Consider the following 144,179-nt stretch of genomic DNA (forward strand, 5'->3'; position numbering starts at 1 on the left):
TCTATTTAGATAATGTTTTATCCCTGCTTCTAAGCGGAATGAATTAAATACATGCATTTCCTTTTGGGAAATGTAGATGTCTGATATGTTTGATATTTATGTTGGATAATACCCCAATTCAACAATTTAATTAAAACAAATTATGTTAACCACATTAACCCTGGTGTCCCTATGTTGGGCAAATACAACTTTAAATGTATCAAAAAATAAATCAATACCAATATCCCTGATACGGTAACTTATGGTCTTTATTCACAATACGTTTTTGCGCACTACCTTTAATAACCTGCTTTCCGCAATGCTTGTTTTTGTGTGCCCACTATTTCTTTTAAATCCTGCCTACTATATTTGCTCTCAAGATCGATGGTAGTTACAAGAGAAAGATGTTGATACAGTAACTAGCGATTTCACTGATCCTTTTGATAGCTAAGTCTAACTTAACTTACAGTCAGTCCTTCTATAAACTATTCAGTTGATAGTATAGTGGAAGTTTGTGTAGGAATGCAGACTCTAAAAGTTAGATTTTTCATAACTCCCATTTGAAACTGGATACAGATGTGATGTCAGGACAGACAAACTGAGCAGGTGCAAACCGTGACACTGAACAGGACACAGGATAACATATTAAAAGTTCTATTCAGGTTTTATTTGAATTGATATCTCATTATTTTATCTATCTGTATAGTGGAGTTAAGTATATGAAAACACAGTCCTGTCCTTTCCTGGTTATAGCACAAGCAGCATACACTGTATACTATTTAATGTCTGATTTCCTCACTTCATATATATATTACATGAATGGTCTGTCGATACCAGTTTCACTGTGCTGGAAGCTGAATATCAACTATGAACATAATTTAAATTACCTCTCACCACTGAAGAGGGAGCAATATGTGAAAGTTGAGGATTGTTGTAGCAATAACATGTATCCTGCTTAATATAAAAAATATTTGAGATAATATACTCTTTAATACAATATATCCATACCTGGGAAAAGAGCTTGTTTGGGTTTTTTGTTAATAGGATGTACAAATGCAATACTTTGGTATCCTGAATACAAGTAGACTTGACAGTCTAAATATATGTTTTAATTGTTTGATTTATCAAAACTTTTTCTGCTTAATAATAATACATGTGAATCTGTAATACGTGGCCCATTAAATGCAATGTTTACAATTCACAAATGTCTTGGCAAGCTAATCTAAAGCTGGCTGCCTGTTTGGGAATTATTTTGATTCTGGACTGAATTATAAGAATGAAGTCCAAAGAGTTCATTCTTGTTTCAACCAGCCAAGAAAGGAAATATATTACTATGGCAACATATTGACATGTCTACATACCGATAGACAATTTTAGATCTCCTTCATGCCATTGAGACAAAAAACGATTAACCCAGTTTGTGTAAGGCTGGATTTCGTAAGGAGGCATCGAATAACAACAATTTGTTTGGGGTCTTCTCCAGACACAGATGGTAAAGAATTGAAGGGGATCATAAGTCATAACGTGAAGAATACGGAGTGTTTGTAAATGTGGGTGCAGCGGGGAAACACATTTCTGGACTAGTCTTCAAATAGATCCCTGATATGTGTTTTCCTTCCCTGTTGAAAAACTACACCATGCGGCATTCTGGAATAAAATGAACTCCTCCTTATAATGCACAACGGTGGAGCAGGTATACTGTCTCCAGCACAATCTGAAAGATAGAATGACTGATAATAAAAACGTTATTTTTAAAGAACTCAAAACAATGTTAAAAAGTGCTTTACAGGAGAGGATCAAATCAAACTAGAAAAAGTGCTCCTCGGAGCACAGGTCTCCGCCAGGTCAGGTACGTTATTGTGGCCTCCTGGTGGCGCTATAATAGGCCAATGTGAAAAGGGTGGCATTTATTCTTAGGTCGTTCACGGCAATCGGACACTGCATTCATGATTTGAGGCATTTTGTTCCAAAAATTTGTTTTGCTAAATTAGACCTGCTGGTGGCGCTATAGCAAGCTAATGTGAAAAAGGGTGTTATTTCTTCCTTGGCCTAGTGGGAATGTGCGAAATTCCATGGAAATCGCAAGCTGCGTTCATGATTTGAGGCATTTTGTTCGAAACGGACCAATCCTGCAAATTTTGGAAGCCAACCTTAGTCAATGAGGATGGAATATGGGAAATCGGACAGATCCGTGTTGATCACATGTGTTGACGTTTGGATAAAATCTGTAGGAGTAATATAAAAAATCACACCCAGTGTGAAGTGGGCGGTGTGGTCATCATCATCACAGTGATGGAAGCTCACTTAAAAAAAAAGTTTATTTTTTAAAGTGCATAGTCCTATTTATAGGTTATTAATTTCATCGTGTGTCTCGCTGGCCAATCACAGTGCTGAATAGAGTCAGCCAATAGAGTCAGCCAATCACAGTACAGCTAGGGGTGTACTAATGTAGGGGTGTACTAATGTATGAGCCAATCACAGTACAGCGAAGGGTGTACTAATGAGGTGTCCCAACCCCACTTATAGGGGCGGCTACACCGCCCAAAATAGGTTTTGCACAAATCGGCCTCCAGGTGGCGCTATAACAGGCCCATGTGAAAAATTTGAGGCAGAGGTTCTGAATTGGCATCCAGGGAGTGTGTGTGCACAGTTTCGCAGCGACCGGGCCAACGGTGCCGGAGATTAGCTGGTAACACACGGACAGGACACACACACGGACGGACACACACGGACGGACGGACGGACGGACGGACGGACGGACGGACGGACGGACGGACGGACGGACGGTAAAACATACTCTCTCGCCATGCCTTTCGGCCTGGCGGAGACAATGACAAAGAAAGCCCCCCACATAAGCAGCAATATGAAGGTAAAAATACAACAAGAGATTAAGGACTGTATTTGGTGGAACAAGGGGGAAAACGTTTTAAGATAAAAACATAAAATAAAAAAGTTTAAATAAATAACAGATAAAATGTGGAAAGAGTAGACTAGAGCATAAAAACTTTGACCTTGCCCTTGATTATGAACCCATCTTTTGATATTTTTGACCCAAAGGTTAATCATCTATTCGGGGCAGCCTACTGATTTTCATGAAAATTCGGCAAGTTAATTTGCTAACAGACAGACCTTGAACTTGATTGGGACCTTGACCTTCAACCTTTTCGTCCCAAAAGTGAGTCATCTCCTTGCGGCAGCGTACTGAATATTTCCATCACGTTTCATGAAAATCCAACCGTCCATTTTTGAGTTATTTTGCTAACAGACAAACAAACAAACAAACAAATGGAATGGGGAAAATATAACCTCTGTACAAAGCTGTTGGCAGAGTTAACAAAAGGACAAGGAGTAATAAGAGATGGATCACAAAGGGATTTATCAAGAAAGTAAAAAGACAATACTGACTTTCATGTTGCTAGCTTGAGATGCTCATACAAGTAGTTCCACAGCTGAAGAGCCCTGACAGTAATAAGACCATACAGCCATTTTTCACATCTCATACAATACAAAAAACATGAAAGAGGGGAGTTACATTTTACATTTCACCTACTGTTAGTAGGCTTTTCATCTAGGCTTTCTGACAGTTATGCTTGTTCATCATATTCAAGAACAGCCAACTGAAACCATATTGTGAACATCTGCTATGCTTGCATGGGCTTTTGATATTATTATTTTTGAAAAGAGTATTGTATTACTTTTTGCCAATGTAATGTAGCATGAATTTTTACGGCATGGCTCCTCAAAGCCGAACCGTCTATACGGCTGGAACTAAAATGTTATACTGGGGTTTTTGTTATGTGCAAATGGAATACTTTTGTATCCTGAATACAAGTAGCCTTGACAGTCTAAATATATATTTTTTATTGTTTGATTTATCAAAAGAAATCTGCTTAATAATAATACATGTGAATCTGCTGATGTTTACAATTCACAAATGTCTTGGCAAGCTGATCTAAAGCTGGCTATCTGAAAATTTGGGAATCATTTTTATTCTGGACTGAATTATAAGAATGAAGTCCAAAGAGTTCATTCTTGTTTCAACCAGCCAAGAAATGAAATATGTTACTATGGCAACATGCTGACATGTCTACATACCGATAGACAATTTCAGATCTCCTTCATGCCATTGAGACAAAACCGATTAACCCAGTTTGTGTAGGGCTGGATTTTATAAGGAGGCATCGATTAACAACAATTTGTTTGGGGTCTTAAAGTTGGTGAAGCATTGAAGGGGACCATAACATGGAGAATACGGAGTGTTTGTAAATGAGGATGCAGTGGGGAAACTGCACCCACTGAGGTTCTGGACTAGTCTTTAAATAGAAGTCAATAGGTTGGATTGGGCTGAAGCTGCCTGAATATGTAGTGACCCCATCTTGTTTTTGGCTCTGTAGGAGGCAAGCCGTCTTCAAATGGGTCCATGAGCCTGTCTACTGTATCTGTGAGTCCAGGGCCAATCTCACAAATTGCTGGACCGATCAGAGACACATTTTAAGATTTTTCTATCACATATACGTAATATTATAATAAAATATTAATTTTTACATTGTATGATGTGTTTTAGATGGTATAGTAAAGTATTGCATTTCCGGGGTGTATGGTATGACAAATGCTTGTGACATACTGTAGTGTATGTATGTAGTAGTAGTAGTAGTATGACCTTACCTATATAGTAGTATGTTGTATTTTGGACATTATAGTACAACATTTTGGCCACATGTATTTGGCCATTTCGTAGTATGAACCTTTTGTTGAACATAATGTAGTATACTATTTCCTTACCTTTGTTGTTGAATGTCATACAAAATAGTCATATTATACTATACTATACCAAAAGCGTCATACTGTCCTATGCTTTATTTCATGTTTACATAGTGTAATGTTATCCACCCTGAGGTTGTCTGTCCAGTCTGAGATCGTCCAGTCAGCAGCTCATGGTAATGTTAACAGTTGCCCAGATATGCGGTCTTGACATTGTTATTTTGTTAACCACATTTTATCCCAGAGACTTTCCAACCTCAGGGTCCCCAACTTACAATAATTGTCTGACATTTTATTTTTTGAGATTCACCAGACTAGGCTTGTCAATATGTTTGTTGCCACTGTGTGTCCCACAAAAAGCTGTCAGAGGCTATATGCCGTAAAGCTGGTCAGGCCTTTCACTCCAAACAAAGCAGCTTGGCTCTAAGCTTTTATTTAGAGTTTAGCAAGACTGACTTACATTTCTTGCCAAGCCTTGATATTGCCAGAGTGTTACAAAGATTATCCCAAAAAGCACCATGGTTTCACAACCCTTTGTTAACAAATGGGTCATGATTTAGTTTCCGACTACGCTTCACTTTGTAGTTGTGATTCAAAAAGGATTGAAACTGTACAAGAGCTGAGCTGTCTAGTTGTTGGCAAGGTGGAACAGCAAACAATAAAAACACCTCAGTAAAACCAACCCAGCTGACAGCAGCCAAGACACCAAATCATACCGCTGTTGAATGCTAAATTGCAATGCTGGATAAGTTGACTGACCATTGGTATGTTCTTCGAAGGTATGGCTTTTTGTTGCCAGAATTGTGAGCCAGATCAAAATTATTCAGCCTGAGGGCAACCAGCTTAACCCATTCAATCCGGGGACACATCTGTGTCATTTTAGATTCCTTTGGCCTATTCAAAAATAGCATATAGCTCATAGCGCGGCGCTATGAGCTTGTAGATCTGCTATTTTTGAAAAATCATGAAAATGTGTGCAAATATTAGATTATTTTCTTTTTTAGGCGGACATTTGTAACTCAAATCTTTGCTTCTGCCGAGTGCAGTTTGTATAGCTGCTATTTTTTGAATAGCCAACGAAATCTAAAATGACAGATGTGTTCCCGGATTGCAAGGGTTAACTCCAACTCATAGACTACAAAGTGGCTCAGTCTGAAGTCAGCCACATTCACTTGGATTCACAGAATTATCCCTAACGTTGCCCAAAATGATTCTGTGGTTACCCAGCAATGTGATAGGGTTGTATCAAGTAAACCATGGGATTCACTGTGCACCATCATGCTCCCACGCTTAGGCCAACATTTTCAATTGTTCATTTAACAAACAAAGCCCCTAACCAGAGGGGACACAGCGTACTAGACTCTTTGGTATTCTTTCCATGTAACTATCAAATCCTGTCAGAGTCTGTTCATTTTGAATAGTTTTAACTATTGTGGGCATAAACAAATGCTTTATGTCATGTTTTATGTCAAATGTGATATTATTTGTAACGTTTTCTCCTAAGTCTGTGTAATGGATTGCCTATGGCAAGTAAGTGGTCATTTTTATTGAATGAAAGTTTAATCCAAGAATTTTATGTACTCTTACAGCTTACTTTTATGTACTACTATTAAAGTGAACATAAATGTATTGGGAGAAAACAAGTAAGATAAACCTACCTTTAACATGAGAAATGACAATAGAGTGAATCACTGACAGAACGAGAGGTGTGCCATGGTGGACACAGAGAGGCTGATGGAAGGATTTGTGAGCATCATGGGAATAGATCAACAGTAGAAACAGATCGCAGTGAACTCTATTTAGGCCTTGTAAACTACAGCTGTTGAAGACTATGTTTCTTTCTCTAACCATTTACACCTTAAATTATATACTTTGTTGACCGTGACGTGGTCCCCCGTGGGTCTAGACTTGTCCCCTTCCTTTTTCCCATCTACACCAAACCTCTTCTGTGAATATAGAGAATTTACGTTCACAACACATTGTGTTGTGATGTGTTGTGAGCTTGGAGATCAATTATGATGTGCCCAGAAAAGGGACACTAGGATTAATGTGGTTAAATGTTTTCCTCTGCCATTGTACAGCCTTCTACTGTCTCCCAAAGCAGAAAGAAGAACATCTGTCCCTAGCCTGTGAACTGTAAAAACAATAAAGTGGTATTCACATTCAATGTGAGTCTTAGCCACTTTTTTATGGTCAGGGGAATGATTAATGCCTTAAATCAGTTCAATTCATAGATCATGCCTGTCAGACGTTCAGGCCATTGTTGGAGATTTGAGCATTAAGCTCTGTTGACAAGGCTTCATCATCAATAGGTCTTCATATTCGTGGTTTCCCCCCAAATTACAAGGAGTTCGCCGGTCCTGCGGGGAAACCCAGGGCGCTATCCCAGAATGACTTAGGCACCGAACTGTGTTTCCACAAAAAGTTTGGCAGGTTGGAGAAGAAGAACAGAGACACTTGTAGAAATTAACTTGACACATTGATGAATGGTTTCGCTGAAAATATAACCACCAGATACATATCTAAAACCAACTTTAAGCTTTGCACTGCTAGGGAGGTCAAACATTGTATGTGGGCGCACTACAGAATGTCAAATCAAGGAATTGATGTTTGAGAGGCTACGAAGTCTGGTCAGATTTCTTTCTATTTTTGTTTTGTTTAGAAGGCGGCAGAGAGAAAAAGGGAAAGAGAGATTATTCACTCAGGGCCCAGACTTCATAGGATCCTGTTCTGGTTGATTCAGTCACTATTTCCAGTGCATAACAAAGTCTCTGGATTGCTCACAGGAGAAAGCTTTCATACACTGATACAGCAGACAGGATTTGGAAAACGGTTTTGCAAGAGGGTGCATTCTGTCCAATGGATGTATAGAAAGGATTTCTGTTCCTCTTGGAAGTCTCACCTCCGCAGCTTAGCACTCTACAACTCCCCTTCAAACTCACATGCACAAGTATGTGCTCACCTTTCATCTCTCTCCCCTCTCCTTTCACTCTCCCTGTCTTCCTCTTGCTAACCTCACAGCTGCTCATGTAACAGGTCTCATTCTCTCGCTGTGAGACAATCAACATCAGATGTGCGTATTATTTGGCTAGAGTCTCTGTGATCTGAAGGCAGGCGTGCACCTGATGAGACCATTGCGCACATAACTGGGCAATTATACACCCAACAACTCTGAAGACCTCCCCGTAAATGATTATCAAAGACGATATCCAGGTTCCTCTCATTATGGGATGACTGACTTGGGACAGGCCTAGTGTCTGTGATCTGTCGACAAGATCCACATGATGTTGGATTGGTCACAGCAGTGGTCACAGTGAGAATGAAAACGTCACTTCAGAAGTTGACAAAGAATGTTGTTGTGCAGCTTGTGGTTCTAATGGTAAAGCTAACCTAATAAATAATAATTGCGAAAGCTATGGGAAAATTCACTCCATCCAGACAAATGCGCTGTTAAGTGATTCAGAATATGTATATCTACAGTATATGTCGACATTATCCCGCACTCCACAGTGGAGGAACAGGGCCGTGCTGACAGACACTTTACCAACTGCATCTGCCAATTCACGGTTGAATGTGTCAGCACAGCTTGCAGTATGTTATTATTCATGGCATGACAGTTGACAATGGTACACCTCTTACTAGGTTCTCTATTAGCAGGGCTGTAGATGTCATACAAGACTACGTAATCCCTAGTAGCAGGTCAGCAAGATGCCATTGTTGTTAGGGAAGGCATGATGCTTAGCCAGTCTTAGTCATGAGATCAACATCATGAATCAACGCATGCCTGTACCTCAAAGGCATACTGAGACAGGGAATGAATCCCCAGAAATAAGAGAAGAGAGAAAAGTATTGTCCATGAAAGCAAAACATATACAGTACCATGCAAAATGGTTCTAAAAGCAAGATGATCATCCGGCAAAAATCTAATCTTTCCTCTGGTGTTGTGATACCCTTTTTTCTGCACCATTGTTGCCTATTGTTCATGGCTTGTTGTAAGAGCCATTGTGCACTCGGGGAGTATTCCTCTCGTCGTCTATATGTCAGGTGTCAATTACGTCATTCATAGGTTGTAAGGGTAATTATAGAAAGCCGCAAGGTTTGCAAGCACGCATTTTACACAAAGTGCTAGGCAGGAACTTGGTGACATCAGTCCACAGCAATCGTCTTTCATTTCAGAAGGTCCAAGACATTGCTGTCATCGTCATTGTGCTATTATTCTTTCCCAGTATATTCCACTGACAGCAGTCCAATCCCAATATTGATACTGGTCCAATGAAATCAGTTCTGTACAAATGCATTTCATGAGGCTCTGCAAGTGGGCCATGTGGACAGAGTAAGTTAACCCTATAAAAGTCAGAGGTTTGCAGAATGGGTGGGAAAGATTTGGATTTGTCTTTTAAAAAGGAAAACATTGGGATTTATTCTTAGGAACAGAGTTTTACTGCGGAGATATTGGAAAGGTCAATGGGCTTTCTTCCAAGCAGGCTTGCCTCAGAGATGGTTGAAACAGCTGAGGAGGTTGCAGAACAATATGACCGAGACAATATCAAACTGTCCAGGCCCGTCCAGACTGAGCTGACCGGATACACCAGGGCCTGGTCTATGCTCACAGACGCGACACCAGAGCCGCTGGATCTCCCTCCGTACTTGTAATTTGGTCCCAAAGTCCCTGTATTATGACTATAATCCAGCTATAAAGAGTTATGGTCACAGTATGAGGTCTCAGCTCACTAATGAATGAGAGAGTACTCTGTGTCTGTGTGTTGATTTAAGCCACAAAACTGGACGCTGGCCAGGCCTCATGTTTGACTCTTGCCCTCTCCTTGTCCCCTTTGACAAGCCTTGAATGCACAACATCCACATCAGGACAAAGAAGGTTAGTTAAACACACATCTTTCAACTTTCTTATTGCTGGTGTCAGTGATATCATATGATTCTTAATTTTCGTATTGTTTAATTTTTTTCATATGTCATAAGAGAATGGGGACAATGTGATTTTATCAGCCGTTATATTTTTAGCAGACTACATTTGCCAATATTAGTTAATTTACTCACGGCTGGAAGAAGGAATATGACAGTGATGGAGGTCAGGTCATTGCTACTATATACTATGAGAAAGTGTCCCAGATGTAACAATCTTCATTCCAAAAATAAACTTGTACCGTATATGTCTATGTCTAAAACCTACATAGTAAAATTGTTAGTGATAATTTAGCTCTTAGCTTGCAAAGAATTATGCAAATGGTCACAAAATCTATATCATATGCTGTCGGGCGAAAAAAAGTCCAAAACCGTTCATTTTTCATTATTATTATTTTGAAATCCAAAACATACTGTACCAACACCAATAGAAAAGCAGGCAGACCTCCCTGGAGGCTACATATATCCATGCCATTGGACTGAAAGTTTTTATTATTTTGAAATAGTGAAAATATCTAGTTCACAACGAGTCACGATGCGTTGTGAACTTGTAGATATGCTATTTCCACTCCTTTTGTTGTGTGACACTTTGTTGTACGCAAAGCAGCGGATTAATCTGTGAAAAAACATACAAGGCTCAAATATGGATATACAAGGTTTCTGCCCGACAGTGACGATATCACACTTGAGTTAAATTGACACAGGACTTTGCTGTGTAAGGGTGACGTGTGTGCTATAGAAACAGACAGACAGGGGCCAAGTACTGTAGTGACAAGGGCACTGAGTGACATTGAGACCAAGGAATGACTTGTTGGATGCAGACTATATAAATGTTACTGCTGATGGACTGAAGCTATTTTCTTCCCAGTGAACCCTATTAATTCCATCCCTGATCACGCTAAGCCGCGTTGACCTCAAAGATCACAAGATCGTCAGCGTTGGAATGGAGCACTCACACATGCCGACAATAATGACATGGCTGCCAAAAGTTTGAATACGAAGTTGCCATCATTAGCGTAGCCTCTGCCCCCGGAGTATAGAAAGAATTTAGGGCATAATCTGTAGTCACGCACCCACACACACTCCTACACATACAATGCTATAAACCAGGGGGCCAGGGCTTACGAATCGAGTGGCGCTGATTTGGCATGTGTGTATTTTGTGAGGTGCCTGTGATAGTGTACAGTGACACTGCAGTAGTGCTGAACTCCCCTAAAACTGTATACACAACTCAACAAATATGACAATGGCTTCACGCACAAGGAAATAAGGCTTTATGTGTCACAATTACTCCAAAGAGACTTGGTCGCATGCAGTATAACAATCGCATGGTACCACATCAATCACATGCATGCTATCAAGCTATTTCAATCAATGACATAATACACTCAATACCCTCATGGAGACCATTCTGTACTTTGACCAAGTATGGTTTCCGTGAGAGCACTAATGTCCCCTCTCTGATTGGCTGAAGTGTCACTCCCAGGAGGCCTGGCGTCTGTATGTGCTTGATGGCAAAGCTTTCAGACACCTGCAGGAGCTTAGCTGTGAGTGCACAGACCTGCGCAACAGACTGACGAGGAGCTTATAGGACGGAGGAAGAGGAAGCTGCTTTATGTGGAGCTGGAAATATAATAAGGGGTAGATTCGCATAGCATGTGCATTAGTGAGAACTGTAATGGTGAAAAGTTGCATCAAGTCGACTTGATTTGCCACAACAAAGATTTATGGCAGCACTTTAACTAAGCAAAACACTCACACTGAGAAAACCACAAGCTTGCTTGAACTGGGGAGGGATGTGTGTGAATGACATACATGTGGTTTGCTTGAAATGCTGTTTGTTGTTTTTGGGCTTAATGTGAACAAAGTGAGATTCTCTCAGGATACTGTAAAATATAACACAAGCATGTTTTTGATTCAGTTTACTACATGATGAAGTGAATTGGATTGGTGTTTTTGTTGCATTAGAACAGGGTTTACAGTACCTCAGGTACTGAACCCACTTTAACGCTATACGTTAACCAGAGACCCCAAGGGGTCTATACTAGGCCCCTTCTTAAAATAGCAGATCTACAAGCTCACAGTAGCCTGCAAAATGTTTCTGAAATCAAATGAGCTTAAAGATCGGCTATTTTCGTTGAACGTTCGCCCCCAGAAAAGGAACGCTAGGATTCATGTGGCTAAGGATAGCTATGAATATTTATACAGTACATTATACATGTAATAACACCAATGCTGACATTGCTCTAATTCGCCAACCAATGCAGGCCCCTTGATCCAGGAAACCGTTAGCAAAATAGGTTATTTCACAGATTACTCATCTCCAAACAGCAAGTGTTCACTCAAATTATGGGATGCATAAAATAGTGTTAGCTACAGTATGTACAGTATGTGTGCAGCAATGTTCTTATAAAAGTGATGGTCACAGAACATTTTGAAGGATAAAACTAAGAGAAGATAAATCAGTTATTTGGGTCAAAGTAAAGGTATAAATATTTATATATAAAAATATATAAACAAATATTAAAGGTAATGGAATGTGTATTCTCCAATCTTTGTACAGCATGTAAGGAATACAGAATCAATTCTTGGAGAACTGTTCCAAGGTCAACAAATATGGGCTTTAGGAGCAGAAGCCTGTGGAACATTTTGGCTGTCTGATGTTGATCTACAACGTTCAGTAATAACATAGGCTTTAAAACACAGACAAAACTGCCGTATCTCAACGTGAAGGTTATTATTCCTGTGGGGGGAAGTTTATCTTAACAAGCAATATCATAATGACAATCTCCTATTTCACACCTCCGCCAAACCAAAATGTTTTTAGATTTTACTTAAACTCATATGGTGTTGACTGCTACTGGGGCTCCACTAGGAGCCAAATCTCAGTCTCAAACAGCTTATTATAAAAAAGGTCATTATTACCTGGGAGGTTATAAACAGGAAAGAGCAGTGTTGGTCTTTGCCATCTAAAAACACCAAATACAGCAAATTAGGGGGAAAAAACTGAAGCGTTAAAGTGGGGAAATTGGAACAGACAACTCATTATGCAGTGGTAACAGGACAGCACTGAACCAATTTCTCACAAGACTTAGAATTTACGATTTGAGAAATCTAAACGACAGCAAAGAGAAATGACTCACCCTGCATGTATCAGATCTACGACCTTAACAACTTCATTTTATTTTATGTTCGTTTATCCAGGAAAGACTTACTGATGATACTATGCAGTTTTTAACTGATTCACAGTCACACCTGCCAGCAGCCCAGAAGACACACAATACTGTATTGTTGTGCACTGATTTGTCCTTCTCAAAGTCATTTGAAAAGATTTAGATAGAATATATCTAAACACAAAGTGAGTCTAATCATTCTTTAAGACAGTGTCTCTGAGAATCTGTGTTCCCCACCGGTATTGCAAGGGCTGGAATTTAGACCATTGACCATATTCACACAGCGGCCATTTTGCTCTTACAGTACGTCATACTCGGGGTGGGAAACCCCACCCTAAGTATGACGTAAGACAAAAATGGCCAACGTGTAAATATTGTCAATTCTGCCCAGACCAACCACCCACAAGTCCAACCCAAAACATACTGTACCAACACCAATAGAAAAGCAGGCAGACCTCCCTGGAGGCTACATATATCCATGCCATTGGACTGCAAGTCTTTAATAACAAAACAACCTCAATACAAAATATATGTACATGGTCACATACATACTGTACTGTAGAGCAGTTTATGGAAAGGATGTATTATGGTTCATCGTTCATCTTAAATACATTACATTTCAATGGCCACAGTGACCACAGACATAGTTCATTTGTTACGGCAGGCAATGCAAAGCAGCTGACCATGTAAGTTTCCATCCATGATGGATTTTGTGGTTCATTCATGACCGATACACAGTTCCTTATATTTTTAACATCATTGAGTGACTTCTTATTTGGGTTGAGAGAAAAAAAAAAAGAAGGAAATATAGTGAAACAATGCTTTCCTTCTAGACAAAATACACATTTATACATAAATAACGCAAGTCATTGCCAATGAACACCAGTGCAAGATAGCAAATAATTCTTCAAAACAGGGAGACATTGGGGGACAAAAGCTAAATCACAGACGAGGGAGATGGAGATTTAAAACGTGGATACGGAGCCTGAGCGAGACATTTGAACAGTATACAGACATCAGTCCAGTTTTTTGGTCTACTGAGTATGACAATTATTGGATGTTATATTGACATTGAGAATAATATTGACAGGGCACATTAGAATGGTGAAAATAAAAGAGGAGATGGGAGATAGGAAAACAATTGCATCGTGACCCTGCTGTGTGCCATATGCTCCTCCCTTCCTCCCCATTTCATCATCAGCCCCATTGAATGGGAGGGGCCTAATGTTGCAGGGCGTAACATTAAGGGAGCATCTGATTGGACTGTTGGTCGTAGCTCACCACCTCACTTTGTGATAGCAAGCTGCCATGTCTATTTGGTGACACCGATCAAAAGATCATTGGTGGGATTACTAGTGTGACTGCCATTGGTCATATGCAAAGCACATGCCCTCCAGTTCCGGTTTATGTTGAGGCAAGTTATCACTCTCTCACACACACACACACACACACACACACACACACACACACACACACACACACACACACACACACACACACACACACACACACACACACACACACACACACACACACACACACACACACACACACACACACACACACACACACACACACACACACACACACACACAATGAAGGCCTGGGAAGCAATTCAGTCACATACATTTGCTCACACTCTCAGAAGCAAGAAGCACTGTGACAGTGAACTTAAGTTGTTATCAGTTCAGTGAATGTGGTTTTAGACCAATAACAATACTTCAAACCTTTTTTCAGACTGTGTCCTTATATTTCAGTCAGACCAGTGCAAAAGCTGCAACCGTGCAGCTCACACCACCATGCATCATGTTACCAACAAGCAGGATGCTACTAGCCTAATTTCCCAAAGAACTCTAAAGAAGAGTTGCTCGGTATAATCCATTATTGTTAAAACATATATTTCTCCTTGATGCAGTACGCTACATTTCAGACAGAGAAGACGACCTTGAAAAAAGATTATGATGAGTGACATTTACTGTCTGCCTTAAGAGTAAGACTTGCTTACTGGATCAACCAGTAACGTCAACATAATAAAAACAACACATCAATAGAATGTGTTAATATTCCTCTCGTAAGAAACAAATACAAACAACTTAAGTTCACTGTCCCAATCCGATTGCTTTGAACTGTATTACATTTTAAGGATTAGTATAGAAATGTTTACAAGAAGTGCAAATTGGTCATTATTCCAGACTAGCTTCTATGTTGTTTTTGATTCTATGATTCATGGGAGAGGGAGCTATGCTTGGGGACTCCAGCGCCTCTCGTCTTGATTCATGTCCCTGACTTACGTTTGTCCAACTTCCAAATCCATCTCTCCACTCATGCCCTGTGACTCACTTGTCAGAGTTCTTGCGGGGTCGGCGAAAGCTAGACATGTTCTCATTAAGTGCATAGATGCGTCTGGAGAACTCCTCAAAGCCGGCCTCGTCTAGCTCGCCCAGCACCTGCTCGTCACACTCCACAGCTACGGCGTGTTCCACAGGGATGCAGGGGTAGTCCTCTACCAGGAGGGCCGCATCGCCCAGCCCCAGCCCCAATCCTAACCCCAGGCTCAAGCCCAGGCCTGTGGCTTCAGTACCCATAATCTCCTCTGCCTGCTCCACTGAGCAGTGAATCTCCGGGACTAGGCCGCTAGGCCCTGATAGTACCAGGGAGCCATTCATGGCTTCCGTGTGCTGGCTGGGGGGCAATGCTTCCTCACCAGTGTCCAGCCCTGGAGCAAGGGGTTCAAAGCCCACCGTGCTGGTAGGCTGCTGCAGTTGCATTTCTCCTTCTTCTTCAGCCTCTCCGTCTGCCTTCCCCGCCTCACTCTCCATTTCCGTCACCACCATCATCTCGCCCTCTTCATCCCTCTCTCCATGCTCATTGGTATTGAGAGTCTTGGCTAGGCTGAGTGATGCCATGCCAGCATCCAGAGAAGAGGACAGGTGTTTGGGAGAGGGCGAAGGAGGCGCCAGGCCAACAGGGGGCTGCTGTTCAGCTAGATCTGCATCGTAGCTGGGAGGAGGGGTGACCTTGTACTTGAGCTTATCAGCTTCTGAGCTGGCCCGTTTCCTTACGCCCCGCTCTGGGGAGCTGGTGTGGCAGGGGAAGCCCATCTCAGAGACGGCCGAGACACTGTGCTGGGTCTTGGTCGGCACTGGTATGGAGCTGGAGGTATGGTGCCGGTCGCTGTGCGGGATAAAGAGAAAAGCAATCAGAGAAGACATACAAAAATCTAATCTAAATCTAGTAAAGAGATAACAGGTTTAAATTAGGAAATCTATATATTGCATAGTGACTCTGAAATGTATGAAACGGTTGAAAATATTCATATTATGGGATATTAAAATAAAAGTACTAACATGAGACAATCAACATAAAATATCCAATGGATATTTACATAAAAAATAAATACTGGAGAATATGACAGTTCCGTTTTGGTCATGGAGACCAGATTAACCCTGCACCACAGAGCTTTTCACAGCCAGCATAAGAGAACGGGAAGAAGAGATAGAGAGGGAGGGAAGGGAGTCAGAGACCTGAGATCCAATTGGACCAGCTTCTGCCTTGATCTCATCTGCCCCCCCCTCCTCCTCCCTGGACCCCTGCCCCCCTCCCTCTTTGCTCCTGATCCAGAACGGAGACAGCTGCAGCTCTCTGCAAATCACTCCGCGTTACAACGTTCAAAAAACTTTTGAGCAGTCTGTGCGACTACATGTTCCGTCCTGCCGTCCTGCAAGTGCGCAGCGGGCGTTCAAACCGAGGTATGCAAGATGTGCCCCCCTTCCCTCCCCCCCCCCGAATAACCGATAACAGACTAGCAACGTGGGACAGCTAGCTCCACCAGTCCGGATTCAGGTCATAAATTAACTTTAAATGGGGGGGCCCCCACGGACTCTTCCTATATCCGCAACCATGTACACGTCACCAGACTACTTAGTGGTATGTTTAACCTGGCCATTCAAACCTTTGAGGAGTCAAAGCATTGGATCACCAGGGTCATGGGTCAGGTTGGGCCCCCTGCACTCTCCAGAGGTACACGTTTGACTGGTTAAAAACTAGATGGACTCTAGGGGGAGAAATCTCTGAATCAGAGGTGCAGTCACCATAGATAACCAACTATCTGTAGACTCCAGAGAGTCATGCTTGTGATAGTGGAACTGGGTGACATCCACTGAAAACAGGAATCGCTGTTTGATGGAGAATGTCAACATTTAATAGCCTATAAAGCTAGGTATGTCTGTAACTCTTCCTGGAGCCCGAAACATGGTTGTAACACAGGGTTCAGAGGCCGGACATTCTCCAGGCCATATCGTAGAAGCTAGACAAAGGCTTCAAAGTGTCTTATGATACATAGATAAATGGCATATGGGTTTAAGGTGCAGCATGTAAAAGTTAATGGCAGTAATAAGCTGTGAATGCTGCACCTAACAGCTAGCAGTGTAGATGATCACAGGAATGTAGTTGAAGATGTTGGAAAGCTAAAAAGAGTCACAAGAAAATCTGGTTAATGACCTGATATGTTGAGAGTGCTCCTCTTTAAGGGAGAATACTAGAGTCAAGACTGACTCTATTTAGCAGTGTGTGTTCATCAAAACACACCAAGTAATGAAAGTGACTTCAGCAATTGCCCCTAGTAACCACACACGCTAGCACTGACTAAACAGAAACAATAGGATCCCCCAACACTCAATTGTCTCGGGAAAAACTAATGAAATGGCTTATAAATACAGAAGAATTGAATGGTTTGCGATTAAAGACATGTATCTACCAATTTACAAACGAAATCCTTGCAGAGCATTTTTGAGCGCGATCCAAAAACTCAAGCAAAAACCTAATTCTGTAGAGGAGAATAAAGAGAGATTTCATGAGAAATCAATTATCATATAAATGACTGGAAACTGTGGTCCAGGCTCTCCGGAACGCAAGACAGGTTTGGAAACCAGAGATGATTTATATGGAGTAAAAAATAAGAGAGGAGAAAAAAACAGGTTTAAAGTTTCCATGCAAAATTTACAAAAAGCTAAAGTGTAACTAGTATGTTTTCTGCTAGACTGAATGATATCCTCATGGCTATAGTTCTGAGGCTGATTAGATAGCTCTGATTTGAATTAATATCAGCCTTCTCTTTGTTTCATCTATTTTCAGTTCCATGGCCTATACAGTTCCCGACACTCTCTCAGAACTGTTGCCGCACGTAATCTGTTTCAGCATCTATAATTGCATAATAGCTATAGCTCTGGAAAACACGCAGAAATTTCACAACATTCAATCCCACTGATAAATAAATACTGCACAGCTTTTCTGTGTCAAGAAGATGCCTTTTCCTCTGATATTTAGTTTATCCTGTTTCTCTTTATTTTTCTATGACCGCATCCTGTTTTGGAGTAGTACATTTTTTTTTTTTACTGAACCCCCCCATGTGGGGATGGGAGATATATCGAATCGATATTAAATCGAAATTGTAATATGACTCAAGATTTCATCTGGGACTGCATTATAGTAGCCTGGGATCCAGACTGCTTCACTACGTTCGGCGGATTTTGTTTCTCACTCGCTACACAGTCTGGAAAGCCTCCTATCTCCGTGCACAAACGAGTGAAAACGACTCGCGGCTTCTGATTGGTCTGTAGGGGGGGGGGGGGGGGGGGCGGGACCAGTGTTGTCCAATGTAAAACTCGAGTCACTTCCTGACTTGCCTACGTCATTAAAATACAACTCGAATGGAGGCTGGCCAGACTGATAAGCGAAGTGAGAAAAAGAAATCAGCCGAACGTAGCGAATCAGACTGGATCCCAGGCTAGCATTATAGAAAGTGATGGAATTTTCAGAACGTACAGTATCTGACTGTTCTAGCCGTTCTATTATTTGCCTTTACCGACTTAGCTATTACATACACACATTACAGAAGATTATTTATAAAAATCTCATTGTGTAAATATTTTGTAAAAGCACCAGTAGTCATCCCCACAACATTTTCACAATCGAGGTATTTGGTATAAAATATTGTGATATTTGTCCATATTGCCATTACTAGGACGGACGAAGATGGACAGGAAAGAGGGAGAGAGAGACGGGGAGAGACACGCTGCAAAGGTCGTCGGGAACGGGACTCGAACCCGCGACGCGCTAACAGAGCCTACGTGCCCGGACCGCTAGGTCACCATATTGGTGACATTGATGACGTACTATATTTTTTTAAGATCCGCTGATCCGACGACTTCCCACTAAAATCTTGAGTAGAAAATGTTTCAACTTTTGGAGAAGAGTTCCGCTCATTAACGTCTCTTTTCTGTGCAGAGGGTTGGAGCGACACAAACATTGAGCAAAGGCATCTCACTCAGTGCATGTGTAGCACTCTGGACATTATATTGAAAGTGCTCCACCGTTCAATGGATGGGAGAGTGTTTAGTTTCCAGGACAAGACCTGTTCTTACAAGCAGTGATGGTGTACAACTATAGTACCAAACCACCCCATAGGACCAAGTGTCAAAAAAGATGATATATCAACAGTCCAGAAGAGCTGCTGATATATGCCTGCTGTGAAGAGCAGCTGTTCATCCCGGAGAGAAAAAACACCAGTTATCATCAGTTGACCATATTCACACGGTGGCCGATTTGTTCTTACGTCATACTAGGGGGGTGGGATACCCCACCCCTTCAGGCTGTTTTTTATAAGTCATTACATTTTACTGGACCCTAATCCCTGGTGGTTTTCCTTGTAAATGATTTCACCACATAAATGCCAACTGCGATGTCTCTGCCTAAATCATTAGACAGAGGACTTTGACGTGCTGTGCCGTGAATGGGTTCACAGCTCTTTCTCGCTCTCATCGTCTTTTCCGCAGCCAGTATCAAACTCCGGCATACGGGCCCCCGGAATCCAGTAAGCCGAAGCTTTCCACTGTCTAATCCACCGACAGGCTTCATGATATGCCTCTGTTCATATCCAAATGCTGCTAAGATGCTGGGATTGGAGGCCAAGACAAACAATGGCAGATAAGATTTGGTCTTTTGATGTGGTAAAAAAGAATCCCTACAGAGCTGCTAAAGCAAATATTACTAATATTGTGATATGCAGTCTGCGTTTTCTTTCTGCTGAAATAGGGCAAGGTTCCCCGCCACTGCTTGGCCTTTGAAGATAGGGAGTATTCCTGTCATATCAAAACCATCACACACCAGCACAGCATGTTTAAAACATTCAACAAGCTGGAGATGCAAACACCCGCACATTGCCAATGTTTCATTGTTTGTTGTATCAGCCTGATGCCGAAGTCGTCGGAAGCGTTTTTTGTTTCTTTTCGGGCACAGATGTAATGTGAAACGGTAAAATGTGAGTGTGTAAAATGTGGTTATTTGTGCACGTTTGTACAGTGACTATCTGTAATACAAATGGAGGTGAGCAGAAAGTGATGGAACACCATGGCACTCTGTGCAGGATAGTATGATTTATTGATACGAGGAACTCCAAGTGTGTGTTGGAGCCAACACTCTCTCCCTTTAGGGAAAAGAAGAATGTATCACCACACGCACGGACAAGCTTACACACACACACACACACACACACACACACACACACACACACACACACACACACACACACACACACACACACACACACACACACACACACACACACACACACACACACACACACACACACACACACACACACACACCAGGGTATCTGCACACTTTTTAAGTACAAAGTTTATGCCTTTAAAGACCTTAAAAATAAAAAATAATACCATTACCACGGCAAAAGAACCGACAGTTAGGGCTGAAGATATGGACAAAATGCAACATCTCTCGATACGATATAATGGGTTCACATTTGTTGTTTGATCTTTTAAGTGTACCAACAGTGAAAACTAATCATCCTGCAAAAAAAACAAAACAGCATATACAGTATACAGTAAGTCAAAATCATTCCTATTTTGAACTACTATCTATGTTCACACTTGTTATTTGATATTTTAAGTGAAGCAACAGTGAAAACTAAGCATTCTTAAATAAATTGCATAGTATATCTTATTTTGAAAACAATTTGTTTTCCAAGACGAGACGAATGCTCTTATTTTGAAGGCCAACTAGACGTCAAAACATGCTTACTTTTGTTTGACTTGACAGTGCCATTTCTGCTGACTTGACTAATATGGTAGGCTATGTAAAGAAACTGCAAATCACCGATCATTCATTCATTCAATAAACTTCACTAAATTATTTATTGTTTATTATGTAAGAATACTTGATAAAAGCACATTAAATCTACTCAACTTTTCATTATAATAATTATGATGACTGTAAAAATGTACTGTATGCATAATAATCCATTCACTTAATGTTAAAGGGCAAGACCACTTTGTTAGAGGTTTGGGTTGTGTAGTTACCTTGCTATGATGTAACTCCAAAGGTGGACAAGAAATCAAAAATAATTGCTCCATTGATTAGAAATTGATAATTCAAAATGTGCTCCTCATTGACTTACATTGTACAGTGAAACAGCTCTCAAAGTCACTCTTTCAGCCCGTAAACAAACACAAACAAAGCTGATTCAGACAATATAGAACATCACCAAACCCAGTATTGTTTTGTTTTTTTTATAAAAATGTCAACTTCCTGTTGATTTTACTATTTGAAGATCCGGATCTAGATCCGCGGATCCAGTCCGGGTTTTCTTCCTAATACAAATTGTGAAATCAACAGGAACTTAACATTTTAATAAAAAAAAAACAACAGTACTGGGTTTGGTGATGTTCTATCATCTGAATATTATCTGAATCAACCTTGTTTACGTTCGTTTACGGGCTAAAAGAGTGACTTTGAGAACTGTTTAACCGTACAATATAAGTCAATGAGGAGCATATTTAGAATTATAATACATTTATAATCAATGGAGCAATTCTTTTTGATTTCTTGTCCACCTTTGGAGTTACATCATGGCAAAGGCAACTACACAACCCAAACCTCTACCAAAGTGGTCTTGCCCTTTAACAGATAAAATTCTGATAATTATTGTGTGAAAATGAATGGGAGACCAACAATGCTTAAAGCGGCACTATGTAACTTTTGTTTATGAATACAATATTTTTTTTCCCAATCTGTATGGTAGAGTATGTTAATCCTCCTATAATTTGACAAACCTCTGTAGTAGTGGTGTAGTGGTGTAGTGGTGAGGCAAAAATTGGTTCTGCCCGGTTCTCCTCAGTGGCTAGAGCAGTTGATCTGAATTTGCACACAGCCATTAGCAACTACTAATCACCAGAAGTCTTAAGTGCATTCTCTTCTAAAACAATCAACTAAGAGTACCAAGCGCTAAGGTAAAAGTGCAATATATCAGCTACCTATAATATAATCAGTACCATACTAATATTAGGGTTTGAATACTATACAGAATGTATTGCTCACAGAGAATATCAGTTTAATTATGGCTATGATTTGTTAGTTATTGTGGGCCAGCAATGTTCGGAAGCATTTTTTTGTTTCACAACAATCGGACACCGTGTTTATGATTTGAGGTTTATGATTTTGTTAAAAATGAGCCACTCCTGCAAACTTTATATGCCAATCTTGGCCAATCAGGATGGAATATGAAAAATCAGACAGATCCGTCTTGATCACATGACTATAGAGATAATGTGTACTGATTCGTGTGATGTTTGGACAAAATCTGTAAGAGTAATATCAAGAAATTAGTTTTGCCAAAATCTGCCTCCTGGTGGCGCTATAAAAAGGCTGATGTGAAAATGTGTTTTTCCTTGGGAGTGTTCTTTCGTTATTTCACGCCGATCAGGCCAATGGTGCCGGAGATTAGCTGTTCATAGACGGAAAAAAGGACACACACACACGGACAGACGGACGGAAGGATGGACAGGGGGCAAAATACTCTCGGCCAAGCCTTCGGCCTGACGGAGACAATAATAGGTGGTCAGTGGTGTCATTTTCAGAATTGCTCACTTTAACTTTCATCTAGAAGGTGCATTAACATTTCCAGTTGTCTAACATGCACATCTAAACTCAATTATGCTACTGTACTGTAGGCTATATTTAATTACAGTTGGGTGAATGCATATGGCAGGCTGCATGCCACTGCCACAGGAATTGGTTATCAAGTACCTCATCTTAAAACAAAATTCTCTATTTGCAATATTATGTCTTTTTAATGGTATTGTGTGAACAAAATTTGCACTGAAGGTCATATCAGTGAATAGATTATCCCTTTACAGAGCTTATTTTATTTCCCATTTTATTTCTGATATGCCCATACTGTATATGGGCATGTCAGACGGATCGGCTGTTCTGTACAACGGCCTATCTGACCGACTGGACACTGGACAATGCACTCCCTCGGGTCCTCAGCGATGCACACGCCGAGTTCAAAGTCAATCGGTCGGATGGTTCTCAAGATATGTGAACTACAGTTACGCACGCATGCACACACATATGCAGAGATTTTGCGCATTTATAGTAGGATAATGAAATGCCCAAAACAGGGACACTAGATTGAAAGTGGTTAATAATCCTATATTAAAATTGGCCAATGGGAGGACCGGGCAGACCACGGCCACGTCACTATGACTCAGACTCAGACATAAAACTGTCAACCAACTACTGAATATCAAATGAAAGAAAGAAGAATTTAACATTTAATCATTCTTTTCAATTCTCTTTGTTTTAGGAAATACGTTGTAGTGATTGATTGCTCAATAATGTACCTACTAGAATCAACATGCCTTGAGCATGGATAACATAAGGTACTTCAGTGCTTCCGAGTTCTTCGGTTAGTCACTGATTACACCACAGCTGTCTAAACAGCACAGGCCCTCCAGCACACAATGACAAGGAAGCTACACATGCACACGAAGACTCATGTATCTTATGTACTTTGGGAAGGAGTTTACAACCCCCAGAGGCAGTGTGATGCATCAACAACATTGCTATGTGGAATCACAGTCAGGCAAGGTGCCCTATGCTAAAATCATGCCTCTCTCTCACCCAGGTACTTCTGCTTCAATGCACCGGGACAGGGAATAGAGTCCTTTGAACCTGTGCCAGGTTCTCTGTGGATGAGGAGTCGCGAATGAGAGCATGTCGAATGCGTTTGTTTTGATCTCAGCAGTGCTCTTCCGTTTACAAAGCACAGGTTTCTGGTACTGACTCTCCAGCTCTCCCTCGGGAATAGATTAACCGTCTCTCTCTGTGCCTCGTCTCTCAGCAAGGTAGGCAAGGAAAATCCTGCCTATTTTTCAATGGTGCTGTACTGTATACGTTACGGCGAGGAGTCCGCGAGACAGGGCTGTTTGGAGAACTGCAAAGATACGATCAGGCGTCAGCCAGTAAACCATCATATGGCCCACTCTACACACACCTGTGTGTGTGTGTGTGTGTGTGTGTGTGTGTGTGTGTGTGTGTGTGTGTGTATAGTTCCTATCCACCCCCTATGTATGAAATGCCCAAGATGAACATATTGTGTTCCCACGCCTCACAGTCTTGCTTAGGGACCATAGAATGTAAAAAATACTTTCGGGACAGGCCTTCCATGCAGATTGAACGCATGCTGCATTAATTCTACATGGAGGGAGGAAGCGTTTCCAGAACATTTATGGATTCGGGTTCCCCTGGCTATAGCAACACACCATTCCTGTCTGCATCAATGGAAGGCGAAGAGAGGCGTCAAGGAGGGGAAGCGAGGAAGTGAACATCGGCCCCAACTCTCACAGTCTGCAGGTTAACTCCCTGCAGCTGCAATGCAGCATTTTTATGTATCCATATTTCATACGCTTGGCCCCCGTGCTGGAAATTGTATCTGAATTTAGGCTTTTTTCAAAGTTAGGCCAGGAGGTGGGAGGGGGCTCAGGGGTTGGGGGTGGGGGGCTAGAAGAATGAAATTTATGCGGTGAAGAAAAGGCAACAAAAAGTTGAACAAACAAAAGTGTGCATACAACATGTGTTTATTTGTCCGTTTGTGTACATTCTGAGGTCCACTGAGCCCTGCCGTCCTCTCAGGACATTGTTTTTAAGGTTAATAAAATGGAGATGGAGTATGTCAGTGTTGTGATGAATTCTCCAGGTGAATCTCGAAGTATAAATCAAGGCTTCAGGTGAAAAGTAGTAGCCTTGACTTCAAGCATACTGAAGGAGACGTGATCGTCTGTGCTCTCCGTAGGACCAATTGTAGGAATTAAAAGTGACGGGTAGTGACAAGAATACCCTGGAAATCTGGAATGGGCAAAACGACCAAATTAGGAGAAACATAAATAAAAAAGTGTTACCTCCTCGGTTGGTTCATGAGGGGAACAGGTTCTACTGTGTATGAACAGCCACTGTCAACGGCCCTGTTGAGTTGGTCTCCATTGAGTCATGCAGGCGCATTGTCAAGAGGCTGACAACAGTGATGGCAAATGCTCAACTGTACCGTAGGGGAGCAACTACGTCACCTGTCAGCCAGCCAAAACATGACCACGTGCATAGACGGACATACTACATTATGCATACTACACATGCCCGCACGCCGCACGTACTGTACAACACAGTAAAGTCTTGAGTGCTAATTTAGCCCAAGAGAGTGTAAAAATGGACCAGTAAGGGTAAGGCTTTTTACTGTAGTATGTGTGTAATTCAGTGCAGTCGGCTCGGGTGGAAGGAAGCGGGCAGTTTCACGACCCTCCACCGACGACTCTTGAGTCAACACAGAGGGCCTTTTGTTCTGGTCCCTGCGGGCTCGTTGTCCACCAGGAGCGTGGCTGCGGCAAGCAGCCGTGGAATCGTTGCACTTCCATCTCCACTTTTCAACTTTCCTGCGATTGCGTATGCACATACACACATATGAGCATAAGCCCTCAGGGTTAGTGGGCCCAATGCTTTCATCTCATCTATCTTCGGGCCTTTACACTTCCCATTGAGGGAGGGGGGGGGGGGTATGAGGGGCCGATTTGATGGCTTTTCATGGCTTCTTTCCTTTCAAAACAAAAGATTATTCAATTAACGTGTGTAATACACGTTTTCCCCTCTGCCGACCCTGGGAGAGGAGTGGAGATCAAAGACAGCTTCCCTTTTATAGGGCGGTGGAGCAGAAGTCTGGCACAGACTGACTCCCCGTTTTTTAAGGAAGGGTTAACGTTACTTACAGGCCATCAGACAGTAGAAGGCTACAGAGGTAAGATCTAAACATTCCATGCACTGTGACCCCGGTGACTGAATACCTCATTATCCGACACCATTAAGCTTAGTTCGGACCAAAGATTCACGATGAGACAAAACTGTTTTAGGCCCGATTTATACTTTGTCGTAGGACGGAGTAATGCGGCAAAAATAGCTATATCTGCTATATTCGCAGTGCGAAACTGTCATATGACGGAGCATAAATTAAGCATTAGAACATTGTGGACAAGAATAGCAGCGGTCTGAAAGATCCCGAGAACAGTGATGATGATTATGCATATGGATGCAAAGGAAAGTCAAAATTATGTACGAAGGTGTGATTATTAGACAAGTGGTGGAAGGATTTCCCTTTTAGCAAAATAGCATATGACTTCAGTGAAAGTAGTGTTGTGTCAGAGCCTTGTTCTGCAAACACTTTGATGTTGCAGACTTGGTCATATACACAGTAAAATCCTGAGAGTTCATTTATTTCTGAGCGGGTAAAAATGGATAAATGAACATTGAGGATTTTACTGCTGTATATAGTTCTGCTGCTAACAACCCCTGGAAAGAGGTGAGATTCACCTACAGTATGTCTATGAATATGACATTCTCACATGTCAGTGATTTCAGTGATTAATGGAAATTTACGGTCTAAATTGTCATCAGCTCCAAAATGAGGTTTAGCCGTTGCCCCGAACAGACTTACCAGCGAACCAGCAGGCCGTGTTCTAGGAAGTTCTTGAGGTTGGGTAATGTCTGCCGCAGGTCTGGGGTGGACAGTCCATGCTGATATCTCAACTGGAAGACAAAGAAACACAAACATTTTGTCATCAGACATTCATTCAGGGTGAAATCATTCCAGACCAGACTATTATTCACTGGGACACACAATGGGCATGTTCCGCTGACAACTGGCATGTGTGTTGATGTGTGTAAGGTGTGTGGAGAGATGTGGGTGTGTGTGACTAGACATGGGTGGCATAGTCTCGCGTGGCCAGATTATAAGCGATCGGCACCTACCAATACAACTGGTGAAATCTGAATCCAATGTATTTGTCCCAACAGCCGGGGAACGGCTGCAGACAAACCTATACCTACTGCTTTGCAAACTATCACAATGATTTTGGATTGGTTCTGCAATGCAATTCTTTAAAAAATCTCTGAATAGTTTCCACACAGTTTTAGGAACTACATTGAATTTAGATGACATGTAAATCCTGGCTACGCCACTGGGCAGAGGTCTCTGATCGTCTGGCAACGTGAGATTACAGGGGACATGATAAAGCAGCTCATTGCAAACACATCTGGAGGAAATGGGGCAAAAGAAGCGAACACTACCGGTGGTCTCTCTCTCTCTCGTCTCGATCAATCCACTTCCAAATCTGGCCTCTACAGCAATTCTCCCTCTATCATACTGGAGTGCTTTATTCCGCCATCATAGAACCAAAACCATCGGAGGAAAAACCCAACAGGGCCACCTCGAAGCTCCGGCACCAGTGCCAAAGCTATCTCTGCCTCAGTTGAGTGGTATATCATCACGCCACCTCATGTCCCACAGAGTTTATTTAACCTGATTTAACTGAACAGCAGAGGAGCATCACGCCTCACGTCCAGTGTATATCTCCCAGCCTCTTCTGTCGCACACACACACCATCTGTTTTCTTTCCCCTGGTGCACCACAGTTACCATTTCTCTTTACACATACACGTGCAGAAACCCTGCCCTCCCTTTTCAATACAGTGATGAAGTGAATGTGATTCTGATTAAGAGGAACACAGGACTCCCTGTAGAACTCCTCTCACTCAGGATAACACGCTGCTAAGTCACACTGAAGATGGAATAAATGAAAGGCAGACAAACAGAGGAATTATGGACAATTAAGTGCTTGAGCCTCAGAGGCTAAAGGTCACACTTCCTAGTTTGTGTTTACAGTTTAAGAGGAGATGAATGGTTTTTTTGGGGGGGGTAGGGGGTGTTAAGCATTTAGCATAACACATCCATCCTGGCCGTTTTCTCATGCCATGCACTGTAATATTCTGTCACGGACTGCAGCACAGTATATAGAGGTCCTTGTAAAGCTTGATTAATGGCATCAGGAGTGGCATAAGCGTTAACACAAAGGGGCCGTGCAGCCACCACCCGGAGTCCAGACAGGCCACATGTGTACATACTATGTGCATGTGTTTGTGTGTGTGTGTATACGTGACTCTTAGATCTCTCTGCTGCACGGTATATTGAACCAAAATGGATTTCATCTTCAGGCCCGCAGAACAGCTGCCAGAATAGTGTTTGTACCGTGCAAGCGTGTGACATGTACTGGAGCTGAACATGTGTGTGGATTAGAACTTTATATGTTCTGATATGTTTGTGTGAGCACTCACTCCTGGGTTCTGGCTCCAAAAGGTCCCTGCCAGTCCCCGCTAGGGAGCCAGAGCAAACGGTTACGACAGTTATCACAGTTGCGGAGCTGCTTTATCAAAAGCAGCACAGAGAGAATCGGAACGGGGTATCGCCTCACATCGCCGCTGGTGATAAAATGATCCAAACCCCTCGAACAACAACACAGGGATCCATTCATGGCCCAGAGTAAACCTCTGGGTCTGACCAAATGATGGTGTAGTGTCGTCCACAGAGCCTGCTTAACGGAATGGGGTTTTAAAGAGCGGGCCAAGATCAATAACACCCCTAGTTTAGCAACAGAAAGAATATAGCAACGATGGGCCAGGGGGCCTTGAATGTTCTGTGCACAGGCCAGGGAGAAAAAAAAGAAATCTCAAGGAAATATCAACAGGTTATGCTCTAGATATGTATCAATATGAACCAGATATAACCACAGAGCAAATATTATGTCTTCAAGCTAAAAGCCAAACTGAGCTCGCTGGATACTGTACGCTTTTTGTATGATGCTCAAAGCAAAGTTGTGAGGCTTAACAAAACACTATAAGGCTATAACCCTGTGTCTTTGTTAGCGAGTGGGGCTGAGCTCTGCAAGTGCGTGTGATGATCACATCGCTCGTGTGTAGGGGAGCCCTCTGACATGTAACATGTTACACTCAAGAATGCGTAGCACTGTTTGTGCGTGTGAAAAAGACGTGTGTGTGTAAGAGACAGACAGACAGACAGAGCAAACTGGTGCATGCCATTTGTGTGTATTATCTCTTGTTTTCCCTCGAGCTGCAGTATGTGTTGAAACTGCGCCAAGCATGCACCATATAGAAACTGGATAGGGGTGAAGACACGATCAAGTGCAGGGTGACATCACTGTGTTGCTCTGAGAACACTCCATTGTTGTAAAGCTCGTTCCACTGGGGCACACGTGTGAATTCCAAGACATGCTTGCAGGACTACGACTGGCCTAGCACGAACATCTCCAAAAAAGCAGCGCTGAAGCGAAAGAATATGGCCCTTTGTTCCTTCGCCTCTGACAAGGCCTAAAATGAAAATATATTAAGACCTTCACATCTGCCCCCTCCAGGCTTCTCCTGCTGCCAAACCTCTGCCAGTGGGCACCAACAACACTTGAGATAAGTGTCTGGCTGGCAGCAGACAACTGTCACCGGCGTGACTGGGCAATTACTAGACTGTACTGCTGCTGGTTCATGCCGTCTTTATAATGAGGTGTGTTAAACGCATCCAGACTGTTTGGGGGACTTGCAGGCTGCAGGCCCACAGCTGACCCAGCTCTTGGCCAGCCAGACTCTATCAATATTCATGGATTGGTCTGACCTCCCTGGTGGAAGAACATTAAGTTGTTCCTCAGAGCATACTGTGTGTGTGTGTGTGTGTGTGTGTGTGTGTGTGTGTGTGTGTGTGTGTGTGTGTGTGTGTGTGTGTGTGTGTGTGTGTGTGTGTGTGTGTGTGTGTGTGTGTGTGTATATGTGTGTGTGTACTGCTCATGGCGTGTGTACTGCTCATGGCCTCAGACCTGGGCAGGCTTATATCCTGGTCCTTGGTTGTTGAGTAAGCAAACCCTAAAACCCTTTCCCTCCTTCCCTGCTTGCGAGAGACAAACAGAAAACATCAATGTACTGGCTGCAGTACGACTCCACAAAAAAAACCTCTGGAAAGCTGAAGCTGTAAAGAGGATGAAATGTGTGGGACATGAAGCTGGATGTCCGTTCCAATTACAGACAACAAGGAAGCCTTGACTGCAAGAGGGAAATAAACAGCTCGCTGGGAGTCTCCAGGCTCTGGCTTTTAAACCCAATCAGTTGTTTGGGAACAGGATGGGGGAACACGCACACTGGGTTCATTTGCACACAATAGGAATAGTCCAAAAATGATAATCAGCTTATGATTTCTGAACATGTTGAATGTGAGCGGGAAAACGTATAGGATTCTTTAAAAAAAAAGCTGCCAACAACAACAACCTAGGTTTCTAGGTAAACAACCCGTGATCAAATGATACAAATTACTCTCAATCCGTTGATCAGAGACAGCATGTCATTTTATGTTTCCCCGTATCGAGTGTTCATGGCATCCTCTCGGAGCTTGCATACTCCATCTAGAGTCCTCTTTTCAGCCTGGCCACGGGGCTCTTTGTGATGGAGCTAACCAGATCGTGGTGAGAAATTCCCAGAGCCCATTGAGTGTGGCTGTAAGGCGAGAGGGCTTAGTCAGAGGAGGGGAGGGCATGCCCGCTGGCGTTCTTTCACATGATGACATGCTGAAATAGATCCAGCCAGGGCCCTTCGTCGCTCCACGCACCTTTGTGTCTAGCCACTCCCTACCCTGTTTACCTATTCGAAAAAAAGTACTCCAGCATTTTGGAGGTTTTAAGACTATTTGTGGAACAGAGTGATCTGTTTATATGGCTACAGGGCCGGGCATAAGTGTATGTTTGTGCAACAGGATGTGCGCAATCAACTCGTCATAACTGACAAGTCCAAAGAAGCATCCTCATCTATCATAAAGATAGAGCGAGAGCCAGAGGAATGCAGTGTGTACAGCCATGCCCCGCCGATCCACTGGAGGTCAGACCACATATAAACACACTACAGCTGACTTCAGCCAGTGGGAAGCAGTCAGTTTACAGTACATGCCACCCATCATTTGGCAAAACCTGTTTGTTTTTTTCCGACTTCTTTAGCACTGCTAAACAAACACAACTTGGCTTATGCCATGTATTACTGTTTCTCTGTATTTGTCACTACCAATCATCGTCATATGAGACCACAAATGTGGGCGGGCCCCTGGGTGTCTTGAGGCTGATTGGTGGTGACACGCTATAGGAGGGTGGCCCGGGAATTGAGACTCCCCTCTCCTTAGCCGTGAGACCATTGGCCAGGCCGCCTGTCAGCACCGCAGTCACAAGAGTTCTGTTGATGGAGGTTATTAGCATCGTTTGACGAAGAGGGGTTCCGCCACGCTCACCGGAGATGGTCAGCCGAGGAAATCAGGGAAGCTGGATATTTTTCATCAGGAGTGGTTACTTTACATAATGTCAAAGGGTCAAGCCTCCCCAAATCTAACTCAGTGAGTGTCCTCTATATTTCAGACCTGCATCACTGACAATTACCCAGTCATTTACAATCAGAGTGTCTTTGCCCACAAGGGAAAAAAACAAAAATTGTAAATCGCAGCGTACATAGTTCTTACCAAGTCCCTAGGGTGGGCAATCAGGGGGTTCATTAGGTCTTATTTCGGCCCGTTTCAGGAGGGGTCTATCCAGCTGTGTCTCCTTCCACTATCCGTCTGGCAGATACAGGCTCTAGAGAATCCAGCCGAGATCATGTGCACCTCTATACAGATAGCTGGAGGCCCTCTAGCTCTAGAAACAAACCTGCCACTGGCAATAATTCAAATGCTTGTCTCTTCAAAATGACATCCATTACACATGGAAGATGTAAAGTAGGTCCCTGTCAATAAAAACAATAAAAGATGAATAACCGCTATTATAAAACCTGATTTTGGTAAAACCAAACACACCATCATGTAGCAATCCATCACCCAACAAAAAAAAAGTATGCCCAGATGAAACTAGAGTGCGTAACAACAGTATATATTGTAGGTTAACACAACACAGTCTGGCGGAAGACAGCTCATCTCTTTTATCATGTCCACTGATGAAAACACTATGAAATATTAACCACTTAAACCCTATACACTTAATTGACTGGAGTCCCCCAGGCACCTAGCACCCTCCTCTTTTCCCCTCTACACCAAGCTTGCCTTGTAGATCTGCTATTTTCTCAGAATATTCACCTATTATGACATGCCCTTTTTTTAAAAAACTTTGTTTATTGGGTTTTTCACAGCAGGATTCAGCATTAAAGGCATATGATCAGATACATAAAAGCTTCCTAATGCAACCAATAAAATACAAAAGCTCAATATCTATTATGACATGACTAGAATAGGCACAATAGGTTAAAAGTTTGATACACTGAGTAAAAGCTAACAAAAAAGGGTTTATAAAGAAAAGTCATTGAGTTACTATATTTTGAAAAATCTAGCACTTTATGCCAGTAGTCCTGCAGCTCCACAGCATACAGTACGTGGGAAAAGTTTGGTTCACTTCATGCGAAAATCCCCATATCATGACAGAGAGTCTTAGATTTTCATCACATGGCACTTATCTCTTTCTGGACCGTATTTCACATTCTAGAGCTGATGTATGGGTCGCTCTTCATAGGCCGTGAGATTCTATATCAAGTGAAAAATATGCCATAAAACGCAGATTTGGCCACAGCTTCTCACCCGGTGCACACATATTACGGGCATTCATTCTCTAGTGTCCTCGGGCAGTGCTGCCTGGCTGGTGCTTGCAAAACACAAGTACCACATGAAGGTCTTAAGAACACATTCCTATAATAGTCCGCAGCACTCAACAGATAGTAACTTGATTAAGTTTGAGTAGCCAACACAGCCATAGTCAACTTTGCCTGCCTATGTGATTCTTCATGCCAGGTGGAATGATATTCAAGCTTTCCTCTTCACTGGTCCCCTGCAAAGGAAGTGGTTGCACATTGAGCCTCGCTACAGCGGTTAGAAATGTCTAATCATATGTCTAGTATATGTGTTTATGCGTGTTCTCTCACATTTCTTTACTTTCTCTATTTTTATAAAAGTCACAGTGGCATTTATTAAAGTGGCAGTGCCACAGTCCTATTTTTTTTCTTTTGTGATTTCTTTGTAAAGTTTACAGTAAGTGTTAAAATTGTGTTTTTCTGTGGCCACATCCCACAGTTCAATACACCATATTCACACGGCGGCCATATTGCCATTAAGTCAATGAAATGCCACGGCAACGGGTGACATTTTCAATGTAAAATTCCAAAATGGCCGCTGTGTGAATATGGGCTATACCAGTTTGAGACCTTAGGACCACTCACTTCATATTTTATATCTGCTGCTACTTTCAAAAGGGACTGAGGTACTATGCCTTTATTTGAATTATATTCATTTGTTTATTGAGCACACACCTTACCGTCTGTATATTTGAAATCAACAGAACATAATTTCACCCACTCTTTTACTCCTTGTAAAATAAACTTGAATGTACTGTACTTGAACTTGATGTTGGAGTTGACTTGTGGTGTCACCAAAGCATTACAGTCGCTACCTGTTTTAAACACTAAACACTCCTATTAATAAAGATGGCTCCACAACAACAATGCTGGTGTAACTAAAACATTAGCCACAACAAATACTAGAGTTTTACATGCATGGATTCCAGACTATCAAGACGTTTCTCAATCTCTTCACTATACATTTCTTGGTCGTTGAGGTGCATTCACATCGAACAAGACATGACAGGTATGTTATTTTGAGCGACATGATTCAATATTAATATAAATGTGATGGGAGGTACATCATGGTACATTTCAAATTGCCTGTTTAACAGAGAAGCTTGCAGGTTACAAAACTGAACTGAAAATACACAAAGAAGGCCCGGACGGATGGCATAGCGGTCCGGCCGCGCAGGTCCGGATTACCCATAGGCCGTTGGGGGCGAGTGCCCTGGGGCACCAGCCAATGGGGGCACCAAAAAAAACAAAAAGCGCGAGTGCACGATTGCACGAGTGCACGATTTGCCCCCCGCGTGCGAAGAGGTCGCCCTGGGGCACCACATAGTGCTAATCCGGCCCTGGGTCCGGGCATCTAGACTGCTAATGCCTGACAGCGCGACGCGGGTTCTAATCCCGATCCTGACAACCTATGCTGCGTGTCACTCCCCATCTCTCTCTCCCCATTTCCTGTCAGTCTATTGTATACTATAAAAAAAAATCCACAAGGAAGACATCCATGCGCATTTTTCAGACAGCGGGTAGTCTAGACTCTAGAGGAGTAATGGTGACTCCATAGACCCAAGTCTTTTCACTTGCAGACATATCCTACGAGAAATATAAGTCAACTGTTCAGGGAGTAAATAACTTTATCATCATTCAGTGATGGAATCAGTGCTTTAGAACTCCTATTCACATACAATACTGTACATTGTGCTTTCTTTTTCATCTACTGCTTTGATGTTTGAACTTTGAATAAATGGTTTAGCTGTTCCACAGAGACTTACTGGAGTTGTCACTTTCTGGCCAAGCTGCCAAACCCGAACGAATATTTTTTTCACGTCTAAAATGTATTATTAATTCTTACCATAAAACAAGTTTGACATTCAGAGATAAAGAAAAGTTTGAGTTGGCAATTTTGCCAGACCAAAAACCAAAAACCCAACTTAATTTAAGTTTAATTAATTGAGTTTGCTTCTAGATAGGTTGGAAGTTTTAAGTTCAATATAATAAATAACATCTGAGAGGGGCTGTATGATATGCTTGTGTCATTTCTAGTTATTCAAGTTGTGTATTGTATGGCCTTTATATTTTCCATCACCAGCTTTGTGTGGGGGAAACAATAGGTCAAAACTAACAATTTTAGGGCGCAATCAAGCCTCAGACCCTCAACAATCATGTGGTGTAGCGTGGGATAATATGAAATCCAACTTGATTAATCACTGCAGCCTTTCATGTGTCTCACTAAATATACAGAGAACAACTGAAATGCTCTTCCAGTTTGGCTAGTGTCATCTAATTTGTCCAATACAGAAATTCAGTTCGTTCAAACTTTGGGCCTTTTTGGCCTTGGATAAAATGCCACAGTCATTACCATCATGTCACAAAGCCAAACCGAGAAGCAGGACTCATAAACACCGCAAGCGTTTGTTTACCATAGAAGATATCTTTCCACATTTTTGGAGTGTTAAGAGTCCACTCTGTCTCTAACAAATAACAAATAGCTTAAATGATTATACGAGCATTGTAATTATCTTCTCCAATTTCTGTATGCATGTCTATACGTTATATAGCATGCTGCGTATAGTTTCCCCTCGTTTACAGTAGGCATAAGTTGAGTAGTAGTTCAATGCAAGTCCCATTGATTCAAATACAATTGCATATAGGAACATCAGTGACGCGAGTGTCAGTGATGCGAACGTCAATGACAAGCGTCATGTGACGCGAGTGTCAGTGATGTGAACGTCAATGACAAGCGTCATGTGAGGCCACTTGATAGTTATAGTTATAGTTATATTACAACTCCCATCGATTCACATACAATTGCATACAAGAACATAAATTAATTATCCATGTCAAGGCCCTGACAGATATAAAGCGCCAGTGATGCGAGCATCAGTGATGCGAGCGTCAATGACACGCATCATGTGAGGCCACTTGTTCACCATAATTGCACCACAATTATTAGTAATTAAACAGTACCGCACTGACCCGAATGGAACGAGGGAGTTATCGTAACACACACTCACATGCACGTGCGTACACACGCATGCACGCTCACACATGCTGGGGCTGTTAAAAACAATGGCTGCGTTTCTTGACATGAGCGTCTGACGCTTTCTATGTGTCAAGCGGTATTTTATTCTATGTCCACATTTCATTAACAAAAAACTAATTCCAGTCAACACATTGGTAGATAAGTATGAAATGTATCAGGTTTTGGACTATAGTGTGGGGTGAAAGCATTTCATTTTTCAGACTCCACCCCATCATGTTGCGCAGTGTGTAAACGCCAGTGACCCTTTCACTTCCATAAACATATCCACACCTCTAAAAGATTAGATATTAGATAATGGCAGAGCATGTTAAGGATTATGGTGTTTGACTAAAAGACGTCATTGACTTTGGTCAAGGCTTTATCCCTGTACCAAGTTTGAAAACCGAAGCAAACCTCACACTAAACTAGCCATTGACTTTGGAGGACTGTACAAACTGTACTGTATCTCTAAGCATGGCTCTGACAAAAAAAAAAAGGGAAATCTAATATTCTTTACTTCCTGTCCCTGTTGCCATGTTAAACAAGCGTATGATAAAACTGTTCTTGGTATTGCATAGTCCAAGTTCTAGCGCTCCATTTACCATCCTTGAGCTTCACTTTCTTTTCTTACTTTCTCTGTCCTGCCCCCCCCCCCCCCCCCTCCTCCCCCCACGCCCTCCTGTGATAATGTAACACAGGTGTGTTTGATTCACCAGTGTGCTTGAGCCAAATCCAAAAGCAGTCTTAATTCAAACCAGACTCTTCCTTTGCATTACTTGTTGTTACACCTTATTGAGTATCGTATGGCCGCCACATCCAGTCAACAGATTTACATAATTACGGGAAAGGCTGTGTGAGATGAATGTGAAATGTAGGTAGGGAGACCACCAGTGACAAGAGACCAATGTTATTCCCCGTTGACCCCAATCCTTGGTGGGAGGAAGGACTGATGGAGGGGAGCGCCATGCATCCCGCTTTGATGACAGCAGTTTCGTACCGAGGTTATTACGGCTGGATCAACGAGGGAGAGCAATGATGCAAGCATGCTGCAGTGACACCTATGGGAAGAGCCACCATCCTTGAGGGCTGGTCTGGCCCCCCCAGGGGCGAGCGTCCCTGGCCACAGTAACACCAGAGCCATGTTATTAAGTAATGTAACCCAAAGCCCAGACTGACCCTGTTGGTGAAGTCACAACACTGAGGTCAACTTCCTGTTAGCATTGCTGGCATGTACAGCCTTCATCAATCCGCCATGTTGAGCCACCTCCATCTCTCACAGCGACGCTGGCTCTACTTAAATGGGGCAGAATTAGGAGAATATGCTAATACTGCACTTTGTATTTTAAAATTTGAAACATATGGAGTTTGTTCTTGAGGGTAGCCGCAAACTTTCGTGGTCTGAATGGCAAATGGAACCCTGTTAGCCACGGGCACAGGATGTGTGACGGGTGACTGGAGTGAATGGCAGGGTAGCCCGAGCCCAGTTCACATGGCTGCCTCCTACTGCACTTGGAAAGATGTATTAATGGAGCAAAGTGTTCCTCAATAAACATAACAAACTTTGGCCTAGTTGTAATGTGCCTTTCAAATGACGCTGCCAAATATAACCATTAAAACATTTTAATTTTAGCCAGAGTCTGATCACAGTCATTTTATTATTTGGAATAAAAAGTAGTGCGGTATTTTACTGAGGAATCTTTTTTTTTAGCCTGTGCCGTGTTTCCACAAGGCCTCTAGGAAAACAGTGAGCCGGGCAGATGGATGAATATATGGTCTGTGGTCAGGTGCCCATCCTGGCCTCGGGCTAGCCACAATTTCTCGCTAACTCTCCTCCATTTACTCTCAATGGGCACATTGTTTTCTTTTCTACGTTTTTTCTTCTCTTTATTTTATGGATGGCTTTACGACTGAGGTTTTGTATTAGTCTTACGGAAGGGTCAGAGGTCATAGGGAAAGGCTGGTCTGGCACACCATGCACATTCCTGTACATCGCCCTGAGTAACTAAGGACTTTCAGAATTCCCTCTCTCACAGTGACGGAGATCCAGATGCCTGCTTTTATACAGCAGTCTATGACAGTGAGTGAAACTAGAAGTGATAAAGAACTGATAGGGGTACTTTTTCAAATGCATTCTAAAATCGACTTCTACAGTAGAAAGGCAATAATGCCAGAGTAATCTACAGCTGTGCCGTCACATCACAATCAGGAGAAGATTCCACTGAAGTTTACTTTGAACCTCTTTTCCCTCAAGGCTTTCTTATAAAGAAAACATGCTCATCACTTTGAAGAGATGTAATTGTTTGTTTGTTGTGTGTTTGGTTTGTTTTCTTCTGCAGTGAAGGCTTTATATTGGGGAATATTGTGTGTATACCGTTTTGTTTACGCATTTGATTGTGCTTTTGGGCGGGATACTGTGATGACAGACTGTGACTTTCTGTTTTTGTGTTCTGCATAGAGCGGGCTATTGTATAGGTGTATACTCCTATATACTCTTGTTCATTATTGATGGTGCTTTTTTTCCCCTGACCCCTAGATCCCTCTGTATAAAGTACCGAAGTCCTGACGTCACTCCCTCATTCCCTGGGACATGGAAGTATTTTCTCTGTGGAAAATAACATTGGTCATCTTAGAAAATAAACAAACAGTCCCGGCGCTATTGTCAGGGAGGTGGCTCTGTATCGTTTACGATAGTCAGTCACTCATATATGATACAGTCTGTTTCTGGCGAAAATTCTAATAATTAGGCGGCAGTAACATTAGCGTTTTCTTGCCGTCAGTTGATGCTTCTTATCCATATGAGGCAAACTGCCGGACTCATTTGTTTATTTTTGGAACACAGTTCTTATATGCCGCGATAGTAAACACGTCTATGGGAATTCAGAATGGGGGAAAAAAAGAACGTGACCCAGGTAGGATGCGTAAATTACGTCAGACTTCGGTACTCTATTGCTACCCTTGCTGTATCTTAAAGTACTTTTTCTTATTCTGTATCTTTAACTTAACTGCTGTGCTGCCTCGAGTGACTGAATTTCCCCAGTGAGATCAATGAAATGAATGGCCTACTTCGTCATACTACAGTGTCACACAAAAGTAGCAAAAATAGCCAATCTGCTATTTTTGCTACTTCTGAAAGATGTTGAAAGTAAAAGTGAAAGTGTTCGTAGAAAGTAAGTCTGTTCGTGGGTTTTATAAATATTTAACCAATGAAAAGTATTAACAAGAGCTTGTGACTAAATAATAACTACATAGAATCCATTAGAACACAGGCTCTTTTGAGCATTTTCAGAAAAATAACAGTTTTGGACTTACAAGGTTTCCTCCTACTTTTGTACAGTACTTTTACTTTTCCACACAAGTATTCTTACAGTACTACTACTTGAGTAATATTTAAGTCAATTAACTTATTTCCACCGCTGGGAAAAACTAAAACAAGAACAATCAATACATTAATAAATCAATGGATTTATTCCTCTAGACTCTAGTGATGTTACAGACACTCTGCCATAGAAAGGCTGGCGGGCAAACTACATGTCTTATCAAAACTGTTACACAGAGCCCCAGATTACAGCTCCAACTCCAATATTTCACACACTTCAAAAGGATTTCCTGCCAGATCCCGCCGCTGCTCCAATTGGGTAAAATATGCAATATTAAACTGGTCCATGGAGGAATGTGGGTTGGCGAGGATAAAAGTAATCGTTTTGGAAACAAGAGGTCTTTCACATATCCACATAGCAAAGGATTAGATATGTGTGCTATGCATTTTAAAATACACATACCCTACACTCTTCATTATGTAGGTGTAGCTACATGGCTTTTATACTGCAGTATTGCAGGAGTGGCGTGTGTGTGTGTGTGTGTGTGTGTGTGTGTGTGTGTGTGTGTGTGTGTGTGTGTGTGTGTGTGTGTGTGTGTGTGTGTGTGTGTGTGTGTGTGTGTGTGTGTGTGTCCATGACTCAGACAGAGCTATCAGTATGGGGTTATGAACATATTAAGTATTAGCAGGCATTCTAGCCATAAGCTGTCTGATAAACCAGGACTTAGCTGGTAGCACACAGCCTGGCATTGTGGTGCACTTTCTAATAGTCCCATTATGCCTCAGAAAGAACAATGCTCAACACCAAATGTGTAAAAATACGAGACGGAGACAAGGGTAACACTACGAAAGCATATTGTGACGTTTTATCTCACTTAATACTGGCAAAACATGAGTCAGCATTAACCAAATGTCTTGGTTTACGCTATATCATAAGTTATGTATATATTGTTGATCGCTTGCTTTTTTTTTGAAGACTCAGCCTCAGTAAAATAATAAATGTAGGTGTAAGAAAAGCATACTCTTTCATTCGTAGAGTCATATGAGACACACATTACGTAGTTAACAGCTCGTACAGACTTATCTTCAACGCCTACAATACTGCCTGAAAATTATATTTTGAAAAAAGGTGATGGAAAATCGAGACCAGCAGAACAGTGCAAAGTATAAAGGCGTCCCTTGGCTTTCTTTTCCATTGGCTCAAAGTATCAAATTAAAACCTGCCACAGTACGGGAAGAGTATAGGCCGTGTCCGGTTTACTTTGGAGGGCCCAGAGCATTCCCTGGTCATCTGGGTTTGTTCAACTGTGACCCTGCATAGTGTTAAGGACATTAAAACAATCTTTACACTGCCAATGGGCAGGGACGCTTGGAATCAAAGTACAGTCATAGTCCAACAATGGTTTCTTTACAATGAAATATTGATAAGACTTGAAGCTAATCTTCGCAACATCTAACCACTCACTCCTTGGTGTATGATGCAACTTACATACATTTCTCCATTTTATCATCTAGAGTACCTCAGCATTAGTTACCAAACTCCTCACTAGAATATTGTTCCTCATTCGTTATGAATCAGATCTGGAAGAATCTCATAATGCTCATAAAGCTCACAATGTCCTCAGATCAAGAGCTGTCCAGAGTTCACCCTCCTCTGAACCTAGGAACTCCACTAGCAATAACAATAACCCCACTCTCTTAATTTGTTTGCCTATCCTAAAACTATTATATTTATTGTCTCTACTTTCTCTACAGATGCTGCCAACCTCCCTTTGCAACAGCCAAAAAAGGTCCTCTAAAGTGTTTTAAACCATTCAATCCGGGAAAGCATATACTGTGTCAATTTAGATTTTTAACTATAACCATTATTTTATACTTTGGACTATTAAAAAATAGCAGATCTACAAGCTCATAGTGCGAGTGTCGCGCTACGAGCTTGTAGATCTGCCATTTTCAGAAAAATCTTGAAAATGTGCGCAAATCGTTGAATATATATGTTTTTTAAAGCATTTTTTTTAAACTCAAATATTTGTTCTGGGGATTCTACACATGTCTTCTAAATCCTAATTATTTTTATTCAGTGGTTCTCACACTTTTTTCATGTCAAGGACCACCCTAATTGACCCCCCCCCCCCCCCCCCCATCTCATTTTTTTTGTTCCAGGGACCCCCAGAAGCAAAGGTTTGAGTTAAACATTTATATAAATATTGAAAGATATGCACACATTTTCAAGATTTATTTTTAATAGCCAAAGAAATCTAAAATGACACAGGCACGTCCCCGGATTGAATGGGTTAATATGAGACATATTATACCACCCCTCCCCCTCAGGATTACACCACAAATCCAGTGTATCAAATTCCTGCAGAGGGAGATGAAAGTGACTTGTGATATTGCTTTTGCTCAAACTTGCTGCACTTTATGTGTAGACCCACTCATGAAGCACCACTTGCGGGGGCGCCAGTGGCTCTGGAGGTAGAGCGGCCGCTTGGAGACGGAACGTTACCGGTTTGATCCCTGGCTTCCCCTGTGTTAGTATCTCAGGTGTCCTTGAGTAAGATTTACCATTTTACCTGCATACTGTACATCACCCAGCCCTTTGTCAACAGCATTGTTGGGGGTAACGCCGCTAGAAATAACGCCGTTACTGTAACATAATACTTTTTGGGGTAACGGAGTAACCTAACGTGATAGTTTTGCAATTAGAGTAATCGGTTACTTAATGACCTTTTCCAAATTATTGGCGTTACTTCGTTACATTTAAGACCTATATTTGTTGCCACAAAGGAAAAGGAAAATCCATCCGACACATTGGCGCCGTTTCCTGATCAATGAACAGCTCGTCTCTGTCAAGAGAGACGTGCATGGTCAATGCAAATAGCCTTGGTGAAGCCCAGCACAGCTCCACCTCCACAACACTGGTGGTCACTCCCGGTATGCTTGCTCTTGATTTGATTTTGGTAAAAGATATACAAGTAAAATCATTCACACTATAACTTAAACCCAGGATAGGGTAAGGAAACACTTGTTTCCAATGTGGTAACGCAAAAATGATCAAGTTACTTTTCTTAGAAGGTAATCCTGTAACATAACAGAATACTTTTTAACGGCGGTAATCCTTTAACGTAACAAGTTACTTTTAAAAGTAACGTTACCCAACACTGGTCAACAGACACACATGCTTAGTGAACATTTATAATGAGTAAAATCTTTTACTCTCCATGAAAAGCAAAATAATTAATAATAATAATAATGTCCAGGTCTCTTATTTGAGCTCCATACTGGGGCTTCAAGAATGAAGCAAAGGTGGTGGGATGAACAAGAAACAAACAGCTATTGTTCAGTCCAACTCACAAAACATACCCTCACGCCGTTTTTTCCTTCCACCAAGAGATTTGCAGGCCAACCATCCAGATTGTTCCATTAATTCTCAGTGAGGGAAACGTGTTAGGTTGAATGTGCGGTTTCTAACACTCTAATGAGCTGGAACAAGGCCACTGCTGAATTGAAGCAACCTATATGGGCTCCGAATGTTCAAGCCAAAAAGTTTATTTGAGTATATCTACAGTAGTACGGGTATACGCCTGGAGATGTTTTAAGGACAATTTTGATAAATGCCTTTGTAACCACATTAACCCTGGAGTCTCTATATTGGGCTTGTCAAAGCTGGACATCTCCTAAAATGTTCAAAAGTTGTATCTATTTTTCAAACCGTTTCTAAAATAGCTACATGCTCACGCATTGTGACGTGTTGCGTTTGTCTACTTTCGAGTAGCCAAAGTATAAAATAAGTGGTTAAGTTCTATGTCCCATGAAAACTCAAGATAAGGTACTGTTGGCTCCAGTGAATACAACCATTCAATCTCAAACAATGTACAAATTTAAGATGCACTTAAAATGAAGAGCCTACAGGCTGAGCTTGGCAGGAGGAAATGAGGGGAACGCAGCCTCTCCTCGCCTGTCTACAGGAATGGAGGAGTCATGAGTGATGGCAGGGCTGCTGACAGGTGTTCATCTCCAGCTCCCCAGCTCCTACAGCCCTGGAGAGGAGCAATCCACTTCTCAGTGCAAGGAGAAGGGGGGGGGGGTTCTCCAGAACGGCTGCGCTGGTGGCTGAATAGACCGTAAAATCCGGAGCGTTAGTTTAACTCGGAGAGTGTGACCATGGACCCCTAAGGGTCAATTTTCGCACTCTCCGAGTTAACTAGCACTACAGATTTTGCGGTGTTAGGGAGCCAAACACCATAAAAGAACACGTGTGTTGACACGATATAATTACAGCATGTGCATGTGTTTATATTTGCACTTGGCCTTGGTCAGCATTGGTGGTGCTCGAGGTACATTGCGGCTTCTGTAAACAGGATCACAATTAAAAGAAAATAAATAAAAATCAAAGAACAAAACAAATGACCTGGGGATATATGTTCAAACGGCCAATTCAAAAACTAAAACAAAAAACAGGCTATTTCCACGGGAGAGGAAATGGCTTTGACCGCGACGCTTCCCATGAAGATTCAGAGACGTGACACACCTGACACTTTGGAGTTGAACACAAAGAGGTCAGATGTACAGTATGATCCTCCCCCCTTGGAAAAATGAATATATTAAATACTGAATAAAGTATATTGTACAATATTGTATAATAACTGAAAACTTACATGTATCAGGCTTCTTTTCACAAAAAACTAGACCACAATTTCCAGTGGAATACATGTTTTAACTACCTCAGTCATAGCAATAACACTGTAGCTGGCCAATAATCATATATACTGTATAGCGCGAAGGTTTATAGTTTCCTGTTAAGCCTGTTCTTGCATGATACGTTCTGTCCTGAGCCTCCAGACCCCCATTGTTTCAGGTTTGTCTGTAAGTACAAGGGAATCTAGTCATTTGTCTTATACCTTTGCCAATGAAAAGATAGTGATTCTGAGCGACGGCTTGCTCCAATTATTTTCAAAGGGACAGTGAAAAGAAAACAACCCGGCCCGGCGTTCCTTTAAACTGTAGCTGGTGTTTATCTAACAGCACGTTTCATTACCCATTTAGCTCCTCTTCCTGCAAAAACCGTGAAACCATTATGTGGGTCCAGGGACGTGAGGCCCCTGGCTCATCACAGACACTTCATTAATAAAGAGAGAACTCTGGCTCCGGATGGCAGGGATGATGACATGACAGCGAGACCGCCACCACCCTCCATATCCCCTCTGTCTCGCTCTCCGCCTGGTAGAGTAATGGAGGCTGACATCAGGGGTGGTAGAGGGACACATCGCTAATGAGGTGAGATTTTATTTGATGGAAGGCGAGTGTTGGACAGCCCGGTGTCCGGAGGAGAGATGTGTGCTGGGATGCACTTGAGAGGAATGGGAGTTATGGGAAGAAAAATCGGTTTTGTTCCTGACAATAGTGCCGCCAAGGAGCTCTGTGGCGCAGATCCACTGTTTTTTAAGTCCAATGAAGAGCTGCTGATTGGTCAGAGTCAGAGAGCCATAATGAGATCCACATGGAGGCAGAAACCTTTACTGGAGAGCCCTGACACAGAACCAGGACGTCTGACATTTTTTCAAATATCGACCAGATGGGGCCAGCATTGTTGTATTCCAAGAGCTGTTTAATTTCATTGAGGCGGAATATGACCCACGCAGATGACGGAACGCCTCTCCCCCAGAACACACGACAGCACACGGGGTTTTGATGAATTAACAAGAAAAACAAGTTTTTCTACACTTGCTGACATAAAATCTACTTGGTCTCTGCCCTCTGCCGATTCACACAACAAGCGAGAGAAACGCGAGAACGCGGTGCGGCTGACCGGGGAGAAAAAAAAGAAAAGAAAAGTCTACAAAAAGAGAGAATTCCTCTTTCTCGGCCCTGGTCCCATTTCTTTTTTTTCCTGCTCAGAGAAAAACAGAATGGAGCATGGAAACGGCAGGCATTTTAACACATTATGACACTGCTATTTTAAGATGAGGAGATACTATCCCCCCAGGCAGGAAAAAGGGAACTTAATTAACCTGCCATGGGGCTGCTTGATGGCTTTTCATCTTTCCTTTTATTTATCATGCAGTTATTTTTTCTCCATCCCTCACCAACCCCTTCCCACCCCACCCCACCAATTCCCCTTTGCCCATGTCATTCTTCAGATATTACTGTATGAGTACGGCTTTTGAAGTGGCATGGGGGGGGGGGAGAGAGGGGTTATCTGTAAGTGAGAGGGACTGTAGAGAGAGAGGCCCATGTATACCCAGACAGAGTCTGGTCCAGCATCTAGAGGGACTACAGGAGGGCAGACTCCAAACAAACAGGACCAAGCTACAAATTCCAACCAGCTGGAAACTGAAGCCACACTATTAAGTAAATGATGGAGCGCAGCAGCCAACACTTTCCGAACACCCGGAGTTATGGAGAGGGACGTCTCTGCCAGAGGACGGTTTGCCAGAAAGGCCTACTATCTGACTGGGGGGGGATTAAGAAGATATCTGATAATGATCATCTTATGACAATAAGATGACATAAGCTTTGAATTTGACACGGAAATTGCCGCTGAGGGACAAACAATATTCTTTAGAAGTCCACACACTTTTGCTTTGAAGGGCCAATCGCTTGATCCTAATAATGCAAAATAAAAAATAATAAATACAATAAAAATGCTATTTGTTCTCACTCTGCCCACTTAGAACTAAATTGTTCTCATCAATCTCCATACTGGCCAAACATTTTGGCTCGTCTCCCGTAAAGAAATAGAAAACATAACATTGGTCAATGCTCAAATAACCAATGAAAATCTGATACTTTTGCAGATATTACATTCACACACACACAGATGCACACGTACTGTACACAGACACAGGCACAAGTATAGGAAAACAGTAAGCAGGATTAGACTTTTGCTTCCACCCATATATTTAGTGGAACAAGCTCCTCCGGTACCTCTTTGCGGTGACGGTCAAACCCCGAGCTACTAACCTCAAAACGTGGAAATTCAATTAAGGCGAATTTAAGTGTTTCATAAAGTCATAGGTGGCTGTCCAGAGGAATGCCCATAAAATCCTGTAGCCGAGGCATAATCGTGGAGCGCTGACGGCCACACTACGTACACACGCCCTCACTGGAAACCACAGGACGGTGACATACACTTATAAATGCAGTCCCAGATCCTCTTATAAATCGCGGCTATTGGCCAAGGCCTAAGTAGGGGCTTCCCTTCCTCAGCTGTGTAGACAAGACAAGCCAGACAGACTGCAAAGGCCAATATGGTCACAGTAGGATTCCACAAACTATCAATTCAAGTGTTCTTTCAAGTCAAAGACGAACTCAAAGTCTCACTCTTTGCCCCTACCAGCTCTAAACTGCAGTACTACCACATATCCGTTTATGGGAACTATGGCACTATGGGTGCTTCTAATTCTGGTTGTAAAAGGGTTCCACCAACAACCTGGTTCTGTCCAATAAGTGGCATTGGATGCAAAGTGTAGCTAGCAACCAGGATTGTGTTGGAAAATGGGACCACACAATAAGCCAATGAAAACCAATGGGTAAACAGGGGTGTATGTTATACGGTGTATGGTTGAAATATAGCTGGTACAGGGAGCTCCAGGAAACCACAGGGTACCTCAACCACTGGGCGCTGCTTGTTTCCTAAGGACTATTGCTCACAGAGCAGACAGCAAAATCTGGAGTGTTCATTTAACTCTGAACGTCTAAAAATGGACCAGTAAGGGGCAATATTACAGCGCGGGAGAACAGCGCTGCTCCACAGAGGATCTCACAATAGCTACTGTATGGATTGGACACGGAATCTTGTTCTTTGCCTTGGCTGGGACATAATTTGGCAACAGGTTGTTCTGATCATGTCCCAAATGTCGTCACAGTAATTAGGCTGAGTAACAATAATCAGTCATTTCTGCTTACCATGACATTCTGAAGATACATACATACAGTACGTGTACATACAGTATACAGTATGCTCCATCTACAGTATGTACTGGATGGAGATGGCGGCGAGATGAAATAAGATATATTATCCCTTTTGATGTAATGTTGAGTGGCTTCATGGATTAAACAAACATAGCAATTATGACCATGGGCTTTCAGATTGTGTCCATTTCTTACACACAGTACACAGTAAAATACTTCATTGTGAATTTAATTCAGAGATTTTTTACTATATACAAGAGGTGAAAGGCTTGCAATGCCCCGAGTACTGTCGGTTGCAAACTAAAACCCCTGCCCCATCTACTGTAATCTCAGGTCTCCTACTATGACATACTGTAGTGATTTCCCTTTCGTCAAACACCAGATAGAGTGAGAGAGGGCAGACAGGGCAGACAGTCCTCAGGTCTCTGGTCCTGGTGGACCGTTGATCTCTCTATACAGCCCGCATCAGTCTTCATTTACTTAACCCACTTATATTCTGCCAGAAATCATTTCTCGCTTGAAATGTGACAAATAAAGTGCGCTAATGAAGTACCTTTTACTGGCAGTGGCATACAGCGATCGCGTTAAGATTGGCACCTTAATGACATTCAAATATGAACCACATTGCCAGATGCAGGGGCCGTAGCCAGCCAGTGTATTAGATGTAAGAGGGTGATTACCAAACAGTTGTTTCTGCATGTGACCATATGGGAGCTGCCGCTCAGAGCTTACAGCTCTGGGCTATTCTTCACTGGGGCTAAAACAAAAACAGACACATGTTTATGACCTGGCCTCAAAGAGAATTTCAATCCGTTCACATGGCTCCTTCCTTTTTCTTCTTCTTTTCTTTTCCCTGCATGGAGGGGAGGAAGTCAAGTGTATTACGTTGCATGATGCCTGTCCCGCCCATTATGTGTTCGACCATATCAATCCCTGGAGAAATGGAAAACGGATGTGGCCTTTATTGAAGGATGAAGAGGCTGAGTGGCAGCGGGCGACTGTGAAGCCCCCTGATCAACTCCAGGCCATGTCTGTTTTGGTGTAGAGGGTGGTGCCCCGTGCCAAAGGAGCCATGGTCCAGGGTTCACGTAATCAAACAGCGTACAGTGGGTTGCATTATTTTTTCTGGACACCGGCCGGCATGTTGGTTTAGATGAGGTTTCTGCAGAGGCAGCCGGACCAAAAAAAGGGGGCGTTGTTGTCCAAACATGACAGTGGAGACGCAATCGCCTTTTTCCATCTCCCTCTCTCTCTCTCTCTGAACCTCATTGAGGGGTGAGTCAGAGACCACATGACTCAGCCGGACAAGGAGAAAGAGACCATGAAGATTCTGGGGAAAAACCTGGAATAGTTGCTTCTAAATCTGTGCTATGTTCTATGAGCCCCACATTCCTCTTCATCCTCTCTCTCTCGTGCGCGCGTGTGTGTGTGTGTGTGTGTGTGTGTGTGTGTGTGTGTGTGTGTGTGTGTGTGTGTGTGTGTGTGTGTGTGTGTGTGTGTGTGTGTGTATATATACAAACACACACATATATCCACACACACAAACACACACACATATATCCACACACACACACACACTATACAGATCCTCATTAGCCTGGAGAGCTACCTGTCAGGTTTATGATCAATAATGGTTTATGATCAAGCATCCTAAATCAGGACCATCCAGAAGAGATCCGCGATAGGCATCGTTTGGCAGCTCGTTCAATATTGTGCTTTCCAGCAGGAACTGGAACAAAATGAAAGGGACCACACGGGAACGATCTGTAGAGCATACACTGCAACAAAGAGAACTTGAGGTCTGTGTTCTGTGCATTTATACACCAGACTGGGGAGGAATGGGAAGCATGTATTTCTGTAACCCACAGATGTCCATTACACAATCACTCGCTGTACACACCGCTATTTCTGATTCACAGGCCTGTGGACTGACGAAGGGTAAACACACAATTGTGCAGATGAATGCCAGCTCATACTGTGGAAAAACTGACTTAATGTGCAAAAAATTGCATGCCTTTTGTTCTAATATTTGGGAATTCATTGTAGTCACATTTCACATTGTAGGCCCTATGTTTCTTTTCCTATCCAATATTGTTACTAGAGAAACACACTGACAAAGGAAATAAGGTAATAGCAAAGGATAGTTTTCATATGGGTGTCTTAACCTTCTTGACAGGACTGGGTCAGACCAGCATACTTTTCGGTTTTGAGATCCACAGAGGTATCAGCAAATTTTTGCACGTCTCTGTCTGGGTCATATGGTTTCTATCAAATGAGATAATGGCCTTAGAGGGCTCTGCCAAAAATCTCACAGCTCTCATGTTTGGGTTCATCAGGAGCTTCGTCACAGAGGTGAAGAGTGGAAGGCAGAGGAGAGGGGGCTCAAACACCAAGCACAGAAGATTTACAGAGACAAAGGAGACGAGAAAGGGGGATGGTAGGAAGAAAGTATAGAAGAGGCGAGAGGCCAGAATAAAGCACTACAGACTTAGTACAGACAGACCCGTTTCTGTGCACGGGGGATTAGTAAAAGTCAACAAACATGGGATGGGAAGACGGCCTCATCCTTGCTATTACTGTCAGCATCAACATTTAGGAAAGGGATATTCTGTCAAGAACACCTCCTGCGTTTTACAATGGCTCCACCAGTAACACCTCCATCTAGCCGACTCCTGTTCTGCATGCTGCCACCTCTGCTAACCACTAAACACAGTAGGCTCCCCCATGAGTCATAGCCTTGTTTTATGGAGCCACAGTTGCCACACTTAATGACAGCGGGCACACTGACGCAGGCTCCAGACCACCAGCATGGCACTCAGCCTGGTGTGAAATGGACCAGAGATTTGGGAGGTGGGAAACTGAGAGTAAGGCCTGATTAACAATTAGTTGCACACCGGTGTTGCGCATCAAAAAGAGCAGATCTACAATCGGCTATTATCGAGGCTCGACATGATGTGTGCAATGAAATATATATCAGGCGTTAGCCTAGGTGCCGTTTTTCCTTTCCTTCTCCTGGAGGTACGAGCAAAGGTGCACCCGGGGCTGTTGACCGCCACCCCCTAACCCCCTTCACCGCCCCCCCAAGCCCCTCAGCTGCTGCAGATTTGTTGTATTTTAATTTAAAATACCCCGTTTCCTGAGCCTGGAGCCAACAAATTTGATACCCCTGGCTTTAGCGACTGAGAGCTAATTGTTTGTGTCCACCCCCTCCTCCTACAAACGTAGCGATTTCATGTAGTGTTGGTTGTCATGTAATCAGGCCCACATGTGTGTTTCACAACAGCCTAGCCTAGTGGATAACACAGGGAGTGAGTGAATAAGGCATATGGCAAGTCTCCAGATATAAGACTACTGGGTTTCCCTTACAGCCAGCCACTCTAACTTGCCTAATTTGCCGGAGTAGATGCAAAGCGATGGGCTTTAGCAATTGCGCCCCCTGTGGAGGGGAGTTCTGTCCCAGCAACACTCTCTCACCTGTATAATAGCCCAGTACATTATGGGACGGGAGTAGGCTGCTCTCATCAGCGTCTTGGGTGCTGCGACATTTGAAGAATGCACAGGAAAACGACTTTGGAGAAATCGGGTTCAAGTATAGAGGCGTTTCTAAAGTTCTCTACTGACAAAGGAATTGAAAGTGCCAAAATAGACGTCTTTTGACCACCTGGCATCCAATGAACCCCAATCGGCCCCCTCATCCCCGCCCTTGGCCTTATGACATCAGACATAAATAAAAGCAAAATTCTCTCACTACCACATCAAAGGAGTACCCTCCTGCTGTGACCCTGATCCCTCGCCAGCTTCTCTGTATCATTTTCAAACACAGCCACATGGGGCAATTTAATAAGAGATGGACGGCTAATGTCTCTTACCCAGGCTGCAGTCAGTCAGCAAATGAGACAGTGAGCCAGTCAGCAAGCAGCCAGTCGCCTAGGTCTGGTTTTCCTTCAGTAAACCAGACATTGGACTTCCTACAGTATACTATACGCACAGCAAGCCTAGTCCAACCAAAGGAGCGAATTAAATCACAAAGTTTGATAAAACCACAAACAAAATAATAACAGCCCGCCACAACTGAAACTCAGCCTGTTGGCAAATCGTATTAAAGAGAGAAAAAGCCATGCTCAATTTTCCCACATGCTGGGGTCAACAACGTAGACATTTCCGAATACAATCTTCAGTAAATTAACAAAAACCATACTATGGTCAAGAGATTGGGAGTGAAACCAAGTCTCCATGATAAAGCTTTCGGAAATGACAAGGTTAACGAAACCCAATTAGATTTTTAAAAGCAGGAGGAAATCACATGTAGCATGACAGTGTTCCATGCTTTCATGCATTTCCCAGTGTTAAAACTCCTAAAACTCGAACATGTGTGGCGCAAGATCTGAGGAACTAAGTGATCAGACACACAGGAGGGCCCAGTTTCATGCGGTGTGTGGAGATCCACCGTGTAAGGATTGGGAAGCTCTGTTTGTGGTGGATTCAATTATATCAATCGTGACATGTTTACCACTTCTACTGTTCTGAAACAATACTTTAAATATCACAATCATCTGGAATCTGGAGTTAGAACACTCATGTGGCGTTGTTTTTGAGACAACCCAGTAACGTGTCCTTAACGTTACCATATCCAGTCACACATGGAAGGAATAAGACAATGCTTTGAATAACAGTCGTGATTTCATCCTATAAGAATGCTGGGGATGTACTATTGATCTCAGTGAAAAGCACTATTTTAACACGAGATGTAAAGCAGGTGCACTTCCTCTGATTACCTTCCTGTGCTGCGGGTTCTCAGCTACAGTCAATACTTTGTAGAGAAACAACCACCAGATGAGTGGAAATAGTGGCACTCCAAAATAAAAATGGACGACTTTTAGCTAGGGTTGACATATTTTATTGGGCTACTTCAGGCTGCTTACGCATTTCGGAATAGAGCCTTCATCAGAGCACCATGAGCTAAAAGTGACCACAAAAATAAAGTCCTGCATTTCCATTCATCTGGTGGATTTTTACCACTATTTCAACAACTTTTGTGTTCCAGGTCGATGAAAATAACCCCAATATTTTTCAACACACATCTTGCCTCTTGTCCTCTAACTTTACCAAGTGAAATTACATATTCAAACATTTTACAGGAACCCTATTGCAGCACATCTAAATGAATGTCAAAGCTCGATGAAGCTACCAATGCTGGTGCCTTTATTAGCCAGATGCACAGAGGCAGAAACGGCTCGTGAGAGACAGTGTTGAGGGGACAGTAAAACTAAAATAAGTAGCAATGACAAGACTGGAGTCAAACTATCAACATTATATTAACATTATTATACAGTACATACAGTATGATGTATTGAAACTTTGACCTGGTATTGCATGTTTTTTTGTTTTTTTTTCAGTGGCAAAAAAGAAGAAAACAATTCTGCAAGCACAGAATGATAGATAAGGTTATTTGGACAATTTGAGCAAATTTTAAGAATATAGCCGTTTGTCATCATTTGTAGGCCTCTGCCATGATTAGATACAGTGCTACATAATTCATTATGATTTATTATTATTATTATTATTAAAATCTGCAATTAATGCTTGCAGCTATTATAGTAGTGGCCTTTTCTCAGTGGTAACAAATAAGGGAGACGCACACAAGTTATAGCAAAGAAGATGGCAAATTTATTACTAACCCAAGGAAGGAAATTAACAAAAGCGCTTTTGGGTGTGTCAGTCAGTGACATTAGTAGTGTAGGTGGGTGGATGGGGTAAATGTATGGTGATGTTGTAAACCAAAAGAACAAAAATGAGCACGGTCAAAGCAACAGCAAGGGTGCATAGAGGAGACAGACTCCATTGACTAGTAGTGGACAGCTTTTAAAGGCCTAGGGAGTAAGGTAACACTCGGACCGAGGTGTTCCCAGTCGAGCTGATGACCTTCCGGCTGCATCCACCAGGAACCTGCAACAGATAAGCAGAGAACAGCACAAGCCCTGGCGAATGGAGCCGGAGATTCATCACACTCCATGACCAAGACAGACATGGCTCTGTGTCAAATGGAATCTGAGCACCCAAAAAAGATTTTTTTTAAACACACTGATACGGTCTCTTTTCTAGTGTTAGAGATCAAAGTGACTCCATACTGGCCGCACCAGATGCAGCCCAATAGAAACCTTGCCTCGAAACAAGTCTGAAGATAGCATCAGCTTATTGAGTGAGACATTTAAAACATTCACCCCATACCACAGATGGAGGTAACTGCCAGTATTAATCGTTGGAGAAAGGCAGCACAGAAGCCTACATCAATTGATCACAAGCACCTGTTTCACAAAAGATTTTCAATGATATTCTTTTTATGTCAGTTCCTACAAGAGCCAGTACAAATACAGAACAAATAGGAGTCCAGATCGAGTGCTTTGAGCTTTGGTTGCATCATGCCACTAAAGGCACAGTGATTTAGCCTTTTTTTCTTTCAAAAATCGAAACCCAGAAATCGTCAATGACTGGTCTTGTGAATTTATCCAGCTGCTTCTCCAACTGAGCTTTATGACAAAAAAAACTAAACAAAACCATTGGAAGCAAGTGGTTGTGTAGTATTGACACAAGTGTGCACCAGACATAAATGAGGTGGACTGAAAAGACGCGTGTCCCCTCTATCTGCCTAATCACATCTTAACTCAACCCTAGTCTTTATGTGGCTACTAGCGATGGGTATTTATTTACACACTAGATCCCGCTGGTATGTAAAAGGCGACCAGCACACTGGCAACCTCCCTGAAACTGCAGATGTGCCCCTGAGGCAACTGCTCCAACCACACTCACCACAACACTTACAGTACCAACATGAAACCCAAAGAGGAAACGTTGCTGAACCTCGGAGGGGATATCAGAAATATAACTAGTGCACACCAGTTAGTCAATACCTACAATCCTCTGTCCTTAAAAATGGACCCAGCACAAGCCAAAACTGAGACACGCCCCAATAATGAATGACCTCAATGAGCAAATAGTGGAAATAGCAGATCTAAAAGCTCACAATGTGATGTGTTTTGAGCTTGTAGATTTTTGCAATTAATTTCTTTTTAAAATAAAATCTAAGATTTTGAACAATTCAGACGATTTGCTCAAAATAGGGACGCCAGGGTTAATGAGGTTAAACTACAGTACTGTATGTGTGGCAGCCATAATAGACAATTCCCCTCCCTAACATTGCCAGATCTGAACATACGAATTACAACCATCCTCGCAGCCCGCCAGACAATTCTCACAGGGGCCACGAAATTAACACTACTCAAATAAATTCTGGGTTAAGTTAAGACAAAACTGAAGTCCAAACACGAGCCCACAATTTGTCACGATTGGAGAACAGGAACGGATGAGCCACCGCTTTGTCATGACCCGGCACAAGAGCCACGACAAATAAGAGATGAACACGAGTTAAGAAAATGCCAAATTTATATTAATAACCACACAAGTAATGAACAGAAGTGCTCTAGGGTTTGTCAGTCCATGAAGTAGTGTAGATGGGCAGATGAGTAAAAATGTATGGTGTGGGCTAGTTGTAAGCCAAAACAACAAAAAGGAGCAAAAAGTGTTTCTCTCCATATAGGAGAGAACATGAATAGAGGTGGACAGCTTTTCATGGCGGTCCCTGTCTAGCAGTCCCTGTCTAGCTGTGCCTGCACAGCAAGCACAGCAAGTCCTGGCAAATAGCAAATATGTCCCTGGCAAACCAGAGGGTCATCACACAGTTTACTACACCTTTATTATCAGTTATCAATCTGTAAATGTATAGCTACATATGTACAGTACCAATTAAGGATTTAGGAGGATAAAAATGTGACTGATATATATACTGTATACCAATCAGTGCAAGCTAAAATGCCATTGCATGCTGAACTTCCACCATGAGCGGCCTCACACTGGAGTTTAAATGGGGATCCAAATAAATAATAATATAAATAATGGGGATCCAAATAAATGAAGAAGTGCAGAGGGGAAGACAGAAACTTTCCATGGTTCATCAAGGACGAGGTACAGGAGCACCTGCTGTGTTCTCATTCATTCGAATGGACTACCGTTTGTATGGTACAGGTCAGCTAAATTTGATTTGTATTACATTTCCAGTAGTATTTCAAGATAAGACCGCCTCACAACTGTCTAGAGATTCCCTAGTTACCCCACATGTTAAAGAATGTCATGGAAGAATGCAATTCATTTAACATCTGGGAGGGATGAAGGGAGTCTTTGAGGTTCACAGCAACAATTTTTGCCAGGTCTTAAAGGAGGTTACAAGTCACAGTGGTGCAAACACACGTCACAGTGGTGCAAACACACATACTGTATATGTATATTGTGTGTGTGTGTGTGTGTGTGTGTGTGTGTGTGTGTGTGTGTGTGTGTGTGTGTGTGTGTGTGTGTGTGTGTGTGTGTGTGTGTGTGTGTGTGTGTGTGTGTATGACAGTTACTACAGTACGGTAAAGTTAATCAAATGACACCATCCTAAGCAGTTCTTTCCAAGCTAATATTTCGCCTCTGGCTTGGCAGCACCGAGGGTTACCAGCAGTGATGGAATGACTGTCAGATTAAATTTGGGTTTGGTGTTACTCGCCACTGCATGAAAGTGCCAGGCAAAAAGTCTATGAATCCTTGGCTATATGCGATCTGAACCTCTCCTATATCATTACAATTCAAACCAACATTGGGGGGGAAATCATTTAACATTCATTACATGCAAGAAATGTTTTAATATATAAACCAGACAACCAGTATATCCAGAGATTATTCAAAACCCAGCAGGTCCCTTTGCCCGTCCCCTTTGGTTTAACCTTATTTTCTTTTGCTGTCAAAAATGTTTTCCCATCTTCCTCAGTTTCGTGTTCTTGGACTGGTGGGAAGATGGCAGATCAGGTTATTGGCTAGCAGCTTGTGGTCCAGTATTACAACTTAAACCTCCCAAAGTGCAGTTCAGCTTGAAACCATCCACCTGCTAGTGCTAATTGCCCCATCTAATTCACTAGAGAGGCCCTTCATTCCACAAACTCACTGCTGGACTAGGGAGAAAGACAGCCAATAGGATGGAAATTGTTAAGTTCAATGCTAAATGACTGCGGGGAGCATGGAGACTGACACCCAGGTCACCACATTAGGTGTGCACAGATAGGTCAAGAGTTCGACCCTCCCCCGAGGCTTGTGTTTGTGTGTGTGTGTGTGTGTGTGTGTGTGTGGGTGTGTGTGTGTGTGTGTGTGTTTTGTGTGAGGGAAAGGTGAATATCAGAGAGAGAGAGAAACCAATTTAGATCGGAAAATTTAATTTAGTGTGCAAAATGAAAAACACAACCTACACACATAATTCATTACGAGGCTATGTGCTTCTCCAAATACTGTACATGTCTCCAGAGAGGGATATACTGTAAATGATCTAAGAAAAACATCTGATCCAACATCAGTCCTATCACCATGACCATCACTTCTTATATTATACCCCAAAGTGAATCCATACATTTGTGTGCACATTCCTCTGTGTGGGTGTTTCCATTTTCAAGTTTCAGTACATAAATATTAATAACTACTACATGACCTCTGTAAAAAAAAAAAACATTTGCTGTACAGGGGTGAATTTAAAGATTTTTCTTCCAGAACTGGATGATTTTCCCATAATATTGAGATTCGTGAATTGTCAAAATAATTTCGATGCCTTTCCAAACGTCCCGAACCTCTGAAGGGAGGATGTGTGCAACAGATGTGTGTTCACACGTTACCTGGGCAATATTCTTGTTGAGCAAGTAGACCCCGTATTCAAAATGAAACCGCTCTCCTCTGGGGTACAAGGGGAATCTGTAAAAGACAAGAGAAGAGAATAAACCTGAAGTCACACACAAACAGTGGTTTACCAATGGAGTGCAAAAGACAAAATAAATAAAAACAGGCTTTATGTTTTAAACAAGTGTGGAGGTCCTATGAGGAAACATTCAAAGATCAACTAACATTTCAAAGAAATAAGAAGCATACATAACACATATTGGGCCTTTTGAAAATATCATATTGATCAACTCCTGGGAATTGAAATGTTTTGCATTCCTTGAAAATTCAACCCTCGGAGACTTAACCCAATCTATCTCTTTCTGACTCTGTAATTGGCAAGGAATTCTTCCGTTGTTGACAGTTTCCGTTTCTGTAGCCAGCAGCATTTACAGTCTGTAACACTTGCAGATGCTTGTGGAAGGCCAGTCTGGGGTCTGTGATCCCATACCACAGCCTCCACCTCCCCATTTTGGTTAATCTGCAATATCAAACGGGAGCGGAAGGAGCCGAAAAGCCCTGTCCACCCGCTTCACGCTAAGGAACAAAGAGAACGTTTCTCCCTCTGAGTGGTGGGAAAGTCCCATTGGAACTGGTCTGATGTCTTAGTTAGGGACTGATGATTTTTGAAAAAAACACTGCCATGGAAGTGCTTATGGGTGATGGGAATGATAGCCCCGGGTATCAGCAGAATGCTGACACTCCGGGTGGGAAAGTTCTCATCGCTGCCAGGATTTAAAGGCTGGACTTGTCCCTTCTTGTCATTATGTGCATAATGTCTGCTCGTCCCCTACTGATGAGGATGTGCTGGGGACCAGCTCCATGCCCTGCGCTTGGCTTCAGTCTGACAGCACACTCAAACTCATGCACAGACACAAAAAGGCCCAAACCAGGCATAAGTTCACTAGTGCACACATACAACACCTGAGCAGAAATGTATGTAATAATTAAAAATGTAATTTATATGGTGATTATATCATTGAGGTAAGTTCCCACCGAAAGATAAAATATTTGTTCCGAGTGGCACGACTCCATACAAAGTCAATGCAAAGACACGACTCGAGCGGAGCGAACGAGGCGACGCCATACGAACTGTTCCATCGCCTCTGTATCTTCGCTCCGGCTGGAAAATACCAACTGAGGCGACGTTCGCTTCCCCTTAAACAATACTGACCAGCGCAACCAAAGTGAAGTGATTCATGCGAACAGAAATATATTTTATCTTTTGGTAGGAACACATACCTTTAACAGAATACGCTGGAATAATAATAAACTGACATGAAAATATAGAAAACATAGGCCCTATTTTTCTCTTCAATAGAAACCGAATTCAATATCAATCGTTAGAATACAGCAATCCTTTTTTCACCTCATACTCTTAAAAGATGTGTTTCTCTTTAAAATATATGAATAAAGTGAACTAATGACTGAACATGGCAGTTTCCAAATCTTACATTTCTCCTGTTTTCATACTGAGTTTCATCTTTTCTGATCCAAAGGCATTTCTCCTTGCACTTGTTTGACACAAACTCTGGCAATCCTTTGAAGATCAAGCCTGTCTGTTCTTTCCTGGTGTACTGTATGTGAAGGACAATATAATAGAGTACCACAATGTGGTAATAATCTCCCCATAAAAAAATAACTAGATCTGTCCCTCCAAGATTACTGTTTGTTAGCTCAGGACAATGAGATGGGCAGTCACATTGTCAACAGCTATAGCATCTGCACATAGAAATATGATGGATAGAAAAGACCATTCATTGAATGCCAATGCCCGTTGGGAACGCTTGGTGGATATGAACGACTGCCGATCCGACCGACTTCACACCGTCAGTCTCCCTCCCTGAAGTCGATCATTCGGTCGGTTCACGAGATACACGAAGGACACAGAGAGATTTATTGAAGGGTTTTAACTTGCAGTATATTCAGTGCTACTGTATGTTCCGTGATTAGCGAAAGTCAAACACTGATTTGCTAGTTGAGAGACTAAACTAATAACATTGTGGGATACATTAAAAATGTCTTATTTTCTCTCAATTACAAATCCCAAAAAAGGAGATGTTTTTGTTGCATTCCTAAGCCAATAATTTGATGACTGGCGGACTCAAAGAGTCTCCTACTGAGTCTCTTATTGTACACACACACACACACACACACACACACACACACACACACACACACACAGAGTGTGGTAGTAATCTCCTTGTACAGTCACTTGCTCCATGGACATCGATACTTAAGTGTGGCAGCGAGGGAAAGAAGCCATTAATAGCTGGTGTTAATGCTGCTCGTGGAATGAATTGTAATACCATGAGGTAACCGCTGCTGGCAGGAGGACAGGAAGACACCGTAGGTTTAAAAGGCCACACAGCCAGACACTTGTTTGGCTCTCTTGCAGCATATCCCGCCATGTCAAGCCCCATGGATAACGCTGCAACATGCCAGAGGTCATATCTCAGCACCAGGAAATAACTAACAGGGAGGGGGAAGAACAACACGACAGGCGTTCCCGCTGGCATTCCCGTCCGATATCTCCTCCAACGAGAGCAGATAGGAGGTTGTTTGCTGATGAACACGCATAGAAAAAAGGAAAACAGAACCACTTCCAACACACACACACAGATACATGCACATGCACACGCACACACATGCACATTACAGCACTAGGCACAAGCAGGCAGGCAGTTGGTCCGTCACGGCGGGGTGATTAATGACCGCTGTCCAGTGTGTCTGAAATCACACTGGTGAGACTCCGGTTCACCAAACACGAGGAATTCCACCCGGGGACGTCCAGTAAAGTCAAATATATTATTACACACCAGCAGGGAAGAGAGAGAGAAGAGGGGGTCGAGGGGGGCAAAGAAGAAGAAGGGGGTATTGAGAGGAAGGGGAAGAAAGAGCGCGAGGGAGTGAACTAATAAACAGGAGGAACGACACCGCACACAAGAATGCAAACGTTTTTGTACTGTACAGTGTGTGTGTGTGAAGGGAGAGAGAGAGGCGGAGAGAGAGACAGAGAGAAGAGAAAAGAGAATGGGAGAGGAAAAGAACAGAGTTGGAGCGGAAGGCAGCCTCTCTTTTATCACTTGGCTGGTGCCGGCAGCTTGAGCGTGAGCTGAAGCGCTCCGTTACACAAAGCAGGATCAAATGGATTACAGCCAGCACTGGAGCGCAAATCACTACCATGTCTGTCCACAGACAGAACGGGACCGTGGAGGGCCTAGTGTACACACACACACACAGACAGACACAAACAAATGCCTCAGAAGCACCACTCATGGTACTGATGCTGCTCTTCTGTTTTTTTATTTTTCCATTCTTCTTTGTTTTTGTTCTTTTTGTCCGCTATTTTGTGTTTGACTCTTGCTGCTGTTTTGCATTAAAATGATAATTCATCATGTTTTTGTTTTGTTTTTGTGTAACTGCAAGAGGTCACGCTTCTCGCCTCTCCTACAGAATGGTGTTACTTTTGCTCTAGCCTTGCGCAGCCAGACGATCAGAGATCTCCGCCTGCTAATATGTCTGGGGAAATCTGAATTCAGTACAGGGGCTAGAACAGCGGCGAAAATGTCCACTGGTTTGAAAACAAATAACATTGTTATCCTAATATGAAGGATCTCCCTTTGCATCAGTTCTGCAATGCAGTCATTTTTTTTAAATCTCCAAATTGTTTCCACCCAGTTTTAGTCTCTAAATTGAATTCAGATGTCACCAGGTGTATTGTTATCTCTGACCTCTGATTGTCTGGTTACACGTGACTATTTTTATTTTCATTTTATTTTAATGCAAGAAAAGAAAAAAAAAACTCCCACACAGGTTCACCAGACATGCTTTCTACACTCTCCCCCCAAACGGACCTTCCTTTTCCTTCAACACATTCTCTCCTGCTCCCCCTCAGCGGCCGCTCTGTTGAAGGGCTATGTCCATGAGACCAACGCAGCTGACGGGACATGACGAGCACCGTGATCAACACTGCCATCCAATGGAGCATCCATCTAAAAGACGGATCATTCAAAGATGAAATCCACTTTCATCAAACTAATCTTTCAATCCCCCCATGCAATTTGTGCCGGACAAAGCGATACAAAAAAAATAACAGCGACTGTATAGCAGGAGTAAAACCATCTCTCTCTTTTTCTTTTTTAAATAAAAATTCCCCCACTCATTTCTCTTCCTGTCTATCCTTTGCAGCAATCACCCCATGGGACAGTTAAACGTGTGAGAGCTGGCTGTGCATGTAGACATAACTTCATAATTAATAAGTGGGAGGCAATGGGAGGGAACTTGCTGTGTGTTGTTAAAAAACGAAAATGCAGCATCACGCCGAAAAGCCCCGAATGTTTAGAACATGGCCCTGGGGCTCCTATGTGCATCTCTCTGTACTGTCTAACCAGCCCTGCTACTCACAAACACCTATGGAATATGAAGAGATATCTCACTAAAAGGAAGAGGTCATTAATCAAGGGACATTGGTGCATGCATCCCTGTTTCATCCATCTTCCATTCCTAATTAACTTCTTCCCCTCCTGTTAATGATGTTTTCTTTTTTGTTTCGTTTAGATCCAAAAGCAACAGCTCTTTTAGCACAGGGTAAACTTCCACCAGTTTCTACGGAAATCTGGTGGGTTTCACTGCAGGGGCGTCCTGGCAGGTGACAACAACGCATGACGTGTTTTATGAGAGGCAACATTCTGTACTGTGGGCCGGCTATTTGTGAGAAAGAGTGGGGGGTACTGTGGTCCAAAGACCACAGTCCAAAAAATCTAGAGACGGCTTGTTGTGCTGTATGTGTTTGGATTCGTAAACGCCCGCCGCCCGAGGTATTGGTGAAAACATACAATGTGGTTGCTGGTGTCGGGAAACGATGACAGTGTCAAAATGGAGGGCAGCGAGGCCAGCCGAGTCTTGCTTTTAGACTTAAAATGGCTGTCCTCTCCAAAAAGGTATTAAAGCTATTAAAGAAACCAGGACTGCAAGAAGTCCCAGGGTACTCCTTGTGCAGACTATACAGCGTATGTACTGTATGTTTAGTGTATTTTATAGTAAAACACCTCTCTCTCCCCCTAGGGTGATTGTACTAAGTGCTGGGAGTGTAAAGGAGGACATGACTGTGCAGGTGGGTGGTCGAGTACAGCCTTAATCTACAGTACTGTATGTCCTTGAAAATATGCTGGAAATATTCCCATTGACTGGCTGACCTGCTGCAATGTATACAAAGTCCCAGGATCTGCACATGTGCCGGCGTGCCTGTTTAGACATCTTAATTAATACTCCAAAAGAAAAAAAGAAACAGATCTGGTTCACATGCAGGAAAGGAAGCTTTGGCCAGCACTTCACGTCCCTGGTTGAAGGTAAAGGTACAAGGGTTGGTGGTGGGGGTTGACCAGGAGTTTCACAATGTCTTTAATGTGCGATTTCAAACAGCATGGGACCATAAATCATCTGGGTCTGCTTTTAAAAAACACCTGCATTGCAACTGTCTGGGCACTAATGGCAGCAGTTACTATATAAATCACGGCGAGCTGTAATTTCCAATATCTGAGAAATGATTACACTGAGCATCTGTCAGTGAATGCTATTTTAATGACCGCTGCTGCACTTACGGCCCCCGGACAAAACTGTAACGCAGTCTCGGTGTGTGCCGTTAAAAGTGTCTCCTGAGTGATGTGGCGGTTGCTCACACTGTCGTCTTGGGTTTTCATCAGTGCTCTTAAGAATATCCAGTGGTCCTGGTTTTTCTCCTCATCTCGTCTTCTCTCCCTCACTGTTTTTCCTGTGTATTTTTGTATTTTCTATTGTTTTTATTTTTTTCATTTTCCACTATTGTTTTAATGTTAAGCAGAACAGAGAACAATCTGGGCTTGGTTTGACCATCACACTCCATAGTTTTCCCAGGCAGGCTTATATTTATCAAAGACTACGACTTCGTCCCAGATGCATCCTTTTATAAAGCTGCCGCTAACCCTGCTCTCGAATTGGACTGATCAAAACAACCATTTTGACTGTTTCAACCTCATGGCAATCTTGCGTTATTAAACATCTTACTTTTCCATGAGTCTATCAACACTAGAGACAAAGCACTAGTACTGGCAACAACGTGTTGCCCCGTACAACCATTTTTAACTCATCTGTGTGCAAGTATAAAATGCAATTTGATGTTCCGCGCTAGCGGAGCCATTCCATTCAATCTACAGCATCCTTTTGAAAGCCATTCAAGGCAGATGCTTCTTGTTATCCCTTTTAACAAAGGATGGACAAAGACCGGTCAAAAGCGTTGTGCAACGGCACGATTCCAAGATGAAGGAGCGCTTATGAAACCAACCTGCCCACCCAAAAATGAAGCCTTCACTCTCTCAGCTATCAAAAATGGTTCACTCTTGCCATTCTTCTCCTGGAATGATAGTATATAAAACATAGAAAGAAGACAAACTCTAACTCTTCATCAAATGTCCACTACAATGAACAATGTGGGGACGACATCAAATGTCCACCACAATGAACAATGTGGGGAGGACTTCCAAACTGGCCCAAAACAATGAAAAATGCAGCAAACAATTTATTAATACTCTTCGGCAGTGCTTTAAAAGCAAAGGAACACTAAAATGGCTAGTCGAAAAACACGCAAAACACGCAATACAATGCGTTTCGGACTATTAGAGGCCAGTAAGGTCAAAACTAAGAAAAAAATTACACAAACGGAAAAGACGAGAAGAGTCTCAATAAATAGCACCAAAAGGTACAGAGAGCAACACAGATTTATTTACAGCTATTTATCGAGACTTTTTTTTTTACCTTTAATTGTTTTGTATAAAGAGTGTTTACATACTGTTGCCATTGTGTTGCATTGTTTTAATTATTATTATACATCCACTTGTGGATTATTTTGTATTTGATTTTGTTATATTACTGGATTGACAATTATGTATATTTATTATACTTTTGTCCTCTTCTCAGGCATTAATGCATTTAATCAAATGGTCAGCTGGTGTATAGGCAACAGAAGTGAAATAGAACGCAACTCTGCTACATACGTGTGTATGTGAGCCTGCATTCTGAGCCTGCATTCTGTGTCATGTCACTGAGCAGTTCATGCAACCTGCCCAGGCCTACAGTACTCTCCTCATGGCTGCAGTGACCCTATAAGAGGGGGCCCCTCTTGTCCTGCCCACATGGTCCATGTTAAGAAACGTGAAATGGCTGAAGCTCCGGAACAATAACCTCCTTCCTTTGAGAGTGCAGGTTCCTCTCCTCTCAACCTGGCCTCCCTCCTTGCCTTGGCAAACACGTGGATTTACCTCCACCAACAGTGCCTTTGTACTTGATCCACACAGTGATGTGTAAATCCCCACAAATGCCCATTTTTTCCTTCAGCCCGTGATAAATAAAAATGAGGAGGAAAAAAACAGATTGGCTTTAATACCTCCGTAAAAAAAAATGAAAAAAAGAAACCTGTATGAGGCGGCGCTTGCTTTTTTAATGGCCGCGCTCTGGTCTCAATCATACAGTGGACATCTGGATCGCATCTCCCCTGTTCTCCCCCATGCAATCAGACACAGTGGAACTGCGCTCTCCGCAGGACAAAATGTGGGCGCAACATGTCGTCAGAGACCATTGCGTTCAGAGAATGTCTTTGACAGGGAGGGGGACGCTCTTCTGAGGGGGCGATTTATACTCAGTTGTGCGCCGGTGTTGCGCACCAAATATTGTCGATCTACAAGCTCACAACAGGTTGCACTGCGACGCGTTCTAAGCTTGTAGATCTGCATTTTTTTTGTGCGTGACACAGACACGGCACGCGACCAAGTAAAAATCAGGCATAAAAATATACTGTAGCTGCGCTGAAGTTAGGCCAAATGCCAAAAAAAAGAGCAGTTTTCTCCGCCTTGCTCTCAAAAATTCTTACTAGGCCCTGCTCCAAACGCTGGCAGTTACCCAAGTGATATACGAAGCGATAACATTCGGACCAACGTGCACGTTGATTAGTTTTGCAGTGGCAAAATTGCCTCCTACATATACGAGCGTGAGGCAAGCATTATCGTAAGCCACAGGTCCACCACGACTGAGAGCAATACAGAAGTATTAACCTCACTCAAAAAGGTCAGACTCATTCATACGTCTCACACTGCACTAAAGGCCAAAACGCTAGTTAGAATCCCATTAACAAGGTCTTAAAAAAACAAATCTTCACAGTGGGAATAGGAAATCCGTATTCTTGCTCAACTACAGTATTCGTAATTATTGTTGGCTCTTAAGAGTATATAGGATTTACAGGGCAGTGATTGAACTACCATATATGGTTGAGGCACAAACTGTAAAGTGTTACAACCACTGAATGGAGATCCTGGGCTTTATCAAGCGTTGATGCATCTGGAGTTAGCCATGCAAGTACACCGATAAAATGTCCACCACACCACGTCCCAAAAACCAAATGAGCTTCCTGACGTCTATTACAGTTCTGCAGGCACGGAGGCAAAAACAGAGGAAGAAATCAAAACCCCAAACTGTTCCTATGCTCATGCTATCATGGATGATGGATTGACTGCCTGCTAATACTGCCACACTTTGAGGTACCGATCCCCAGCCACCCCACTTATCACCATTGGCTGCCTCTTTCCGACGCTTTAATCCGCCCTTTTGTACACTTTTTGAACAGTGACTAGTTGCTTCACATCTTGCCACACATCATTGTGCTGCGGGTCTGCTGCCCGCCAGGGCCTAGGGAGTCATAAACATGGGGGCGAGGAGGGGTGAGAGGTCATTGGCATCTTTGGTCCTGCTCAGGGACACCTAAAAGAACTGGACTGCATAACCCCTCCCCATCCGCATCCCATCCTGGCCCAGCACCCACACATCCTGCTGGTTTATTTTCTCTAACCAACCTGGTGTAAATATCCTGCATCAAGCCACAGGGGAACGGGGGGAATAAGGGGAGAGCCCCACGGTGAACCCCTCCAGCTGCTGTCATGACATCACTTGTCTTGGATGGGATGGGATTAGAGATGGCCATTCAACCACAGATTTGCAACATACACATCAACGCTGGCATCCATATTTTTGGATACATCTTTGGATACATTGGATTCATACAAGAATATATATCAAACCCTGCGTAATGTGCGCATATGTACAATACTGTACATACTCAAGCGTGCACTCAACATGTTACCCAACAATCCAGCTCTTCATCAACTAAAGCATGACACGTGCAGATGTGGACATGCAAGTGCTTATTTGCATGTCTTCCCCAGTGCCTAAACAACTCAGGAAGAACAGCATGCATGTTCGTGAGAATGTATGGGAGACGGCGATAAAAACAGACAAGTCGTTCAACCTTGTAGAGTTAAAACTCAGGTTCAGCAAATTTGTGTCAAACTAGTCCAAGTTTACAGGTCGGCTTGGAAAGCAAAAGGGTTATATGTGAGCCGCAGGCCTGGCGAGGCTTACTGGTCTGGTACATGGCCATGTGGCCTGGATCTCTTCTTGTCCCATTTCAATAATTTACTATAATGAGAGCGGAGCACTCCAGTTTACTATCAGCAGGCAGCTCCTTTGTAGCCACCTGAATAACACAGCAGACTTCACAATATCCAAAGACCTATAAAAGCTTTTATTTATCCAGTGTTTGTTCAGCCTCAAGGCAAGCAATAAACACAATAAAAGTAAACCTCTAGGGATGTGCTGTGTGTGATCTGCAATAAATGATGTAGCAACTAGACCCCCAACCGATGCCGATACCTGATTTTGCAGATTGCTGGACCACCGATTACCGATGTTTTGGACAATATTTTGTAAAAAATAATAAAATACAGTATATATATTTTTTATAAATACAATTATTTATGCAGTCCAAGGAAGTGCACGCACATCTACAAATAATTTAATCAGGTGCTGGAATGACTAGTGAAAGAAAGGCAATGCACACACCGTTTTGAATGCTCCCCCAAATTCATATTGTTTAACCACTTCAGCCCTTTTCACCTAGAATGACATGCCCAAAAATAGGGAAATTAGGTTGTAAGTGGTTAAAAGTCAGGAAACATCAGCTGCATAATTAACGAGTAAAATAATGGCAGATACTGTATATCGGCCAAACCGAAATACTGGTCGGGCTCTAGTCGCAACGTTTGCTGTCTATTCACTTCAACACTTGATGACAAGAAACAGTGGTGTGAGACACGGAGAGAGGAATGTTTTGCTAATATCAACAGGTGAAGGCCAACGCATGGTAAAATGGTAATTTACTGCACGAAGGCAACTGTGCAGACATTAAGATCACACGCACAACTGTTAATGTGTAGCGTGGCAAGATGTAATCCAGACAGAGATGATTCTTTCATCTTTTCACTTTCCTCCTCTTCCAGGGGCCCTTTCTAATTCAGCCCAATGCCAGCGGGGCAATCACACTTTCCCCATATCCATAGCCACAAGTAGCTTTATACTGATTATACCAATTTCCCCTTCCGTAGCTCTTGTTTAAGGGTGGTATGCCATGTATGGAATGTCAGAATGCAAGGTCGATGCATTGCATAACTGAGAGTGCGTGTGTCCTGAACATGCAATTATCAAAAAGGAGTTTTGACTCAGGCATGATACCTGGTTACAAGAACATAACAGACACAAATAATAATTTCATTATGGTATCCCATGCTGTAATTGTGGTGCCTACACCGATCACGACTCAAACGAGCCCTCCCGATAAAGCCCCAGGTCAGGCTCCAACTTCTTAGTTTACCGTTTGCATGTCTCCATGGCAACAATGTCATCCCCTCTTGTCATAAAAATAAATTTGCCCCATTCAGCAAAAATCTTCCTAAATGCTGTTAAGGCAAGAAATCAGTGGCTACAGCCCAAGGGCATGCTACAGACTGACACGTGCTGGGCACTGAGATTTACACCTGTCTCCAACAACGTGTTTCACTATGAATGGGCCATGTCTGAACATTTGGATACATTAGCAAAATGGGAACATTTAACCCATTGAGACCGGGAACGCATGTGTGTCATTTTAGATTTATTTGGCTATTCAAAAATAGCAGATATACAAGCTCATAGCGCGGCACCGAGTGCCGCGCTACGAGCTTGTAGATCTGCTATTTTCTTTTAAACGTGAACATTTGTGACTCAAATCTTTGCTTTGATCTGGGGTACCCTGGAACAAAATGTCCTGAGATGGGGGTCCGCGGCCTCAGGTCTAACTGGGTTAAGTGTTACCATGGACACAAAACAACTTAATAGTATCAAACAGGATCCAATTGTGTGCAAAACAAGTGGCTTCTCATGTCAAATGCTGTCTGTCTTGGCAGTGGAGGCGGGAGAAGGGATGCAAAAGGTCACATGGAGCACTCTCTTGACGCCTTCTCTATTGGAACCCGTCTCACACAGGGATCCTGGGGGTTTGCTTAACGTTTTTCCAGCCTATTAAACCTATAAAAAACACTTTCATACCATTCAAAAAAAGTTCTCTTTCATGTCTGGGAGATATTCATTATCAGGGTAGAGTAAAATAACAAGAAATAACAAGATCCATAGTTATCTTTGTTCACTCCAAATGAAATGTAGAATGCCTCTACTTCTAGACAGCCTTGGATGAAGACATTTTACAGGGAATATAAGATATCTAAGGACATCCCTTCTTTTTGTAGGATTTTTGGTGCGCTGCTTAAATTTGACAACCAAAGCCTGGACCGCTGGCATTTTCTGTCAGCCTACTGTCCTGTCAAATAAAGGCCATAAAAGCCCCAAAATAAATCTTAAAAAAATAAAGTGACAACCAAATGAACCCTTGCATCCCTATTCTGGGGCGAACATTCAGCGAAAACAGCAAAGAGATTGGTGTAGAGGGAAAAAGGAGCCGACCAAGTATAGAGCCCTGGGGGACCCTGGTCAACTAAGTATAGGGTTTAAGTGGTTAACTACAGCTAAAGATACGGTCTTTGGTCTATCAACTTACACAGCATAATACACAGAGTTATAGGCACTGAGTGAACACTTTATCAGACTGTCGTGGGACTCAATTCAACAGATGGGAAACTCTATATGAAAGATTTGAGCACATTAAGTTTCAAAAACGTATACGTCGGACCATAAGAGCCTAAATCTATAACATCCCCAAAGCTGTCTCTCAAAAACCACAATCTACCAAGTCTGCGGAATCTGTTTCAAGTTATTCAATGTGTTTTTTATTATTTAAATGTTAATAATGTATGTGTTAAATTTGTTAAAAAAAGAAATTTGGGGAGGGGTGTCTCTAAAATGTGATAATAACATAGAATAAGCCACTAGCATGTATTCCCAAATTCACTATATTTAACAATTGTACAGATTGTTAAATCTTTTCTATGTAAAGCTTGGGGGTTGAGGTTGGAAACGAAAAGCAGCTGAAATGCTTATAGAAAAGGATAAATACATCTTTGTGGTTTGCCTTCTCCAATAACTGCAAAAATCTGTTCCAAGACTTTACAGTCAGCAGCAGGCTAACCTGTCCACTGTTAACTCACGAGTGTGCTCCGTGTACAGCAGCTTCTGCCAAATGCATTCCTCACAACTATGTTCAAATCTACCAAAGTTTTTAAAACTACCAGACACTTGGCCCATGGGAAACCACTTGGCCTGTGTCAGCCTGCTGCACGAGAGAAACATTTCCATTCACACAGACTCACATACATTTCAAGTGAGCCAACAAGAAGATACGGCTACAGAACATGATGCATTTGCTATGAGACTGTCAAGGTTATAACTGGTTTACGGGCCAAGACAGCAAATGTATAGTATTTGATTACACTTAATTACACTTATCACCATGAACCCTAGCGTCCCTATTCTGGGAATGTCAAAATAGACGATCATTCCGTGTAAACAGTCATACATTCACCGAAAATATTAGATCGACAGGCTTAGGCATGCTAACGCATCATGATACATGGCTTTAGGACAAACATAATACGTGTTATTTATTTCAGTTCATTACTCATAGACAATAAAGATGATTGCTACTTGCTCTTCCTTTGTGCAGACTTACTCTCTCTCTTTCTCTGTGAGCCGGTCAGTGATGGTGTCCTTGATGGAGGAGCGTGAACCCTTATGGATCACTGGATATCTAAGAGGCACCTGCAGGAAGTACGAGATCATCAGGACCAGGTGTGCTGTGTAACCCAGGGCAACTGCCACACTCCCATCATCCTTTGCTGCAGGACCAAAGTAAACAGATGTCAAAATTATAAGTGTAAAAATAAAGAGGCTGTCTTTTCTTGAACAGATCATGCTTGTAAAGTTATTCAAGGATATTTTCAGTGAGCTGTATCAACACACAAATCCTCAAAGACATTGCTGTGTCATGTTTGATTTGTTAAGGATGTTCTTTTATTGGATGAAAAAATAAACAGTCTGAACCTAATTCATCTTCACAGCTCGAGAATACAAACAGAAATATCAAGACATCAAATAGAAGACACTTTGGTTAACAAACCATTAACGAGATTAAAAGCATGCACATTTATGTGGGATTGTGTTTTCAAAATGATACAAAAAAAGGGCTTTTGGTGGCACGGTTTGTTCAAGGCTGAGAAATGCTGGCTGCTGCACGATGCCTAATTTACTTCAGAAATGTGCCCGAGAAGCAAAAAATCACGTACAATCCCTCTGAGCCCAACTACATTTTAGAGGATAATTAGATGCTTTTGTGAACATTTTGACAGGGTTACAAACTGAGTAAACCATCCAAGTAAGAGAAATGGTTTCAAGACAGCACACTAAGTGGTTTAAAGTTCTCAAACAGCAGCAGTGTGTACCGCTTGGGGCAAAGCCTTAAAAAAAAATCATGGTGGTTTTTATCTTAACTCATTCAGTGCCACTGGACGTCTAAGACGTCCGTTGTATCATAAGCCCTGTGCCACTGGACGTCTAAAGGCCTTTGCAGACAGGGTGCGATTAGTCAATCAGTTTTTACCGCATGCGAAAAGACGCACAAATCGAACTGGGTTCGATTGGGGAAAAAACGCATCGCCGCACCGCATCGCCGCACGGTAAATTCGGAGCCGGTGTGCATGAGGTCATTGAGAACCATGTGTTCATTTAAAAAATGATAGTCAGTTTTTTCCGTGCGAAAAATCGCACCCTGTCTGCAAAGGCCTTTAGACGTCCCAAAGAAAAAAAAAATATATATATATTTATTTATTTTTTGGGGGAAAAAAATTCAGAACCCAAGATATGATGATTTGAAAATGTTCTGCTCCATTCACTTCTTGTTTAACTTCTTACTGAATAAGGCTGTATCTCGGCTCCTAAGCACTTTTTTTTTACAATGAATTTTGGCTCTGGCACTCAGAGCCAAACTGCCAGAAATAAGTCAGGCACTGAATGAGTTAATGCTTTGAAATAATAGACCAGGGCCATGGCGAGTGGTGGACTGCCTGGCTCATACTGTGTGTCTTCCCTCCAAAACAGAAAAAAACCCTGCATTGTATCATTCTTCCGTTCTTGGATTTTTTGACACCCATGAAGTACTAAGTACAGCTTTCCAGCTAAATCCGGTGGGGTTTCTCAGATGCTGCTTCTAACCGGACAGAAGGTCAAGTCAACTGATGACATGATCGTGCAAGTGACACCTCAGGGTGCAATAGGAGATTATTTTTTACCAATACCTACTTAGGGTTAGGTTGCGCTGACAGAGAAAGCCGAGTTGAGGGCAAAACGCTTAGGGAATTCCCTACGCTGTGACCCCCCTTTCCACTTTGTCCCCCTGGAAGGATTAGGACCTCCGTTGACCCTACTCCCTAATGTGGAACTCCACCCCCCCCTCTGGGCCTTATTATCCGCTCTTTGACACTCAACCAGACATTTCTGGACTTGATAGAGCATTTTCTTTTCCTGCAGCAGACCCCACACATATCAGAGCACAGAGGTCAGAGGGTCGAGGTGAAGTGCAGGGTATTACAACTCATCCTTTCTCCACTCATACCAGGGATTCTCAATGTTTTTCATTTTAAGGATCCCCAGTTTGCTATGCTATGCATGCCACGTACCCCCATTTGAAATGTTTTGTTTGTTGTGGGGTTTTTTTTGTATTTTTTTCTGTGACCCCAATCTACACTGTAAAATTTGGAGCGCCTTTTTAACTCTGAGAGTGTACAAATGTCTTGAGAGTACATTTTCTTTTTTTGGGCGGTGAAACCGCCCCTATAAGTGAGGTTTGGATATTTGTACAACAAATCCTGCGCTGTGATTGGCCAAAAATGTACCCCGCCTAACCCTGCACCGTGATTGGCCAATCACAGTCTATTCAGGACTGTGATTGGCCAGTGTCACATGACACATGTGCATAGCCCTATATAAGAAACCATAACTTAAAAAAAGCAATACATTTGTTTTTTTTAAGTTATGGTTTCTTCCATCATAAAGAGTGTTTCAATAAATGTATTTATTTTTTGTACATGATTGGTTGACTCCATTCAGTATTGTGATTAGCTAGCAAGACACCGCCCACTTCACACAGGGTGTGATTTTTGTACAATTTCTGAGTTACAGACCCAAACATTTAGCCGGGGACCCCCTGGAACACGCTCAAGGATGCCTGGGGCTCCCCAGATCCCACGTTGAGAGCCAGTGCCTTGTGCTATCAGTCATCTAGAGGCATGTGTGTCTAGTGACTAGTCTAGCCCATCACATGTGCTCCGGACAGCACTGCTAGGAATGAAGATAAGCTGGCTCTTACATTACATGCCAACACTCCAGACTCCAAATCGACTGCTCACAGGACAGTCTGATTATAGGAAGTGTTTTATCTGCTGCCACACACCACATGTTGGTGGTTTATCCACTCACCGGTAGGTGTCCACCTACACTGGGCTGGAAGCGCAGTGGTGAAGAGACAGGGCGGGGGGAGGAGGCGAAGGGCAAACACACTGTACTTCTATAGCCTGGTCTAAAGGATGTTAGCAGGTGGCCTGAAGCTGCAGGGAGTGATTGAACACAGGAGTAGTATCCTGAATTATGGACGGGGGGGGTTGGGCGGGCTTCCTCATCCGACCAGCTGTGAGGAAGGGGAGCTCGAAGAATGCAGGGTATAGATGACAAGTGGGGGAGCGTTAAGGAGTCTTAGGGATGTCATGGTGTCATGAGTGCAAAATCATATTTATCAGAACTTGTGCGACTGTGGTATGCGGTAAAAAATAAATAACAACGGCATCCTAAATGCAACATCCCGCAATCCTCCTTGAAAACATGATGGCGATGACATTCAGGCAATCATAGCCAGATAAACCAATTATTTTCTTAATGCAGTATTTCGCTGACGCCTTGCACCAACTGTTTTTTTGCTGAAGAGGCAGTGGTGGCTTCATGGCTAGAAAAGCTTCAAGTGCCACCTTGGCAGCTGCTATAAAAGTGCCCTTGAGCAAGGCACTTGATCCTCCAGTAACAACAAAGCTACTGTTGCCAAGGGTCCAAGACTGGTTTTGTACCGTGCACCTGTTCTGAGATATTTTCAGTGGTAAATATTGCAAGAGTTTACGTTTCAACCTCAGAGCCCCCACTCCTTATACTACTGTTTGCCTCTTGTTTGTATACTATTGGACTTATTTATTATTTCTATGATAATTTGCTCTACTTTATTTAGATGTTTTTGATGTACTTCATATGAAGCACATCCACCACCAGGTGCACCCCCCTTCCCTTCCTCCTTTATTTCCATTATTAAAATAAAATTTAAAACCACGATCATGTTTTTTTGGTCTTCGGTGTTTAAATGCATAGGAAGTCATTTCTGCATTCTTGGCAGAATTTTAAGGGGCTCAATGGAGGTTGGGGAAGGACTGTGTTCAAGCCTTCTCCAGTGTGTTGCCTTTAACTCTATCAGGGTACTTAATCTGGCATATACACACACACACACGCACAGCTATCTCATCCTCTCTGGCTCCCCTCATTACAAGGATGCATGTGTCAAACAGCGTCTTCGTCATGGAACCGTATTTAGATTGGAGCTCAGCAGTGGTTGACTCACCCTAGATATCCTAGACAAGAGGACCCAACAGCGTTTATTGTGGGCAGATCGTTTCTACAGCAGGGCTGGCCTGGAGGACAGTGGGTGGGTGGTCAACCCATTCCTGACAGCAAGGCTACTTCAAACCGACACCAAAATGTTAGTTTTGAGTTCTCGGGGTGTCCGGGTATCCGGGCAAGGGTAACGTTACTGATACCACTGTGGCGACAGGGGCTTGATTCCCCCCACTGTGTCTTGCCAGGGCACTTCAACAAACACAATTAGCTGTGTTCGCAGTGGAAAGCCAGCAGGAGAGGGCGATCTCTATCGCTTACACCAGGGGTAGTCATTAGTGTAAGCCTTGCGCTAATGACTAAGGCTGTTTAGCAAAGAGTGGAAGTGGGAGAGATTGCGTTTTGTATGTGTTATGCCTTCGCCTCACTGTCAGAAACACTTGATCAAAAATATAATTTTTATCTTCTTCTTTTTTTGTTCCCTGCACCAGGTTTTCACCCCTGTCCATCCGTGTGTGTGTGTGTGTGTGTGTGTGTGTGTGTGTGTGTGTATCTGTGTGTCCATCTGTGAACAGCTAATCTCCAGCATCGCATGCACACTCGCATGCACAAGAACCTATACCCCAAAATGTGCAAATCGGCCTTGTGGTGGCGCTATAATAGCCGATTCATAGGTTGTACAGTAAAAAAGAAATCCCCCTGGCCATTCCCCGGCCATTTGTGCCAGACCAAAAATCTTCTTCAAAACAAAGTTTTTGCTAATACTCCTACAGAGTTGATCCAAAACTAACACAAATCAGCACACATTATCCCTGGAGTCATGTGATGTATCAGTCAGATTTTCCATATTGCATTCAGATGGGTTATAATTTACTTCCAAATGAGTAGGCCTGGGTAGCAAACCCGGACTGGGGAAGATCTGCACTCCGAGGAGTGCACTTTTCTAGTTTTTAAGTTGCTCAACAAAAAGAGTGTTGAGCAGACTTCTTTTCAGTTGGAAATATGTCATTCTTTTTGACGGACATGTGTTGTGCAACAAAGTAAATTTGCCTTATGTTTTCCTATAACCCTGAGTCACTCTCACACACACACAACTTACCTTGGAAGTCCTCTGAATTAGGCAGCTTGACTCCACAGATGACATAATCAGACTGATTAACCTGGAGAGTTGAGTAAAAGGTTTTATATCAAAAACAAGGCCCAGACATTAAAGAGGCAGACAAGTGAGACTAACTCCCCATGGCAAAACCCTGGCCTCAGTGCTGATACATATGTAGCTACTGTACTCACTGTAGACCACTGGGTCTCATTTAAGTAACTGCATTCACTTGATCTCACATTATCGGCAACAAAGTAATGAAAATAGTTTTTAAAGCTGGAAGCTAATATCAAGCATCAAAGTAGAACATGAAGGCATAATATTAAATCCAAAAAGGATATGCACCTCGCTTTGGGCAATTTATAAAATGTGACATCTGCCAAACATCAACTTGTACAGTACAGTAAGTCTTTACAAGGCAAATCGGGTGAGCACGCTTGGGTGGCGCAGGGGGGCAGAGTCTAGGGGTTCGAATATACCGTGGTGCATTCAACATGCTGGGCATCTATACAAACAATTGGCTGTGTTCGTGGGAGGGAGCCGGGAGTGGAGGGTGATCTTTGTCAGTGCACATAGTTCTACGGGCTGGGGTGGTGCCCGTCAGCGGGAAATATTGAACTGGAGGAGTAGAACGGAGGCACTACATCCTCCCGGTTGGAGCTCCTCACTGTCAGGTGAGCCAGTAGGGTACAACAGGAGTGGCAAGCAGTGGGAGGAATGAATTGCCATAACGTTTTATGAGCAAATGGGGTGAATTCTACCCTGCATACAGTTAGTGTGGTGTGTGTGGGTGCGCTCCAACTTACAACTTCAATGGGGTAGATGTACGAGAGCTCCGACAGGAGCTGGCGACAGCGGAAGGTGAGCTGAGCGTTGGACTTGAGGAACTGCTCTCTGGAGAGACAAAGACAGACACACAGACGACATGGTTGCAGTGACTTTACCAACGGTGACTGAGAGAAAAGCTATAGACAAGAGGTGGAGAAGAGTATGCAGGGAGGCAAGGTTAGAGAGGCTTATCAAAGGAGGAGACCACACATGTACTGTATGGGAATGGGAAGGAGAACTTAGTCTGGGGCAGTAGGGCAGAGCGAGGAAATCAGTGGTGGAGGTGACTCCAGAGTTAACGCTAGAGAAGGGCTTAAGTAGGCTTAAGTATACAGTAGGTATAAGTACTGTAAATGAGAGAAGGGGCTGAAAGTTGGAGCTGGAATCCATAGAGAGAAAGAGAGAGAGCAAGAGAGAGCGAGAGAGCGAGAGAGAGAGAATGTGTGCAGTGTAATGAGGGGTGACATCACAGTGATGAGGAGTAGGCTAGCCAGCTTGTTTACCTAGGCCTTGCTTGAATGAGAGAGTTAATCATCCCAGGCGCTGAGTCATCACTACTCTAATTGTAACACCAACTCAATTATCATGACTCCCAAATTACCAACCACTACACATCCCAGTGGGACACTTCCAAATCACTGGGTCAGGTTGCCTTAACCCTGCTAGTTGGCTGGCTGACATCCTGTGACCTGACAAGGTGAGAAGTGGAGACGGCTGGAATAATGTCTGCTTTAAATGCTTCTTAATGTCCAATGCTACTGTGGTAAAATGTCAGAATGAACAAACTTTGTATGTACACAGGGGTAAAACAGGGGTCTGTGCTGGCACCTGTGCTCTTTTAACCTTAACTTAATCTACCACCTACCATCTTGCAGAGAACTTCAGACTGGATGGAAATCACTTAAACATCAGGAGGCTCGAGGCAATTACCAAACTGTCTACAGAGTGGTTGCCTGAGCTGCAGTATGCAGATGACTATGCTCTTATTGCACATTCCCCATAGGACCCCCAATCCATCCATGTAGTGGTTGTCAGAGCCTACAGCACGATGGGACTGTCTGTCAACACCACCAACGGCGTTCCAGAACCCCACCCACCCTGCATGTCCTCACCATAGACCACAGACAAGTCGCAATTGTTCCATCACTCAAATATCTGGCCAGCATTCTCTCAAGAGGACTGCAGCATTGACCATGAAATCCAAAACTGGATCAAGCAAGCATCTGCTGCCTTTTGGGAGACTTGGTCTTTCAGAACAAGAAACTACTTCTGCAGGCCCAGATTGCCGTCAATCAATCCGTCTGCATGACCAGCTGTGAAGCCTGGGTCACCTCCAGCCAACAAATCCAATCACTACAATGCTTCCGTAAAGGATGCTGCAGGGCATCCTGGGATTCACCTGGTATGATCATGTGCTTCATACTGAAAAACCTGCTAAGAACCAAATGCAGATGTTTCAAAGCCATGATCCCACAGACACCCGTTATGCTGGCTTGCGCATGTCATCTAACCTCACTCCGTCAAATGGAAGAAGCTTGCGACACACATTTTGTTTCACAGCGTACTTGCATCTGAGACTCCGGGCGCATAATCGATGACAGACGGAGTTTCATTTTTTCAAACTACTAGGCAGGTGATTGGATGATCCCGCCCCTAGCAGCCGCTGATTGGTTCGTATGCGCAGCGGTTCGGGCAGCTTTACTCTGTGAGCAATCCCAGACCCTCCTTCCTGAAACCAAATGCAAATGAGATTTCCGGAGGGAGGGGGTGTTTACCAGGCTACATGTCATCAGGATGCCCGAAAATCAACTGCCCATATAGTGTTATATGGCCAGCTACAGACACTCTTGATGAAGGTCCAGTGGGACCGAAACGTCTATCAATTTGAATAAAAGAGGCTGCTGAGCAAGAGCAGTGTGCAGGACTTTTTGTTCATTAGAATATTTTTTCATGTTTGCTTCAGTTTTCACTGTCCAACGCACCTGCATCCAAAAGAAGTGGATGTGCGAATACTTCCTTTACATATATGGCCAGCTACACCATGGCCAACACGCACCAGGAGGGCAGAACAGACACAAAGACCAGTCCTCCTGAAGTCCTTGGAGGATGCTGTTGCAGACAGAGACATCTGGCAGCTGTGCTGCATAGATGGGACTCACAGGCTGGAGGAGCAGACGAAAGAGAGGAGAGAGAAAAACATCTCTGGATGCCACCACTACCACATGCCACACCTGCAATAGAACTTGTGCTTCCAGGATTGGATTATTGTTGTTCAATGGACAACGATAAGCAAGTAAGTCCGGTTTAGGGATCACATAGTGACAGGAGACTCTTGCCGGTCATCAAATTATTGGCTTAGGAATACGACAAAAACTAAAAAATATCCGTGAATTTTGGTGGTGAACTATCCCATCAAGTAAAAAAAAAAATAATAATAAAAAGATTACATCAATATTATATTTTGCTGAATCAATTGTGACTTTGGGTTAGTAGACATCATATTGTACCAAGCCTCATGCACATGGGGGATCACTTTTAGAAGTCTGTTGTCTGGTTCAATAGCATCAAATGGAGGATAATCTGTCTAATCTGTCTAGTGTCTAATGTCTGCACAACATTAAACAGATACAGTACATTCAGTAAAGAAATCTGTCCCCAATGTTTTCCTTCACATTGAGGAACAGTACAAATGTCATGTGAAATTCATGTCAATGATTTGGTAGGTTGCAGCTGTACAGTATACAGGAATAAAGCAATGAACTTCATGACTCCTTTTCTTTCTCATTTCAATCTTAATCTTGGTTCTCCAATTCCAGCCATATTACGCATCAGGCCAAGGTGCTGTAAGAGCTTACACAATCAAAACTGATGCAAAATATCTCTAACAAAAAGACTGATATATTCAGTCATATAAATAAAACAGACACAGCTGGCCAGTGTGAAAACTGTTGCTATTCAAATGCCAACATAAAGCATGGGGTTCCTTGCCTCTCAAAATAATACAGGACTGCTGTTGCTGAAATACAGAAAAAACTGTCTTGCTTGCCAAACACTATTGATTTGTGTTTAAAACACTAGTATGGATCGTTAGTTTTTTCTCTGCTCTTAAGTACAGGCAATGTACTTTGCATAATCCAGTGGTCCAACAAGTCATATACTTTGTTCAACTCTTATGCCTGATTTATAATTGGTTTCGTGTGCTGATTTATACTTTATGGACACTGATCTTCAAGCTCACAACGCGTTGCTATGCATGTTGAGCTTGTAAATCACTATTTTCAGTGCAAGGCACCCGCGTGCAACAAAGTATATCTCAGGGCAGGCTTTAGTGTGTGTGTTCCCCACAAGAGAGTGCCCTCGTTCTCGTACTTAAACAAACCACTGCTTGGGGAGCGGTGTGGGTAATAACCGATAATTTCACACACATGAAAAGGCTTTTGGTGGAGAGAATCCTTATTGAACGTGATGCGTTCTTCCCTCCCAGCTCCTCGCCTTTCACTTGGATTTCCTATCTGGCTTTGCTTGTGGTCGGTAGGGCGCTCATTATTACCATTCCCCAGACTGCGGCTGCTTTGTACAAGTTAAAAGAAAAGACAAAGATTAGTGCATGTTGACGGTTTGATCTGACCCTTTCTAGAAAGTGCCCTTCTCTCTTTGGAAGGGTTTACCTTATCTGGCTGGTTAAGCTAAGACGCAAAGCCCTTCGCAAGTGCTTGCCTAAACTAAAATACCCAAAGTTTTGTTTGCCACTGCCATTCTTCTTACGTTTGTTCTGAGAATCTATCTCACAAGCATGTTTTCCTTCATTCATCCCCTTTATTGCCCCTTCAGGGCGGCAACAGCTTAAAGGTCCAGGTTTGTGTCAAAAAGGCTGGCAGTTTGAATCCCCAGAATGGCTATGGGAATCTGGACAGAGAAACTGGATGAGTAATGCTCACCCCTCCCTCAACATCTAAACCTTTCAGGAAGGCACTTAACCCCCCTATGGCTCCAGAGGAGTGGCTCAGTGTCCACCCTACTGGTCAAACTGGGCAGCTCCCAGATGTGAATTTACACACGTAAATCTTGTGTGGATGTGGAACAGATCTGTGATGAAATGAGCGTGCATTCTCTGTAAAACCCTTCCCTGTTTAAATAAACTAAGCAAAGCTATAAAAATAAATACAAAATAAATACACCTTTCTAAAGAAATCAAAACTAAATAGACATTGCCACAGAATGGACTTGTCACAGAATGGACATTCGACAGCCTCGTGAGCGTCAGTGTTAATTTCCTGTTACTGGCCTGTTCTTTGGCTCCTTGCTGTTCTTCCGAAGCTTAGCATCTGTGGCTGCCAGGTACACCTCAGACAAACAAATGCCGTATCTGCGGGGTCAACGCCCACCTCGTGCTTCTACCACCAGGCCAAGGCAAACACAATCAGACATGGGCCTTTAACACAATGTGCATACAAACAGGCAGCGCCAGCCTCAACAACATCCCCCTTTGTGGGGGTGAGGGGGCAGCAATCTTCTCAGTGTTCGGAACAACTGACCAGCACATTGGCGCACATCTTTGTATGGATAATTTCAAGCAGATGGGGAGGGGAGTGTAACAGAAAAGGATGTGCATACGTGTGTGTGTGTGTGTGTGTGTGTGTGTGGAGATAAAGACATACTTAATTGTAGGTTCACACATACCTCTTGGCAGTACATTCTTTCTGAAGCTTGGTTAAGGACTCCTTCTCCTCCTTCAGATTTTGGTGCTGAGTGGAGAACGCTTCCTCTGAGGGAGACAGACAGAGAGAGAGAGAGAGAGAGCAAATTACCAGGTGTGTTCTGTTCTGGTAAATTTGCACAGGTGGGTGGGCCTGTTGTTGGTCCACTGCCAGCCGCTATTAAACTTCAGCAACATCAAATAGTTCTTTTGATCAGGCCAAAGCCATTTCCTCTTGACACCACATAAAACCACACAACATGTGTATGATGATTACAGGATTTGTCAGACTATGTAAATACAGAGTAAGGAAAATAAATAGAATCAGCTAGATAAGGATCAAGAGATGACACAGCTTGTGCATGTTAAGTAACCACAACACGGACTCGAGATAATATCCAGATAAACCCTGCCATAAACACTGAACAAGGACAGCTTATAATAGCAACAGAATATTTCTTCTGGGGTACTCACTAGAAGTTCACTGACTATTGAAACAAGGTGCAACATCTTAGGAAGAGCTTACGTTTTGAGATCATCTACAACTGAACTTGATGCAGATAGTGTAGTCACACCAGCTATGTGCCAGAGCTCTCTAGATCGCTAAAGGGCTCGCTGTACTTTGTTCAGCAGGGTTTCGCACACCGAACACAGCAGATCTACAAGCTCACAATGTGAGCCTGTAGATCTTCTATTTTCGCTGTGCAACACAGGCGCACAATGAAATATAAATCCGGCTTAACCCTAACCTTGCACCACGTGCTTCCTCTCTGCTCAGACGGGTGTCCTACTGTAGAATGCGGGTGTACGGGAAACAGATGGAGGAGAAAGTAGCGAAGCTCACAGTAGGGGTATTTCCATCAGATTAGCCAGGGAGACTGATAGTGTCAAGAAGCGATAAGGGAGACCATCACAGGGTTTTAAGTGCTGACTTGAAAACGCAGTTCGATACCACCTGCGTGGAACCGGGCTATACACTCGCTTTCATGTAATGCCCAGCTCTGCTCAATCCATCTATCTTTTTATCCTTTCATCCTCCTACCTGTAACTCATTCCAGTGTGTATGAAGGCATGGGCCAGCAGGCTAACATACCGCAGCAGTGTAAAAACAGCATGTGTGTGTGTGTGTGTGCGTGCGTGCGTGTGTGCGCGAGTATATGTATGTGTGTGTGAACGAGCAAGAGAGCATGTGGACAAATGTGTGTGTATATCATACTTTAAATGTGTTATTACTGTGCTGCTCCCCAGAGTTGTTGTGTGTCATGCTCAGGGAGAGACCCACACCGACACAGATCAGTCACCTACATGATACTACACATGGCAAAAGATCAGGGTGGTTGTACATTTTATGAAGACCAGGCAAATACTGGACGTGAGTGCAATCTAGAAGTGGAACATGAGAGTCAATGGAAAGGTTAACCGACTGCAAAGAACGAGATTGTTACAAATGCTTTACTAATACACCGTAATGCTGTTGTAAAAATGTCATATTTGCTCACTTCTACTTTAGTACCAGTCCAATATAACGGAAACATTTTGCACAGAATCACCCCTAGAACTACGGAAACATTTTGCACAGAATCACCCCTAGAACTACCGAATATTGTTGAAGGGGATTTTGTTTTTCACAAAAACCCATTCACCACAAAAAACCCTACATACTGTATACGAACTTCAAAGCTGCTTTTCACTGTCAAACGAGCCAATTTATTTATGTATTGTTATTTATTTGTCTCACACGTTCTAACCCAAAAATGTAAACAGTCTTTTTTTCTTTTCTTTGAATGAGTGATCGTCAGTAAATGAGTTTAAATTTGCCACATCCATCACACATTTCAACTTAAACACAGCTTTGTGAAATTATCAATAACAAAGCCTGTAACGTTTAGAAGAGGGATATTTCTATTTCTACCATATAACTTTAAAATGAGTACATTCAAGTCAAAACAAAGTATAACAGTATAATCAAACGCAATCGAACAAAAGACTGTGTGAAAATGTTTAGCTCATCGACTTACGACTCACTGTATAGTTGACCTTACTGCCGAACATTTTCCAAAGCATACCGTAGTTTGATTTTCAAGGATACCATTGGATTCCATTCATTTCAGTACATGTATTGAGAGTGTAATGGCCCTTTAATTACACAATTATTTACACAAAATGCCAGGGGGAAAATTGAGCTCATATGTGTTATGGGGCATTAATATTCTTTTTAGTGGCCATGTGAAGTTCTCTCCAACCTGTTCTGTTTTTGTGTAGTCTAAGCCTGAAGTAAACCATTCTTAACACTGTGTGGGAGAAGAAAGGATGGAATGTTAGTTCTATCCAGCTAAAACGACCCAATAGAATAGACTTGTCTTTATCAAATCTGCTCAAGCCCAGATATGTGGGTGGCTTGGCAGACACAGAGTCAGTGGGGAAGCTAGCACTAAAAGCTGACGGACAGTTCAAGGAAGAGAAAGATGCAGCAAGGCAGGCAGTAAAATAAAATTTGAGAAGCTGTGGCATTTCTCCGGTGACTCCTTCATGCTCCCCCAAACTTTTTTCCGGCACCCCAGTCCCAGTAACCCAGTCCTCATTAGCAAGAGTAGATCCCAGTCACCCTTCAGCCTCATTCCCTTTTGCCCTCACTAAACATGGCTACCAGCTGAAGCATATACTGTAGCAGTGTCAAAGCTGAGGGACAGGCAAGTAAGCCTCTAATGATGATAGCTTCAGTATGAGACCTTTCCTCTGAGGTGACAGATACCTCCACTCTCTTAAAGAAAAAACTGTCTGTTCTTTACATTAGTAAACCCTACCACTGACATTTACTGGCCAGGAACCCTGACGGTGTTGCAGAGGGTGAGTATAACTACCGTTATTAACCATGATAAAAGGGGTGCTTGCAGAGCTGATTTATGCCGTCTGCCCAAGGTGGAAGGGGAAATTAGACGTGAGGAAATTGTGAAAAGACTGCGACCCTGACCAAAAACCAAACCCATTAATTGTGATGGGAGGAAAGTGAAAATTTGGCGGTTTTTTTTGAGCGAAAAGAGCAAAGACGGTGTTGTCATGCTCGTCTGTCTTGGATTCTGTGTGTATGTGCGTGTTTACTCAATTAATGAAAAACTACAGCTCTCTCTCCTCTCATGCAAAAGCACACTCCCACCAAGTGTTCACTACTATTACTGTAAATCAGCTGCCATGAGCAGCTAGTTGTTAACCTGTCATCAGAATGATACTGAGCGTTTTTCTTCTGTGGTCTTGATGTTCACGCTATCTGGGGTGGTCAAGTGGGGAACACACACACACACACACACACACACACACACACACACACACACACACACACACACACACACACACACACACACACACACACACACACACACACACACACACACACACACACACACACACACACACACACACACACACACACACACACACAAAAATTGTAATGTTTCCTTAAAAAAACAAACCTTCGTCTCATCTTTACCCCCCAGCACAACACACATGCAGACACACATACACACACCTGCAGAAAGTCTACTGTATGTTTGGGTTTTCTGGCTCATTTGTTTTCAGAGAGGTGGGTTTCCTGAGAATAACACGTTTTCTATGGGTGATAAGAGACCGATCACTTAATGGGCACCATGGCTGTATGAGAGACAGGAACACCCTGTCAGATACACACAAGATCCTAAACACTGTGACAAGGAATGAAGATTACACTGTCAATCCTGAGTGTTAATTCAACTCAAGAGTGTAAAAATGGACCCTTATGGGTCCCGTCAGATTTAAATGAACATTCAGGGTTTTACAGCATAGCAGTCAACACAGGATGCCTTCTAGGAACATCAGCAGAGGAATGAACCTCTACTGTACATAGTTCACTTCAGAGTCTCAATGCTGGTCTTTAATGAGCAGGAGAAGAATGTTGTCATATTTCAGCAAATAAACCCTGACGGTCTCCAACTGACACCAGGTCAAAAATGGTTTATCTGCTTGTCAAGAGACGGAACCGCATGCGTGCTCATTCATAAATGATAACTCCGCGTAATAGAAACTGGATCGCAAAAAATCAACGGATATATAAACAAGCTATTCCTAGCGGGCAGTCTGTCTGATGAGCAACCTAAATGATTGATAGCAAAACCTCCCTGCTGCATCCAGCTGGCACATATTTGATAGACAAGCCAACAACATGACACCAGGAGACCATTTAGGGTATTGTACAAGTGATAAAACGTGCAGAGCACCATTTTAGAAGAGGGACCACGTGGAGGTATCCTGGCACAGATCCAAATTATAATCAACCAAAGAATCAGGTGCTTTCTGAAATATTGTAAACACCTGTCAGCAATAATAACCTCTCATTAATAAAAGACGAGTGCTTTTTGTTGAATAGTCAAGCTATTAATAGTTTTACAGTGAGAAAGAAATACCGCATGGTGTACGGTATGGTTTCTGGGTTTTCAACGTGTGGATTATGAGCCTGGGGGGAATAACAATGTACTAAAAGTTCAATTAGAGAAAGACATTTTAATTCATCTAAAAACTCATTTTCCTTCAAAAGTGTATTCCCTAATAAGCACCTGTGCTTTGTGGATAAATGCCATGAATATGGGGAGGGCATCCAGTTCTTCTGGCTGTAGGCTCAGTGCTGACAGGCAAAGAGGCAGAGGATTAAGACCCATTTGTCAGGATACACACACAAAGAAAGCCTCTCCCAAAACCCCTATAGCACTGTGTGTGTGTGTGTGTGTGTGTGTGTGTGTGTGTGTGTGTGTGTGTGTGTGTGTGTGTGTGTGTGTGTGTGTGTGTGTGTGTGTGTGTGTGTGTGTGTGTGTGTGTGTGTGTGTGTGCGCACACACACACACTTGAACGCACTAACAAAACACATGCCAATCATTAACAGCTCCCCATCACAGACCTTGGTGGCCCAGTGCAGCGTGGTGCCACTGCCCTTTGGCCAAACAGCTCGCCCTGTCCCAACAGATATCAGGCCCTTATGGAACTGCCTGGCCTGGCTTTAGACAAACACTGACACTGGTGCCAGGCCACTGAGACAGATCACTTTGCTTTGAAAAGACTCTTAGGAATAGGAACTAGGTCAGTCTCCTAGGTTAGGCTGAATATAACAGTGTGGAGATCTTGGTCAAAATGACTCCGGATAGCGATTGTTGGGAGGGAAAATTTGGAGCTGGCAGCCGGTTTGCTCTGCTATGAAGGCATTGTGAGACAATGCAACTACAGTTTAATCATATAATTGTAACCGAGCTTGACCTTTCCTTATTGTTAAACTTTTGACTTATGTGCAATTGTATAAGCACCCTAGGAAGCACATGTTGTACTGAGAATAATTCTAGGAGCCATCTGGACAGTCACCAGAATGTGCTACAGCTTGATGGATGTTACAGTTAGGTTCAAGGCAGGTCTTCACTGTTGTGTGTGCATATGGTAAGCACTGAATTTATGTGAGACTGTCATTTGTGAGTGTGTGTGAGTATGTATGTTCACCTGCATGCTGGACAATGGACATTAGGTGTGCAGGGTTGCAGTCAAATACCCCCCCGAGTCTCAAGTGGGGTTATTGACTCCATAGCATTACCTGTGCGACTCCATTGCACAAACACAGTTGCTTTAGTGGCCTGGTAAGGAGCTCTAAACAGGTTAATCCCTATATACATCGTTTTAATTCTAGTTTTTTTTCTCCACATTAAATTATTTTAAATTAATATTTTTTTGCACATTAATAATGTAGCAGTATCATATTTAGTTTGTGGAACGTGCCATAGAGGGAAAAGGGAAAACATACATGCCTTCACATTGAAGGAACAATACCTATATACTTTGTTATACTGTATGCCAAATAGCACAATGATAGCCTATTTTAAGGAATGTTCTTCTATTTTCACAAAAATGTCTTGTATTTTTGTAAAATGTTCACCTATTATGACATGCCCAGAATAGAGGCGCTAGGGCTCATGTGGTTGAACCACAGGAATGGCTCAAAGTGTGAAGTGTGTGTGTGTGTGTGTGTGTGTGTGTGTGGGGGGGGGGGGCTGGTTGAATCCCAGGTTCAGACGAGAGGAGTGACATAAGTTTTCTGTTTGTGGTGGCACGGCACTGTATTGTACTGTACGCTTAAAGCGGACTAAGACTAGAGCATACTAATATGAGACATTGCTCACAACTTGTATAGTAAATTATATGCAATTCTGTTCATGCTTTTATAATATTGGGGCATTACAGGGGAAAGAATACCTATACAAAACATTTGCTCAAAAACAAGGGGATACAAATTGTGCACACATAAAATGATCATTTTAGATTGTCATTTTAGAAGAAAAAATAACTGTCAAGTCGGAACAGAAATTGTGAGACTGTCTACTGCCTCTGAATGGAAGTGTCTTCTGCCAACTCAAGTTTAGTTGTAAAAACAAGAACAACCAGGTGCTCACAGGAGATATAAAAAGGTAACTATAGTAAAAAGTGTCAATGGTGCTCACAGATCAAACGGGGTTCAAAACATGTGAAAAAACAACAGACGATCCGGGCTCTCAGGTGTAAAAAAAAGAGGCCTTCATCAGGGCGAAAAGTCAAGTTTAGTTGTACTGTAGGCCATGAAGTGAGTCACATCCTTTCAAAGATGTGTCATTACAACAAGAAGTATAAAATGATAGATACTACTTGACTAAGACTTTATTCACTTCCCAGAGGAAAAAGGTAGGGAACATGCTTTTTAGATTCCAGGCAGCTCTCTTTGATAGTTAAGTCCCATTTTATACTTTGTTGTCCGACGGGCTCGCGCAAAAATAGCCGACGTAAAAGCTCACAATACAGCACATACTGTAGCAACTCGTTGCGAGCTTGTAAATTGGCTATTTTCAGGGGGGTGGGAGTTTTTAATGTTTGACAATACTGGCATGCCCAAAATAGGGAAAGTGGTTAAAGGCTTGCCTTCCACCCACTTTAACCTCCATTAATTTCTACTGTAGTTTTCTACATGTATTGTACAGCGAGTGGCAACTTACTGTCCAATCAGAAGACTCGTTTGGAGATGAGTATGTTTGGCTTGTATCAGAGAAAACAAGTCTGCTGGAAAATGTAATGTTAGCCTATGTACATGCATGTACAGTATGACACTTGGGTGTCAAGCTAAATTATACAGTAGAAAATCTTATTTTCATTATTTGATGTTGGCAGCTATTGAATTAGTGTAATTGAGCTATCAAACTGTACTATTATCTATGACACATTGCACATTACAAGGTTGTCCACCGGATGGTGTTGAAAACACCACTCAACTATGCACACCTCTAATTGCCTTGATGTTCATTGAACTCATGCTTAGGTATTGCCACACTTATACTATGAGGATTTGACTCCTGTATGATATATTGTGCTGTATTATGTGATATACATGATATCACAAATCAAATTACAAATGATTTCAGTAACAACGTTATTAGGCATATCACCATAGGCACAGACATAATTGTGACATCATGTGTTTGAATCAACCCACCTCTTGTTTGTCCTTCTGCCCTTTCTTTTCTCTCTCTGACCACAGTAATGTCTAATAAACCAGAAATACCTTAAGTATATATGCTTAGAAATTCCAGTATGATTTATTTGGCCGAAGAATGCACACATATTTTCTAGGCAGTGTGTTTTGACTGTTATGCCAGCTTGCCTGGCAGGTCTTGTACCAAGCAGCGCTACGACTGGCAACACCATGAATTGGAGCAAGGTTTAGTAGGTAGGCACTCCCATCTCCAACTAAAATAAGCTCCTTTCGGCACCTGCTCTCCAATATACCACATGCACTTGATTTAGCCCTGTTAAGCAATAATTTGGCAGAAAAACCTCCAAAGTTGTGGTAATATATTGTACTGTATGTATGTATTAGCCAATGAACACAATTATGTGAGGACAAAGCTACAAGTAAAATGTAGTCAACTGCTTGTGTCTGAATCAATTATCGCTCAAGTAGGGTTAATGATGTTAATTATCTTGCTTAGAAAGAGGCTGTTTATTTCCTCCACAGGCTAATGTAGAAAAACACTGTTGTTTGTATTGCAGACATGTGATATCATCAATCAATGTCCTCCCACCGGCAGAACAATTCACAACGAAAGGTGACTGTATAAAATGTGCTTCGGCTTTAAAAACAGACATTTGGCAGACAAAGTGGAAGACCAGCTGCCTGGTGCTCAGCCGTTTTTACCTTTCTTCTGAAGCTGAGCTCTCTCCTTCTGCCGCTGCTCTATCTCTCTGCCCAGCGCCTTCCTCTGTCGCTCCAGCTCACTGCGCAGCACGCCAATGCGAAGTTGCATGCACTCTCTCTCCTTTTTCTGCTCAGAGAGTAAAGTGACAGAGACAGAGAGAAATTAAAAGAGAAAAGGAAACAAGAAGCATTTACTATTTTGTCATGGCGACTTAACCCATTAAGACCGTGAACGCATCCGTATCATTTTCTAGATTTCTTTGGGCTATTCAAAAATAGCAGATATACAAGCTCATAGCACGGCTATGAGCTTGTAGATCTGCAATTTAGATTTGCAAAAATCTTCACGATTTTTCAATAATAGTAGATTTACAAGCTCATAGCGCGGCACTTGGTGCCGCGCTATGAGCTTGTAGATCAGCTATTTTTGAATAGCCAAAGTATAAAATAATGTGGTTACACAGATGTGTTCCCGGTTTAAATGGGTTAAGCATTTTGTTACCAAGCCCACATATTCCCCATTAGCTTCCTCAAAACAAGCATTGGAAATACGGGCCAATCCGATGTCAATGCTCCTCTACCAAGCCAAAACCTCAATGTCAAAACTCCAAGGCACACTGTCCAATATGTGACAGTGAGAGAGGGAGAGGGAGAAGGACAATTAAAAGCTCTCAGATCAGCATTGATGGAGAAAATGGGCTGGAGTGAGCTTCATTTATGGAAATGCATGGCCTCCAGCACACTGCTGTATGATATGAAGCTGTGAGGATGTTGTGTGTGCTGAAAGCTGGGCGTCAACCTGCTGGGACTGATATTCGGGGGTAAGCTCAGAGGAGGCGAGAGGTGTTGGACGAAGGTTGGCGTCTCCGTGGACAGGAGAAGAAGATGAGAAGAGAGAGCACTTTGGGCTATGTCGGTAAGTGTCAATATAGTTTGTTTTATAGAGTAAGACTTCTAAGACAACTCCACTTTATAGACTGTGGCTCACTGATTCACTGCAATGCCAAATGTGGTATAAAAAGCCAAGTTTTTATTCACTTACAGTACAACCCTAAACTTAAAAAATAGCATATCCATAGTCTCTGAACGAGTCACGCTGCGACATGAGCTTGTAGATTAGCTATGTTTCATTATACGGATTGTCAATTCAACATGACACCCTGCCAAAACCACTCTCGCATCTCATTTTACGTACCTTATGTGCATATGGCCAGTAAATATCACCCTCCCACCCCACTGGCATTTTCAAAAAACATCCTGATCCAAAACAGACAAGGACAGACTTCAGACGGTGACACATAAGTTGTAAGATAGGCACGTGAAGTCTTAAGTGCTGTGGTGATTTAGCAACATGCCATCATCACCATATGAGTGGACGGACAAGCCTGGCAGACAGCAACAGGACTCAGACTAAAACACAGGGCTCTGATATTTACAAAATATCAGAGCCGCACCCCCCCCCAATAGTGGAGTCAGACGAAGATGAATCAATGTCAGACACCCACCAACCGCTAAAACACACACACACACACACACACAGACACTCGTAACCACATAATCCTTCTAAAACACACCCAGGTGAGAGCCCAAAGAACAGTCCATGAACACCACATGAGTCTCGGTCTGCCTGTGTGTCGCTGTTGGCTGGCGTCTCTCTCTCACCACACGCTCCCCGGCCAGCGGGGGCTCGGGATAGAAACGTCAGGGTGCAGGTCATTAGTCAACGTCTTAGCTCTCCCTCTCTTTTTCTCTCTACGCAGGCATCTCTTCATCCAGCCCTTCACGTGTCTATCTGGGAGCGGAGGCAGAGGGAGTGCAGAGCGGGCCAACGAAGGTAATGAGTAACAGCACAGGGAAGATGTGTGGGCTTCGATGAGGGGAGGGAGATATGAGCGCCGCGGAAACATACAGCGAGGAGAGACCAGATGGAGGATGGACACACAGGACATCAAACACACGCTAGGAGAAAATTTAAGAGCGGGGGGGTGAAAGGAGCGATGCACAGATGACAACAGAGTGAGAGAGGAAAGAGAGATAGAGGGATAGCAGGAGGAAAGAGAGATGTAGGGATAGCAGAAGGAAAAAGAGAGGGACAGCATTGGGAAAGAGAGAGAGGAATACTAAAAGAGTACTGGAAGAGGGACAGGGTTCGATGTGATAACAGAGTTTTAACCTCGTTACCGAGAGCCTTCATTTTTTTTCCATGAGGGGGGAGGCCTGTGGTGTGCGGCGTCACGTGTGCACACGCACATTCATGCACATGCCCAGATAAGGATCATTGCCTGGAACAGGAGTGGGAATAGAGATAGGGTTCTTCTTCTTGAAGTCTTCTGAGGGTTTTATGTGTGGGGGGGGGGGGGGTGGACAGACTGATAGAGCCTCCATCCCTCAGAGTGTCGCACCCTGATGCTCGCATGTCAAACCACCGCTGGCTCTGGCACGAACTGCCAAGCCTCCTACACTTTCACCAAGGGCGAGAGTTGACACGTAGGTCACGGCCTGTCTGTCTGTGTCTGTCAGTGTCTGTCTGTCTGTCTGTGTGTGTGTATGATAGCCATTGGTGAACATCAAACAGCCGTTGGGTCAGCTGAGTAAACAAGTAGCAGGCAACGGAGGGGGTGAGGGGTCTGCAGCGTAACCCACCAGATTAATGGCAATGGTGTGTGGGTGAGAGAGGGTGAAAGGGCCATGCCGCTGGACTGGGTGGGCGCCGCCCGGTCACCCCCTTTGATCCACGCTCACTGTAGAGCATGCATACACACAGATAGGCAGGCCGAGCACAGAGCTCTCCTACGCACGCGAGCAAAGGGAAAGACCCCTGAAGAACCGCACAATGATCCCCTCTCTCCCTTCCCTCTCTTAATGTGTCTTAAAGTCGCCAGGCTGGTATGAGGATATGCATTACATGATTTATTAACTGAGGTGAACTCCGAAAAAAGAAAAGGCTCTGAGGAATGCTTCACTCACTGTGGGGGAAACATCAGCCAAGGGTTCTTTTATTTTTATTTTTTCTATTTGTTTGAATGGGACTCTTTGTGGCCAGTGTGTGGAGGTTGGGGTTTGTGTGTGATGTACAGAAAGAAGTCTTTCGGTGCAGCGTCTTTGATAGGCCCTACCTATCGCCCGGCGGAGACGAACAAAGAAGTCAACTATCAGAAGCTGCTGGAGAGTAACAGCTGTGGCTGAGAAGGAGCGATGGGGTACAACATCAGAACAAGGAGAAGAGCAACGATGAGCTCTTAACACCATCAAGACAGTGACATTTGGTGTCTCTGCAGAAAATGCACGCTAAAGAATGCAGGACTACACTTGGACCTGAACTGCCAGTGCAATTAATACATGTACTGTACGTACAAAAACACCCTCTAAATGGCGTAACGCACACAGAAAAACACCCTCTTAATGGCGTAACGCACACAGAAAAACAACAGTTAGGCCTTTATGTGCCCTTGAGCTAAAAAGCATGTAATCCTTGGCCCAGCACAGAAAAATGCTTTTATCAAATGTGAGTCTACCTGGAGGACGAAAATATGGCGGTGTCACTGCCTCAGGGCTTTTATAACACAGAGGATGTCGACGTGTTTGAAGTGAACGTTTACAAAACACAACGTCAAACCTGGGATTAGTGCTTCGTTTTCACAGCTGTCCGGCTGCCAATTCCAAAAATGTTAAATATGCCTTCTTGCTTCTTTTTTTTTTTGGAGTTGGCTGTTTGTCAAAGGATACGACAGGAGGTGGAAACATAAATACTGGCTTTTGGTCAAGGCATTATTATTCAGAGGCTTGTGGTGGTGGTGGTAGTGGTAGTGGGGCACAGGGGCTCTCCCCATTTCTTCTCTGATAAGCGGCCAAAACAGAAAGCTATGACAACAGCCTGACGGGTCTAATTACATCTTTCCGGGGATCTGTGCGATACAGGCTATACAATCCTAGAAGTATTTAGTACAATACCACCTACAGTAGGTTGTTATTACAGGATAACCTAAACGGCCTGTTATGGCTGACTGCAGCAGTTACTATTCCTATGGTGATAGTAAAATAACGTTGAAGACATGACATGTGAACGCGCTTTTTTGGTTTATCAAGGAATCTGATGGAATAGCGATTGATTAGTCTGTGAGATCAGAATATTAGTTGCCCTAAACATTCAATTCTGTACGGCTGTTACTCTAAGTAGCTGATCATTATCTCCCCCCAGGAGATCATGCGTGTGTGTGTGATTGTGTGTGCGTCTGTCCACAGCTAATCTCGCTACTACAAGGCTTATCACCATCACATTTCTTGTGTATGCTGACAGTAAGCCAAGCCAAGGACCTCAATCCTCAAATATTTTTCAATTTGGTCAATGACAACAATTTATTTTTTTCAGAGCAATTGTCCCTCCAGGGATATAACTCACTTCCTGTTTAAGATTTTTTTGGGCACCCCTTCTAGGATGTTTTAGGATGACCCAAGGGACATCTGTATCAAATTTCATGCTTTTATCCGCGCGTAACAATTTTTCACTTAGTGCCCCCTACTATGCCAGGCTATGTGCTAGAACTAGCCAATCGCAAACATGCAAGTTCGCTGGTGCCATCAATTGGATTAAGACCAAAATATAATTTAGAAATATGACAACGTACCCCATGTCCGTGTACACATTTCAAGCGGTATTACAATAAGTCAGACTTTAGCCCTTTTTACAGAGTTTAGAGTGCTGGTGATCAGCAAAGCAAGCACCAAAATAAATGATAGCCAAATACAGCGCCATGTAGACATGACAGACATGTAGACTTGTAGAGTTACAAAATGTCACAAGGACAAAGTTTGGGTGATTTGATCGGGACAGTCCCTACTTAATTTAATGTTACATTATGTTGTGTGTGTTTATGTGTTGAGAGACCTCTCTCTCTCCATCTCATCGTGTCTCTTCCCTAAGACTATGCTGGCATCATGGTCTGCCACCTTTTATATATAGCTGTAACATCTCATCCTACATGCCATTGCTTTTCAGTTTTGTGTAGAGAGAAAGATGGAGGTAGCCTGACACTCAGCCTGAATTTTAATTTAGTTTCACTCCATTAATCAGTCTGAAAGCCCCCTCATTGCAGCCGATTTCTGAGATGGGGGCGTGGCCAAAGTGGGACTCTTTGGCAATTGGTTCATACTGGATTATCCCGATCCCGATTCGTCCTACAGATTTTCAACCGAGAAACACCCGCCTTCGACAGCGTCACCAGACCCTGAATGCGAGGCAAACGATTCAGGGGGAGCCAGGCTGTATGTATGTATGTATGTATGTATGTATGTATGTATGTATGTATGTATGTATGTATGTATGTATGTATGTATGTATGTATGTATGTATGCATGCATGCATGCATGTATGTATGTATGCATGCATGCATGCATGTATGCATGTATGCATGTATGTATGTATGTATGCATGCATGCATGCATGCATGCATGCATGCATGCATGCATGCATGTATGTATGTATGCATGTAATGTATGTATGTATGCATGCATGCATGCATGCATGCATGTATGCATGTATGTATGTGCATGTGTGTGTATGTGTGTGTGCTTGTTTATGTGCGTGTGTTTGTTTATGTGCGTGCGTTTGTTTATGTGCGTGCGTGCGTGCGTGCGAGATGTACAACGTGATGCCACACTACTATTTCATGGCTGTAGGTAGACAATTAGAGGAGATATGCACTCTACGGAGCTGAAGAATGTAATTTAAGGATCTCTGAGCTAAATGGATTTCTTCAAGTGAGTGCCTCACCCGTTCTGTGCAAGTCGCTGTGGTCCTCAGTTTCTCTTCAATCTCCTTCCCGATCTTCTGCACGGTCACCTGGGTCTGCTTGATGGCTCTCTGGGCTGTGTGGAGCCTACAGGAGGGAAAGAAGGCACAGTAACCATCCAGAACCGCAAGAAAGATTCCTGATGTTCAAACTGGGTTCCTAAGTGTGTGGTAGATTGATTGCTAGATAAAAAGGAGCATCAATGTTTATGACTGCACCAGTCATTCATTTAATTCAGATTGCGTGTTTACAGTAAATGTTTGTAGGCAGATGGTCAGGCTCGTGTGAGTTACGATGTTCCCCATGTGTAGGCCCTTTGTTGAGCCCGTTTGCTTCCCCTTTGCCGTTTTTCTGATTTACTGGGGTTAATCTGCATTGTTCGGCTTCGTCACCAAAATGCTAACCATTAATACCAAACAAAGGACAAAGTGCATTTTGTAAACATCCAGAGTGGAAAAAAGCCTTGGGTTCATTACAACTAATGTAAGCTATACTCCTAAAAACCCATGAGACAGATCAAATTCTCAAATACCACAGACCACAAATAGCCTAACAGAATTTTAATCACTATTTTTCTCTAATAAACCTGGCCACAATATGAGATCAGATGTTACCCTATGGACCTGAACCTATCAATCCCAGAAAAGCGGTAAGAAACATCAAAGGCCAACTAATAAAATCTGACCACAACTACAGAGAACCATTTCTAAACTGTCGGGTTGCCCTACTCCTGTCATTGTCCCCCTCCTTTGGAAAAGTGGAATCGTAACGACGGTACAGAAATGACAAGCCAGAGCATTATTGCAGTCATCAATCACTGGGCTGATTAACTTCCAAATATATTTTGTGCAGTTCCAGAGCTCATGCAAAGAAAGAAGAAACTGCCCACAACACAACCTCAGGGATTCAGTCAAACTATCGACAAACTGTCCCACATGGTGGGCTTGGGCCACAGTAAAAAAGGCGCAAAGGGGAAACCAGCAATTAGCAATCACATTGTCAGAGCAGATTAAGATCACCCCATATCTAGCCCAACTCTAGGTTTCATGACGTTCAGTTTTACCACACATTAAAAGTCTTTGTCATGGTCCTTCAAACGTGTATAGAAAGTTTTAACAAAAAATTCCACTCCATTGATCCATGGCAGGTGTTTTTCTCTCACATTTCTAAAGCCTTTTCAACTGCAATGAAAAAAGAAATCTTTGCCTGCGGGTGTCGCTGGTGAGGGATTTTGCCTGTCAATCATCGCCTCTGCTCCGCCCCCCCCAAAGGAAAGGATAGGGGAGGGGAGGGGCGAGGAGGAGAGTGGGCGGGATTAATCGACTGTGACCTCACTGCCGAAGGGCCAAGCTCAGATTACTTTTCAGCCTAATTATTCAGAAAACCCCAGACCACAGAAAATCCACTGAATGTTCAAAGTTCCGATTTTTGGGGTGTAATTGAGGTCATAAAACCCCCCAAAAAACATAAAAAATAAAAAAAGTGAAAATGAATGTCATAGAACCTTTAAATTATGCCTTGAGGATTCTACTTAAAGTCCCCAGATGGCATAGTGCCAGTCACTTATTTGTGACTAGTGGTATACACACCTTTGAGGCTCTCTTAAGGCACTCTATGTATGGGTTCATGTCTCGCCTGGATGAGTCCAGGAATAGTATAATTGAGGATATAGTCAATCCTGGGAAAAGTTGTCTCCGGTACTCATCCAGACTACGGAGTCACTGGAGAAATAGTCTTTATGTGTGATTTGTATGTAATAGTATGTCCCTGTCTATTTGATGTGTTTTTATCTATTTTTATTTTTTTACTTTCTTAATTTGTTTGTTTTTATCTGTATGTAATATGGACCCCCTGTGTGTCTGGAATAAAGTTTGAATTGAATTGAATTAAAGTGTGCCACAGGTCTGTTACCTCACTAATACAGATCATTGGGTATTACTTTTATTCAAAAGAATTCTTCCAAAAATTGTACATTAAGTGTTACAAAGCTGTGGACACTTCCAACATCACATTAAAATACTAGATTTGAGTTCTTCACCACCAACTTGTAGTCTCACCAAAGCACTTCTCTAGAGTGTAGAGGGACATGGGTTGATATTAATGGTCTTATTAATGTTCTTAACTCAAAATGTATACATCACACAGCTTAGATCTTTGGATTAAATCAGAGAGTAGACCCGTGCCAACTTGGTGATGTAAAATAAATATCTGTAGTGTAAAAAAATGTGGCCACCGTGACTTTACGAAAACACAGGGCATTTCTCCTGTGTCATTCTCTCTCCCCACTAGCAAACATTGGAAATGCATTGGGTGCTTAAAGTTAAATATAAAATAAATAAATAAAAATAAATACAAGCATAGTAAGCTGGATTTTTTTACAGTTTGAATGGAGTTTGTAGTGAAAGTATGTAGGAGTAGTTAGGTGCCAAACTTTGGGGGAGAATAAAGAAATAGTGAGAACAATAGTGTGCTCGCTGCTGCTGCAGCGAGCCCACAATAAGCTGCAAAAAAAAAAATCCTTGTCGTTGAGATTTATTTTTTGGAGCTACTTTATCAAATATAAAGTCATTGTCATGGGAGGTACATGGTTCTGATAGGTCAGGATTCCAGTCTGTTCATATTCACGTGTTTGGCAGAGAAGCTTGCAGCTTAAAATAGAAAGCAAAAATACACAGGCAAGACAACCCGACACATTTTAACCACATTGGGTGGTCTGAGTAATGTTGAGTCCTTAGACAAATGAAAAACAGAAAAAGTGACTTTAATTTATAGATGTAGTGCAGTGGTTAGCCTTGTATTCCCTGGCTCAAGTGGTAAAGAATGGCTCTCTACTAATTGAGCTCCCAATGGAGGTAATGAGGCTACTTCTCCTTAGAAGATACCCAGTCATTAAAATCCCACTTTGGCTGCAGGACTGCAGCAGTGCTTCAAATCCTAACCCACAAAGTAAATGACGGATTACACAGTGAACTGATAGAACCTTGTCTTTTTACTATTTACTAATCTATCACCAAATAAAAACTGTCATGGCAAGGTGATGTAACCTAAAGCAAAGTGCATTTGTCTCCATGCAGTGCTAGTAAAAAAAGAAAACCAGTACATTTCTCCCATACTGTATGTCTGTCAGCTTTTGGCCGGTGCTTTTATTTATGAACCCTTATACACAAAGCTATGTTTTCCCCAGTGTACTCTGATGATTTCTAGACCAATCTAGAGATTAACATGACGGTGTGATGACAGACTGTGCTCAGTTTGACTGAAAATGCCCGAGTTGACAAGCTGCAGTACACAGACAGTTCACTTTGAGTCGGCTGATAAGTCGTACATCCTTGAGTGAACTCTTCTGCTCTTTTACCGTCTTTGATTCTCTTCAACAGAGGTAATTAGTGATATGTGAATGGATTACTGGTGTATACTGAACAAAGCCATAAATCGTCCGTCTATGCCTGTAAGCAATATAGGTTTACAAATGTCTCTAATGGGGGACGTTCTCTGGCGTAAAAAGCACCAGTGGGAGAGTTCTAACCGATTCTGAACGCAAATAGTATACAAAACCTCTCTAGCTTGTGATGCAACAACTTAAACCAAGGAGGTTGACTTCATAATGCAAACAAAAGAGCCCGGGAAGAGCAGGGAATTTCAGTGTGGTTCATAAATGGTAGGAGTAGGTGTTATACTCCTCCGAGTCCGCTCTGATGAGAAAATGGCTTTTGCTTAGCTACGCACTTGCTTTGAGCATTCCAAATATTGCCTCCTGAGTGGTTTTAGTTTGTGAGGCTCAGTTAGAATAGACTTCCAGCTCAGTGGGGGTCATAATTTAGCAAATCCTGGGAGATTCTTCTGGGATTTGGAGTTATGAAGCTTCCATGGCCGCTATAGCACATTACTACATAATGGCCTTCCGATAAACTATTTGGCAAATCATTCCAGTTTTGATGTAAAAAGCATTTTGTGGAGGAGCTGATCCAACAGGATCACCATTTCTCTTCCTTCCTTTTTTTTATTTTTTATGTGACAGCGATAGCCGTCGGTGATAGTCCTCCTCTGGAACGTTGGGGCGAAGCTGTTTTGACAGCTTCATCTGTTTAGGTGATTGCGATGCTGGAATCTGATACTGCCTCTTCCCCTAGGTGAGAGCAGTTATCTTCTCAACCCCCTTTTCACGCATGTCTGCCCCCCTTATCGTTCCCTGTGTCTGGGCCCAGGGCCTGCCCATCAAGCCCTACCACAACCTATGGATCCAGAGAAGAGAAAGTACCTACTACCTGCCTTGCTGGGTAGCCATCCAGAGAACACATTCTAACTAGTCATGAAGACTCGCCAAAATAGCTGATCTGCAAGCTCTCTAGCTTGAAGATCGCTGGGTTATTTTTGACATGCATGATGAAGTATAAATCAGGCTTTAAGGTGTGAAGAGTAACTAACAGCTAGGCTGCAGGGGCTTTACAGGAAGTTATGACTGAGGGTTGCCTGGGCTTCACAAGCAGTCAGCCCTTGATGTTAAGATTGATAAGCATCAGAAAAACAATAACATTTGCTCATTTGACCCCGGCACAAGGGTGCGCAGGGGTGTTAGGGGAAAACAAAAGTCCTCCTGAAACTTTCAAAACAGAACTTTTGCTAAAACAAGACTTGTAGAAACGTTTCTAAATGGGAGAGTTGTTGGTGTAATGCATTGCAGACGGTGGAGATTTTGAAAGATTTGTGAGAATATGAGATATGAGAAATTGACTCTCAGGAAAATACAAATGGCCTTGACTTTTCTGACCTCAAAATCCCTCCCAGCCTTTTAAAAACTCCTTCCAGCCAAGCCGGAGGTCAACAGCCTGGCAACCTCCCTCACGCCCACCCTCTGTTTTCTATTCACTTTACTTCGCTGATGACCTTAAAATAAATATTTACTATGGTTTATGCGCCGTGCTGCGGTCCAGAATTCATAATCTTGCAATCAGTGCAGAGCAGCATCAGCAAAGACAGATGTGTCATCTGGCTTACAGAGATAAGTGAGAGGACGGCCTGGTGTCTGAAGAAGAGACCAGAGTCGGTGTCCGTTGTCCCTGAAGAGTTGGGCACATCAAATCAACTACAGTGTATTTCAGTGGTGTAAAGTAACTAAGTACATTAAGTACTGTACCTTAAGTACAGTTGAGGTATTTTTCTTTACTGGAGTATTTACAATTGTAGCACTTTTACTTCTACTCCACTACATCTCAGAGCCAAATATTGTACTTTTACTCCACTACAATTATTTGAAAACTTTAGTTACTAGTTACTTTGTAGATTTTGATTATTATTATTATTATATAACATACAGTAACCACTTCAGCCCTATATACATTTCAGCCATTTCAAAATAGCCGATCTGCAAGCTCACAATGCATCACAACGCATTTTGAGCTTGTAGATCTGCTATTTTCAAAAGATTTTTATATATTTTAGACATTTGAAAACTTGTGAAACAGGACATTCAGCAAAATGAGTACTTTCTACGTATGGTACTTTAAGTATATTTTGATGCCAATACTTTTGTACTTTTACTAAAGTACATTTTGGGCTAAAGAACGGGTTCTAATTCACATCATGATGTTCCACAGAGGCATGAATCAGGATTTAGTTCTTCTTTGTTTTCTTTTTTGTGTTAGTTTGCAAACATTCTTCTATTTTCCCCATATCATTCTTTTTTTATTTTGAGAGAGCGCTTTGACACAAAACTTTGTGGAAAACTTTTTGTGGATCTTTTGTGCAGCCAAGAGAGACGAGAGGAAACAAGGTACCGTCTATCCTGGTAGGATCTCAAGGAAACAGGAAAACGGTCTTCTTTCGGCCATGTCATATCATGGTTTTCACTCTGTGAGATGCTGTTTTATCGTGGAACAAGAGATTGCGGCATTTGTTAAGGTTTATTGAGCCCCTTCCAAGTTCCACTCACTCTGTCTACAGATATAGGTCAGTTCAAAAGGTAATGTTATGCACATCCATATATAATGTTGCTGCTGCAGGACAAAGTATTGTAAGTAAATGTATCAAAAGAGAGAAAACATATGCACAACAGCTTAATGCTCAGAAAAAAATATTTGTACTGTTCAAAATAATCAAACATTTTGACGAAGTTTGGTCTTCCTCAGTGTTCCTCACCTGAGTTTGGCTAAATTTGGTCGAAATGATGTTGCACTTATTTTTTTTAGCAGTGCCGACTTTTTCTTTTGATGCAGATATAGGTCAGACGTGGCAGGCACAAACCCTTCATTGCAGGGTGATGATACACGGTAAAATCCTCAGTGTTAATGGAGTTCAATTAACACTGAGGATTTTACTGAACGGGCTAAACAGGAAGCTTTATTCTGCATAGCTTGTCTGTGGGGAAATGAGAACAAATCAAGTCAATGCATGCAATATAAGCATCAGCAGCTTGTCATGAAATCTGTAGACAGATCTTTTTAAAATGTCCAGTTTGATTTGTCAAACATAAGCCATGCTCGCTAGCTCAGCCAAAGGAAGGCCGACCAGACCTGGCTGGTGTTCCAACCGTTCATTACATGCAACCATTAGGCCTATCACAATTATTACATAATCGCAATTATTTGAGATAATCTCAATTATTTTGCATAATCGAGCCCATGTTGAAAAATGTTCATACATTTTCAACCATTTTCCAAAAATACCGGAAATAGCAGATCCTCACAATGCGCCGACTGGTTGGTAGGTCGGCTATTTCCACTATTTATTTAATATTTTGTATAAAATGATTAAATGTGTCAGTTATTTCTTTATATATTTAAATGTGGCAGCGCTGTGCAATTTTTGTTTATGAAGCCTAAAAGACAAACCGAAATGTATTTTTTGATTTACACAATTAAATTGTTAATCACACATTTTTTAACAACAATTAATCAGGTAAAATGATCGCGACAGCCCTGGCGACCTAAACAAACAAGCCCCAGTCAGTAGAAACTAGCTGAAGGACAAATGATTGTATTGACTCGATGATCAGCAACCACTACTCAAAACTGCATGGCAAACAATGCAGTCAATCAGCGTTCTCAAAACAAATTCAGGGACATTTTGTCCCAACCTTGGGACCAAATGTACCTCTCTGCCAGGGACACACCACCAACATAACACAAACAAAACTAAAAAGAGACACCATGGTAGAAAATCACAACAAACAACACCTTTAAAGTCAACCTGTGCCTCATTGGTGAAGAATGTCAACACATTCACCTCCTTGCCATTCATCTCACCTTACTATTGTCTCCCTCTGTACAGGGGATGGGAGATAAGATTAGCAGGCTGAAATCTTTTTGGCAGGCCAGCATGCACACTTACATACTCCTCCAGGCTGCTTTCTCTAAGGTTCCACTCAGATGCTGTAAGCTATGTTTACATGACAACTATGGCAGAGGAGTAGGGAAGCCAGAGAGATCTTGGGAGAAGATTTTTTTTTTTGTCTCAAGGGTCACAGAGGGGCCAAGCGCTCTGCAGATGATTATGGAGGTTGGCTCCCGAGTCACGAGAGAAAGCCCCCTGCCCTTGCCTCACACTAAACCCCAAACAGTTCCCCATGGTTACTTAAGCTGCCTGGTGTAATGAGCCAAACAATAAACAATAAAAGGGCTTTGCTGCAAACCAGGGGTTTCATAAACAACCTCGCATAAATTTATATTAGAAAGTTACAGCTTACCGTCTTTGTTTAAAAGGAATGAAATCGATAGAAATAGCAAAAGCTTAGAAGTGGGTTAATACGACCTCTGATGTGGGAAGAATGAAGCGCAGCACATAAAATGCATTGTCAGTTCCCAAGCTTAATTTTCCCAACAACAAAACGACACGTTTCGCCTCATATAGGAGGCTTCATCAGGTCCTGAGGAAAGGTGTGGGAAAATAAAGCTTGGGCGTTTGCAATAAAACATGTGCTGTATACTTTTCGTCTTTTGGTCGACTCTATACCAGCTCTAATTGAAAAATATTTACCTTAAGAATGAAGCGTAGATCGACCTGCTGACGAAACTAGAGACAGCAGTGCTAGGTAAGCACCAAAGATGGAATAATGTTGGCGGCAGAATGAGAGACGATGTGGGAGAAAGAGTGAGAGAAAGTGATGGACACATACGGGTACAGAGACAGTGTAGTATCAAAGGAAGGAAAGAGCTTGGGGGGGGGAACGGGAGCATATGACTCAAGCGAATCTGTCTCAGTAAACCAGTTTCTGAAGCACTCTCTCTAATTTGAATGTATTGGAAAGCAAATAAGCATATCTATCAACGCTCGGAAGGATGCCCCGTTGTCCTGAGGACAATAAAAATAGCAACTTGGAAAGTAGAGAAAGTTATCATTACAAATGATATTATGTTCATGTGTCATGGAATATATCATTTTAATTGTTTGGTGTTCAATGAGGTGGTACCGGCACGAGTTCTGCGCTACATGACACGTGTTTACACACACAAAATCAATCATAGAGAGTCCCACACAAAGGCGCAAAAAAAGTCATCAAAATGCTTGCATAAAACTGTACATATGAACTAAAACAAATTGAACTGAATGTTACCCTATGAAGCTGTCCTGGTGTTTAACTTAGAGTGGCTATATTTGTGTAGCCTCGCGTAGCCAGACTATAATCACTGCGTGGATAGGAGTCTGGTGCTTCTATGAGGAAGTTTTTTTTTCCCAAGAGGCGGGCTCAAAACAATGGCTCTGGACGCAATTAGTTAGACCTAAAACCAACTACCAATGCTGTTTTTGAAAAAATATATTTGATTTGTTGCGGTCCTTAAAACATGTGAGAGTGTTCCAACTTAAAAAGCCACTCCGATAAAGCATGGTGATTTTTTGACTGGGATAACCAGCTTATCCCAGCCCTACATTTTGGCCCACGAAAAAAAGGGTGTTTCTTCAAAATGTGATGGCGCCCAAATGGTGGTGCATCCAACGGTGTCCGACCCAAGTCTGTCCGCGGAGGTCGAGTGACCGCTCTGTTTTCAGACTGTTATCACAGTCATTTATGTCATTTTGTTCTGGTTTCTCTGTGTCTTCTGAGGCTTTTTCAACAACAATGATAAATGACCCGTTCTGGCTGCAGGGAGCGCTGTTGAGGCTCTTTCTTAGTTTCATCATTAAACATAAACAAACTGCTTCACACTCACAGTAGTGCAGGTTAAACCAATGCTGCAGTGCTGCAATGCTCCAATTGCTTTGAAATCTCACATCTCACAATCTTATATTTCTTAGAGATCTTAGGAATCTATAGTTGTATATACACAGATAAGCAATACAAAATGAAAACGCATGGCAGGAAGTACTTCCGGTTTTTAATGCGGTTTGCGAAAACATGGCAGACGGGGAGAATAAGAATATGTTCTCTCCGTGGTGGGTGAGATCATTACAAGCAGTCCAATAGTGACTATCACTATCAGACAGACAGTACACATTTAAAGAAATGCCCAAACCAAAATAAACTACACGTCACGTGTTAATTTTCTTTTTTTTTGGGAAGAACCCAAAAAGACCAAAAACTAAGAAAGTGACATTTAATGACATATGTCCTTTCAAATTAAGTGTTTACTACAAAACATGCTTTAAGTGTTCGTGCAGTATGTAAATGTAAATTTCTATCGCCATATACAGCACCAATCATAAACAGGTTTGAGCTGAAAGTATATTTCGGGACAGTTGTGGGACACTAAGGAAAAAAGCTTGAGCCCTGGTATTGATACTACAGCCTCCTTGTTTTGTGATAATTAACTACAGTTGACGGGCTTTGATGGAAATTGCTAGTTGAAATCTCCAAAAACAGCCTCAGGTTCCACTCTCAGAATGCTCATTATTGGATTGCTTTGATACCACAATCCTCCACAATCCTCCTCTCCAAAGGTGTGAAATTTAAACAAGAACATCTACACTTATTATTTAGAGCTTAGTGGCCCGTTTGCTTTCCATAGTCTAGCTGCTGGTGTTTGAGGCCCCGAGATCAGCTCCCGACAGCTGTTTAAACTGGCCCACAGTAATGCACCACCACAACAATATCCCATGGCTGAAAACCACGGCCTAGCACCATACCAACATGCAAGGAGGCCCTCGGGTTGGATGCTGCACACAAGCCAGCTGCTGGCTATACAGTACATGTTAACATGTTAATTCTGGATTCCTTGTGCAGGAAAAGGCTTATCACCAGTTCACCACCAGAGCAACTCAGGCAGCGTGAGACTAGAGCATCAAGAAATATGTATTTTGTGCTCAGATGACTGTCACAATGCTATAGACCTTGAGTCCTAATATGATTAGTATGCATCATATTCATTTGTGTGACAGCCTATTATTGTACTATTATTATAATATGCTTCGGCCAAACCAAATATCCCCTTTGTTGGCATTCTAAACATTATTCAACGTCAAAAAGTAAGAACATAATTCAACCTCTCAAGTAGACCCACTAGAAGAGCACTTGTAAAAATGCATTAGGCCAACAACAACAGAAACGGCCCAAATGGGCCTGGGCCCAATGAAACTGAAAGCAGACTGACAGTCTGCGACTGGACGTCCGACAAAGCTTCTGTTTTTTACCCACCCCCCTCTGTCGTTATCCATGTCTGCTGATTGCAAGCCAAGCCTACGACTAATCCCATCAGATCTTCCTTCCCGCCCCTCTTTCTCCACATGCCGAATCAAGTCTCGGTCAGGTGAGTGGAGGGTGTACTTTCAATGTCCGAAGAACATCTGAGCCCGGATCAGCACAGTACCGGCATGTTCACACTTATAGACACCACCTTTTTACATTATAACCTATGACAAATGACCAAAAGGCGACTGCATGGCGCAAAAGGCAGCTGCCTTTAAAAAGGCGCAGTGAGCTTTTTTTGACCGAGTGAAGCGCTTTCAAAAGTTGAGAATAGTTACACTTTTTGGAGAAATGCGCATGAGACATGAGACGTTTTTTATCTGCTGACAAATCACAATAAATTGTGTCTCGAGATTGCTGGCTCAAACCTCAACAACAGGCCTTCAAATTGCCCCTTGCTTAGCCTGAAGTAAGCCTTAAAAGGCTTCGTCCAGACAGAGCTCCTTTTACAATGAGCTTTGTTCAGACAGAGATCCTGGACGAGGTTGTGATATACCCCGTGCCACTGTCATGGGTGGAGGATGTCACGTCTTTCATTTTCAGCAGAAAAAGCGTTCTAGGCAGCACTTTTTCTTCATAACAGGCGGACAGTGTGAACACACCCTTACTCGACATAAAACAACTTGCCAAAGGAGTGCATTATTCTTCCAGGATCAGGTGTGCCTGGCTCCAAGACCCCCACCCTGTTGCACCACCCTAGAGGCATAGCTAGGGTGATGCGAGCAGGGGGAGGACACATATTTAGGATGTGGTTCAAAACTCTTTCCCAGCCGGAGAAAAAAAAACGCTGGGAGAGACTAGATGGATTTAGCTGATTAATGATCTGTACACTCTTCTATCTGAGCCTTTGTTGTGTTTCCCCCCGTCCTACAGTACATCGTCATGCTATTCACACATCCAGCTTAGGGTCTTGTGTCAACCAGAGCCAAGAAGAGAAGCAGACAGTCGAATTGCAGCCAAATTGCCATTAATCAAGATCCTCTGAGTGTGTTGTTCTCACAGAATGCATTCCCATCCTTTCCTGTCATAGCGCTGAGGAAGTTCTTTGTAGTGTAGTGTACTGTAGTGCAGAGTTAGACAGATTTGGAGAGGCTATCTGAGATTCTGGACCTTATCCTCTGTGGCCACCATTCCCCATGCGATAAAAAGGCATACTGCCAATCCTCTAGCAGAAGAAAAAATTAGGATTTGGAGTGGAATGAAGGACGAACACCGTTTACACTCTACAATTACAGAATTGGCAAAAAATGGGCATGTGCATGCGGCTGACACGTATAAACGGTGAAACATCCACTGGTCATTCATCAGTACATGCAACCCAGGCAGGTGAGATAATGACAAAGGTGAGAGGCTCCCTCTCAGTCAGACTCCCACTGCAAGCACAGTAGCTTGACGAGCAGTCGAGCACTCCACTGGAGTGTTTCGGGAAGTGAAAATGCTTGCAGAGCGCCACAGCTCCGCAGGCCACAGGGTGAACACAATAAACTGTTATACTGTACACAGTCGGATGGGGAATAATGCTTTTGGGAAGGTACAGCATCTGATGAATCATTCCAGAGTATATGATCATAAAACCATCAAGACGTGAGCACACTGGGCCAAAGCACAACTCAGTAGAGACAGACGCATAGCGAGAGAGAGTGCGAGAAAGAGAGAAACACAATAAAGAGACAGAACTGCAGGCAAAAGAGCTTGAGGGAAGTCAGAATCAATGGAGCTGCCTAAAATTCCACAGAGTCCCCTTGGGGTATGGATACAACAGGAGGATGGGGGAGGAGGCGGTTAGAATGGAAGAAACAAGGGCAGAGGTCATAAAAACTATACGATTCAACCTGGATTAGCTCCAGGGAGGCAACACTGTCCTCTTCCATGAACTCATTGATGAGGGAGGGTCATCTTCCCTTTCTTGACACTGTGGCCGACGTCTCAACTCTGTCCAAGAACCGTGATGCATAGTGATATTTCTTTACCCCCCCTCCCGATTTCGCTCTTATGGAAAGAAAGATTTTGTGGGTCCTTCATAGTGCTTCTAATGACAGGATCCTTATCCTATTCCTATGCTAGGAGTTTCTGCCCGAATTTTCCAGTTCTAGGTTTATTTAGAGGTAATTGGGTGTAATTTACTTGTAATTGACGAGTCTATGTTTAACACTGTGTTTCCCTCTGGGAAAGCCCTGGTAATACACTGGGTAGTGCTTACCATGTGCCACATTCAAATATAGAACAGTAGACCTACAGCATGTTTGTCAACATGCAGGCAACAACTACAGTAAATAACACCTAAGGTTTGTCAGGTCTGGATGCTATATTCTTCTCTCAGCCAACAGTACATTCTATCATAGTGTGTCTCCTCCTTGTGGTGTAAATGTGTATGAAAGTTTTTTTCCCCATATGAATACGGTCCAGCCATTTCATTGTAATGGAATTTATTATCTGAGCTCTGACGCTGAGCAATTACAATGACTAACTTTATTAGACCAACTTGATTAAAGCTTTCCATGTGTATATCCTTTCATGTCCAAGAAATAAAATACAGAAGGTATTCTTGGCAGTTCTCAATGATAAGTGTCCTGTGACTGCTTACTAGTCACAGTTCCAGTCATTGGTTTTACAATGGCACCATCTGGTGGACAAGATCAGCAAAACTCAAACAAAACACTTCCACTAAAAACATGAGCAGACGCAACAGCAGAGAGTGTCATCATGTCACGACTCACGATCACAAAAAAAAAGGCCAGAAACTATCAGGCACCTATTTGAAATTAATACCATTATTATTTGTTCAATAACCCTAAAATCCTGGAGAAGGAAAAAAGTGGGGGATCAATTACATCCCATACAAGTGTAGATGAAACCCATAACAGGGTTTCTACACATTTTAACCAATGGATTTCCATGTCTTTTCCACGACTTCAAGGACTTTTCAACAATGTATAACATGAGAAGTTATGGAAATGTGTTACTGAAACTTACTTGAGTCCCAGACAGTATGCTGTATATCTTCAATCACAAGAATGATTGACACACAGAATATATTTCATATTCTGTGATTTTGTGTGATTATTATTATTCATATACTGTAGATTTTTTTGAATGGACCGGTAATGAACACATTAAAATATGTCTATTTATAAAACTGATTTCCATGACTGTTTGATAATTTTTCCAAAAACAAATCCAGGCCTGGAAAAGACAATTTTCTAATTCTATGATTTTTCCTTTTCCTCTGCCATAAGTAAGAGAAAGAACACATGAGATCCTAGGAACCAGAGAAAAGGTAGGAAGGCTGCTGTACCATAGAACTTATACAAATGCAATTAATAGGGGGATATGGTTCGCCGTTAAGCAAGATGTCTTACCTCAGCAAAGAGAATACACTGTAGGAGTTCCTCACTGAACTCTGGTCAACCTGAAGCAAGCTGTTCTTCTTTCCCTCCGACTGGTCCTGCAAAAAGCACAGGTCAGTACAAAATAAAGTGGAAAACAAAAAAACAGCTTCCACATAAAGGTAACTTAGTTAGCGCTTGGTCCTCCATTGTACAGAATAGCTTCTGGAAATGACAGAGAGGCTGTACCTTATTATCAAAGTCAGCTGCATAGTAGCCATCGTTCAGCCCAAAGATGATCTCATTTGGACTCCTGGAGCGGATCTGTGGAGAGACAAAGAATTGGTACTTGACTGTGGAGCCTTACGGAAGACAGGGAGAACAAAGAGGAGAAGACATCTGTGTGTCCGTCTGTGGCTGGGATGTTTGGATTAGCTTTGAAGAGAACGACGGCACATGTTACATTTTAAACAATATGATGTGCATGCTGCTAAGAAGTCGCCTTCGATTGATGTTTAAGCTTTGAGCGGCATTCTACCAAGACGCTGGACAAAATGTTTCTTTTACTGTAAGAGCCAATATTTCTGAAATTAAAGTCAAATTAATTTGATTTTGAACAGCAGTGAGTATTACATAAAAACGTTTATATAATTTCACACTAATATAGTGGCATGACACAAATTGCGTTAAGTTACTCAGTCACGTTGCTGTGAAAACTAAATGCATAATTATTATTCATTTTTCTGTTCTCCTGATTTGTTGCACGATAGATTTGCTATTACTTTTAGGACTCGGCCAGGCATGGCCCACTAAATATGATACAGTATGATTCTACCTTCCAAAATTAATTTAACTTGATCGGGTGCAATGCTGAAGGTTTGCGTGTGCCTGTCTGCTCTGGTGAACCAAATCATGCACTCCCTATTCACAGCTTAACTGACTTGAATTGACTAATCAAGCTTTGTGTTAAGCATGCCTGCACCCGGTCTCTGCTTCCCAAGCACTGTTGTGGCTGCATGTAACTTAAGAGGCAAAACTAAAGAATCAAGATTAGATTGAAGTTAATCAAACTAATCGCTTTAATCAATTATAAAAAAAACTAACGGCCTACTCAGGAACGATGCAAGTTGGGAACGATGTAAGTTGGAAATGCATGTCCCACCGGTTATGCATTACGCGTTCTTCCATTGTCAGAGTACCCGTTGTACCCATCTGTCTGTCTGTGTCCCTTTATGCCAATATATGAAGTTCTGTGTCAGGCATGCTCAAATATGGAGTCAGGGTAACTCCTTATAATGGGGATTTGCGGTTTTATCTATATTTTTTGGAGATCCGCTGATCCGACCGACTTCCCACTTGGGAATCACTCCCTAGGGTCCTCCGTGGCACGCGCGCCGATTCTGAAGTCAAACGGTCCCATATATAATGAACATATCGGTCGCTTCAGCAGTTCTGATACCTATACATAGGCCTATCAGATTGGTGGTTCTGGACAACCACCGATCAGACCAACTAGACACCGGGACACACTAGACACTCCCTCGGGTCCATGGTAGGGCAAACGCACTTGGAATGGGACATAATGAAAAAATAAATCTTCCTCACATTCTGATTTTCGGCCTCTTTGCCATGCACATTTTTACATAACGTTGTAATGCTACTGACGTTTGCGCGCAACACTCTTGAAAACAAAGCATTCCATTGTGAGTTTGCTTACTATAGAAGCCGCAAATGGAGCTGACAAGCCATTTTTCATGCAAATCAATCAAGTCACCTTAATTCAAGCCTTTGTGATCTACTAGTAGATCGCAATCTACCTTTTGGGCACCCCACAGTGTACAGTATGTGGCAGGATTCCTGTTAAACTGGATTTCATGTATTACTTTTTCAATGTCTGCAAAGCACTTTGTCATTCTATTGTGAAAACAGGTGTGTGTGTGTGTGTGGGGGGGGGGGGGGGGTGTGTTGAGCTCACGTGTTGCAATGCGGTGCATTGTGAGATTGTAGATCATAATATTATGATATCCAGATATCTAGACTCATATCACGATAACAATAGAATATTGATATATTTCTCAGGTCAGGTGTGTGTGTGTGTGTGTGTATGTGTGTGCGTGTTCTGACCTGCTGTCCTGTGTATCTGAGTCCATCCAGGTTGACTTTCCATTCTATTAGGTGCTGGTATTGTTCCTTCTGCCCTCCCCAGATCCTGACGACAAAGCATGACACATACGTGTCCAGAAGGTCTGGCAGCATGCCAAAGTCCAGGCTACGCCACGTTGGATTCTGACACACACGCACACACACAGATCAGCACAAATTATACTAAATCCATACCAGAAATGACAAGACATAAACATACCATAGTAGATGATTTTTCTGTCAACTGACGGTGTGTAACTACTGTAATGTACAAAATGTGTTTCAACCAGGATCCTGTGATTCATGTCATCAGCTCGTAGCTCTAATTCTTTCCATACATAATTTTTTGCCTAATGACAACCAAAAATAGGGAAGCCAGAGTTAAAGTGGTTAAGACGATTGTTATTGTGTCAATCCATCAGTGCGTAGAGGGCAGTTGTATCTAGAAACACATTGAACACAAACATCTCTACACTGGCTTCTACAGTGTCCCTTATCCCTCTGGAATCTATTTGTCTGACTGACATTCACTTTCCAAGACAGCTATTCCCCTCTATTCTATAATGTACAGTTTCCTTCCAGCATAAAGAAATGCTATCTCTTAATCTCTGGTTCAATGTCAGCCAAGGGATAAATGTCGAATGCAGGGGTTTAGGCTGACGGCAGGGCAGGGGCTAGCGGTGAGAAGAGGGAAACAGAACTAGTGAGGAAGTAGAGGAAGAGATTTCAAATAACAACAGGAAGCCCAACGGAAATGTCTCCTTCGATGGACCGTAGATGCCCGGAAAGAAATGGAACACTGCAGAGCAGCGGTCAACATCAAGAATGCTAACGTTAACAGGACAGAGGGACTGAGAGACACAGGAGTCGTGAATCTCATCTGCAGTGCATTATATAGCCTATAGGCTCATGTGTGTGTGTGTGTGTGTGTGGGGGGGGGTAAGATAAGAAAAGTGCTTAGATCAGCTCATGACTGGACATTTGCTACACTTTAACTGCTGTTGTAGCAGGACAGGCCGCATGCAGAGAGCATACAGCTGCTGGTACATGTGTGAGGTGCACTACTAACTCTAGGACCAAAGGAAGGACAATGACATCATCCACACAAATGACAATGGAAAGAAGAATGTGTTATTTCAGAAGCTGGTCATATATATACACTGTATAATAATGTACATAATGTCTAATCACACACACACACACACACACACAGATTAAGAGGGATGCGAGTTTAGCAGGGCATCATAATGTTTAATTCATGTTGATGCCAGCCTCACGCTACAATAATCCTTGAGAATAATTAGAAAAAAGGCAAAAGAGTGAAATAGCAAAAGTTAGCTAAATGAAAGTATTGTAGAAAATACAACTAGCATCGTGAATAACAGCACTGGCTGGGTACTGCAGGATGGGACAAACACAGGAAGTTTCTTGCACAAGGCATTGAAAAACTGTTTCCCTTGCTCTTTCACAATTGTCAAATCCTTGGCCGGCACTTTCTCTGAAACTCAATGCACGATAACACAGTCCAACAGTTGGCTGCAGCCGTTGACTATGTCTGGAAGCCTTCCCCAGGACGCAGAGTCAGACCTGAGGAGTTTAAATTGTCTGCAGATGATGACACTCACCAATGAGTCTCGTATGACTTCACTCTTGTAAAAGTCTGGAAAGAGAAAAAGAAAGGCCGCTTAAACGTATGGCCAGACGAACAGCAAAAATCGAGCTTCAGTTTACTGGCTGAGATACTGATCGAGAGTTATGCATTACAATGTATGAACCACAACTGCCATGCCTTAAATGGATTATGATACAACTGCAATAACCTAACCTCTTTAGTTCTGCCTTGGCTATTGTGAATGACTAAATCACTATAAGCTATGTGCTGTGACATTATGAACTCAATCACACCATGTGGTGTGACAATGTGTGATAATATGGACTAGTACTTCTTCATGGATGTGTAAAGCGTGGTTCTAAGAAGTAGAAGTCAAGTATCATGTTGTGTTAAATATCCATTATCCACCAATTTTTTTTTTACAGTGAATGAGATTAACACATTATAGCAACCAATGATCCACTGTCGTACCGTCTGAAATACACTGCGATATGAGTGTGTGTATAAGGGGGGTTACTGACCACTAGATAGACCGTCCTGGAGGGTCCTCTACATGTGGTCCTCTATAGAGAGGTGGAGGGTATTACTGACCTCTAGATATACAATCCTCTATACAGATGTGGAGGGTGTTACTGACCTCTACATACAGTCCTCTAGTGTGGCAGTGGTTTTCAACCTTTTCAGGCCGCGACCCCCCAAATGAATCATATTTGAACTGGCGACCCCCCACCCTGACAAGCACTTGGAATGTAGTAGTTGAGGCAGTACATTTAGTTGGCCTCGGTTCCACAGATAAATAGTGAAAATAGCAGATCTACAAGCTCAAAACGTCTCGCAACACAAGGTGTAGATCGGCTATTTTCAAAATGTTTGGGTCTTTCTTATATTATTTGACAAGTTATATTAAAAAGTGTCTTAAAAGTCCTTAAATTGTCACTTTAGAAATGTATGTATGTAGGTGTGTTAACTGTTGAGTGAGAAAACAATGGTGCACATTAAGCTAATCATCTGGGGACATACCAAAATAATTTGGGGACCCCCCTGGGGGGTCCTGACCCACAGGTTTAGAACCACTGCTCTATAGAGGTGGAGGGTATTACTGACCTCTAGATATACGATCCTCTCTAGTCTATACAGAGGAGGAGGGTGTTCCTGACCTCTACATACAGTACAGTCCTCAATAGAGAGGAGGAGCGTGGAGGGTGATATTGCCCTCTACATATGGTTGTCACAGCATACAGTCCTCTAGAGAAAGGTGGAGGGCATTACTGACCATCCTCTAGATATACGATCTTCTAATACAGAGGTGGAGGGTGTTACTGACCTCTAGATATACGGTCCTCTATACAGAGATGGAGGGTGAAGTATGTGTCCAGCAGCGGGGAACCATTCTTGTTGACAATGTTTCTGGCCGCAATGCTTCGAAGATGACGTAATCGTCTCTGTTCAAGGAGAGGGGTACAGAGACAGAGAAATACAGGGAGAATTAGGATGATTGTTCATAATGTGATGCACTCAGTAATTGCTAGAGTATTTACAATGTTACTATGCACTACTAGGCATTTAGCAGACACTCTTATCCAGAGTGACTTACAATGGTAGGTAAAGAATCCCATACATGCTCATATAGAGAAACAGTGTAGCATCCATTTAATAATTCTAATCTGAACATTAAAACTATAGCATACCAGGTAAATAATGAACCTCGTATCTGTATTAAAAAAACAACAGGGTATATAAATTACATTCTTAACATTTGTTGTGATCAAGAAAAAACAAACTTAAGAAACAAAACATGAGAACAAGTGATATGTCTGCACTGCAGTAGCCAAATCTTGATCAGTCGCTAGCATCAATCGAGAGAGAACATGGCAAGAAGGGGTACAGGGAGAGTGAAGTGCTCTTTAGAACGCAACATAAACAGCTTGCTATTAATAAAATAAAAAGGTCACATAATAAAAGCATGACATCTTCAGGCCTTTATTATTCACATAAACTCCAGATTAACTTGGCAGGCGTGGTCAGTCATGATACTCACTCAGTCACATGTTAACTACATTGACAACATTGATCCACATTTGCAGCAAACTTACACCGGAAAGACGCTCCATTTGAAATCGGAGGTCACGTGTGCTCCCCGTTTCATAAATCCCGTTGTGTCAACCAAGCCCAGAGCCAGCATACCGATGTCTTTGTGCACGCTTCAAGCTATAAAATCCATGTCTGCTCTACACAAACTCTGTACCAATCACACAACAACACAACACAACATAAACCAGCACTGTATGGATATAACTCCAAAGCTCCAGGCTTCCACAAGTCTCCCAAATAAAAGGGAAGGAGAGACTGCTTTCAATTTCTGGAAGATGAAACGAAGTAAAACGTTGATGCAAATGATGTCTGGGGGTTCCACGAAGCATGGGACACAGGAAATTATGTGAACAGACTGAACACTGGCCATTCAGGTCCCACAGTGCTTCAGGGAGGCTACGTCACAGCAACAGGACAGCTCTCCTCACCTGACCAGCAGAGCCAGCCTCCACTCTATAACCACAGCCATACTGGGGCTAAATCTAAGTCATGGGATTCCCTATAAGATTATGGGCTGGCGAAACAAAAACACTATTTGTTCTGTGGGGGCTTTTTCCCTTTAAAAAATGGCAGTGGACCACAGGCAGAGACAAGTTGCAGTGACTATACTAAGACAGTATGGAGCAAATGTACGCAAGAGTGAAACAAACAAAAAAACAACCTAAACAGAACTCACATTAGAACTCCTGTTATATCATATTGAGAATTTTCTACAAGCACAATGGTCAAAGATCATGGGGTCACTTTATAGTTACTACTGTCTGAAAGGGATCAAAAGGACCTGTAGATGTGAATAGGTAAAAACCTAGTCACAATATGGCTGAGCAAGCCCATTATTACCCAGTAAACCAGTACTACATTCGACAATCATGTTCGCATATTGACTAGCTTGTGTATAGGGAATTGCCTTATAAACAGACATTACTAGATCAAAGTTCGATTTGTGTATGGTCAGTCTCTGTAGATACAGAAGCTTCAGTAGACTTATGAATTTCCATCATGAAAGAGATTTCACATAATGTCATGATCCTGGCCCTCTGAGTCTAAATGTATGTATGTCCATATCTACTAAAGAAAGCTAGAAACAAAAGAGACAGTATTCTAGCCTCTGATGTCATAAAGTGATGCATCATGGGGCTGCTGGAGACCAACTAAACAAACACACACTGCAACAGTAAAAAATAACAGTGATATACAAACAAAAATGCATATCCTAAAGATTCCCAGTCAATCTGCCATGAACTACCCAACAGCTATAGCATGCGTCATTTGATCACATTACAGGCTCACATTTCTTTCTGGATTCTTGATTTGGGGAGAAAGAGTGGTTTTACTAGTTTACAATTATAAAGTGTAGGCATACTAATGTTCTGCACAGTTGAAATTATCCAAGTAACTTGTAAGTGAAATCTTCATTGTATGCACTCATTTTGGTGGCACAATATTTTAACAATAGTTTATGAATGGAAAGGTTGGAAATGTATTGAGAAGTATAGTAAATCTAGTGTTAAATGGGACTGAGATTGTGCCAAAGCCATCTCTGTTTGATACACATGCACAAAAATGAGCTAAAATGTGTTGGAAGGATGTTAATTCAGTTAATTCCGTTATATTCAAATTTCTCCAATAAAGATAGCAATACCAGAATGTTGTAAAAAATAAATAATAATAATCTATAATAATGTTAAAATCTGGATTATTCTGATTTGTTTGTTTCACTTTGTCATTTATTGACTCCTAAAAATATATACAGAGTCCAATAACACAATCTAAATCTTCATCCTGTTCACAAAGTAATAGAAGTTAAAGTTACTACTGACAGCACAGACAACAGCTGTTGGTCTTCTAACCATACAATACATTGCCATATTACACCACCACTTTAGCAATTTTTCTCACAAATCGCTAAAGGGAAGGGATTATCATTATTATTTTAATAATAAGGTTCTGCCTTTACTGATAATCCACACAGTGAAGAGAGACAGGAAAAGGGAGAGAGAGTTGGGGAATGACATGCAGCAAAAGTCTGTCAGGCTCGGGAATCAGACCCGGGACTCAGAGCCTATGTGATACGTGCCTTAACCACTCAGCAAGGTAAGGGATTATGAAGTAATTAAAGACATTTAGAATATATACAATACGACTATCTACTGTAACTATTTTTTCTTGGACTCTTTATGTTAATTCTGTGTACTTCAACATAGTATGGTATAGTAAGTGTTTTCATAGCACACAATTATACCAATTTAGCTATATGATTTAATGTTTCCCATTTGTTTGTATGAATAACAATGAAAATAAACGCTAACATTGCAATGCATATGGGCCTATAAATAGCACTGGTGTAACATTAAGTAGCAACATTGGTTAGCCGTTCTTGCACTTACTGAATTGCAGATGCAGATACAGGCACCTTACATAGAAGATTACTATCATATGGCGTGTCATCACAATATACAGTAACAGGATGTCAACGACTAAGTGATGATGACTCATTCCTATGTCCACAAGATACAAATTAAAAAGGCTGAGTAAACAGCAGCGCAAACACCAGCCTCATACTACTTGTCAGAGAACTAAGTTTAGCCTACAGGTTTTGGATTTGACTGTCAGGAGCCATGGATTTGTCATGCTTAGGTTCATTATAAAGAGGTTTGGTGGAAAGTGCAAACTAGATGTTGGATGATTTAACATTGGCCAAATTACTGGATGATGAATATTAGCATTTTAAAATGTCCAAAATGGGCACAGTCAATTAAAAGGCATATATAGAACAGAATACACACACGTTACAGGAATTACAGGAATGCCAGCGGTGACTGATATCTCAGTATCTGAAATGAGCAAAAATGTGCATATACCAGAACATACTACTTTACTTCTAAAAGCTTTGTTTAGTGACCCAAAGCCACTCTTGTTTGTTTTATAGGTTTGGCTCAAATGACCTACAGTCAAAGTTATGGGTCTGTCACTGTGTGTAATTCAAAAGGAATGAATGAAATGGATTCTGCATGTACGATGAATGGCCACCCTTGAATCCCTGAATGAATCTATGACATTGTCTTGTGCATGAGAGATGACACTGTATAGTTTGTGATTGTGAGCCAAGCCTCAAGAGGCGACACACCATTATTCCTCCAGCTGACCCAGGCTGTCACCTGAGCTTGAGCCTGATGATGATGTGGATGTCATACAGTGCTGACAGACAGTAAACCATGAAGTTGCCCTACAAGCCTCATGCATAAGTTGGTCCTCACAAAATAATAGCAATATTGAACATAAGAACAACAGACTGCCTGTGAAGACACGTTTTTTTTAAAGAACAGTCAACATCAGCCAGGTTGTTTGTTTGTTTTGAAGAGTCAGACCAACAACACCACTGGTCTCCAGTGAGCTAACCCAGTGGTCAAAGGATTCTAGGCAGTAGGCACTATCTGGGTTCCTTACAAGTCTGTAACTCTGACAGTAAACAAATGGACCCTAACGGGTCCATTTGGTTCCATTTGTATACTGTCAGAGTTAAGGGGAGACCTTTAAAAGGCTTGAGAACCAGTGAGCTAACCAGTTAGCCACAGTAGCTAAACTAGCTCAAGTTTAGCTTCAGCGGGCCTCCTGTGCCTCTTATCGCACACACAATCTGTACAGTTAATGAGTAACGTTGTGATGAACCTGTTCCCCGTGCGGGGTCACGTGCATCATGCGCTAGGTGTCATCATACCTGCTGGGATGTCAGCTCTACGTGCAGCGGGCGCGAGGACGAGGAGGCTCCGGCGTTGCTGTTGACAGAGGCGGCGGGGATAGCGACATCCCGGCCGGTGGTGGAGCTCATCCTCCCCCTGTCTGTCTGTCTATTGGCACCTTAGCAGCAGCAGCGCGTCCGCTTCATTCAGAACAACAAACACCCCATTCTCCTCCTGGGGGGGGCATTAAATAAAGACACTCGAGTTGGAGGGCTTAGCGACGCTTGTTCACAGAAGGAAACGTGTGCATGGGAATGTGTGGAGGCACAGAGGCAGCACAGTGTGGAGGAGCTGTCAGCTGGCTAAAGGGGGCATAAACAAACTAGCTCTTTTTGCTACTCCTTTGCTTCGGGGAAATCCATCTCCGGTTGAAGCCAAGAATGCGGGCGGCTGATAGGCTCAAACTCGCGTCGCTCAAGCAAAGGCGTCGCCTCCCGCGGAATGTGCGTCTTGTGATTCGACAGTTTGGCTGTCGGTCTTCAACGACGGGGCGGAGTTTCGTGAAAATCTGTCAGAGCTGCTAAATTATGAGGAAGTGTCACTGCACGGTCCAGCGTGACCTGCAAGTGACAGTCCTCGTTGAGTACGATAACGGTCCCTTGTCTTCTCTTTAGTAGGCTATATCAGTGGTTCTCATGCTTTTCATGCTGTGACTTCCCAAAATAATCATATTTGAACTGGGACCCCCCCCACCCACCCCGATAAGCACTTAGTAGGAATTGAGGCATTCAATTTAGTTTGACTTGGTTCCACAGAGCTTGACACCTTGTAGATTGGCTATTTTCAGAATTTCTGCCTCTTTCTTATACTATTTGAAATTTTGGGCAATGTTTAACCAGTTTTTATAGCATAGTTTATTGATTACTTTTGATGCAGTTATGGACTTTTTTTCTTTTCTTTTTGGGAGGTATTAGAAAGTCCTTAGATTGTCACTTCGCTGTCATCTGGGGACCCCCCTAAAAATCAGAATGGGGATCCCCCTGGGGGTCCCACCCACAGGTTGAGAACCACTGGGCTATATGAGTTCCCTGACCACTGACCAGTATGAATTACATTTATATTCAACCCACGATTTGACCGATAGAGAGCCTAAATAGTCTCGACTTGGCAAATGTGAGCCTTAATTGCTTGTATAATTTACTAAACCGAGAGTGGGCTAGTACTAGTAGTATTATTATCCATGAAGCACGCAAGAGGGCAGCCTCACATACAGAATGGAATGCTCTTTGAGTAGCCTACAGATCAGTCAGTCTTTTAAGGTGATATTTGTTTTTGTTTAAATAGGGTCTTCTGTCTCCCCAGCTCATTAGTAAACAAAAAAAATGCATTTTCAGGTTGGGATACCAATGTTATCCAATCAGGACTGGAGAGGGAACTCATCATGCAGGATCAGTGGTGGACAGTAACGGAGTAAATGTACTTGAGTACTGTACTTGAGTACAGATTCTGAGGATCTGTAGCCTACTTTACTTGAGTATTAGATTTTTTTGATACGTATTACTCTTACTTGAGTACATTTCCAAGACAAATATTTTACTTTTACTCGAGTATATTTCTAGGAACTAGGAAGGCTACTGAGTACTTTTATGCCCACTCCACATCCACAACAATGTTTCGCCATGCAACTCCTTGCAACATGCAACTACTTGCAACTACTTGCATTAACCCCAAAGGCAGTTGCAAGGAATTGCGACTAGTTGAAGACCATGTACTGTTATTCTCATGTCTTACTAAATAAAGTACATCAATCAATCAATCAACCAATTGCATTGGTGCGGTTTGGCCTTTAGGTTTGCTGTTTTTTTTCTTCCCTAAAATGCTTAACTTCTGTGTTTCTGGCTTCCCCCTCCGCTTGCCTCTTTGTTACATCTTGTATGGGTGTATAGGAGTAAAAGTATTTAGTTCTGGTTCCTCAGTCATTTCTATGTTTTTATAGGTGTTTCTTAAGGCTTTGTATAACGTCTACATACAAGCAAGCACATCAGTGCATGCAGTGCAGGTGGTTTCAGAGAGTTACAGTACTTCTCTGAAACAAGAGTTACAAGGTCCTATACATTCATTGTGAAAACATTACAGCAATTCATTGATATCAAAATTAAGAAATGTACTTCTACTTTTACTTGTAGGCTACTTTAAGTATTTTTCAAAGCATGTACTTTGGAATACTTAAGTATAAGCAATAACTTTTTTTGACTGAGCTACTTTTACTTATAGTGGAGTAAATTTGACCAAGGAGTATCTGTACTCTGATTGATTGATTGATTGATTGATTGATGTACTTTATTTAGTAAGACATGAGAACAGTACATGACAGTACATAACAGTACATGGAAGTACAAATTCACAAGTACTGGGGTCGAGTACTTCGTCCACCTCTGTGCAGGATACAGGATGAACAGGTGAAATTGGATGACACAAAGAAATGAGTTCTCTCCTGATTGAATGAAATTGGCAACCCACCTGAAAATGTCTGTTTACTATAAGAGCAGGGACCCCCACTACAGGCCTATATATATTATATAACATTGTGTTGCATATTCATATATTTTTTAAGCCTTCCATCCGACATAAGAGGCTTTCAAAGCTTAGCTCATTGCCAGGAAGTCCCATTGAGATCAGAAATATATTTTACAAGAGAGGCCTGACCAAGGTAGCAGCAATATAACAAATAACACAAATCACACAAATCACACAAATCACAAAACATTAAAATACAACATATGCAACATACATGTATCATATAAAAAGATACAAGCCACAATTAATCATTAAAGAACCATATAATGGCCTCTCAAGAAAAATAATGGCATGCCTCCTTCATCACATCCTTTATGATGCCCTTAAATGCATCAATGGATATACATGTTTTAGATATTTTTGATTATTCCATGCCCACGGTGCATAGTAGGAAAATGTAGTTTTCCCCAGATCTGTCCAAACCCAGGGTACATTAAAAAGCATCCACTTGGAGGAGTGTTGCTGCATGGTAACTATTCACTTGGAAGTATTCCACAGGTTTTTTTATATGGACCAAGTGATGCAGCAGCTTTGATGGCTTCATAGTTCATCGGTGTAAATTAAATGTGTTTGTTTGTTTGTTTGCACATTATCTTTGCTAATTATGTTGGATAATGTGTGTTTTCACACATTTTACTAATCACATAAAGATTTCACTGACCCCCTGTAGTAACTCTGAGAACCCTGTAGGAGTCCCAGACACTGCTATCAGAAAAGAGCTTTAGCTTTTTCACACACACACAAAACACCCTTTTTTAAAACCACAAAATATCACTTAACCTACCTTTTAAAAAGCTTAAACGTCCAGTAATTTATTTTGTTTTTGAATAGTTTAAGTATTGCTATGTAGAGTGTTTGTTCAGTAACAGGGGGTCTCCCTGTCTCTCCAGCTCTGTAATAAACAGAGGCTAACCGTGGTCTTCATACACGTTCAAAATGATTTGAACTTAACAAACTGTCACTAAATATTAAAAAAATCACACCCTGTGTGAAGTGGGCGGTGTCTTGCTAGCTAATCACAATACTGAATGGAGTCGATCAATCATGTACAAAGGATAAATACATTTATTGAAACACTCTTTATGATGGACAAAACCATAACTTGAAAAAAACAAAATTTGGTTTTTTTCAAGTTATGGTTGCTTATATAGGGCTATGCACATGTGTCATGTGACACTGGCCAATCACAGTCCTGAATAGGCTGTGATTGGCCAATCACAGCGCAGGATAATTCTACTAATTTCCTGGGCCCAGATCACAGCGCAGGAGTTAGTACATTTTTCCAAATCTCACTTATAGGGGCGGTTTCACCGCCCAAAAATAACTATTTTCATAATGTTCTCAGGTGGAAAAACATATGGTACAGAGGAAGCAAAGAGGAAGCAAATAAACTCTTTATCGAGGGCAAGCAAATTAACAGAGTAGCTTCCACCACCTTCTTGAGAGTAATAGATTGATTCAGTGTCAAAGAAAGTATCAATATCTGTAGGAATTATAAGGAAAGTCAGGCAATTTTGCAACATAATCTGTTTGCTTACCCTATATTATAGCCTAGTATATCCTTACCTTACATACTGTAATATCGTATTGTACAGTTAGATTAGCATCAAGTAAAATTTTCAGGGAACCGTCCTCACCTCTATTTGCAAATCGTAACATTTTAAACATTTTTAATATAAACTACCTTCAAACATGTATCTTCATTTATAAAATATCAGAGTGCTTTTCCACACTAACTCCAATAGGGCTGGCAAGGCTGGTGTCACTCCACGTCTGCGGCTAGCCCCACCCCCGGTCGGTGGGGTCGACATCTCCCTTCACTCGGAGGTTCGCTAATAGTAGCCTGCTAGTTAGTGCTTTTTCAGCAGTGTTTCGCCAAAATGGGAATGAATTGTTGTATGAAAACTGTTCCACGGCTTCTCACCATCGACAAGTTGAGAATAAAGGGGCTAAAAGGGACAACGGACTAACTTTTCACCAAATTCCCAAATGGAAGCCAGCCAGGTCTCCGACGTAACAAAGAGACGATGCATGGCTTGGTTGTCTGACAGCCCAGATGACAGAAAAAGACGTGGAAGAAACACGCAAGATAGCACACCTCAGGATCCATGTAGAGAGGGTTATAGGCACTATACGCAACAAGTACCATATTAAATGGTAGGGTACCCATCACTCTGATGCATACACCTAGCCTGCTTCCAAACAGGCTGATAATCAGGCTAGCATAAACCAGGAGTGGGCGAGGACAAAGCTGTCTGAGCGTGCTGTGATCTGACTAACTTGTGCACCAGTGTGGTTCTGAAACTATTTTTAATGGTACCCTTCTGCATAGTAAAAGCAGACATGAGGTTATGCTCTGTAGATACATTATCTGTTCCCTTTTTATGTACATAGTAACCTGTACTTGTTTTCAAATAAAATACATAGACTTTCTACATAAAATGATTATATGCAAATAGAACCGAATTCTTTCACATGGCTAAAATGCATAGGCCATTCTATCATTATGCAGTGCTTTCATTCAATGCAAATATAACCGAATCCTGATGATGATGGCTCAGGTCACCAGTTGCCTCACCTGTTAATGATCACATTATAATATGGATGAGCAGAGACCATTTTACTCCTCTTTGAGCCTGATGACATCAGGTTACTATTTATACACATAGTAACCTGTAAATGTACCTTGTTTACAAATAAAAGACACCTTCATGTGACGTTGACTTACAGTGGTTACTTTGTAGATTTTGATTATTATTACAAAACATACAGTAACCACTTCAGCCCATACATTTCGGCCATTTGAAAATAGCCGATCTACAAGCATTGTGAGCTTGTAGATCTGCTATTTTCAAATGATTATACATTTTATACATTTGAAAGTTTGTTTTTGCAGTTGGCTTTTAACATTGTTGATGTGATTCTTTGGATGTGCTGCTGTGTGTACAAGCTATATAGTAGTGTACCCTGTTGGATGGGTCTGTAGACTGGTAGTGACCCAACCAACATGGTGAATCTCGGCCACGCCCCCCAAATCACTCCCCCACCCAAGCGAACTTTGCCAGCCCTATTCCCATTCCCACTATACCAGGCAGGCAGGCAAATCTTCTACATGCCCTCAGATGTTACACCACTAGGGGGCAGTGTTGTATCAATTACTGAGGCGTCTCATTATGCAATGCCCATTTCCACCTTACTTGCCCATCCTCCTTATCTGATTTACTGAGTGCCAGCGTAGGTAATTAATCGATAGGCATCTACATTACAGTTCTGTCTTCTTTAACTAACAACTGATTTGTGTTTGTGCATCTGTTATTTTCTTTTTGGGCGGTGCAACCGCCCCTATATGTGAGGTTTGGACATCGACATTCGCTGCACTGTGAATGGCCACCATTGTACCCCCCTAACCCTACACATTCAATGCAAATCACTGGCCACCATTGTACCCCCCTAACCCTGCACCGTGATTGCCCACCATTGTACACCCCTAACCCCTACACATTCAATGCAAATCTATTGGCTGACTCTATTCAGGACTGTGATTGGCTAGTGAAACACATGACATATGTGCATAGCCCTTAAATAGGACTATGCACTTAATTTATTAACAATAAACAATAAATAAACAAACAATGGTTGGTCCACAATGGGTGATTCACTTAAAAAAAACACATGTTTTTTTTAAAGTGAATCACCCATTGTGGACCAACCATTGTTTATTTATTGTTAATAAATAGCACCACACACTTCAGAAATAATTTTCTTTAAGTGAACTTCCATCACTGTGATGACCACTGTGACCACACCGCCCACTTCACACTGGGTGTGATTTTTTTTCTCTATATATTTATTTTTATGACTTGTGTTTTCTGTGTTCATAAAACTTCATTATGTAATGTAAGGTAAAGAAAAGGCGATGTCCTCTTATGAGCCCTTCCAGGGTTTCTCCCCTCACCTGCACAACACTTTTTTCTTAACTCTTTCTTGTGAAAGGTGTCATTGTATAATCAATCGTATGTACTTATCTTGTAAAAAGTAATGTTATCCAACCAGGAGATAGAACTCTACAAGACACACAGTAAACAAGTGAAATTGGAAGTGATGACATGAATGAGTAGACAATATTGGAACTGGAACATAATACATTTGCAGCTTATAAAAGGGTACTCTCGTGACTGGATGAAATGCAGCTCATGCTGTGGAAAATATACTTATACTTGATATTTTTAAATTATCAAGATATTTTCAATGTAGCCTAGTATACTTCAACAATGAACATGTTCAAATGTAAATAAAAATAATCAGAACTATATTGTGTATGTATCAGTTTGATGAGAACAATAATGCACACTCTCATTCTGAAAACATAAAAAAAATGTTTAATTTAAATACAGGCAGGATGGGTTTATTGCTTGCATGTATTGCACAGGAATTAGAGACTTGTGTACACTGCCCTTTGCAAGAAGTCACTTGGTGAATCCAAAGGAAATTACATTTCAATTGACACTTTTTACCAGGTACTAATCTTAACGGCATTCCAGAAGCTGACATTTTCGGCGATCCCAGGGTAAAAACTTAAACCCCCATACATTGTGTATTAGTGAGTAGTGACACCTTAAACGAGGAGTTCACCCAAAAAATGACTTATTTTCTATCAATTGCACACCCTATAAAGCCTTGAATCCATGGATTATTTTTTGTTTTTGTCGCATTCCTAAGCTAATAATTTGATTCTCGTCTCCTACCGGCTAATGTATCCGGTAGGAGACAAAGTAATTATTTGTGTCTCCTACCGGAAATACACACGGTCATCAAATTATTGTCTTAGGAATGCCACAAAAACAAAAATAAATCCATGAAATCAAGGCTTCATGGGGTGTGTAATTGATAGAAAATAAGTCATTTTTTGGGTGAACTCCTTTAAGACCCCTTATGGGTATTAGAGATAGCTTTAAGAAGACATGACCTTTGTGATGCCTTCCTCTTTGCTACAGTATACATCACCCTAGTGATTATACATGTGGAAAAAGACTGCCCCGTAATCAGACATCAAACATCAGAATTTCCACCCACAATAACACTTTCTCTTCGTGAACTACGTTTCAAAACACTTGATGCAAGGCAGCCCAGGTCAAAACACCCATGTGGGCATGGTCACCGGCGGAATGGAAAAACAAGCGAAGCACAAATCAAGAATACAGTACAAAAAAGTGCACTGAAAATCATTAGACCCTGTGTTTTCCTCTCCTAAGAATACAATTAATACTTTGTGGCATCGTACAATCACAAATACACATATTTGGCACATTCACAGCATGAATCCAAAATTCTGTCACTTTAAACTTTCTTTGATATGCATGCACGTACAGTATGTACAATCATTGGATCTTTGGCTCAATCATTGGGTATATTAACCCAACAGTGAAGTTGTTCCTCCCAGTTGCATTGTGTGCGTTTCAGAACGATAGGTTTCAAGATTTGGAGGAAAATTACAAGAACACATGGTTGGAACACCTTGGCACTTCTTGTACGTTACCTTGCAGCTCCATCTAGTTAAACTGATCTGCCATCACGCCTGACAAGCAGTTCCTCATAGTCCAAACTATGCCCCCTCTCTTCAGACGATGCCAACCACTATATATATTGCATACATCAGTAGAAGGACACTTCTTTGGCAGTGGAACTGAGACTAATTAACTGTTAAATGTGACACCATCAGGGAGAGGGGGCATTCTCTCAGGCCATCATTTTCTCAAACCTGCCCTATGTTGAGGAGGAACTATGCTTACAGTATGTCCGTGACAATGCTGAGAGCAAGGGTTTATTTACATACATGCTCATGTACAGCGTTTGCAGTCTAGAGACAAGTCAGAGCCACAGGCACAGTTTTAGATGAGATTGTTGTGAAGACTGTCCCAGTCCTCCCAGTTCAGACGTTCCAGAGGGGCCCTCTTTTCTTTCACTGGACAAACAGGACATCACTCTCTTTCAGACCAAAGCGAGTCTTGTACTTGTCGAAAAGGCACCGGAGGGACCTGATATACATGGCATGGTACATATCCACCATATCTTGAGTAGGCTCTTCAACTTTTGGCACAGTGATTGGCTCCCCAACTATATAACAAACAAAAAAAAGGACAAAATCAAAAGGAAGCACTAATCATGCATGAATTTGTTAAGCGCTGCAATGTTAACCATTAATATACTGTATCCTTGAGGCTGAACAGAGCAAATATTGACAGTGTGGATGGTCTGTCAAAAAACTTCTACTGCTGGTAACTGTCCTGTAATAACCTTTTAAATAAATGGTCTTCCCCAAATAAAGAACCACTGTCATTTTGACATTTTCAGTCCATGTTGGTGGCTACACTTAAACAACATTATCAATTATATTTTAGTCCTGCTAGCGACAGTGAGGGGCTGTGTAAGAATGGCAATTGGTCCGTCCACACACACACACACACACACACACACACACACACACACACACACACACATATATACATACACACGACACACACACATATTTCCTCACCTACGGTGGTGATAGGTTTGCAATAAGGCACAATGCCCCAGGATTCAGAGAAAATACCACATCCATGGAATAGGCAGGGGGCAAAGCCTATGATCTTCTGCAGTCTCCTCTGGGAATTTCTCCACCAGCTACCCTCTTCAAAGATCACCTGCTTGTAGGCATCATTTTCCCCAAAGGAGTACACTGGGACCAGATCAGACCTGGGGAAGGAAAGAAGAGATTACTGAGCAACACTCCTTCCCCCATAAATATACCAGAAAACCTTTGCGTCAGGTGGAAACCTTGCATGTCCAAAATGGTTACTTTTCAGGAAAAGGAAAAAGGAACCCATGTTCCAATGGATAGCTACAATTTAGTTACGGTATTTTTTGTCACAACTCTTCAAAGTAGGGCATTCATTTAAGAAAAAGCATAAAAACTGAAATATTGAGATACAAGGTTTCCACCCAACAGCAACGATAACATGCTCTTTCTGCATACAAAACAGACACAAGCTGCGACGCTAATTGCTAGAAACAAAAACAAACAAAATTATCAAACTTATCAAAAGCAACATTGTGATTTCATTTCTATCAGATGATATTTGAGCAAGAATACCTAATATAATTTGGATTATTACACAACCAATGAAATACCATGCCTTATAATATATATTATTAATAATAATACCATTTCCCTGACCAAACATTGTAAGCAGAAATGTCCCAAGTTTTTGTTATACTTTTTGTGACTTGTTTTGAATCGCTACAAGTATTACTCAAGATATTTTCATAATATTGGGTTTCTTTAAATCTGTAAAACAGGACGTCAGAAGTTTCTGATTTTATTGGAAGCTTGTTATTTTCACTATCATTCACCAATACAGGTATCAGGAATAACCAATCCCTAAGTAGTGCTTTGTCAATAAAAACACAATTCCACAAAAAGAAAACAGGCTTAACGGTATTAAGAAATAACATTTCAGATTAAATGTACTGAAAACTAACAATATTCAGTAAGGACCTATGTGTTGCTTATGATTTAGTAGTTTCTTAAATCTGTGCTTACAGCTCCAGACAAATGACCCACAATCACACATTATTTGAAAAATACCCTAGTTGGCAAGGATGGAGGTCTGACAAACTGCATTTCCTTTTAGCAAGCACTAAGCTTCTTTAGCCAAAGTAAGAAACTGAGAATATATAGGTTAATCCAATAGAATACCAAACTTGATACATAACCCAGCAAAACCGAACCCATTTGCTTTCCTGTGGGACTGAATGTTACACAGCAGAATCCTCAGTGTGAAATTAGGATTTACTCCAAAGAGTGTACAAATGGAGGTTGGAAAACAACAACATGACGTCACTGAGCCGCGGTGATAAGAGACTCGCCGCTCATCTCAACACATCACTGTTTTTACTAACCGAAATCACCCTGCCGCTGTGATTGGTCTAGAAGTTGGGTGGGCAGTCCCCATGGGTTCACAGGCACATTGTGAACAGTGTTGTGAAACAGAGGGGAGACACGGAACAGAGCGCAGCAGAAAGCAAATGGACATCACCCGACTATGAGCGCCTAGTATCAAAATCACCTTTTGGGTGAAAACGTTTTCACCTAAAAAGGTGAAAGGGTGATCACCTAAAATGGTAGCATGCAGCCACCTTTACTGGCCGATATGGTTATATTTGAACACTCAAGAGTTACATTAAAAATGAGGTAGATTTTACTCGGATTGTGCTTCAGGGTTTATGGGTCTCAATTCTACGTATTCATTGTGGACTTTGGTGCATCATCTCACCCTTTCTGGAGGGCCAGCCTCACAAAGCCCTTGCGCTTCATTAGGGTGACACTGTTCATGCCAGGTGCACAGTCCAGAGACTCTGCAGCTCCCCCAATAACAATGACCACAGCATTGCCCATGCCATTATATGACAGCAGGTAGTCAATGGAGTTCCTGTTTACTGGACAGATACCTGGGTAAAATATATAACTTATTAGTTGCAATAAATGATTTGTATTACCTTCAAGAAGCAACAAGTGTACTGACTGACCCATTCGAGTCTAAACTAAAGCATCCGAGTCTTGCAAAAAGCACTATAAATATTAATTATTTATAATTTTTTTGGGTGTGGGGGGGACATAACATGAACAATGTTACATATAAGCAAGTTATTAGTAAATTCTAGTGATGCTTTTTTTGTGCTCATGCATTCTTAATAAAAAACCATGGTGAATTTCAATTCAATTTGTATTACAAAAAAAATTATTATCCAATACAGTAATCTTAAATCAGAATATATTGTGTTAATGTCAAAATATAAAATAACGACTTAAAGCTGAATCAAGTCTATACTGTATCAGCACATACAGGTAACCAGAGGCCATTTCAGCTGGGCAATAGGACAAAGCTCAGTGTCCTCTTGCAGATACAGTTAGCATTATCAGACCTCTCCTCCCTAGGAACTCACTTACCTCCAGACATCAGGTAGTCTCTCAGAATTGGGATACGGAAGTTTCCCGCCAGAGTAGCCAGGGAGGGCCTTATTCCTGGGAACTTCTTGGTGAAGCCTGTGGCTTCTGTGCCAAAGTTGCAGAAAGCACCAAAACAGAGAATGCCATGTGGATGGTAGCCAAAGATGTAGTTCCGGCTAGGCAGCAGTTCGTGGGTCTTAATTAGCTACAAAACATTGAGACAAAAACAGACAGCGTTGGATTAATTTGTATGCATGTCATGTTTGTAGCAAGTGCTAAGCAAGTGTAGCAAGACTAAACTTACAAACTCAGTTCTTAGCAGAGTTAAATTATGTGTGAGCAAGCACATACAATTTGCACAAAACGTGCACGTAGAACTTGGACATCCTTATCATTCAACACTAAGTATATGGCCCTGCTCTATCTGTCCTTCCTGGTACAGCCTGCTCCATCAGTCCTGGTACAACCTGCTCTATCTGCCCATGTACAGCCATAAAACAATGACTGCTGCAACACTATATGTTCTATACATTGCATATTTGCCCCGTGCCTGTTAAAATCCACAGCACCAAAATACAGCATGTGACAATTACGTTTTGCATACACATTTCACACTCTTTACTCTTTATCAGGAGGGCAACACGGTTTCATGCTGAAGTGGCGTCTCTAATAAATCAGAATACCAAATGGCAGTTTTGTGGATACAATTTAAACTGTAAACCATGTAGCTTTGGATCTAGTGTGATGTGTACTGTGGGCAAGGTCTCCCACAGTAGTGAATCAAACATGGCTGTTGCATAACCGTATTAGCGAGTTTCAGTGGGGATGGGTGGCGTGGTGTGGTGTGGTAGAGGTTTCAATGGAATACCTTTTGGGGGCCCCAATAGAGATGACTTACAACATTTACCAGCATGTATGCTAACAGGAGAAAATATGGGGATACAGGCAAACCAACAACAGCAGCCTGCTGGTCAGCGTAAGCACAGAGATGTGCTCACCATACTATGTCAGGGTACTATGAGGGTTTTAACACCTCTTTTCAGTTCACTTATGTTGTTTGACTTTTTCAATTTAAAGTTATACAATGCAGAATCCCAAATAACGATTTTTAGCAACCTCTGCTGGTCACTACCGTCACTGCATACAATTTCCGTAATCCTCGATTACCCAGAATTCCATTCGTTTTCAGCGGAAGCCGGAAGCGTTTCAAAAAGCGATCTTTTAATTGTTTTATACTATCTACGGATCGTTTCTCTTAGCCAGTGGAGCATTAGTTACCATGAGCTGTGCTTTCTTTTTCTGTTCTTTTTCGATCTTCTAATCCTACATTCTCTTAACATCAGCGTGAGGTTCCTTTTAGTTATTACCGCGATAGTTCCTGGCCAAACAGGAAACCGTTGCGGTAGTTCCTGGGGACGTCGGCCACGACGTCATGACGTTGGCCAGGAACGTCATTTCCCCGGGAAAGTCCCCCCAGTCCACATTCAATAGAAAATATATAAATAAAAGGCTTCCGGGGGTGAAATTCATGGAGTGGGTGTTGTGAAACTTTTGCCACTCACAAAAGATATACAATTTAACTTTAGTTTTGTTGAAAACGTTACCTAGTATTACTTTAAGGGATATTTTAAATAAACTAACACAGAAATAGTACAGGGCAGGGTCTTGTTTTATGTTACATGTCTCATCCACACTAGCAAGGACTCAGTTTAGCTCCGGATGTGTCCCTTCTCAGTTTCTAACCCTTGAGGACAGCAACTTCCAACATAATAGATAAAGACAATAAAGAGTGATCCCATTTCAAAAGCAAATTTACTGCATATAGATTGACACATTTTAGCTAATGTTTTTTTAGCTAATGTTTTGTAGAAATGACTACAAAGGGTACGACTGGATTATGGCCTTCATTTAATTACAGAGATTTCTTATAAAGACAATACTAGAGAGAAACAGCATCAACCTTCTGGGTGACTAAAGAATCATAATAAAACGCTCGCACACTGAAGTGTGTTCACTTCAGTCTGAGGAAGAGCATGTAGCGCGAAACGTCACCAATTTCTTGGGTGCAATAAAGCACTTTATCTTTGGAGCCCTTTATTATCATTTCTATAATAATTGTAAAAACTTTCCTACACTGATCATCGCTCAGCACCTGCTTTTTTAGGTTTGGGGTGTGCATGTCTGTCTTCTTTTTCATGACTATAGAATCATGACATCAGTCTAGTCACACCTACACAGTGCTCAAAGTACAGACCACAGTGATAAGCAAAGTTCAGGCTCCAAAGATTGCTACGGTAAATTCCCCCCTTTATTCATCGTTGGGGACTTTCATGCTTCAATGTGAAGATTAACATGCTCAGTTTTGACATGGAAACGATTTGCTACAATCACATTTGAGCAGGAGTTCATTTTGATATCACATGGCCGATACAATAACCAAGAATAAGAGGTTAACTGCACCAGCTGCATGAAAGCATTGAGTTGATTTGTATTCTGCAGAGTCGGGGGCTCAGCTACTTCAGTGAATGAGAGCAGTCATTGAGGAAAATGAGAAGAACCATAATGGTAGAAACTGTGTGGACTAAAGGCTGATGTATACTTTGTTGATATGTCGTATCGTAACAAAAACACACTTTCAACTGAAAGTAAATTGATGCAAAATGTGTCATTTGTTGAAGTATAAATCAACCTTAAATATCCAAGCCTACGTGGCATCTATGATATTGTCTTTGGTAATCAGATACAAAGGCCCTCATTTATCAACGCGGCGCAGACCAAATAATGGGCGTACGGCGAGATCACCGCAACTTTCGGCATTTATCAATATATCCTGACGTTGGCTTCATCCTACCGTACGCTGAAATCTCACGTCTGGTTGATAGCAGTTGTTGAGCAGCATTGTCTGACTGTCTGACAGGCATCTGGACACATAATCCACTCCTAAATGTATATCTACACTAATAAATAATCCCTGTGAAAATATAACATTTTATAAAGTAATTTAAACAAACTGCTTTAACAGTCATTCGGTTAATCTTGCAGATCTGGCTGCATTGGCTATTTGAAAATAGCAGATCTACAAGCTCACAACATTGTGAGCTTGTAGATCTGCTATTTAAAAAATATACGAGCGCTTCTGCCAGAGAATTTTCGGGAGCACCGACCATCTTTTCATGGACAGTGAGGTCTACAAACTTACAGTAGCTTGTCCTATATTATGGAGTTATGTCATAGAGAGTTATAGGCTACACAACCTGGCTGGGTTAAGGATATAAACCCGACGATCGAATCTCTTATTAACGTGGCAGTACGGGATCACTGCCGCCCGTCCGAGTCTCACGGGGAATATCCTACATGACTGCTTGTGCACTGCTCGGTATGGGTTAAATAAATTAATATACAAACCCCATTCATGGCGATGTGATTGGTATCATAATATGTCATTCATGTAGGCTACAAGCCTACGTGACAAAGATTGTACCGCTACGGATTACATGAAAGACACAGTTGGGCATGTGTGTGTGTGTGTGTGTGTGTGAGAGAGAGAGGGGCGTGTGCGTGTGTGTGACTTGACAGGCAGCGAGGCGAGCCGGCGAAACTCTTCTCTTTCTGGTTCTCCATGTCGTAAAATCAGGGCGTTTTGAGAATATTTAAGGGCGTGTTATTTAAATGACGCTCGGTTTCAGCCGTGACATTTATCAAGGCTGCGACCCAATGTACGCTAGGATTGCCTGTACAGGATTCGTTGATAAATGTGACTTCGACGTTGGTGTACGGCCGAATATATGGAAAAATATAAGCCGGTTTATACGCTCCGTTGATAAATGAGGGCCAAAGTGTGTGGTGACCTGGTGGGGGTGTATGTGTTCAAAAGGACTAAATGTTTGGTCCCAAATCCATCAACGTACTGTAGTTGATACTTTTTTTTTTAGTGTTTTATTTAATGAAAACACGTTTTGTTTTCCATTATCCAATTTCCCGTGAATTATAATTTGACACCTTACAGAGATGTTTTAAAACTAGTTTTATTTACAGTCCAAACACTGACTGCACAGTAAAACCTTAGTGTTACTGTAATTCATCCATTTCTAACTGAGAGTGTACAAATTTAACACAGGATTTTACAGTGGGATTTCTGTAAAAGGCTACAATACTACAGATTTGAACCATGAACAACTACACACTGTGTGTGTGCGCGCGTGTGCGTGTGAGAGATAAGGCTTCCCCCTTTCACCTCAACTAGGACTGTACTCCGATCTCAAGATGCAGTGAAGACAACAAAAAACAACTCAGCATTGTTGTGTGCTGCTGCCTATCTGTTTGGACAAAGTCTAAAACGCCTAACCCACGTCAAGACCTTGCATTACTCAACATGAGACAAGGAGCAGCCTGGAGTAAACAGTTGATACTGGATTCTCCCCTGATAATCTTATCAATGTCTTAGAGTCTGTTCATTGCTGGGCAACAGCATAATCGATAGTATGGTAATATTGATGATCTTTAGCATCGGTTCAAAACAGACAGTTTGTCTTACATGTTTGGTAAACGTCCTTTATTTTTTGTATTTTGTTTTAGGTCTTGTCCTTTTTATTTTATCGTGGTGTTTACAGTGTCTAGTCCTTGTCTTAGATTTAATACTTGCCAGCTTAGCTACTGGACCTGAAGTGCTACAAATATAAAAACGTATTATTGCTACAACTGTCACAAAACTACTGTTGTGCAGAAAAGGCATTATCAATCAAGGTTAGGGTCACATTTGATGTCAGATCAATTAACATTATCAATTATCTAGAGATAAATTAACAGCCACACACTGAGGGACATGTTTGAGTCATACACAATACATGTATTGTGTAACCTACAGTTACACACGGTGAGAAAGTCTTGATGCAAACATAATGCATGAGGCAGATATTGACCTACCCTGACAGGGAAGTAGTCTCTAAAGTAGCTCCATATTGTCCAGTTCCTCACCCAAGACGACCTCCTGCCACCTACAAAGAAAATGTGTGTTTTTTAATTAATCACCCTAATCAATAATCCAGCCACTTGTCTATACTGCCTATACAAACACAATACCCAACATATGACTCTAAGCCTCCAATAACATTTTTCAGGTTCTATGTATTAAAAAAACACATGTTAAAGTAGTAGTTCAACCAAAGAATTACTTATTTTCGATCAATTACACAACCCATGAAGCCTTTCATTCATGGAGATCTTTTTGTTTTTGTCGCATTCCTAAGCCAATAATTTGATGACCAGCAGAGTCAATGGAGACTCTGCAAGTCTCCTACCACCGGAGACTCTGCCAGTCATCAAATTATTAGCTTAGGAATGCGACAAAAAATAAATCTCTATGAATTCAAGGCTTCATGGGTTGTGTAATTGATTTTTTTTGGGGTGAACTACTCCTTTAAACCTAAAGCATGAGAAAGTAAGGTGGCTTACCTTGTTTCGGGGTGTTCCAGTCAAAGGCGAGCCAGGAAGTGTAAATGGCAGCGATGATCCAGCAGTCAGTGCTGAACATGTAGATCAAAAGCCCAGTACAGGAAGCACCTGGAGGGAAAGAGTAGGACACAGGTCCAATGTACTGTATACAAGTAATCAGTTCCTTGAAAGGTCCTAATGGACACAGATCCATAACTAGCCATTATGTCAACAACACTAAGTCTAAACTAGTACAAGAGCCAGAGGTGAAGGGGGCTTATTAGCGGATTGACCTCAACTTTTCTAAGGAACTAATGAGACCACAAGCTAAAAAACTGCAAAGAGACTAATGAGACCACAAGCCAACACTAAGTTTTACAGGTGCATGCAGTACACGGTCACTCACCCAGGGCAAGGAATGAGATGACCCACTGCAGCACAGAGAGCATCTGCAGGTGTTTCTCCATCTTGGATGGGCAGAGCCAAGGAACGGAGGGCAGGTCCTGCAGGGCAGAGAGGATGCTGGATCTGGTGCCTGGGGCCAAACAAGAGAGCAAAGACATTAGTGTTTCTCATTATGCGATTCAGTAAGATCGAAGCACTGAAGATAAGTTAAACAAAATCATTTGTAAAAGAGTAAATAACAATTCATCAAACCCGAGACGACAATAATGAGCCCCTGAACGATAAAATAATTAATAATGCTGGTGAGTATTACAGGTTAGAGAATGTGCCACCGAATACAATTAATATCAACATAACTCAGTCAATCCCAAGTCATTATAGAGACTTGACTTACTCACCAGCATTATCCATTAAACAGACCATAAAATAAATGCCAAACAACCCAAACAGCTACATGTGTGTAGACGGTGTGGGAAGTCCAGAGCATTAGATGGACTAAAGCTGGTTGAGCTTACGGTACACACACAGAGCCACTAAGGAGCAGATAGTCCCTTCAGGACAACAGTTACTTAATCCCATCTGTGCAGACTTAAAATAACCAATGAATGCCATGCTGTTGAATGAACATGATGCAGAAACACTATAACACTACCTCTTTGGGCAGATCCAAAAAGTGAGAGTCCACAAACAGTCTACTAAAGGTTCAACTGGGGGTCTATTCCCTATCATCTACTGTACAGGGAGCTGAGCCACGTCTGACAAGTTAACAAGTACAGATATAATGAATACCATAAATGTGCAAGTTCTGCTGGAAGTGGTTTGTGTGACACACACACACACACACACACACAACACACACACGTGTCAAACAAAATGCAGAATCCTATATGGGCTATTTTGTTTTTCATAAATTGCAATCCCCCCTCTTTTTATTTTTTACCCCTTGTTGTCAACTAATGCTCCATCAGTCACAGACCTCCTCACCTCTTGTCACAACGTTCAGATTTGTTTGAATTCTACTCATTCCATGAAAGTAGGCTAATAACTTCTGACAACTCGAAACTGTTCGGGCACCTATTGTTTCGAACAGTTTCGAGTTGTCAGACGTTTATAAACGATCAACCACGGTAACGTTTGTACACAAGAGGAAGAGTTAATATTTGTTTGGACATAATATGGAACCAAATTTAATTGATTGAGTCTTACCTTTGAGGCCACCGGGACCGGAATATGCAGCAAGGATGGTCTTCATTTTTGAGCGCTTAGATGACAAAAGAGTCAGAAATCAGAAATGTTTGCTGCTGGTCTGGCTAGTTGGAGTAAACCTCAACAGCATGACTGCCTTTAGGACTGCAGTGGATTAACCCGCGCGGTGCGTGCATTTAATCAGTGTGGGAGGAGCCAGAGCCACTGTGTGGGCATGAACCCTAGTAGGGTTGATGCCAGCAGTGAGTCAATGCCCTTGTGCCCCCTAGTGCCAGTCAGTGAGTCTTGTCGATGCCCTCCCTCCTATTCTAGCAAGCCAAGCGAAACTGAAGCGATGCAAACGGACCGCCGGTGCCGGTGCAACCCCTCACTGCGACCCCTCACTGAGGGGACCTTATATTTATCAAGAAATGGCAGTCACGTGCGTCTGAAGCTACTCAACTCAATGGTCGTGTGTTTGTCATATGTCATAGGTCATATTTACCTTGAAAGATCAGGGGCTATTAGTATTGTGTGCGGGTTTTTTTTATTTTTAGGTGTAGTAGTAGGTGCCTACTACTCTAGGAACATTTTGCCAGCTGCATTGTTTGTTTGACACAAAGATAACTAGAAAAGGTGCTCCTCGGAGACTATATCCGCCAGGTCAGGTAGGTAGGTTATTGTGGGCCAGCAATGTTGGAAATTTGCCAATCAGGATGGAATATGAAAAATCTGACGGATCTGCCTTGATCACTTGACTATAGAGATAATGTGTACTGAGTGATTTGCGTGATGTTTGGACAACATTTGTAGGAATATATATTTTTTTTTAAATTGGCAAAAATTGGCCTCCTGGTGGTGCTATAATAGGGCAAATTTAAAAGGGTGGCATTTGTTCCTCAAAGTAGTGCGAATGTGCGTGCAAAGTTTCACCACAATCAGACTCTGTGTTCATGATTTGAGGCATTTTGTTCAAAACAGAGCACTACTGCAAACTTTGGAAGCCAATCTTAGCCAATCAGGATGGACTATGAAAAATCAGAAAGACCTGTTTTGTTTAATGACTATAGGGATACTGTGTACCGATTTGCGAGTACTGTCAAAAATAGGCCTCCTGGTGGCGCTATAACAGGCCCATGTAAAATATTTGGGGCAGAGGTTCAGCTCTGGCATCCAGGGAGTGTGTGTGCACAGTTTTGCTGCGATCAAGCGGCAAGCCAACGGTGCTGGAGATTAGCTGATCACAGACGGACAGGGTGCAAAACATAGTCTCGGCCATGCCTTTCGGCCTGGTGGAGACAATGATAGGCCTATTTGGAAAGAATAAACTTTGTTTAAAAATAATAATAACTTTTACCACTTCCAGCACCAAAAAAAGAAAATCCAAATTTTACTTTCAATGATGGTGGCCTACTTACTAGCCTGCTGCAACCCTCCTGATTTCGTGTATAAAGGGGCGTGTGTATAGAGCCGGCGAGAGACGGCGCCTGATCCCATTGGTTCACCGATCTGTCCGTCAACCCCCGCCCCGTTAACACAACATTACGAGCGACGCCCACTGCACTCTGGTTGGTTGGGAAATGAAACACTTCCTCATACCCAGTACAGGCTATAGTTGGGCCAGGCTTTTATTTTTTAGCAAAACTAAGCAATAAAAGCCTGGAGATCGAGGCTACCTACTTACTGACATGTGACCATAGCAGTGGTGGACACCAACTAAGTAGGCTTATTAACTTGAGGACTAGACTTTTTGACTCCATTACATTTCTAGGAAGGGATTGGGACACAAACTTGCAAAAAGGTTTAAGCCAAATTGAAACCATTTAAATCTTACAATGCACTGCGCTGCGATGCGTTGTCAGCTTGTAGATCTGCTATTTTCTGAAGATGGATTTTCTGGAATATCTTTTATATATGTATATTTGAAATGCTCTCAATTTCAGTCCAGAAATGCATTGATATTAAAAGGAAAATGTACTTTGTAATACTAGAGTATTTACTTTGTCCACCACTGGTGAATAGGCTAATGTCCTCATTAGGGCCTGCCCGTGTGCCTGTGGACAGCTGTGGACAGAGTTGTGTACAGTTTTGTCATGTGCCATCCGTTTTGCTTAGCCATGAGTCCTGCCTAGAAACACCATTTGGCATCTAGAATGCTCAGTGTGCAACCTCTGCAGGTGCTGATAACGTTTGGCTGCCAAATCATGATCTCTCTCTCTCTCTCTCTCTCTCTCTCTCTCTCTCTCTCTCTCTCTCTCTCTCTCTCTGTCTTTCTCCCTCTCTGGTCACGTAGGGTTTATTTGTCATTGAGCCATATAGATACAGATAAACGATCAGGTTGTGTGTAGACACCAATAATACAGTGATTAAGGCAACAACAATCTTAGAGCAATTGACAGTACAGACAACACTGATAGTGCAAACGAGTGATGTGCCTCAGATGTTAGTGGCAAATGAGGTTAGTAATTGTAGGCTGTCCCCAACCCTTGACAAACTTAACCTGAGGGGGAAACCGTTTTGCTGAGCAAGCCCTGATGCTGCAGAACCTTTTCTGGAAGGCAGAAGGGTGAACAGTCTGTGGGAGGGGTCTCTGAATATGCTGGAGGCCAAGCTTAGTTGTACAGTAGATTTCCATGATTCAGAGTCTGATGATTTTCTCGGTTGTTCCATTGGCAGAATCTTATAGCCAGAGGTGGTGCTGTGTCTTCACCAAGCAGTGATGCAGCCCATAAGGACGCTCTGTATGGTGTCCCTTTAGCACATGTGAGGATGGGGGGTTGCCTTCTTCATGTGTCGCAGGATGTGAAGGCCGTGTTGGGATTTCTTGACTGTGACAGTGGAACATCAGCAGCACGTGAACACAAAGAAACTGTTGGTCTGAGTGGTCATTTATTGGGGTAAACTGCCAAACACAGACAGACTATGACCTGTGCCAATGTCTGACTGGTTGATGCAGCATAGACTAGCTGAGTTCAGCCCAGGGCCCTCACTCTCTGCCCCCTGACAGACAGCAAACATGTGAATGCTGTCCACATGACCTCAGGGGCACCTGTGGACAGAGTTGTGTAAAATTGTGTAAAGCTGCCATCCACTTTGCTTAGCCATTATGATGAGTCGTGCCTAGAGACACCATTTGGCATCTAGAATGCCCAGTGTGCAACCAAGTCATAACCTACTATATGTGCTGCCAAATCGTGCGCTCTCTCTCTTCCCCTTTCTCTCTCTCTCCATCTTTGTGGTGTCTCGGGTGTATACTGTTGTTCATTGCTGATAGTGTTTTTTTTTCTTTTTTGCTCTGAGCTATTGTGTCACTTATGTAGCTGTTTCTTACAGTCTTCCCAATATTTTAAAGGATAAAAATACTGATGGATTGTTTTAAGAATCTATACCTTGCACTTTGTATGCAATTCATGCAATTTGCAGTGTTTATTATCTGATGGCAGAACTCCAACTGGACCTAGACCAGAATCAAACCTGTCCTTGATCGATGTCTACTCTTTGGCACATAACTCACGTTGAGAAATAACTGAAGCCTTGTATCAATCCTTCATTAATTATTTTTGGTTTTCAGGTTCAATACTACATTTTGATATTAGTGGTATATTGCTCCATTGTTGACAATCAGTTATAAGACCTATAGCTTTCATACATAAAAATCTAGTTTGCAAATCTAGTTTAATATGAATGAAATGATTTGTTAATAATCACTCCCCTACTTTTATAGTCTGGTTTGTTGATTTATGGTTTTAATGCATCATGTCCTTTGTAACTCCATTTATTTATTTTTTGTTAGCGAATCATCAAAAGATTCCCTTTTTCTGATATATTTGTCTGGTCATGCCTTTAACAAAGTTTAAGTTACCTAAGTTAACTTCTCTTTTGATGAGACGTAGTAATTAGTCAAGTATTGTGAAACTGTTGGAGTTGCATTGTAATTACCGTACTTGGGACAGGAACTTCCATCTGTGTTTTTCTTCTTTTGATAGGTAGGCAGATAAGATATGGACACAGAAAATGGCAGTATAGAGTGAACGCGTGCCTTGATTTGAGGAAGACACAGAATCCCTAACTGCTCCCGATGAGCAGGTTGGTGCCTTGCATGGTTTCCTCCGCCATCGGTGTGTGAATGTGTGTGTGAATGGGTGAATGTAATTCACATTGTAAAGCGCTTTGGATAAAGGTGCTATACACTGTAAATGCACCATTTTGGTGTACTTTGGCACTTTCTCAAAATAATGTTCTCTTTCTGACCTTGCCCACACTGAGTGTAATGGAAGTAGAGTATGCAATTACGAGCTGTCCGTAGCTTTAAGATATGCTCATAGCCCAAAGCAAGACTTTAGTGTGGAAATGTGGTATTTCTGTTTGTTGTTGAGAAAACATAGGCTGCTGCTTTCAAACTTTAGTGTTATCTGCTTTCTGTTATATTGGCATTGTGCAATTACTGCCTCCCCTGTACTTTTGTTTATAATTTGACAACACAAATAACCTGGAAAAAAACATTTTGAATGAAGATCGATATATCTGTCAACCACATAATCACAACGTCCTGTTCACTCCATTCCAAACTACTTATCAATAGATATCTTATCAATCTATTATATAAGATAATTATATTAGTTGCCATTTCTATTTCACATCACATGTCATTCTATTTCACTGAATGTACTAATCAGGTTTGAATGTGACTACAGCTCATCAGCCTCAAATGGTTATTGTTATTGTTCAGTGTTATTACTCTGAACCCTCAGCATCACTATCACTCAGCAGCAACCTCATTGCAGTGAACAAGTAAGCTAAGGCCAACGGCCCCATACCACCAACTCTGTCCTAGTGACTCTCAATAGGCTTGAATGCATGCTCTGCATGTCTGCTTTCACGTGGTTGTTCTTGATTTAAATTCTCATTGAGCTGATAGGTGGTGCAATGGTTGGACCCCCCCCCAGTGAGGCCTGGCTTAGTTGAAAGGGTCAGGGCATGTGTCCATCCAAGAAGACTATCTGCCTAATGTATTATTTGGAAATATCTAACCCTTGTCATCAAAATAAGGTGCCAAAGTTCATAGACAGTCTTATCTTTTGACAAGTAGAGCCAAAGAGCAATTTACAGTTTGGTACTAACAACCATAGATATATATAAAGGCTAGATGACTCACCCGCGCTGCTGGCCAATGGAGTACGACGTTGCCACATGGCGGCCATCTTGGGACGGTCATTCATAACATTATGTCTATGGTGCATATACTTTGAAATAACCATAGCGTGCTCAATTTTCATCCGATTTTCAAACGGTTTGGTGTGTTGTAAACACCAAAGATGTATTTATGATACATATTTAATGTTATAAAAAATAAAAAAAACATGATTATAATTATAAGTATGCAGTATCATAACTACATCTTTGGTGTTTACAAAACACCAAACCGTTTGAAAATCGGATGAAAATTGAGCACGCTATGGTTATTTCAAAGTACATGCACCATAGACAAAGACATGTTTTGAATGACTGTTGCAAGATGGCCGCGGTTGAGCTACGCTTGCGACGCCCCCTTGAGCCATCTAGCCTTTATATATATCTATGCTAACAATTGCCAGATGTGTTCACGTATACTGAATGAGCTTCATCTATGATGAAAATCAAGGTTTGAGGATGTTGCTGTTTCAGTCAATTTCAATAATTTACATAACAAGTTCAAGTTCAAGTTTATTATGTCCCAAATTGGGCAATTTATGTTACAGCAGATAGTAAGAAAGTAAGAAACTCCAACACACAGTAAACATACATACACAAGACACACATAGACATAGACATAATCACAAGATCCAGATAATAATAGCTACTCATAGCTACCTCCTCCTGCTGCTATTATTGATGGCACGAATGGAAGTAGGTACAAATGAGAATTTGTACCTATTGTTTTTAACCTTTGGCCGGAAGGCAAACAGACAGACAAAAGAACCCAGAGTCAATGTCACAGAAAAAAAATGAAAATGATTTTAATAATAGTGCAATGTGCAATAAAAGAAAATGTTTTAATTTCTAGAATCTTGAATCTTGTTTCCTGTGTGTTCCTGTATTAGATGAAATATTGAGATTGTGTCTAACTGAAAATCTCCACTCATGTCAAAATACCATTAGCCCATCCCATTATGTTGAAACTCAAATTCAACCTATGACTTTATTTGAGCAATTACTGTAGCTCTTGTCATGGCCGTTGGATACATGTCCAATCCTGCAGACAAGAAAGAATGCCACTTGATCTGTGGGGACTAGATGGTGAAATATTGGAAGGGACATTTCTGTGCTTAACAACTTGAACCCCAGCATCCCTATTCTTGGGGGAACATTTGCCGAAAATAGCACATCTGCAAGTGTCATGTTGCGACACGTTGTGAGCTTGAAGATTGGCTAGTTTTTGTTGTAGAGGGGGGGGGGGGGGGGGAGTGGACCAAGAGCCATTAGTACATTAGTTTACCAAGTATAGAGCAGTGGTTCTCAAACTTTTTCATAACCCTCACCCCAAATTGATATGTATTTGGCCGCAGACCCCCATCTGAAAAGGTTTTGTGCCAGGGACCCACAGAAGAGAAGATTTGTGTTAAACAATTCAAATGTATGTAAAATATTCCAATACTTTCCAATACCAATACTTTAGCTCACAACGCGGTGCGCCGTGTTGTGAGATTGCAGATCTGCTATTTTCACTACTTCTTAAAGGTTTTATTTTATTTTATTATTTATGGAAATTATTTGATTTTATTTATGAAATACTTTTTGAAATATGTTTTTTTTTAAAGGGGATATTTACTCGCGACCCATTCAAATTGGTCCACGACCCAAACATGGGTCCCGACCTTATTTTTAACTCTATGTTCCCGATGTAGAGGGTTTTACTGGTTAACATGTTGTTATGTTGTGGTGGTGAAGGTCCCATGCTCTCTGATGACCACAATGTCATAAATTCTGAAATACTGGAACACATTCTGTAGATATTCTCATCAGCGGTCTTTCTCCCAAAATAAGATATAGTAGGCCTATATAAGAAGATGTGTTCTTTAGTACTGAACCTTTGTCATGATTAAATTACTATAAGACCATAACATCCGCTTCTACACCGTACACAGGCCCCAGAAAGGATAAATAACCTGAACCAATAGCAAATAATGACAATAGGGTGTGGATTGGAATTGTATAGGTTTATAGAAAGTACAGTCCTGCATATTCTCTGTGTTTTATAAATGAGTCCAAAGGCTTTAAAATGTTTTCCCTTGAGCAACATCATAAACCTCATTTGTCTCCTGAAGTTGATGACGATATAATAAAAGTGGGGATCCTCTTGATTATAAAATCTTGTGTCTGTTCACACTGGCAATTATAATTTGTTACATGTTATGTCATAACCAGGTGGAACAGCTGAGAGACTGTTATAATTGACAGTGACAGACAAGCTTATAATGTGCAGCTCCTGGCCTCTGTCAGTCCTCTCATCAATAAATAAGCACTTCTTGCTCACACATTTCTCAACTACCTCTTCCCTTTCTCTTTCATGTCCTCAGTCCATATCAAACAAAGCTTAGATGTGTGTCCTTGTCCACCCCATAGTTGATCTTGTGCTCGTCAAACAGCCTGCTTAGCTCATCCATGTACAGTTGGTGGAGGACATCAAGCTGTTCCGCTGTGGGCTTCTCATTCTTCTCCACCCTGATTGGCCGTCCAACTGCCAAGAGGTCAAAGGTGCAGATTGTCACACTTACTGTAAAGGC

The 144,179-nt window shown here is 42.1% G+C and overlaps 3 protein-coding genes across 3 annotated transcripts in view; all 3 read right to left on the minus strand.

Moving 5' to 3' along the window:
- Positions 1–13,317: 13,317 nt before the first annotated feature.
- On the minus strand, positions 13,318–118,207 carry uvrag (UV radiation resistance associated gene). Its single transcript, XM_080434882.1, has 15 exons — positions 117,869–118,207; positions 113,384–113,501; positions 112,073–112,107; positions 110,430–110,591; positions 108,555–108,629; positions 108,339–108,424; positions 94,346–94,451; positions 88,576–88,702; positions 80,339–80,423; positions 75,637–75,724; positions 74,831–74,891; positions 69,761–69,926; positions 56,703–56,778; positions 26,668–26,759; positions 13,318–16,007 (listed from the first exon to the last, which is right to left on the minus strand). Exons 1-15 carry the CDS (start codon positions 117,977–117,979, stop codon positions 15,170–15,172), a joined length of 2,226 nt encoding a protein of 741 aa, XP_080291008.1. The 5' UTR covers positions 117,980–118,207; the 3' UTR covers positions 13,318–15,169.
- A 6,563-nt stretch (positions 118,208–124,770) lies between these two features.
- On the minus strand, positions 124,771–136,581 carry dgat2 (diacylglycerol O-acyltransferase 2). The gene is made up of 8 exons (XM_080434772.1): positions 136,438–136,581; positions 135,233–135,361; positions 134,848–134,955; positions 134,320–134,390; positions 129,397–129,601; positions 128,723–128,897; positions 126,943–127,142; positions 124,771–126,521 (listed from the first exon to the last, which is right to left on the minus strand). Exons 1-8 carry the CDS (start codon positions 136,481–136,483, stop codon positions 126,367–126,369), a joined length of 1,089 nt encoding a protein of 362 aa, XP_080290898.1. The 5' UTR covers positions 136,484–136,581; the 3' UTR covers positions 124,771–126,366.
- Positions 136,582–143,978: 7,397 nt separating this feature from the next.
- mogat2 (monoacylglycerol O-acyltransferase 2) overlaps positions 143,979–144,179 on the minus strand; it is a gene marked incomplete at both ends in the record, with an annotated part of 16,330 nt that continues 16,129 nt past the window's right edge. The window contains one exon of the mRNA XM_080434921.1: positions 143,979–144,133. Coding sequence (XP_080291047.1) covers positions 143,979–144,133 — 155 coding nt within the window. The remainder of the gene's footprint in view (positions 144,134–144,179) is intronic.

This window comes from Gymnoscopelus braueri (assembly GCF_963280865.1).
Source record: "Gymnoscopelus braueri genome assembly, chromosome: 8".
NCBI lineage: Eukaryota > Metazoa > Chordata > Actinopteri > Myctophiformes > Myctophidae > Gymnoscopelus > Gymnoscopelus braueri.

Excerpts from the sequence above, each read along its gene's own strand:
- uvrag (XM_080434882.1), bottom strand. The coding sequence starts at position 117,979 with ATGAGCTCCACCACCGGCCGGGATGTCGCTATCCCCGCCGCCTCTGTC. Across the intron at positions 56,779-69,760 it reads CTCACAGAGAAAGAGAGAGA|ATTCCCCTTGTACCCCAGAG; the intron begins GTAAGTCTGCAC and ends TGTCTTTTACAG. Across the intron at positions 26,760-56,702 it reads TCAACAAGAATATTGCCCAG|TTGAGATATCAGCATGGACT; the intron begins GTAACGTGTGAA and ends TTTGTCTTCCAG.
- dgat2 (XM_080434772.1), bottom strand. The coding sequence starts at position 136,483 with ATGAAGACCATCCTTGCTGCATATTCCGGTCCCGGTGGCCTCAAAG. Across the intron at positions 135,362-136,437 it reads CGGTCCCGGTGGCCTCAAAG|GCACCAGATCCAGCATCCTC; the intron begins GTAAGACTCAAT and ends GTTTGGCCCCAG. Across the intron at positions 129,602-134,319 it reads GAGACTACTTCCCTGTCAGG|CTAATTAAGACCCACGAACT; the intron begins GTAGGTCAATAT and ends AATGTTTTGTAG.